Source organism: Bufo bufo, chromosome 1 (genome assembly GCF_905171765.1).
Source record: "Bufo bufo chromosome 1, aBufBuf1.1, whole genome shotgun sequence".
NCBI classification, from domain to species: Eukaryota; Metazoa; Chordata; class Amphibia; order Anura; family Bufonidae; genus Bufo; species Bufo bufo.
Window position 1 is genome coordinate 108,036,740 of NC_053389.1, and position 144,179 is coordinate 108,180,918.

The following is a 144,179-nucleotide window of genomic DNA, read 5'->3' on the forward strand; positions in this document are numbered from 1 at the left end:
CTGCTGACTGGATATGCAGGAGAGTACCTGCGAGACTCATCTCGCTGAAGCGCAAGTCCTATCCTTCAGTCAGCAATGAGTGGCACCAGCAAATGGATGAGGTGAGGTCTTTTTTTTGCAGAAGAAGAGAAGGGGGCACTAATGGGGGCATTACTCTTACTGGGGGCACTAATGGGGGAATTATTCTTACTGGGGGCAATAATGTGGACATTATTGTTACTGGGGGTACTAATGGGGGCATTATTCTTACTGGGGGACACTAATGGGGGCATTATTCTTACTGGGGGCACTAATGGGGGCATTATTCTTACTGGGGCACTAATGGGGGCATAACTCTTACTGTGGGGCGCTAAGTGGGACATTATTCTTACTGGGGTGAACTAATGGTGGCATTATTCTTACTGGGGGCACTAATGAGGGCATTACTCTTACTGGGGGGCACTAATGGGGGCATTAATTATGGGACATACTAATGGGGGCATTACTATTACTACTGAGCACTAATGGGGGCATTAATATTACTGGGGGGCACTAATGGGGAAGTATTAATTCTGGTGGCGCTAATGGGGGTATTATTAATGCTGGGTGGCACTAATGGGGGCATTAATATTACTGGGGAGCATAAATAGAGGCTTTAATATTATTGGGAGCCACAGTATGACAGCGACTTAACATCCTGTGTTAAGCCATGCCCCCACAACCACACCCCCTTTGGGGTGTGGCTTAACTTAGCCGGTAATTTTGTTGGGAAAGATGGCAACCCTATGCACTGGTCACATGGTCATGACATCATCAAAGGTCCTTCTCCACATCCCATCTTCTCCTCTGCAATTATAGCTATACAAGTGTATTTAGGGGACGGGTCTTTCATCCAGTGCTGGGCACCCTTCCCCGATGAGCCTTATAACAGCTGCGTGGTCTGCATCCATTGAAGGTACACCACTGACATCTTCTTTCGTGCGAATAATAAGTTAGTATCATAAGTCCTTCACACAGTATCAGCCTAAAGAGTAAGAATTAAGGTAGTAGAGCACCTCGCCATTTAACCATCCATGTCCAGCAAACTTTCTGGTTTATACTACCCTAAACCAAGGGCAAATATCTTCAGACTGCCTAAAGTACCCTGTAAGTCTTCCCTTAGGTTAATACATATGGTTGCATTATTGAGTAAAGCTTCTCTTTTGAAAAATAGTGAGTCAAGAAGGAGCACAATTAGCAGCCAATAGCAGGCGGTAATGGGAATGAGCCTCCCTAGCGTAACCCTTGTTTGTGGTGGAAGGGGTGCATGGGAATACAGTCTATTAACTACATTAAAAACAACACATGTAAAGTGCCTTTATGTTCATCAGCATTCCTCTGGGGGAGTCGAGAAGTCATGGTCAATCCAGGCCTTGTTCATTTTTATATGAGTCAATTTATAAGCATTTTCAGTTGACAGGCGGATACGCTTATCTGTTATAATGCCACCAGCAGCACTGAATACACGCTCAGACAAAACGCTGGCGGCAGGGCAGGCCAGCACCTCCAAAGCGTAGAGCGCCAGTTTGTGCCACATGTCCAGCTTGGACACCCAGTAGTTGTAAGGCACTGAGGGATCATTGAGGACGCTGACACGGTCTGCTATGTACTCCTTCACCATCTTCAAAAATTTCTCTCTCCTTGTGGCAGTAGACTGCACATCAGGGTGAGGGTGCTGGCGGGGTGTCATGAAACTGTCCCAGGCTTTGGAGAGTGTTGCCCTGCCTCTTTTGGAACTGCTGTGTGTTCCTCTTGTCTTCCCTCCTCGGTTTGCCAAGGAAGTACGGACTCTGCCACCAGTGTTGTCAGATGGAAAATTCTGGAGCAATTTTCCAACAAGGATCTTTTGGTATTGCACCATTTTGCTCGTCCTCTCCAGCAGAGGAATGAGAGATGAGAAGTTCTCTTTGTAGCGCGGGTCAAGAAGGGTGAACAACCAGTAATCCGTGTTGCTTAAAATGCATATAATGCACGGGGCGCGGGAAAGGCAGCCTAACATGAAGTCAGCCATGTGTGCCAGAGTACCAACAGGCGAGACTTTGGTGTCTTCATCAGGAGGATCACTCCCAATCTCCTCATCCTCTTCCTCCTCTTCTGCCCACCCACACAGAACAGATGGAATTAAACTTCCATGGGTACTACCCTCTGTAGCTGAGGCAACCGTCTCCTGCTGCTCCTCCTCCTCTTCAGCCTCCAATTCGCAGTGAGAAGACGAACTAAGGGTGGTCTGGCTATCATCAACCTGTAATGTCTTCCCCCATTTCCACCTCTTCCACATGCACAGCGTCGTCCTTAATTGTGAGCAGCGAGCGTTTGAGAAGACACAGAAGTGGGATGGTGATGCTAATAATAGTGTTATCGCCGCTCACCATCTGTGTTGATTCCTCAAAGTTGAGCAAAACCTCACAGAGATTAGACATCCATGCCCACGCCTTACTTGTGAATAGCGGAAGCTGACTGGAAAGGCGACGACCATGTTGCAGCTGGTATTCCACAACTGCCCTCTGCTGCTCACAAAGCCTGGCCAACATGTGGAACGTGGAGTTCCAGCGCATGCTCACGTCGCACAACAGCCGCTGAGCTGGCAATTTCAAGTGCTGCTGCAGCGTTGACAGACCGGCTGAAGCTGTCAGTTACTTGCGGAAATGTGCACACACGCGGCACACCTTCATCAGTAGCTCAGGCAAATTGGGGTATGTTTTTAGAAACCGCTGAACCACAAGGTTGAATAAGTGGGCAAGGCATGGGATGTGTCTAAGGTTTCCCAGCTCCAAAGCCACCACCAAGTTACGGCCATTGTCAGACACAACCATGCCTCGTTCTAGGTTGAATGGCGAGAGCCACAGCTCAGTTTAGTCTCTTATCCCCTGCCGCAGCTCTGCGGCAGTGTGCTTTTTGTCACCTAGGCAGATCAGCTTCAGTATGGCCTGTTGCCGCGTCCCCACTGCAGTGCTACACTGCTTCCAGCTACCGACTGATGACTGACTGGTGCTGCACGCAGATACTTCGGAGGTGGAAGTGGAGGAGGAGGCGGAGAAGTGGGATTTGGAGCCACTAACGTAGGTGGTAGCGGAAACCCTGATGGAATTGGGGCCCGCAATCCTTGGCATCGGTAGCACCTGTGCCTTCCCAGGGTACGAGTCGCTCCCGGCCTCCACAACATTCACCCAGTGTGCCGTCAGGGAAATATAGCGTCCCTGGCCGAAATCACTTGTCCATGTGTCCGTGGTTAAGTGGACCTTCCCAGTAACTGCATTGGTCAGGGCACGTGTGATGTTAAGGGACACTGTCACCGCCAGTTCTGTGAGAAGATCTGGCAGACGTCCTTCTCTACCTCTTGCATGATGTTCTTTGTTTTGGTTTCACTTTGTCATCTCCTTTCCTTCTCCCAGGTGTCACCTATTTAGTCTAATCGTCTCCCTATATATTCCCTCCCATTCTGCCTCACTTTGCGGTTTATACTATTTCCTGGATGAAGTGTTCAGTGCTGGAGGCTGCTGCTGGTTACTCAGATAAGTCTTTTCATATATTGTGTTTCCTTGCTGGCTTGATTCTAGGTGACCCTGACTCCGTCCGTATTAAGTGCAGGGAGCCAGTGGTCGTGTCAAGGTCCCTCATTCACGGCCATCGGGTTCTCTCCTCCCGTTACCCATTCCTTCCCGTCCTTGGACGCATCTGTCCATGGACTTAATTACGGACCTGCCTCGTTCCTCGGGGAAGACTGTGATTCTGGTGGTAGTGGACCGTTTTAGCAAAATGGCGCATTTCATTGCCTTTCCTGAGTTACCCAATGCTAAGACGTTTGCGCAAGCGTTTGTTGATCACATTGTGAAATTGCATGGCATTCCTTCAGACATCGTTTCTGATAGGGGCACGCAATTTGTTTCCAGATTCTGGAAGGCCTTCTGTTCTCGCTTGGGGATTCGGTTGTCGTTCTCTTCTGCTTTTTACCCGCAGTCGAATGGTCAGACCGAACGCGTCAATCAGAATCTGGAGACATATCTTCGCTGTTTTGCGGCGGAGAATCAGGAGGATTGGTATTCTTTTTTGTCCCTTGCTGAGTTTGCTTTAAATAACTGTCGCCAGGAGTCCTCTGATAAGTCACCATTTTTTGGTGCATATGGGTTTCATCCGCAGTTTGGGACATTCTCTGGAGAGGGGTCTTCTGGTTTACCTGATGAGGAGAGATTTTCCTCGTCTTTGTCATTTATTTGGCAAAAGATTCAGGGTAATCTGAAGAGGATGAGTGAGAGATATAAGCGTGTGGCGGATAAGAGATGTGTGCCTGGTCCGGACCTGAATGTGGGTGATCTGGTGTGGTTGTCTACAAAGAATATCAAACTGAAGGTTCCCTCCTGGAAGTTGGGTCCTAAGTTTATTGGGCCTTACAAGATCTTGTCCGTCATCAATCCTGTAGCCTTCGGTCTAGATCTTCCTCAGACTTGGAAGATCCATAATGTTTTTCACAGGTCCCTATTAAAATCTTATGTCCAACCCACTGTACCCTCCTCTTTGCCTCCTCCTCCTCCGATTGCTGTTGATGGTAATCTTGAATTTCAGGTCTCTAGGATTGTTGATTCTCGCATTATCCGCGGTTCTCTCCAGTACCTCGTTCATTGGGAGGGTTATAGTCCTGAGGAGAGGATGTGGGTCCCAGTGGCGGACATTAAGGCCACTCGTCTCATCAGGGCTTTCCATAGGTCTCATCCTGAGAAGGTGGGCTCTGAGTGTCCGGAGTCCACCCGTAGAGCACCCGTGGAGGGAGGGGTACTGTCACCGCCAGTTCTGTGAGAAGGTCTGGCAGACATCCTTCTCTACCTCTTGCATGATGTTCTTTGTTTTGGTTTCACTTTGTCATCTCCTTTCCTTCTCCCAGGTGTCACCTATTTAGACTAATTGTCTCCCTTTATATTCCCTCTCATACTGCCTCACTTTGCGGTTTATACTACTTCCTGGATGAAGTGTTCAGTGCTGGAGGCTGCTGCTGCTGTTTACTCAGATAAGTCTTTTCATGTATTGTGTTTCCTTTCTGGCTTGATTCTAGGTGACCCTGACTCCGTCCGTATCAAGTGCAGGGAGCCGGTGGTCGTGTCCCCTCACTATTATAGGGTTTTCAGGTGTCACACAGTCTTAGGTACGTTGGGCATGCAATCGTCTACCATTGAGACCCTTGCATGGGCATAGCAGTCAGGGAGAGCTCTTAGGGTTTTATAGGGCTCACCTATATGCTCCTTAGTTTTGGATCAAGCCAGTCGGACGTTTATTCATAAGTTCCAGCTATCTGCAACATCATCCGTGACAGACACATGTTGGTGTAAGGCTGGCACGGCATACCTTGAAAAATAGTGGCGGCTGGGGACTGCGTAACGAAGGACGGCCACTGACATCAGGCTGCGGAAGACCTCAGTGTCCACAAACCTAAATGGCAACATTTCCAGGGCCAGTAATTTGGAAAGCTGTGCATTTAGTGCTATGGCCTGTGGGTGGGTGGCTGGGTATTTGCGCTTGCGTTCAAATGCCTAGGGTAATGACATTTAGACACTGCGCTGGGACAGGGACGTGGATGTGGTTGCTGATGGTGCTTGCAAAGGTCCAGGTGCAGGGCGGGAGGCATCCGGGCCTGCGTCTTGGACAGGGGATTGGCCAGCACGTAACACAGAGGAAGAGGAGGCAGTGGTGTGACCCGCAGACACAGATTGTGGACCCAGGCGTTCGGCCCACCTATTAGGGTGCTTTGATGACATGTGGCGGATCATGCTGGTGGTGGTGGTGAGGTTGCTAGTGTTCATGCCCCGGCTCATTTTGGTGTGGCACAGGTTGCAAACTACTATTCTTTTGTCGTCCGCGCTTTCCTCAAAAAAGCACCATACTGCCGAACACCTACCCCTTGGCAAGGGAGATTTACGCAAGGGGGTGCTCCGTGGAACAGTTGCGGGCCTGTTCGGTGGTGCCCGCCTTCTACCTTTTGCCACCCCACTACCTCATCCAGCCTGTTGCAGTGCTGCAGATATCTCCCCCTCTGTAATGTGCTCCTCGCTCGGCTTGTTGCCACCTTCCAAGGTTGGGTCACCTTCCTCACCCTGATCATCCTCCTGATTTGTTGACCTAACCACAACCTCAGTGATTGACTACTGTGTGTCATCCTCTTCGTCAACCTCTTGCGGTTGAGTCATTGGCAACTGTGTCTCATCATCATCCACCTCATTAAACACTAATTGCCGTTCCCCAGCGTCATGTTCTTGTGACTCTGGATGCTCAAGAGGTTGGGAATCGGGGCACAAGATCTCAGGTCCCTCTTCAAGCGTGCTTGGCGAGAGGGCCAAATCAATTAATGGCGATGCAAAGAGGTCCTTGGAATATCCGAGTGTGGGATCACTTGTTTGGCCAGACTGTAAATGGTGGGAGGAAGGAGAATCAGGGTGAGGATTGTGTGAACCAGACTCCTGGCTACTGAGACTGGACTTGGTGAAAGACAGGGTGGTGCTTAACCGACTGGAAGCACTATCTTCTGCAATCCAACCGACCACCTGCTCGCACTGGGGTGACTTCAAGAGTGGTGTCCTGCGCCGCCCTGCAAACTGGGACATGAAGCTAGGTATCTTGGATGATTGTTTTTCTTGTGCTCTTTCAGCAGACACAGTTTGACCGCGCCCAGGGCCACGGCCTCTGTGTGCACCATCAGCATGACGGCCACTTCCCCGTCCCTTAATGCTCGCCTTCTTCATATTAAATGTTATATGTTATAAGGGACCATTTATAGGCAAAGTGTGGATAAATTATGGAAAAAAATATAATTGTTTTCGCTAATATTTTTCCCAATATCTGGCCCTGACACACGCTATTGCAGCGCAGATGTGACAATTCACTGCAGACACCCTTTATAGGCAAAGTGTGGACAAATTATGGAAAAAATATATTTGTTGTCAGTAATATTTTTCCCAATATCTGGCCCTGACACACGGTATTGCAGCGCAGATGTGACAATTCACTGCAGACACCGTTTATAGGAAAAGTGTGGATAAATTATGGAAAAAATATAATTGTTTTTGCTAATATGTTTCTCTATATCTGGCCCTGACACACCCTATTTGTAACGGTCACGTCCACACACACACAGGGGGAAGGGTAGTGACCACTGCGCTTCACCCTCACCCCTGGCCCTGCCTACTTGCCTCACGAGTCCTGATGACAGGGGACAACTGGACGGCAGTCCCTAACTTAGGATATGTGCAGGGAAGACAGACAAGACAAAATACGGAACATGAACGGACCGGGTCAGAACCAAGAGAGCTACGCAGTACAACGGATTAAGCAAAGAATGGTCAGGAGAAGCCGGGGTCAAATACCAGGAGAGTAGCGAAGTACAAGAGGAGTCCTAAGAGAGTAGTCAGGTGGGAGCCGAGGTCACAAAACCAGGAAGTATGCGCAGTACAGGAGGAGCAGGCAGAGGATCGTCAGGGAACAGGATCAGGTAAATATTCAGTAGTCCAACAAATAGCCAGGAACCTAGAAATTAACAGTAATTGCCTGTATTTATAGTGTAGCCAGCAGGTTGCCTGTATTTATAGTGGGGAGTGAGGGTCATGTGACGTGACCAGCGTCACATGACCGACAGACCAACCAGTCGAGCACCGAGTGATCAGCTCGGCGCTCAAGGCAGACTAGGAGCAGGGAGCCACCCAGCTAGTAAAGCCGCCCTGGGAATGAGGTCAAACACAGAACCTCATTCCAAAAGCTAAGCAACAGTTCTGCGGGCAATGGGGGACAGAGTGCACCTTCGGAACCCCGTGACACTATTGCAGCACAGATGTGACAATTCACTGCAGGGACCATTTATAGGAAAAATGTGGATACATTATGGAAAAAATATAATTGTTTTCAACAATATTCTTCCTATCTCTGCCCCTGACACACAGAAGGTATTGCTGAACAGATGTCACAAGTCACTGCAGACACCCTCTATAGAAAAATCGCAAAGTATGGAAAAAAAACTCGGACTACTTTGCAAGATTAAATTGCTGCCACCACACACAATAGTCCTTAAAAGGACTTTTGGGTCTTTGAAACGTTTTAAAATTAAATAAATTGAATAAATTGCGATCACAAACTCCCTACACTATCTGTCCCTTCCTAACCGCTGCTCTCCCTGACTCACAATGAGCCGAACCCGCGTCCACCCGATGATGTGTTCCGGCCAGCCAATCACTGTAATGCCAGTAGCCAACATGGCTACTGGCATTACAGTGATGGCAGTACTTTCCCGCACATTTATTGGCTGCTTAGCAGCCGCGAAACGTGCGGGGAGGAGACTCGAGCATGGCACTCAAGCACATGCAGTACTCGGCCGAGTACCGCCATGTGCCGAGCATAGTGATGCTCGAGCCGAACAGGTATTTGGCCGAGCATGCTCGCTCAACACTAATGTCCACCTCTAGGATCAATTCCCTTTGACATTTTTCCTTTAATCCTCTCTTTTATATAAAGCATTTGCTTTATATCCCTGACACAGTGTACTTGCTCTATGCGCATGATTAGTAAATATATAATTGTTTCACTATCCCCACAATAAGGACACAAAATTTGTGACTGGATATTAGATTAGAAGGAAATCTCCATAATATATCAGATCCCCTCCTCCTGTACATTTCGGGAAGAGACAGGAGTACAGGTGAATGGTCAGATATCACCATATTTCCAGTATCTGTGGAGATTACCCTTGGAAGTAAGGTATTATGTATGAGTATATAATGAGTCCAAGACCAGGATTGATGTGTACAAGAGAAGTGGATATAGTGTTATTCAACTGGCTTATGGTATCTTCACGTATCCCTCAGACCTGTAGTGTCCATCAGTGCAGTCAGCACCCTGTATTGTGTATGGTGAACAACATCATTCCCACGTCTATCCTCTCTATTGTCCAGCACAAAGGTAAAATCCCAGCCTACTACTTTGGAGGGAAGGGAATCGGTAAGGAGCATAGTTTTGTAAGGTAGTGGAAAAATTGACATTATTGATGATTGGACCATAGACATTATACAACCTTATCATTCTATAAGGAGTACTAAGAGTTAAGTGGAGCAATTGTCGCTTGTGGTCAGCCTAAGAAGTAAGGACCTCATGTGCCAGTGTCTTAATTAATATCAACATCTAGCTGTTTTTCACACAGATGGGGAACCATAAACCTCTCCCATACACATTTTGCACATTGGATTGAACTCTGACCTTTCCAGGTTAGTCCCCTGTCGTAATACAACATTGGCCCGCAATCTCTTTAAAGGGGTTCTCCAGGAATTAAGAAAATAAAAATACTTAAATATTACTTTATTATAAATATATTCCCAAATACCATTCATTATTTATAATGACTCATTTTGTCTAGGGAGCAATCATCAGGAGAAATAAAATGTCCGCCGTCCTATTAGTACACACAAAACGTGTCCCAATCATACAGGACAGGTTACTTCACAACACTGAGCTAAAGAGCTGCCTCATCCTCCTCTCTGCTCTGCTTGTCAGGGATTATGATCCTGAATATAGATAAGATCTCCAGCTGAATCTCTGTGGGAATGGAGTTCCTGAGGAGACATGAAGTACAGAGAGGAGGTGAAGATAATGAGCAGCAGCACTGGTATGCAGTCTCCATTACCACAGTCTGTCCTGTCCGTCCTCTCTTTACTTAAGCTGTATCCTCATGGACTCCATTACTACAGAGATTCAGCTGAAGATCATATTAAACTGTATTCAGGATCATAATCCCCTACAAGCAGAGCCAGAGAGGAGGATGAAGCAGCTCTTTATCTCAGTGTTGTGAAGTAACTTGTCCTATTATGTGATTAGGACAGGTTTTGTGTGTACTAATAGGATGGCGGCCATTTTATTTATCCTGATGCTGGCTGCCTAGACAAAATGAGCCATTATAACTAATTAATTACTATTTTGGAATATATTTTTAATAAAGTAATATTTAACCCCTTAGTGACCACCTATACGCCTTTTTATGACTGTCACTAAGGGGCCTTTAGCGGGGGCCCGGCTCTCACATGAGACCCGCGGCCCTGCTCTAACAGCCCGGACCGGCAGGAGTGCCGATCCGGGCTGTTTAACACTTTACATGCCGTGGGCAATGGCGCCCGCTGCATGTAAAGTGCTGACAGAAGGAGCCGACTCCCTCTGTCTCACAAGTATGTGAAGGCTGGCTGGGGTCTCGTGTAAGCCCCAGGCCAGCCTGGGTAATTTCCAGCAGATCAGAATAGCACTGACATTAAAATGCAATGCACTATAGGGATAATTTATTGCATTTTAAAATCAATCAAAAAGCTGTCTGTTATAGTCCCCTTGTGGGACTATTAAGTGGTAAAAAAAAGTTTAAAAATCCCATTAAAAAAATATGCTTTTTTTCCATTGAAAATACGCTTTTCAATGAAAAAAATTGCAAAAAAAAACGACCTGGACTACATAAATATCACATAAATTTTCCCCTACGGTGAAGGCCGTAAAAAAAAAGACAGAATTGCTAATTTATTCTTAGTTGCCACCGAAAAAAAATAACAAGCAATCAAAAAGTGCCATTTACACCAAAATGATACCAATGAAAAATACAAGTCATCTTGCAAAAATCAAGCCCTCACACAACTCCATAGAAAGAAAAAGAAAAAAAAGTTATGGGTCTTGGGAAGCGGCAATGAAAAAAAATTTCTTTCTTTAAAAAATGGGTTTTATTGCAAAAAAGTAGTAAAACTTAAAAAAAAACTATATGTATTTGGTATCACTGTAATCGTACTGACCCAGAAAATAAAGATATTATGTTAATTATACCGAAAAATGAACGCCGTAAAATTTGTAATGCAAAATGGCAATATTGCTGTTTTTCCCATCTCCCTCACAGAAAGAGTTAATTAAGGTTAATCAGAAAGGTATGCGTACCCCAAAATGGCGCCATTAAAAACTACAACTTGTCCTGGAAAAAACAAGCCCTTATAAAGCTATATAGACGGAAAAATATTATAGTTATAGCTCTTGGAACGCGACGTTAAAAAAAGGAAGAAAAACGCTTGGTCATAGAGGCCCAAAACAGGCTGGTCACTAATTTTCTTAATTCCCGGAGAACCCCTTTAAATGACATAGTACCATAATCTGCTTATTGGGAAAGCGGAGCTCCTTAACATTCCATAACACTATATGCACATTGGTACTGAACGTAAGAGATAAGTAGGTGGCAATAATGGCCAAATATGAGTACTGAGGAGAAGACTGCTTCACTCCTGGCACAGCGGGTTACATAAAACAATGTAGAAACAACATCAACGTGAAGGAATAAACTAATAATACACTCTAAAATACTGGGTGATGGCTTCATCTCACTCTCTTTCACCCTTTGCATTAGGTTACTTTCACACTGGCGTTTTGACTTTCTGTTTGTGAGTTCAGGGCTCTCACAAGCGGTCCAAAACGGATCAGTTTTGTCCTAATGCATTCTTAATGGAAAAGGATCCGCTCAGAATGCATCAGTTTGCCTGCGATCAGTCTCCATTCCGCTCTGGAGGCCGACACCAAAATGCTGCTTGCAGCTTTTTGCTGTCCGCCTGACGAAGTGGAGCCAAACGAATCCGTCCTGGCACACAATGTAAGTCAATGGGGACGGATCCGTTTTCTCTGACACAATCTGGCACAATAGAAAACGGATCCGTCCCCCATTGACTTTCAATGGTGTTCAAGACGGATCCGTCATGGCTATAGAAGACGTAATACAACCGGTTCCGTTCATGACGGATGCATGCAGCTGTATTATTGTAACGGAAGCGTTTTTGCAGATCCATGACGGATCCGCAAAAAACGCTAGTGTGAAAGTAGCCTTACTGAACGTCTCTTTTTTTTCTGGAGATAAGCTACCCGCATAGTGATACAGTTAAATACTGCAACTAGAAGGCGGTATTTTGTGCTGCTCTGTGGTATTTGGTCCTGCTGGGGTGATATTTTGTGCTGCACTATTGTATTTCTAGCCCCTACTTCTTCTTTTGTCCCTGTCTACTCATGTTGTCCAGCCTTCTGTCAATTTAGATCTGTCAACAACATGGAGCCACTTTAAACTTAAAGGGGTTGTCTCACTTCAGCAAGTGGCATTTATTATGTAGAGGAAGTTAATACAAACCACTTACTAATGTACTGTGATTGTCCATATTGCTTCCTTTACTGGCTGGATTCATTTTTCCATCACATTATACACTGCTCGTTTCCATGGTTATGACCACCCTGTAATCCAGCAGCAGTGACCGTGCTTGTACAGTATAGGAAAAAGCACCAGCCTACGTGATCTCCCGCGGGCTCTGCCACCGGGGAGGCCGGAACTTTTTCCTATAGTGTGCAAGCACGACCACTGCTGCTGGATTGCAGGGTGGTCATAACCATGGAAACGAGCAGTGTTTACTGTGATGGAAAAATGAATCCTGCCAGCAAAGGAAGCAATATGGACAATCACAATACATTAGTAAGTTGTTTTTATTAACTTCCTCTACATAATAAATGCCACTTGCTGAAGTGAGACAACACTTTTAAGTTCCCAGTATGCCCCTGAATGTATCTGAAAGGAAGCAGCCATGTTTTTCTAATCTTGGACAACCACTTTAAGGAGAAACCAGTATCCTGACACCGGCTCCTGAGATCCTCGGCAAACAGCTTATTTTATCCGGGGAGTCTGTAACGAGTCAGACATCATTCCTGTAGTGGCACGTGGCAGCTTCAGATAATTACAGTATATGGATGGCCCGTGCTGTCAGTGGCTCATCACTATGGCTTATAAAGGTGGGTCTTGAGCTGGGGAGTCCGCTCTACGATGTCCACATTCCCTAATGGGGCATATAGATGGTATAAATAAAGAACGATAGCCTGCAATGAGTCACCAGACAAGTTTCATTTTGCCTCCATGACAAATTACTTATGATCTTCACCTATGTCTTGTTAGACCTGTCGTTTGTGTTCCAAAGAAATCATGTCTCATATGGGATCATGATGTTTGTAGAACATGTCTATTAGGGTTGTGCAAGAGGGAATGGAAGAGCATTGAGAATCTGAGACTGTTTTCCAGTGAACACATGGTTCTACGTATACCGGCAGGTAATACTTGCTCATAGTCCAACGATCATGCCTACCTCATCACATTCACTCTTGAGATCACTGAGGTTGAGTCGTAGGGATGGTACAAGTCCGCACTTCTCTTTCCTTTGAGTCCCAGCAGCAGGACACTTTGTGATCTGCTTATTTTTAAAAGACCCTCCTGACAAGTAGGGACCCCTATAACAAAGTGAAGGACAATTTTAATTTCATTCTGCTTCTCCTCATCTCTTTCTAAAGGTCTTTTCTGCAAACACCATCAAATGCTACTCCCTCCATTGCCCAATTATTCTACGTGCTGTCATTCATTATTTTCTTTTCTTCTTGCCCCTCCCCATCATCCAGTAGGAGAATAGCACATTTAAAATAGTCTAAGCAACATAAAAGTAATCAGAGAATACTCTCTACCTCCCACTAGTGGAGAAAATGCTGAAGTTCACCAAGAAGTGAAATTTCTCTTTTGTGTTTAGACAAATCTAGTTTGAATCACGGTGAGAAATAATCTAATAAAACATTAATAATACGTACAAATGTTTGCCAGCAGTCCCATACAGTACTGGACATATAAATTGGACATTGTTTGTTTAGCATTGCATTAAAATAAATTAATTTAGCTTTGTGCACTGAAAACATCTGATAGATTAAGAATAAAATCCCTGGAAAGCATCAAAATTTTCCTTTCAATTCTGCCTCACCCCTGTTCTACTTCATAAAAAAATAAAATAAATTTTTAACAACCATAAGCATACACCCCATCACTTTTGCAGTCTGGCTCACAAGACAGTCACATGAAAATTGGGACTTTGGCACCTAAGCTTAAACTTAGGGAAATTCTAAAGTCAGTTTTAGGCCTCATGCACACGACCGTTGTGTGCACCCGTGGCCGTTGTGCCGTTTTCCGTTTTTTTTCGCGGACCCATTGACTTTCAATGGGTCCGTGGAAAAATCGGAAAATGCACCGTTTTGCAGCCGCATCCGTGATCCGTGTTTCCTGGCCGTGAAAAAAATATGACCTGTCCTATTTTTTTCACGGCCAACGGTTCACGGACCCATTCAAGTCAATGGGTCCGTGAAAGAACACGGATGCACACAAGATTGGCATCCGTGTCCGTGATCCGTGGCCGTAGGTTAGTTTTTATACAGACGGATCCGAAGATCCTTCTGCATAAAAGCTTTTTCAAAGCTGAGTTTTCACTTCGTGAAAACTCAGAACCGACAGTATATTCTAACACAGAAGCGTTCCCATGGTGATGGGGACGCTTCAGGTTAGAATATACTAAAAGAACTGTGTACATGACTGCCCCCTGCTGCCTGGCAGCACCCGATCTCTTACAGGGGGCCGTGATCAGCACAATTAACCCCTTCAGGGGCGGCACCTGAAGGGGTTAATTGTGCTGATCACGGCCCCCTGTAAGAGATCAGGGCTGCCAGGCAGCAGGGGGCAGACCCTCCCCCCCCTCCCCAGTTTGAATATCATTGGTGGCCAGTGCGGCCCCCCCCTCTATTGTAATAATAGGTTGGTGGCCAGTGCGGCCCCCCCCCCCCTCCCTCTATTGTAATAATTCGTTGGTGGCACAGTGTGCGCCCCCCCCCCTCCCTCCCTCTATTGTAATAATTCGTTGGTGGCACAGTGTGCGCCCCCCATCGGCCCCCCTCCCTCTATAGCATTAACAACATTGGTGGCCAGTGTGCGGCCTCCCATCTCCCCCCCCATCATTGGTGGCAGCGGAGTTCCGATCGGAGTCCCAGTTTAATCGCTGGGGCTCCGATCGGTAACCATGGCAACCAGGACGCTACTACAGTCCTGGTTGCCATGGTTACTTAGCAATAGTACAATAGTAGAAGATTCATACTTACCTGCTGCTGCGATGTTCGTGTCCGGCCGGGAGCTCCACCTACTGGTAAGTGACAGGTCTGTGCGGCGCATTGCTAAATGAACCGTCACTTACTAGTAGGAGGAGCTCCCGGCCGGACACGAACATCGCAGCTCCCAGGTAAGTATGAATCTTTTACTATTGTACTATTGCTAGTAACCCGCTGCCACCAATGATCGGGGGGGGGGGGGGGGAGATGGGAGGCCGCACACTGGCCACCAATGTTGTTAATGCTATAGAGGGAGGGGGGGCCAATGGGGGGCGCACACTGTGCCACCAACGAATTATTACAATAGAGGGAGGAAGGGGGGGGGGGGGGGGGGGGGGGGTCGCACACTGTGCCACCAACGAATTATTACAATAGAGGGAGGAAGGGAGGGTGGGGGGGGCACACTGTGCCACCAACGAATTATTACAATGGAAGGGGGGGGGGGGCACACTGGCCACCAATGATATTCAAACTGGGGAGGGGGGGGGGGGGTCTGCCCCCTGCTGCCTGGCAGCCCTGATCTCTTACAGAGGGATATGATAGTACAATTAACCCCTTCAGGTGCGGCACCTGAGGGGTTAATTGTGCTGATCACGGCCCCCTGTAAGAGATCGGATGCTGCTAGGCAGCAGGGGGCAGTCATGTACACAGTTTGTAGTATATTCTAACTAGAAGCGTCCCCATCACCATGGGAACGCCTCTGTGTTAGAATATACTGTCGGAAATGAGGTTTCACGATCTAACTCATATCCGACAGTATATTCTAACATAGAGGCGTTCCCATGGTGATGGGGACGCTTCAAGTTAAAATATACCATCGGATTGGAGAAAACTCCGATCCGATGGTATAAAAGGGACTCCAGACTTTACATTGAAAGTCAATGGGGACGGATCCGTTTGAAATGGCACCATATTGTGTCAACGTCAAACGGATCCGTCCCCATTGACTTGCATTGTAATTCAGGACGGATCCGTTTGGCTCCGCACGGCCAGGCGGACACCAAAACGACTTTTTTTTTCATGTCCGTGGATCCTCCAAAAATCAAGGAAGACCCACGGACGAAAAAACGGTCACGGATCACGGGAAAACGGAACCCCGTTTTGCGGACCGCAAAAAAATACGGTCGTGTGCATGAGGCCTTATCAGTTTGCACCAAATTTATCAAATCTCGCATGTTGTTGCTGTTAAATAGTTATAATACGCTTTTTTTTTTTACTTTTAGTCACAGCATATATTTACTTAGGCCTCCTGCACACGGCCGTTTTTTTTCCCCGTTTACTGGCCGTTTTTTGCGTTCCGTATACGGTCCGTATACAGAACCATTCATTTCAATGGTTCCGCAAAAAAAACGGAATGTACTCCGTATGCATTCCGTTTCCGTATTTCCATTTTTCCGTTCTGTTTTAACATAGAACATGTCCTATTATTGCCCGCAAATCACGTTCCGTGGCTCCATTCAAGTCAATGGGTCCGCAAAAAAAAGGAACACATACGGAAATGCATCCGTATGTCTTCCGTTTCCGTTCCGTTTTTTGCTGAACCATCTATTGAAAATGTTATGCCCAGCCCAATTTTATCTATGTAATTACTGTATATGCCATACGGAAAAACGGAACGGAAAAACGGAACAGAAACGGAAACACAAAACGGAAACAAAAAACGGAACAACGGATCCGTGAAAAACGGACCACAAAACACTGAAAAAGCCATACGGTCATGTGCAATAGGCCTTACATTTATGCTAGTTTTAGGTTTTAGGTGTGAAAATAGCTGAAAAACTACTCCACTGGAGTGGTTCTCCATGGCGGGCACACACAGCAGGAGGATGTGCTTCATTAAAAATAATGAAAGTTCTACACCAGTTTTCTTTCTTTTCTTTCTCCAAATTCCAAATTTTTCTTGCTGGCATAGATTTCATTTTCAGGTACATGGATCTCCGGAAGAGCCACGAAATATATTCAGAGGCTCGCACCTCCGAATAATTTAGGTATATTATAAGCCAGCGTATTTTTAAGACTGATGTAACCAGTTCCACTCTTAATATATTCCCCCCCTCCCCATGGAACGCTGCATAGAGAGCATAGAAATTGAGTATTTATTTGGCAGTGCAGTGTGCTGTCCTCATGTCTCTAATCAATATGCAAACTAGCACTGCAACTCAGATATCTTCACTTACACAGATAAGGTGCATAATAATATCAACATGCACGTATTCAAATGTATCTGGCACTTCCTCAATGAAGAGAACACCCTCCAGTCTTTATAAAGCTGATCACAGCAGCCCTGTGTGGCAGTCTCCTTGCATAGCAGCTCTGCAGGTGCAAAGACCTAGGTAAGAGAGAATAACAAAACATTTTTAATAATGTTCTATGGCATAATTAATTCCCTTAAATAAAAAATTTTAGCAGTTGAATTTTGTCATTGTAAAATTTAATATTCCTGAAATTTGTGTAAAATGTACTGCATTTGCTTGAAAACATAATATATTAACCGTAGATTTTTTATTAATAATGAATATGTATACAATAGATGTCTCTGGCCGTTATTTTACAATATTGTAATATTCATCACTTGCCTATGAGCATGTTGTGGAGTAGTATGACTTGTGCCCTTACGTTGTCTCTTCTGGGTCAAGGCCTCTGCAATATGGAGTCTACGGTGGCAGAAAAAAATGAAGAAAAAAATGAAGAAGTCTGGTTTGAATTTTATGAATCCTTCACGGACTTGTTTGAATTCTTTTGTGATAACACCACTATCCATGGTACAGTCAGACTGAACTGCTCCAGGAGGAACAAAATGAAGACTGGCTTTTGGGTAGTCCTTTTCCTTTGTGCCTTTGGAATGATGTATTGGCAGTTTGGAAACACATTTAATCAATACTGGTCCTATCCAACCAAGATAGCCATTTTACTGCAATCAAAGGAAATTAACTTTCCTGCCATCACGGTCTGCAATCTCAACCCCTACAGGTATTTTATTTGCAGTTAGTACAAGCTAATTGGATGACAAGGTAGGAACATTCTGTGGATTAGTAATAGTACAAACTGTGTACCCTTAAACCACACCTTATGGTTTCATGTAGCCCTGTCCCACCAGGCTGGCACCGGTCTATATTTTTGGTTAATACACAGAGAAGAGAATGCCACTGTAAGCTATTTGAGTTTAACAAATATATGTTAGAAACTAGTAATATAATAACTACATTATGCAACACTGCAAAGTAATATCACACATGGTCTATTTTAGTTCTGCAAATGTGAAAAGAATTGCCATTGTCATGACTATAACTTAGGGTGGATTAGAGGGGGTTTCCAGGCTCCTAATGTTTATGACCTATCCTCAGGGTAGGTCATCAATATCTGTTCGGTGGGGATCCCCACATACTCCTGTGCAAGTATGAATGGAGCAAGAAGCATAGCTCAATTCTAAGCGTAGTGACCATGCCGGGTTACTGCAGCCAAGCTCCGACTAATTCAGTTGAATGCTGCAGTGAACTTGCATTGCCACTACACTTTGAATGGAGCATTGCTTCTGGCTCAGTTCAAATTGCTAATTCCATCCCTGGAGGCTGCAGGAAACAGTTGATCATTTGTTGGTATGGGGTAGTGATGACCAATCCTTCGATATCAGAAGCCTGGAAAATCGCTTTAAGTACAGTATGACTTCTGTACACCTCTTTACATCCAAATCACAGGTGGGCTGTGGTTAACCCAGGCCTTTAGGTCAAATCCAAACACTGTATTGTTACTTTAAAGTAAAACATAATTGGATAGTGGCAGCAGGGTTATTGAAGGTTTTAGGCTTTCTTGAAGAGGTGTTTTTTTTTTTAAGTATGGATGGTATAAAAAAGTCTTGTGTGCTGGGGTAGCTGGTTCTATAATATGGCAGATGCATGTGAGGAATCTTGGAGATGATTTTGTGCAGAGCAAGAGGAGAGCATAGAAGGTGATATTGAGAGGAGATTACATGGTGGTGATGTAGCAAAACATTAGGTCAGAGATGTATGGGGAGGACATGTTGTGAACAGCCTTGTATGCTGTTAGTATTTTGAGCTAAATTTTTCATAGGGGGTAGACAGAGGAGAAACAAATTAAGAAGTGGATTAACCGGGCAGCAGAGCTGAGAATTGGTTGGGTGGGCATAGGACTATTACATGGAAGGCCACATGAAAGGATGTTGCAGTAGTCTAACTAGGAGATGATGAGGCCATGCACTAACATTTTTGTTGACTGAGTGTCTATGAAAGAGTCGATATCAGAAGTGTTTTCAGTTGAAGGTGGTAAGGTCTTGGATGTATGGTTCTAAGGACAGGGCAAAATCAAATGTTATCCCAAAGCGGACTTGTGAGATTAAGGAAAGTGTGGAGCTATTAACTGTGATTGATAGATCAAGCCAGCAAAGGAGGCAATATGGACAATCACAATACATTAAGTGCCTTGTATTAACTTTATCTACATGATAAATGCATTTGCTGAAGTGAGACAACCCCTTTAACCAGACCCGTGCTTTAAATCTGTTACTTTCACCTGACCACCCTGCTGAATGCGAATGTTTGTTAGTTAACCGCTTCAGGTATTTCTCAGTAACGTATTCAATATCTTCTGCTTTAGCATTAGTGGCTAACAGTTACATGTCCCTGAGATCTTTCATAAAAAACGAGTCACTGAACAGATATGTGTTGTCTTCATCTAGGTTTGACCAGGTCAATGAGTACCTTAACCAGTTGGATCATCTGGCAGAGGAAACGTTGAGCACGTTGTATGGTTACAATGCTTCCATACATTTACACAATGGTACAGAGATTCTTGACCTTAACGACATCATGAATAATATCACTATTAAAGATGATGGGATTTTTCTTTTAGACAAAACAATAACTTTGATAAAAATCAACACAGAAGATGTAATCAAAAACGTTACTGGGAAAAGTGAAAAAGTGGGATTTAAGCTGGTAAGAGACTGCTCATAAGATTTTACTGTTTATGACCTCCACCCGTGCCTGATGGAGGCAATTGGGGTGTCTGTAATATAGTGGCAATAGTACACATGGGAGTAAAAATAACAGTGATACAGTGTTGAGTCAAGTTGAATGTTGCATTCCACACATGAACTTCCTGAAATCCATTTCAATTCGATCAATTCGACCGTCAGATTCGATTCGGGCCGAATAAATTTGACCCGAATTAATAGTGCCTTAGTTGCCCTGAAAAGCCATGTATGAAACTCTGGGGACTGTATCCTAACCCATTTAACCCTAATTACTCATTAGTAGCTGGTGGTAACAAATAGCCTGTTTAATAACACACTGCACTGTCGAATTTTTATTTTTAAAAATGTCTAAAAGTTATCCCTTTTTGGGGGCAGATGTCTGCCAGTGTTTATACGCACACGGTGGTATAGGAAAATGGAATAGCTTGAATTGAACTTTCAATATTTTTTTAGAAAACAAAAACATGTCAGGCTGCAGGCACACTCTCAGTTGAGATGCTTAATTTTTTTTTATTAACATTTTTGAAAAATATATTTAAAAAATAATAAATTGGACAGAAGCCACTGTAATTGCAGTACATATAACTATGACGCAGCACCAAGTAAAAATGACTGCCAGGCTCCCTGAGGCAGTATGCCTGTGATTGTGAATTATGTAATGAAGATTGGGGTGTTGAGGTAAAGACTATCTGTCTGTGAAATAATGATAAATCTAACTAGCTATTGTCTTCTCTTCACTGTGAAATAACCTCTTTGACCCTTAGCTAAATATATGCTGTGTTTTAAGATCCCTTTCCTCCTTTTCCATCTAACAGACGTGCTATCCCTCCAATGCTATCCCAGACATGGCAGATCCTGCTTGGAATCTAATTGTAGGGCCTATGACATATTTATCGACATCTATAGTCCTTCATGATTGGCTGAGGCTAACTGAAAGGCATTATGACAAACTCGCCAGGATATGGTCATGTGATCCTCCTTCTTCATCTTCTCAGCTTCCCTGTATTCTTATATGGCAGACAAATTCCCCAAACTTTGAATTCATTGGAAACCAAAGTTTTGGGGAAATTCATAATGAATTTGATTCGTTTAGAATTTTCCCCGTTGCCTATCTTTTCAAATACATGGCTTTACTGGTTTTTATTTTTACTACTTGTGCTCTACTGCACCTGAACAATCGGGCAGTGATCGGGAATGAACAGTTCATTCCATTGGCGTTCTATGGGCCCCAGGACAAACTTTGGATTGCCCCCGCCTACGCCGTGCCTGGTCGCACTCTCTGTGACCGCTATAGTTACACCCCTGTTCTGGTAATAATAATACCCCCCCCCCCACACTAATGTACCTATAGCGCCCACAGTAATATCCCTATAGTGCCCTACCACTGCCCCCAATAATGTCCCTCCCTGCACCTAGTAATGTTCTTCTCTTGCCCCCAGTAATGTCTCCCACTGCCCCCTGTAATGTCTCTCAATGCCCCCAGTATTGTTCCCCACTGTCCCCAGTAATGTCCCCCACAGCCCCCGGTAATGTTCCCCACTGCCCCTAGTAATGTCACCCACTGACCCAGCATGTAGTGCCCCCCCCCCCCCACTGCCACTAGTAATGTCCCCTACTGCCCCCAGTAGTGTCCCCCACTACCATCAGGGGTGTCTCCCAATGCCCCCAGTAGTGTCTCCCACTGCCCCCAGTAGTGTCTCCCACTGCCCCCAGTAGTGTCTCCGAAATGCCCCTAGTAATGTCCCCCACTGCCCCCAGTCTTCACACACATGTAATGGGGTCTGGCACTGGCACTGTACTTCATGCTGGGCCCCGTCAGAGCGCTCAACTCACCTGCATCATATGCACTCCAGCATCAGGCCCCAGCGCTGCCCTTAATAGAATTAGTCACAAATTAAGTGGGTGGACGGAGCCTAACCAATGTTAGTCAGGCTCCACTCACCCATTTAATTTGTGATTACCGTAATTCTAGTAGGGCAGTGCCGGGGCCTGATGCTGGTGCGCATATGATGCAGGTAAGTTAAGCGCTCTGACAGGGACCGGCATGAAGCACAGTGACAGTGCCGGGCCCCGTTACATGTGAGGACAGCAGGAACCACCCCACCTCCCGCCAGGCCCTGCTTTGTTACGCCCCTGGTTCATTCCCAATCATTGCCCTATGCATTGGCCTATGGAAAAGAGCCCTTAGTTACCTTATCTTGCCTATTCACCCAAAGGAAGGATAATGAAAACAACTTTTTGAAGGGCTTGTATAAGATTAAAAACATGGCTGTTTTCTCTGAGAAACAGCTCCACTCTTGACCATGGGCAGTGTGTTGTATGGACTTGGGTTCCTGTACAAAATATGGAAATGATATGCACTGTAGTCTACTGAAGGTTGAAGGTATAAAAATTCATACTTCTCATCTGTACTACTCTGCTTTGAGGTTTTTTGGGATATAATCTTCAAACCTAAACGGGTTGTCCATAATTAAAGAAAAAGTTTTCTTATTTACCTCAGAAACAACCCTGCTCTTGTCCAGGAGATGAATGCAGCTAAGTCATATTTAGCTGCAATACCACACACAACCAATGGATAAGGGTGGTGCTGTTTCTAGAAGAAAGCAGCCATGTTTCTATAATCTCATGCTTAGCAGATTGGACACCTTTCTGTTGTGTAGTAATGTACAAATTAACAGAACTTTGAATTCATAACGTAAACCAGTCAATGTCACTGAATACCATATATCCTGTCTGCTATCCTTTAACAGTGCGATTCATCCGGTATCGATTGCTACTACCGCTCCTTCTGGTCAGCAATGGATGCATTTCACGAGTGGTACAAGTTCCATTTTATGAACATTATGTCTGAAATCCCCTTGGTGCTGCAGATACCAGATGCGTTGGTGCGGAAGTTTGTTTTGACTTGTGAATTCAATGGAGCCAAGTGTGGCAGGTACATATATATACTTTGGGTTGTTCTTATAAGAAATATTGTCCTTGACATGTTCTCAACCAATCAAGACAAGGCTTTCATACATGTACAAAGGTATATTTCGGACTTTTGGAAATACCTAACCAGACAATTGAAAAATTTGCAACTGAATTATAATAAAATTACCCATTTCTAAGGGAGGGGGGTAGCACATCCAAAAACTGATCATGAAGCATCAAGCTTATTGCCAGGAGGCACTACAGATGGCTAAGGACTTTATACCCTCCAAACCGAATTAATGGTATTCAAAATCCTATTTTATTTTATTTTTGAAGGGGGGGGGGGGGGCATAGATTCAATCAATCATGTTTCTGAATAGTGATAGTTTGCATGAGGAGCACTCTCTCAATGTAATTGACTGCCAAGGAGATCTGAGAGAGGGATGCTGAGGACTCTGGATGACCAGGAGAGCTAGTATGAATGACTATGTCAGACCTCTACCTTGGTAGGACAGCATGTCTGCAGTTATTAAAGAAAGACTAATTACTCTTAAAGGGTTATTTCCATCTGGGCATTTATAGCATATCCAAAGGTTATGCCATAAACATCTGCTAGGTGTGGGTCAGGGTCCCACTTCTGGGACCTGCACTTATCCCAGTAACGGTGGCCCATCACATACCGCTGTGAATGGAGAGGTGGCCACTCATGTATGGCTCTCTCCATTCATAACTATGGGAGTTCCAAAAAAAAGCTGAGTAAGCATGGTCGGCCATTTTTAGAACTCCCATATATATATATAAATGGAGAGAGCTGTGTCTCCATTCACTGCAGTGCAGGTTCCTGGAGGTGGGACCCACACCTATCGGATGTAGATATTCCTTAAATGATTGCATTTTACTCATTTTGGGCTAAAAATCTTTTTTTCAATTAAAAATGTTCAGCCATACAAGCGTTAAAAATCAGTCTGTTTGTAAGCTGTTACAGTCTGTTTTCTTTAAATCCCATCAGCCGATGGCTCATGTGTAGCTCTTATCTCTGACATCCTGATCTCATAAACACTCATTATAGCTCAATTATTATCAAGCTGATAAGAATATGACTTAAATAAGTGTTTATGATACCCTTGTATCTCAGAAATGGCTGAACATTTTTATTAAAGACCAATTGAAAAAATGATTTTAAGCCCTAAATGGGTAAAATGCAATAATAAAGAAAATATATTCCCGAAGGTGTATATAGCCTTTAAATTTAAATGCCCAAATGCGACTACGCCTTTAAGGATTTATTACATATTTTCTTGGAAGCTTAACAGTGTGCTTCTAAAGTACATGTATGACAGCAGCAAAACACATAAGATCAGTCTTAACTATCTTCATGATCTACATTCATTCCCACATGGAGAATATCTGCCAATCTTCCAAGGGTTTATGAGGCATGAGAGCTTGTCTGTACTAGAACATGAGCTATGCCTGTCCCACGAGATAAGTTACAAGGACACTTTATTATTTAGTCTATGAAAAGTAATGTGTTAACTGAAAATGTAATATATATGGCAGGAAAGATCCCCTTTGTGCTATTTATGGGTTAGGTAGCTCAGACTATTCTTTCAAGATTTCAAATGTACAGCTTTTATGTTATAAGATATTGGAGAACGTCTATTTTTGTGCATTTCATTCCTTTATTCTGTATGGCTATTGATTCCCAAGATCAGTTTCGATTCAAGTTACAGGAATATACTAGAAGGGCACAAGTCCCCATTAGTGACCTAGCTTTTCACTAATAGGCTATTAAAATGATGTTTTTTTATCGTTTAAAATCAATGTCAATGGGTCTGCCTATAGTGAATTAACACCATGAACGTGCCACCTATAACTTTATACTGAAGGGGTTTTTCAGGAGTAAAATGTTGATGACTTATCGCCAGGATCGGTCATCGATATCTGATCGGTGGGAGTCTGGCTTCCGGTGCCCTGGTGAGTGCTGCGGCCTCTCCGTAGGCCAGTGATATCACATTATTCAGCCACATGGCCTATGTGCATCTCAGCCACATTCAAGTGACTGAGCTGCAATACTAAGCATAGCCTCTATACAGTGTATGGCGCTGTACTTGGTGCTCTAGTGAGCCCCGTGGCCTCCCCAAGACAGCTGATCTGTGGTGCTGCTGTTGGACCCCCAGTTCTGCATCCATTAGTCAAACAGCACATGGAGGCACATTTCACCCTTCTACAAAATCTTACACTTATAGTAGAATAAATAAAGACACCACAACCTGAATTGGATGAAAATGGGCACAATGCTTTATTATGGGCTACCTTAACCTCCTCAGGACCGCCGTACGCAGGATTGCGTCTTTGCGGCGGCCCTGCTCTTCTGGGTGGACGCGCCGGTGCGTCCTCTCGCGAGACGCGAGATTTCCTGTGAACGCGCGCACACAGGCGCGCGCGTTCACAGGATCGGAAGGTAAGTGAGTGGATCTCCAGCCTGCCAGCGGCGATCGTTCGCTGGCAGGCTGGAGATGTGATTTTTTTAACCCCTAACAGGTATATTAGACGCTGTTTTGATAACAGCGTCTAATATACCTGCTACCTGGTCCTCTGGTGGTCCCCTTTGTTTGGATCGACCACCAGAGGACACAGGTAGCTCAGTAATATGTTGCACCAAGCACCACTACACTACACCCCCCCCCCCTGTCACTTATTAACCCCTTATTCACACTTGATCACCCTTGATCACCCCTGATCACCCCATATAGACTCCCTGATCACCCCCCTGTCATTGATTACCCCCCTGTCATTGATCACCCCCCTGTAAAGCTCCATTCAGATGTCCGCATGATTTTTACGGATCCACTGATAGATGGATCGGATCCGCAAAACGCATACGGACGTCTGAATGGAGCCTTACAGGGGCGTGATCAATGACTGTGGTGATCACCCCATATAGACTCCCTGATCACCCCCCTGTCATTGATCACCCCCCTGTAAAGCTCCATTCAGATGTCCGCATGATTTTTACGGATCCACTGATAGATGGATCGGATCCGCAAAACGCATACGGACGTCTGAATGGAGCCTTACAGGGGCGTGATCAATGACTGTGGTGATCACCCCATATAGACTCCCTGATCACCCCCCTGTCATTGATCACCCCCCTGTAAAGCTCCATTCAGACGTCCGCATGATTTTTACGGATCCACTGATAGAAGGATCGGATCCGCAAAACACATACGGACGTCTGAATGGAGCCTTACAGGGACGTGATCAATGACTGTGGTGATCACCCCATATAGACTCCCTCATCACCCCCCTGTCATTGATTACCCCCCTGTCATTGATCCCCCCCCTGTAAAGCTCCATTCAGATGTCCGCATGATTTTTACGGATCCACTGATAGATGGATCGGATCCGCAAAACGCATACGGACGTCTGAATGGAGCCTTACAGGGGCGTGATCAATGACTGTGGTGATCACCCCATATAGACTCCCTGATCACCCCCCTGTCATTGATTAACCCCCTGTCATTGATCACCCCCCTGTAAAGCTCCATTCAGATGTCCGCATGATTTTTACGGATCCACTGATAGATGGATCGGATCCGCAAAACGCATACGGATGTCTGAATGGAGCCTTACAGGGGCGTGATCAATGACTGTGGTGATCACCCCATATAGACTCCCTGATCACCCCCCTGTCATTGATTACCCCCCTGTCATTGATCACCCCCCTGTAAAGCTCCATTCAGACGTCCGCATGATTTTTACGGATCCACTGATAGATGGATCGGATCCGCAAAACACATACGGACGTCTGAATGGAGCCTTACAGGGGCGTGATCAATGACTGTGGTGATCACCCCATATAGACTCCCTCATCACCCCCCTGTCATTGATTACCCCCCTGTAAAGCTCCATTCAGATGTCCGCATGATTTTTACGGATCCACTGATAGATGGATCGGATCCGCAAAACGCATACGGACGTCTGAATGGAGCCTTACAGGGGCGTGATCAATGACTGTGGTGATCACCCCATATAGACTCCCTGATCACCCCCCTGTCATTGATTACCCCCCTGTCATTGATCACCCCCCTGTAAAGCTCCATTTAGATGTCCGCATGATTTTTACGGATCCACTGATAGATGGATCGGATCCGCAAAACGCATAAGGACGTCTGAATGGAGCCTTACATGGGCGTGATCAATGACTGTGGTGATCACCCCATATAGACTCCCTGATCACCCCCCTGTCATTGATTACCCCCCTGTCATTGATCACCCCCCTGTAAAGCTCCATTCAGATGTCCGCAGGATTTTTACGGATCCACTGATAGATGGATCGGATCCGCAAAACACATACGGACGTCTGAATGGAGCCTTACAGGGGCGTGATCAATGACTGTGGTGATCACCCCATATAGACTCCCTGATCACCCCCCTGTCATTGATTACCCCCCCCTGTCATTGATCACCCCCCTGTCAGGCTGCATTCAGATGTCCGTATGATTTTTACGGATCCACGGATACATGGATCGGATCCGCAAAACACATACGGACATCTGAATGGAGCCTTACAGGGGGGTGATCAATGACAGGGGGGTGATCACCCCATATAGACTCTCTGATCACCCCCCTGTCATTGATCACCCCCCTGTCATTGATCACCCCCCTGTAAGGCTCCATTCAGACATTTTTTTGGCCCAAGTTAGCGGAAATTATATATTTTTTTCTTACAAAGTCTCATATTCCACTAACTTGTGTCAAAAAATAAAATCTCACATGAACTCACCATACCCCTCACGGAATCCAAATGCGTAAAAATTTTTAGACATTTATATTCCAGACTTCTTCTCACGCTTTAGGGCCCCTAGAATGCCAGGGCAGTGTGAATACCCCACATGTGACCCCATTTCGGAAAGAAGACACCCCAAGGTATTCCGTGAGGGGCATATTGAGTCCATGAAAAATTGAAATTTTTGTCCCAAGTTAGCGGAAAGGGAGACTTTGTGAGAAAAAAAATAAAATCAATTTCTGCTAACTTGTGCCAAAAAAAATAAATTTCTATGAACTCGCCATGCCCCTCATTGAATACCTTGGGGTGTCTTCTTTCCAAAATGGGGTCACATGTGGGGTATGTATACTGCCCTGGCATTCTAGGGGTCCTAAAGCGTGAGAAGAAGTCTGGGATCCAAATATCTAAAAATGCCCTTATAAAATGAATGTGGGCCCCTTTGCGCATCTAGGCTGCAAAAAAGTGTCACACATGTGGTATCGCCGTACTCAGGAGAAGTTGGGCAATGTGTTTTGGGGTGTCATTTTACATATACCCATGCTGGGTGAGATAAATATCTTGGTCAAATGCCAACTTTGTATAAAAAAATGGGAAAAGTTGTCTTTTGCCGAGATATTTCTCTCACCCAGCATGAGTATATGTAAAAAGACACCCCAAAACACATTGCCCAACTTCTCCTGAATACGGCGATACCACATGTGTGACACTTTTTTGCAGCCTAGGTGGGCAAAGGGGCCCACATTCCAAAGAGCACCTTTAGGATTTCACAGGTCATTTACCTACTTACCACACATTAGGGCCCCTGGAAAATGCCAGGGCAGTATAACTACCCCACAAGTGACCCCATTTTGGAAAGAAGACACCCCAAGGTATTCCGTGAGGGGCATGGCGAGTTCCTAGAATTTTACATTTTTTGTCACAAGTTAGCGGAAAATGATGATTTTTTTATTTTTATTTTTTTCCCTTACAAAGTCTCATATTCCACTAACTTGTGACAAAAAATAAAAACTTCCATGAACTCACTATGCCCATCAGCGAATACCTTGGGGTGTCTTCTTTCCAAAATGGGGTCACTTGTGGGTTAGTTATACTGCCCTGGCATTCTAGGGGCCCAAATGTGTGGTAAGGAGTTTGAAATCAAATTCTGTAAAAAATGACCAGTGAAATCCGAAAGGTGCTCTTTGGAATGTGGGCCCCTTTGCCCACCTAGGCTGCAAAAAAGTGTCACACATGTGGTATCTCCGTATTCAGGAGAAGTTGGGGAATGTGTTTTGGGGTGTCATTTTACATATACCCATGCTGGGTGAGAGAAATATCTTGGCAAAAGACAACTTTTCCAATTTTTTTATACAAAGTTGGCATTTGACCAAGATATTTATCTCACCCAGCATGGGTATATGTAAAATGACACCCCAAAACACATTCCCTAACTTCTCCTGAATACGGAGATACCACATGTGTGACACTTTTTTGCAGCCTAGGTGGGCAAAGGGGCCCACATTCCAAAGAGCACCTTTCGGATTTCACCGGCCATTTTTTACAGAATTTGATTTCAAACTCCTTACCACACATTTGGGCCCCTAGAATGCCAGGGCAGTATAACTACCCCACAAGTGACCCCATTTTGGAAAGAAGACACCCCAAGGTATTCCGTGAGGGGCATGGCGAGTTCCTAGAATTTTTTATTTTTTGTCACAAGTTAGTGGAAAATTATGATTTTTATTATTTTTTTTCCTTACAAAGTCTCATATTCCACTAACTTGTGACAAAAAATAAAAACTTCCATGAACTCACTATGCCCATCAACGAATACCTTGGGGTTTCTTCTTTCCAAAATGGGGTCACTTGTGGGGTAGTTATACTGTCCTGGCATTCTAGGGGCCCAAATGTGTGGTAAGGAGTTTGAAATCAAATTCTGTAAAAAATGACCAGTGAAATCCGAAAGGTGCTCTTTGGAATATGGGCCCCTTTGCCCACCTAGACTGCAAAAAAGTGTCACACATGTGGTATCTTCGTATTCAGGAGAAGTTGGGGGATGTGTTTTGGGGTGTTATTTTACATATACCCATGCTGGGTGAGAGAAATATCTTGGCAAAAGACAACTTTTCCCATTTTTTTATACAAAGTTGTCATTTGACCAAGATATTTATCTCACCCAGCATGGGTATATGTAAAATGACACCCCAAAACACATTCCACAACTTCTCCTGAATACGGAGATACCACATGTGTGACACTTTTTTGCAGCCTAGGTGGGCAAAGGGGCCCAAATTCCAAAGAGCACCTTTCGGATTTCACCGGCCATTTATTACAGAATTTGATTTCAAACTCCTTACCACACATTTGGGCCCCTAGAATGCCAGGGCAGTATAACTACCCCACAAGTGACCCCATTTCTGAAAGAAGACACCCCAAGGTATTCGCTGATGGGCATAGTGAGTTCATGGAAGTTTTTATTTTTTGTCACAAGTTAGTGAAATATGAGACTTTGTAAGAAAAAAAAAAAAAATTATCATTTTCCGCTAACTTGTGACAAAAAATAAAAAGTTCTATGAACTCACTATGCCCATCAGCGAATACCTTAGGGTGTCTACTTTCCGAAATGGGGTCATTTGTGGGGTGTTTGTACTGTCTGGCCATTGTAGAACCTCAGGAAACATGACAGGTGCTCAGAAAGTCAGAGCTGCTTCAAAAAGCGGAAATTCACAGTTTTGTACCATAGTTTGTAAACGCTATAACTTTTACCCAAACCATTTTTTTTTACCCAAACATTTTTTTTTTATCAAAGACATGTAGAACAATAAATTTAGAGCAAAATTTATATATGGATCTCGTTTTTTTTGCAAAATTTTACAACTGAAAGTGAAAAATGTAATTTTTTTGCAAATTAATAACAAAAAAAGTAAAAATGTCAGCAGCAATGAAATACCACCAAATGAAAGCTCTATTAGTGAGAAGAAAAGGAGGTAAAATTCATTTGGGTGTTAAGTTGCATGACCGAGCAATAAACGGTGAAAGTAGTGTAGGTCAGAAGTGTAAAAAGTGGCCTGGTCTTTCAGGGTGTTTAAGCACTGGGGGCTGAGGTGGTTAAATAAATTAAACACCACAATAAATTTTCATAAATAATTACAGTAAATAAAGATAATTAATTCCACACAATAAATAAATAAACCCATAACCATATTTAATTAATGAGAACTAAATCCACCCCACAAGCCACGCCTTAATGGGAAGAAAAGGAGGGAAGAAAGGCAACTACCTAATATATATGAGGTACTTGTGCCCCCATGTGTCCCCCAATCTAGACGCTCTCTGGGGGGGTCTATCCATTCTGTATAAAACCAGCGGCGTAGCTATAGGGGTCACAGGGGTCACAGTTACAACCGCCCCCTAAACCAGGGGACACACAGGGGCCCTCTTGCCAGTGGTGCTGTATTTTTTACTTTATAAGATGCAGTGCATCTTATGAAGCGAATTCTAGTGAGCGTTTCCGTTATGGAAGCGCTCACTAATATGCAGGAGGCAGAGGAAGTGAAGTGCTGTCGGCACTCACCTCTCCCTGCTTGTTCTTCTCTAGGTGCCACGCTACACTGTCCTGACAGAAGGCCGGGAGCTGAGAATTCAGGGGAGACCACTGGACCCAGAGAGATGTGGTGGAGCAGGAGGGGTAAGTTAATTTATTTATTTTAAGGTCTGATCTGAGGTCTGATACTTGGGAGTTTGGCATGGAGGTCTAATGGGGGTCTGATATGAGGGGGGATCTGACATGGAGTCCTGATCTGAGGTCTGATGCGGGGGTCTGACATGGAGGTCTAAAGGGGGTCTGATCTGAGGTCTGATATGGGGTCTCACATGGAGGTCTTAAGGGGGTCTGACATGAGGGTTTCACATGGAGCTCCAAAGGGGCTTTGATCTGAAGTCTTGTATTTGGGGGGGGGGGGGCTGACATAGAGAGAGGTCTAAGATGAGTTTGATCTGAGGTCTGAAACTGGAGTCTGATCTGAGTTATGATTTGGGGGTCTGACATGTAGGTCTTAAGGAGGTTTAATATGGGGTTCTGATTTGAGGATCTGATCTGAGGTGTGATATGGGGGTCTGATCTGAAAGGTAAGGAAGTATTTTTTGTACTGGCACACAATATAAGGGGGTACTTTTTGTACAGGTGCACACTTTAAGGGGGTATTTTCACACCAAGTACTGGTGGGCTATGGGGTACATGATTACTAGTAGGGGCAATAGGGGCATTATTACTATTGGGGGCACTGTTAACACTATGCACTCTGGGACATCATTATTTATATTAGTGGGACTTTGGGGAGCACTATTACTGTGGGGGGGGGGCACCCTGTCACAGTTTAGCACAATTATTTGGGGGGGACATTATGTTTACACTATTAGTGTCTGGGACACTATTTGCTGGGTGCAGTTATTTTTTTAGGGCACTGTGTGCCAATAATTATTGAGGGGGCACAATCTGTGTGGTACTAGTATTTTCAGGGGGACTGTTTCTACAATATACTATTGGGGAGCACAGTGGGCACAGTATTGGGGATGGCAGGATGGGATGTTGGAAAGATGTGAGGATGATGGAAGAGTAGGAAACTAAGAAGTCTGCATGTCAAACTCTACAGAGACAGGAGATGGCTGAAAGAAATTATCATGGCAGTCTGCTCTGAATGGAGAAGATGAGGAAAGAGAATATCTACATAGGAGACACTGGATGTAAGAGGTATGGGGCGCTGTATTACCCTGTATGTTTTGTGGAGCTATATGTAATGTTTTCCAAGTATGTCTTTAATAGTATGGCTGGAGGGAAGGGGTTAGGTTGAGAATTTGGCATGGGGGTTGGCCTTTTACATTTTTTGGCAGCAGAAAGGCTAGGTGCACCCCTGACGCTTGCCACAAAGCACTGAGGAGAGAAGGATGGGGGCGGGGGGGGGGGGGGGGGGGTCCAAGCTGAACTCTTGTACCAGGGCCCATGACCTTTTAGCTATGCCCCTGTTTAAAACCATGCAGTGCTCAATGTGCCCACTAAATCAGAGGCAGAACTATAACACATAGGGCCTCATAGCAAAATAAAATGGGGTTCCCTATACCTAGTGTAAGAAAATTAAAGCAGTATAAGTAGCAATAATTAAAGGTATGTATAATAGCACCGTATATAAAAAATAACAAAACATTATAGCAAAAAGCCACCATTATGTATGTCCTAAAGGGACCTGAATTCCTGATCATAATAGTCTATTGAAAGGGAACGGATCTAAGTTATATTGGTAAAGGCAGCCATTAGTGGTACTAGTGGTGAGTACTAAAAACTGGCATCAGGACTAGGTCAGCCTAGTTCCCACTTCAGTGATCTGGTCAGTGATTTCCATTAGTGATTGTAAGCCAAAACTAGATGCAGGTCTAATAACACAAAACAGGATCAAATCTTTCCTTTAGGGTCCATTCACACGTCCGCAATTTCGTTCCGCATTTTGCAGAACGAAATTGCGGACCCATTCATTTCTATGGGGCAGCACGATGTGCTGCCCGGATCCGGAATTGCGGACCCACACTTCCGGGTCCACAATTCCGTTCCCGAAAAAAATAGAACAGATTAGGCATTTTCTATTAAGTGTCAGCGATGTGCGGTCCGCAAAATGCGGAACGCACATCGCCGATGTCCGTGTTTTGCGGATCCGTGGATCCGCAAAACACACACGGACGTGTGAATGGATCCTTATACCGTATATCTGTGTAGCCTCCATTCCTGGTTTTGCCCCACAATCACTGATGGAAATCAGTGATCAAATCACCAAAGTATGAATTAGACCTTAAACTTACGTTCTGATTTATTAAAAATGGTGTAAAGGAAAACTGGCATAATTGTCCATAGCAACCAATCACATTTCACCATTCATTTTCCAAAGGAGCTCTGAGAAATGAAAGGTGGTATCTGATTATTTGCTGTGGGCAACTGAGCCAGTTTTGCTTTTTACCAGTTTTGATAAATCTCCCCCTTCGTTCTTATACTTTTTGTCAATAATTTGTTCTTTTTTCATCATTCTGTGATATCTTTTTCTATTCCCCACTAGTAATTACTCACATTTTCACCACCCAACCTACGGTTTGTGCATCACTATAAACGGAAACAGGAATGTTAGCAAAGGTTGGACTTCAATTAAGGCTGGGAAGATGTACGGTAGGTGATACTAGAAGTATCCATTCTACTTTTACAAAAGTGGCCCACCAGAGTATCCTTTGTTTGGCATAGAATCTGACCAGAAGGCAAACCTATTTGGAACCAGGGATGATAGGATCATTCACAAATGACCTCCTAGATCTTACACAGAGTATGTCCTGTGTGTACAATGATGCTTGTGTTCTATATAGTAGATATAGAATAAGCCCACAGGAGTCAAATACAGATAGTTTATAACCTGGACACAGAATCCATATCCAAATACCTACACACCATATACACTCATTGACAAAAAAATAAATAACATACCCAGATAGAAATGTTGGATTGCTGCAAAACTCAGCATGAAGATATGTCTCAGGCAGATATGTAAATGATTAACCTATACGAAAAACTCTAATTAGGTGTACAAAATACTGACGAAACGCGCGTCGAGGTGCAGCTCTGGTCATACACCCTGTGTTCCCGCATAGCATGGGTAATTTATGTCTTGCTTTATACATGGCTAGTATGTTATTGTAGTGTCATTGCTTACACATACCACTCTTGTCTCACCCGTATTTAGTGATGGGATTTGGCTGTCTGTATTTACGTGATGGCCACTAATGTTACCAGTGATGGGCAAGTCTGTTATGTGTGACCTTATTGATCCTCTACATGTGTGCAATACATATGCTTATATGTCACTCTGGGCGAATCTACAGTTCTCCCATTTAGGCCTCCTGCACACGACCGTTTTTTTTTAAGGTCCGCAAAAACGGGATCTGTAGGTCCGTGATCCGTGACCGTTTTTTCGTCCGTGGGTCTTCCTTGATTTTTGAAGGATCCACGGACATGAAAAAAAAGTCGTTTTGGTGTCCGCCTGGCCGTGCGGAGCCAAACGGATCCATCCTGAATTACAATGCAAGTCAATGGGGACGGATCCGTTTGACGTTGACACAATATGGTGCAATTTCAAACGGATCCGTCCCCCATTGACTTTCAATGTAAAGTCAGGAGTTAATATACCATAGGATCGGAGTTTTCTCCAATCCGATGGTATATTTTAACTTGAAGCGTCCCCGTCACCATGGGAACGCCTCTATGTTAGAATATACCATCGGATTTGAGTTACATCGTGAAGCTCAGATCCGACAGTATATTCTAACACAGAGGCGTTCCCATAGTGATGGGGACACTTCTAGTTAGAATATACACGAACTGTGTACATGACTGCCCCCTGCTGCCTGGCAGCACCCGATCTTTTACAGGGGGCTGTGATCAGCACAATTAACCCCTCAGGTGCTGCACCTGAAGGGGTTAATTGTGCGTATCATAGCCCCCTGTAAGAGATCAGGGGCTGCCAGGCAGCAGGGGGCAGACCCCCCTCCCTCCCCAGTTTGAATATCATTGGTGGCCAGTGTGCGGCCCCCCCCGGCCCCCCCTCTATTGTAATATCATTGGTGGCCAGTTTGCGGCCTCCGTCGGCCCCCCTCCCCCCCTCTATTGTAATTTCATTGGTGGCCAGTGTGCGGCCTCCCCTCCCCCCCCCCCCTGCCCGATCATTGGTGGCAGCGTAGATTCCGATCGGAGTCCCAGTTTAATCGCTCTGGGGCTCCGATCGGTAACCATGGCAACCAGGACGCTACTGCATGCCTGGTTGCCATGGTTACTTAGCAATATTACAATATTAGAAGCATCATACTTACCTGCTGGCTGCTGCGATGTCTGTGTCCGGCCGGGAGCTCCTCCTACTGGTAAGTGACAGATCATTAAGCAATGCGCCGCACAGACCTGTCACTTACCAGTAGGAGGAGCTCCCGGCCGGACACAGACATCGCAGCAGCCAGCAGGTAAGTATGATGCTTCTAATATTGTAATATTGCTAAGTAACCATGGCAACCAGGCCTGCAGTAGCGTCCTGGTTGCCATGCTTACCGATCGGAGCCCCAGAGCGATTAAACTGGGACTCCGATCGGAATCTCCGCTGCCACCAATGATCGGGGGGGGAGTGGAGGCCGCACACTGGCCACCAATGAAATTACAATAGAGGGGGGCCGACGGAGGCCGCACACTGGCCACCAATGAAATTACAATAGAGGAGGGGAGGGGGGCCGACGGAGGCCGCACACTGGCCACCAATGATATTACAATAGAGGGGGGGGGGCGCACACTGGCCACCAATGATATTCAAACTGGGGAGGGAGGAGGGTCTGCCCCCTGCTGCCTGGCATCCCCTGATCTCTTATAGGGGGCTATGATATGCACAATTAACCCCTTAGGTGCAGCCCCCTGTAAGAGATCGGGTGCTGCCAGGCAGCAGGGGGCAGTCATGTACACAGTTCGTAGTATATTCTAACTAGAAGCGTCCCCATCACTATGGGAACGCCTCTGTGTTAGAATATACTGTCGGATTTGAGTTTTCACGAAGTGAAAACTCATCTCTGAAAAAGCTTTTATGCAGACAGATCTTCGAATCCGTCTGTATGAAAGTAACCTACGGCCACGGATCACGGACGCGGATGCCAATCTTGTGTGCATCCGTGTTCTTTCACGGACCCATTGACTTGAATGGGTCCGTGAACCGTTGTCCGTCAAAAAAATAGGACAGGTCATATTTTTTTGACGGACAGGAAACACGGATCACGGATGCGGCTGCAAAACGGTGCATTTTCCGATTTTTCCACGGACCCATTGAAAGTCAAGGGGTCCGTGAAAAAAAACGGAAAACGGCACAACGGCCACGGGTGCACACAACGGTCGTGTGCAGGAGGCCTTATATGCGGTTCCACATTTAGTGATTTATGACACTTCTTCCTTGTTAGTCGGGTATATGTGAGGGTGGGGGTTCACGGTCCCATTACACGGGGCGTCCCATCCCCTTTTACCTTGTGCCTTCGTGTTATTCTATATTTATTATTTTTTGTCTTAATAAACTACATATATTTTATATGAGCGTTCTCTCATTTTTCAATGGGGTTATTGGTTTGTCTTCTTTGGTTGGTTCCAGATATGTAAATGATTACCGATGTGGTCTGATTAGACACTGGGTCTTACCACAAGAGGGTGTAAAAATGCTTCCCCCACTGACATATATAAAGGCTCTCAGAGGCTACTTTTGGGTAGTGTACCTCTTGGTGAGAGATCTTTAACTGTCACTACAACTTACTCAGACATTTTGCCCAGTTGACAGACTTTGATATGGGGCGCATCAATGGATGCAGGATGGTCGTTTCAATGAATTGCCCGCTATCTATGCCGTTCTGACCTAGCTGTTAGGAGGTGTTGGGAGCAGTGGCTATGTGAGGGGATGCACACGGTAAACAGGCTTCATATGGCCCAGATAGACCAGCAGTATAGAGGATCATTTGATCTGCCATAAAGCACAAGCAGCTGTCCACCATCCAGACACAGGTGATACCTTCATTACACACCCCTGTCTCTGCCGGATTTCCAGGCGCTTAATAGAAGGAAATTTTGTGTGTCCTAGTGCCCATTATGTGCCATTAACAGACAGCCACCACCGCCTTCATTTGCAATGGAGTCATGAACAAGCACCCTAAACCTCTGTGGACTGGAACTGTATCATCTTTAGAGATGAATCCAGGTTCTGCTTGGGATAGAAATGAGTAGACCTTTTAAAGATTCAGTTCATTTAAGGTTTGCCGACTTAAAAAAAAAAACTGGTCCAGACATGAATTGATTTTACAAAACAGAAGCTAGTAAGCTACCCTGGGGTTTCTCAGCAATATATATGCATTGTCTGGGTAGGGGATACTCTTTCTCATTATGGAAAGCACCTAGTATGCGTAGTATGTGTGCAGAGTATTGTAGGCCAGACAGTGCCCCTCTGGGTTTCTGACAAAGATATTCAAATGTAAGATGTGCTAACTTTCATATATTTTTCCCACACACCCAGAGAAAAGTTGACTGGGTTACAATACTCCTCATGCATACTCTGCACCCTCCATAAGAAGAAATAGTATCCCAACCAAGGCCCCTCAGGCAGTCAAGCAACATTTTTTCACTCAGCTCTATAAGGCTACTTTCACACTAGCGTTTTTACTGGATCCGGCTGGGTTCAGCAAAAACGCTTCTGTTACTGATAATGCAACCACCTGCATCCGTTATGAACGGATCCGGTTGTATTTTTTTTACATTGCCAAGACGGATCCGTCATGAACACCATTGAAAGTCAAAGGAGGAAAGATCAGTTTTCTATTGTGGCAGATTGTGTCAGAGAGAACGGATCTGTCCCCATTGACTTGTATTGGAGGTAATGCCGGATCCATCTTGCTCCGCATCCCAAGACGGAAAGCAAACTATAACATGTTGCGGTTTGCTTTCCGGTATGGTAACGCAACTAAACGGAACGGAATGCATTTTGGAGCATTGCGTTCTGTCTCAGTTTAGTTTTGTCCCCATTGACAATGAATAGGGACAAAACGGAAGCGTATTTTTCCGGTATTGAGACCCTATGACGGATCTCAATACCGAAAAACGAATGTGAAAGTAGCCTTAAAGGGTAGTTATCGAGAAAGAGCTGAGTTCCTGGTATGAGACACTTTGTTTTCCTTTTCTTTTGGAAAAGAGAGTAGCTTGTATGTCTCTTTTACAGAGAAGCATACAAACACAGAAACAGATTTTAAAAAATCTTATAATAAAAAAGCAATGATTGAACAGTGTGAGGCTACCACCCAAGACTTACTGGAAACAAGGGGGACAATTAATCTTAATACCACAAAAAGGTATGTATAGATACAAAAAATAAACACATTAATAATATCAATTTGGAATTCATTCTGAATTTTCCCCAAAAATGTGGATTCTAACAAACTGAAATATTTAGCAATTCATTTCAGGGAAATCAAGAGAGATACACATGTGAAAAACATGTGCAATGCAGCTTTCTTTCCAAAAGAATTTAAAAAGTTCAGTGTTTCACAACTACAATATAACCATCCAATCAATGCTCAGCTAGTTATCCCATGATTAATGTAAAAAATGAAAATCAGACATCAGATTGGACATGACACCCTCTTTCTAACATGGCTGCAACCAGCCCTGCACCTCACATAGATCCACATATCTCTCCATTAATTGTTCTGCTAGATTTATATCAAGCTGACAGCTCAAGGGGCGAGTCTATGCTGCGGCAGCTCTCTCACTATCACAGCTCAGGAGGCAACTGAAGGATGAAACTGAGCACGTGCTGCCTTCAGTAGTCATTATGTATATTAATTGGTCTCCATAGTAGAAATAGTACCCACCCAGAGATCCCCCAAGGCCTCTCAATGAGAAAAGCTGATTCTTTGAGCCTTGCGATGATAAAGGGCTTTTGTCCTGAAAGAGCTAGTTGCAAATGGGAGTCTGGTTTAGCTGTTTAGTTCATATGTATGTTTAAAAGGTTGAGTAATGAATGGAAGAATATGCTATAACTGTGAAACACTCAGCTGACTTTTTTCACACATGGGTGTCCCTTTATTTGTCTGAAATGTATTGCAAAATATTTGGGCTTGCTTAAGAAAATCTATTTTTACTTTTTGGGGCTAATTTCATAGACAGAATATCTAAGTTTAGACGTGCTCAGTTAAAAATACCTTTAACTTCATAGATGGGTGATAGGCCGAAACAGCCCTAGTGTGAATCACTTACACAGACTAATACCGTGTCAGATACTTCCACAGAAAAACAAAAAATAATAATGTTTTTTCCATCAAGGGCCAAAATGCAAGGGGAGGTATATAAGCAATGCTGGTGGGGGTATATGGGTCGTTGAGGTTAACAGGGGTCAAGGATTTGTCCCTAGTTATGACCCCATGGCTTGCTCAGCCTAGGGACACCTCCTGATGGTGGGGTGCCCTGTCCCCGTACCTAAACCTATTGCACCTCTAAATTGCCCTATATCCAATATCATAAGCTAGACTAATGAGATAGTCTCTGAGGATGCTTATGGACGGACACTTAGAAATATAATGATGTATAGAAACACATAAACCCCGACGCGTTTCTACCGCAACTGCGGCTCATCAGGGGGTAATAATAAAGTTGTGCAACAAAGATGGTAGTCACGAAAGAAAAAAAGATACTTAGCTCCCATATATGATTAGTTCCAGATAGTAGTTTCCGCATCAGAGTGAGATATACCTGAAGGTCACAATGTAAAATAATCATTACCCACAGTATACTCCTCATAGTTATATACACCTATATTAAAGATATTTACTTACTGATGGGAACTTGGACAGAGCGTACGCCGACTGATGAGGGAGCTAACATGGTTAGTGTTTGTCTTATTGCGCTTCTTATTTAAAGACTGGCGCTTTAGACAAATACCCGGCGTCATTTCCGGTAAAGGTGAATCATGTGACAATCAAAGAGACGTCACATCCGGGATTTGGAACGCAGATGTCGCTATGTTGATATGGTCAAAGGTAAATACATGCCATCAGAGATTCAAAGCGCATGTATTACACATATATATGTAAGACGATTCCTACATATAGACATAGAAAGATAGAGATTATTACTGGAGCGCACCTAAAGTTAAACTGTAACGGGTAATAGCCAAATATTTTTTGTATTTTTGTAAAAATAAATATACAAGGAAGTAATAAATATTATATATATAAACATTAGTGGTGGGAGAAGAGCAGGCCCTCCACATTATGGTGGACGACCAGGTCCTATCCCAAGGAGATACATGATGACTGATATACGTCATCAGAAAAAATAAGGCGCTTCACGTGCCATAAGGTACAGCTTTGAACTCTACTAAAAGGGTAGAGGCAGGATTATACAGTAGATAGGGAGAGAAAGCAGGTCATAAAAAGAAGGTATAGGTTAGTCTCTCATTGAGACCACTCGGCGACTGGGATCGAAAAACGGTATATCCATTCTGTTTCATTTTGCAAGATTTTCCGGTCCCAGTTGCCTCTCCTCAAAGGTAGAGGAACGGTCTCAAGTGCAGAGAAAACAATGGATTTCAAATCACTATTATGATGTTCATTCATATGATTGGCGATAGGTGTATCCTTGTGCTTAACTCGATCGTTTATGTATTCGCACACGCGCCGTCTCATTTCTCTGAAAGTCTTACCAATATAATCTTTAGGACAAGTACATTGTCCTATATAGATCACTCCCTTGGTTTTACAATTGATAAAGTCTTTCACTGTATGAGTATGGTTCGTGGCCGAGCAAGTCACTGTCTTGGTGGTACGGATATAGTTGCATGCCTTACAGGTGCCGCATTTAAAGACCCCCATCGGTTTTCTATCCAGCCAAGTGCCTTCTTTTGAAAGGCCAGTATAGTGGCTATTTATTAATCTGTCCTTAAGGTTTCTCCCTCTGCGATATGTGATAAGGGGATAGGGAGATATAGCCTTAGATAGATCCGTATCCATCGTAAGGATGGGCCAGGAGGTCTTAAGTATCACTCTTATGTCTTTATTTGCGGCATCGTAAGTCGAGATGATCCGGGTGAAATTGTCATTTTTGTCTGGATACCAGTAGATCATTTCTATTTCTTTGTGCAGCTGCTTGAAAGGCGTCTCTCAGAATGGGTTGGGGATATCCTCTTTGTAGGAGCCTATTCTGGAGCTTTTTGGATTCATCTTGGAATGACTCATTGTTAGAGCAGTTCCTGCACATGCGCAAGGTACTGACCCTTTGGGATCCCTCTTTTGACGGCAGGAGGGTGATGGCTGGTCCAGTGGAGGATGTTGTTTGTGGCTGTGGGTTTTCTAAATATGGTGGTGGTGAGATTCCCACTTTGTTTTTTAACTTCCACATCTAAAAATGTGATGGACACTGGCTGTAAGTCATAAGTAAACCCAAGCCCCACATCATTATGGTTAAGGATGTTTATAAACTTGCCAAAATCATCTCTGCTACCATTCCATATCAAGAATATATCGTTGATATATCTGGTCCAAAATACGATATTGTTGTTCCACCATACTTCATGGCCCGGAAAGACAAATTTATCTTCCCACCAGCCCAGGAGGAGATTAGAGACCGAATGACAACAATGAGGTAAGTGGGGATGAATTTTCTCGTAAACGGTGGGAATGGGTTAATCAAATATATTTACAAAAATGATTACTGTCAAATCATTAACAGATTTAACAGTGATCATTATGATGGGATAACCCCTTTAATTCAATATCTGTCAATATACGAGTAGACAGATTGATCATTTGAAGGCTATCACTTACTGATGGTTGTCGCCACTCTTTGTTCGATCTCTCAAGTGGTACGGACTGGGGTTTTCAGATAAAAAAGGTTGATATGGTGATGGGGCATAGGAGGAAGAGGAGGAGTAGGGAGGGGGGAAAGGAAGAGGGCCCCCCCCTGCTCGACCTACACCTCCCCGTTGTCTCCCCCATCTCTGCCATCTACGTCCCGTCCTGCGCGCCGAAGGATAGTCTAAGAAGCAAAGTCTAAGAAGAAAGCTGGAAGACCGACACCACACAGTGTTATCTCAGATGCTACCTGAACTGGTAAAAAGAGACTCTTCTCCTTTATGGTACCCTAACATTGCGGTACTAACATTATCACAGATTTGCTGACTACAACTGTCTTCTTCTCCTTCTCTACTCTATCTGTGTTCTATTCTGCTCTCTTGCACACTAACTCTCTTTCCCTGACAGGTTGTTTGTTAACCAGACTACAGGTAGAGGTCAAGGCTTAATATACCTAGACAGTCTTTCATTTTCCCACTTTTTCTTTTAAGCATTTCTTTCTAATTGGGCACATGCCTCTTTCGGTCATTAAGGATCAGTTTATCAGCTCTCCCTCTATTTCTGAATTTCCGCTACTCCCTGTAGCTCCTTATATACCTATATACTTATTCCAACTAGGATAAGCTACGGACATGCGCCATTTTTAGAAGAAACCAGGCAGTATACACCCAGCTGCACATAAAATTAGGGTGACACAGACTTGATAAAGGGGCCGTCGAGACTCCGAAACGCGTTGTCTCATAATAAATTTTGATGTATCCTGTACCGGGTTGTGGTAATTGCGACTTATGAACGTCTACCAGCTGGATCACTCCTTAGTGAGAAGCTGAGATATGTTTTCCTATATATACCAGAGTGGCGACCTGGCCTTTGCCCCAAGGGGTCTCCTGACGCATCTGGCAGCACCGACCTGCGACTTTTTTTTACCTCACACCCCACTTGCAATACGGTTGCACTTAATTCCGGTGCAACCAAAACAGGTGAGTCTATTGTATCCACTAGCTCTTTGAAGGAAGCTGTTGTACCTCGATTTACTTACCCTATGAGCGCCTCTCTCACCCTTTGGCCGTTACCTCAAGCGTCAGTATTTGGCAGAGGAGCGTGGCGAGACTAGCTTGATTACAGGCTGAGAAGCACAATAATCTCGCAAGGCAGGAAGTGCAAGGCTGGATTTAAATAGGAAGTCCAATCAAGGAACAGGGTGGAGCAAACAGGGAGGTGGGAAACTGAAATTAGAGGCACAGGAAACTGTAGGCTTAGGTTCAGCACAGGAGCTGTCCAGAAGGCTGAATAGCTCAGTTGGAAGAGCTGGAGCCTGGGACACAGGAGTCCCTGGGTTCAAGTCCTGATAGTAGTCCCCTCCTTTCAAGATGGCCTCAGGACATCTTAGGAGCTGATTTCCCTTGATGTCTGTGGTGAAACGCCCCTGTAAGCCTAGGGGTGTGAACATTGTTTTCTGGTTCCCATGAATTTTCTTCAGGTCCATAACCCTTCCATTGCACCAGATATTGCAGTTGACCTCTGAAGAGTCCAAAATTTTCTCAACAATGTATTCTTCTTCCCCTTGGACTTTTACTGGTGCGGGAGGAGGCTAATTTCTTCCTGGAAAGGGGTTTTCATTGAATGGCTTGAGCAATGATACATGGAACACAGGGTGTATTTTCAATCTGTTAGGAAGTTTGAGACGGAAGGCAACTTGGTAAACTTGTGCAGAAATCTGGAAAGGTCCTATGAATTTTTGACCCAATTTTGGAGATGGAACATGTGTCTTCAGATTTCTAGTAGATAGCCAAACCTTTTCACCAACTTTAAAGATAGGAGGAACTTTGCGATGTTTATCAGCTGCCTTCTTATAGTCTTCTTGGGCTTCTTGTAGCATCTCTATTAGTTTCCTCTGGGTTTCTTGCAATTTCGTTTTTGAGTAACAGCAGGAATAAGTGTACTAAGAGGGAGGTTAGGAATAAATACTGTATGTAAGCCAAAATTAGCAGAAAATGGACTTTGAGATGTAGCACTATGTTTAGAGTTGTAGGCAAATTCTGCTGTTGGTAAATAATCCACCTAATCATCTTGAAGGTAAGAAATAAAACAGCGGGTTTGGTTTGTCCTTTCTGTCTGGCTATTGGACTGAGGATGAAAAGCAGAAGACAAATTAACTGTAACTCCTAAAGCTGTACAGAAGTTCTTCCAAAATCTTGATGTGAATTGAACACCTCTATCTGAAATTACATTGTCAGGAATTCCATGCAACCTAAATATCTCCTTAACCATTAATTCTGCAGTTTTTTCTGCAGTAGGGATTCCTCTTTTTGGAATGAAATGGGCCATCTTAGTAAGTTGGTCCACAATAACAAGGATGGTAGTCATTTCTTTAGAAGGGGGAAGGTCCACAATAAAATCCATGGATATTGACCCCCAAGGCCTAGATGGAACTGGATGTGGTTGAAGAAGACCTAGAGGAGGAGATCGCAGTGTCTTGCTTTGCGCACATGTTAAACAGGAGAGAACATATTTTTTAACATCGTTCTTACAATTAGGCCACCAAAATGAAGGAATCAGTAGGTCATAAGTTTTCATGACTCCAAGATACCCTGCAAGTTTAGAATCGTGGACTAGTTTGAGGACTTCAATTCGGGCAGATTCAGGGACATATATCCTGTGTTCCTGCTTCCAAAGCCCCTCTTTAAAAGAAAGGTCCACATCTTTAGAAGGATGGTTGAGAAAAGAGTCATTCTGGTATCGCTCTTTGAGCATGGTTAAAAGTTCTTTGGAGTCCAGTATTCCTCCAAAATTTTGGATGATAAAATAGTAAACTCCGTTTTAGGCCCCTCCTGTGGTTAAGCTAGATTTCTAGACAAAGCATCAGCCTTGCCACTTCTTAAACCTGGCCGATAAGAAATTATGATATTAAATCTAGAGAAAAACAATGCCCATCTTGCTTGTCTTGCAGACAGTCTCTTGGCTGTACGAATGAACTCTAAGTTTTTGTGGTCAGTAAGGAAAGTCACTAGATGATTAGCTCCTTCTAAAGAATGTCTCCATTCAGAGAAAGCAACTTTAATGGCCAACAGTTCCGTGTTTCCTATATCGTAATTTCTTTCTGCTGATGACATGGTATGAGAAAAAAGCACATGGATGCAGTTGCATCTTGTCTTCAACTTGTTGAGACAAGACATCTCCCACAGCAGAGTCTGAGGCGTCTACTTCAACAACAAAAGGTAATTCAGGATTTGGATGGACCAGTATGGGCGCAGAAGTAGAGTCTTTAGTTGGTCAAAAGCAACTTGTGCCTCTGGGGACCATGAAAATACTTGATTTTTATTTGTGAGTAAAAGTCTTTTATGAATCTCCTGTAGAAATTTCTTGGAGTGAGCCAATCCATTACAGCTTCTTTTTTTTTTTACTAGAATCCATACTCAGACCTTCTGGGGAGATAATATAGCCAAGAAATTGGATTTTTGTTTGTTCAAATTCACATTTTTCCAGTTTGATATAAAGATTATTCTCCTAGAGACGTTCCAAGACTAACTAAACATGTCTGCGATGTTCCTCCAAGGTGTCTGAAAATATAAGGATGTCATCAAGGTACACCACAACAAATTGGTCTAAGCAGTCTCGAAACACATCATTAACAAAATGTTGAAAGGTTGCAGGGGCGTTACAGAGCCCAAACGGCATAACCAGATATTCAATGTCCGTATCTAGTTCTAAAGTCTTCCACTCATCCCCTGGATGAAGGCGAATGAGATTATAGGCCCCTCTTAAATCTAGTTTGGTAAAATTATTAGCAGAGTAGAGTTTTTCCAGTAACTCAGGAATTAGAGGAAGAGGGTAACTATTTTTAATAGTAATCTTATTTAGTTCTCTGTAGTCAATACATGGTCTCAAGGTTGAGTCTTTCTTTTCTACAAAGAACAAAGGTGCACCAGCTGGCGATGAGGAGGGTCAAATGAAAATAAACTTTTATCTGAGTATTCTCTGAGCACTTTTAATTCTGGTTCAGAGAGATTATAAATTCTGCCAAAAGGAATGGTAGCTCCAGGAAGCAACTCGATGGGACAATTATAAGGGCAATGAGGAGGTAGTTGATCAGCTTTTTTCTTGCTGCGGACATCACTGAACTGTTGATACTGAAGTGGTAATTTATCATAACTCTGATGAGGACTTTTGGAAACTTTTATTTGTTTTTGAATAGATAAACTTATATTACAATTATCCTTGCAGTATTCAGAAGGAAATCTAACAGCCTTTGATTCCCAGTTGATAGAAGGATTATGGATAGCAAACCACGGAATTCCTAAAATAACCAGAAACTTGGGAGAAGAAATCAGATGAAAACTAATAGTTTCATGATGATCAGGTTCAATACAGAGTCCAAGTTCTATTGTCTCGTGAGTTACAGGTCCAGATGATAAAGGTGATCCATCAACAGTTTCCATATCAATTGGCATGGATTTTGTTTTACGCGCAATGTTATTACTAAGCGCAAATTGTAAGTCCATGAAATTTCCCCCCGCCCCAGAATCCAACATGGTAGAGCATAGCAGTTTATGGCTCCCAACTATGACATGTATCGGAATGGCAAAATGAGAAGATGAGGAACACATTTTGTTTTTGTTTTGGGTTACAGATGAGATGGTCTGCATAACTGAATCCGGCAGTTCAGAAAATTCAAGATTACTATCTGCCTTAGCACTCGTGCAGGCTATAGACCTTTGAAACTTGTTGGGACAGTTAATGGCATAATGTCCTGAGCCCCCACAATAGAGACACAGATTTTCTGTACGGTGCCTCTCTTTCTCCACCGCACTAAGAGGTTTTTGGATGACATCAATCTGCACAGGTTCTGGTAAGGATTCAGTCTTTTGCTATGAATTCAATGCTGAGTGACTAAAGGAGTAGGTAGGTTTGCTTCCGAATATCCGTAGTCTCTCTTTTCTACGTTCAGTAATTTTTCTTGGTAACTTGAACCAAATTCTTGAAGCTAAGCAAATTGTTGCCTCAAGGTGGTCACAACAGACTCCATTTTTGGGCGAGATTATTCTGTAACGGTCCGGGTCTGGTTTGGAGTCTTTTATTGCAACTACTTGCAAGGCTGATATCGTAGTCAGGAGAAAGTCAGTGGTCGATGCACAGATAAGCGTCAGTATTTGAGGAGTAGCAAGTACCATTGTCAGGAGGAAGCCACTGGTCGATGCACAGATAAGCATTGGTATTTGAGGGGTAGCAAGTACCGTAGTCAGGAGGAAGCTTGTGGTCGATGCACAGATGAGCATCAGTATTTGGCAGAGGAGCGTGGAGAGACTAGCTTGATTACAGGCTGAGGAGCACAATAATCTCGCAAGGCAGGAAGTGCAAGGCTGGATTTAAATAGGAAGTCCAATCAAGGAACAGGGTGGAGCAAACAGGGAGGCAGGAAACTGAAACTAGAGGCACAGGCAACTGTAGGCTTCGGTTCAGCACAGGAGCTGTCCAGAAAGCTGAATAGCTCAGTTGGAAGAACTGCAGCCTGGGATACAGGAGTCCCTGGGTTTGAGTCCTGACACTGACATAGCTAAAAATGCTGAAGAGGGTTGCATCAACTCTTAGTAAACTCTTGCTCTCCCCACCCGCTAATTTGAAACTCCCCTTTGTAGCAGCATGGGAAAAGGACCTGAACAAAGAATTCTCAGAAGTGGACTTGCGAAAACTCTTCTTAGCTCCCAAGCAATCTTCTAAATGCATAAGAATGCAAGAGTCCGGATATAAAATCCTAACTAGATGGCATTTAACCCCAGCAAGACTAAACAAATACAACTCTAATTATAACCCTAATTGCTGAAGATGTGGACAATAGACAGGCACATATTTTCATTTATGGTTGACATGCCCACTCATTACCACATATTGGTCATCAGTTCTACCCCAGATTAATCTGGTTGCAGGTACGAATCTTTCATTACTTCCAGAGATTTGCTTGTTACATTTATTTCCAGAGATACTCCCTAAACATACACTGAAACTAATAAAACACCTCCTTGCAGCTGGCAGAATTCTAGTCCCCACTTATTGGAAGGCAGACTCTCCCCCAACGCTCAGCTAGTGGGTGGAAAAGGTTGATTCTCTGTTCCGTCTGGAGGAGCTGGCAAGTTGGGAGACTAAGACCCACATCTTCTTCAAGAAGATTTGGTTCCCTTGGGCTAAATTTAGATGCTTCCCTATATGAGGGTGGATATGTTGTCCAATAGTGAGAGAGTTACTTATGGTTATTTGTCCTCCATTTAATATTAGTCTACAGCTAATCTTCTCACATTCTCCTCTATCGACTATTTAGAAAGGAGTCTTATGGTTAAGAGATACATCTTTGTAGCCTTTACTTCCCATCTCCCTCTTTCCTCACCTGCCCCCCCCCTTTTTTTACCCCTGATGTTAACCAATCACTTTTCAGTATTAATAACTTCTGATCACTGAATTATCCGTATATGTTGCTTTTCCATCACGATTCTTTACAGAGGTCATTATTACTGTTCCAATGTGAATATAGTATTGTAGTGATATATGTGTTTCTTCAATAAGCACCAGACAAGACTGTAACCCTCTGTTGCTAGATGATTTAAGCTGTACATTGTGTAAGAAATACTGTACTGCCCTATTGTTACTCATGTTCTTATAATTTATATATCAATAAAAAGAACTTTAAAAAAAAAAAAAAAGAATCTGAATATCTTTCTAGAAACCCAGAGGAGCATTGCCTGGCATACAATACTCTACACACATACACATATTAGGTATTCTCCATAATGAGAACGATTACCCCCCCCCCCCCCCAACCCCAGACAATGCATATAATGCTGAGAAATCCAGTATAACATACTAGTTTCTCTTGCTTTTTCTCACAACTATTTGGGACTGCCCCGACTGCTGCTGTGGTGATCTGGGGAGTCATTGCATACGACAGTTGGTCACCCCTAGTAGTGATATGTGCAGGACATCCTGCAGTCATATATGTGGTCTCTCATGTCAGGGCTTCCAACTGGCATTTTTCAGGATAATGCACACCCACAGTAAAGGTTTTTCCAGGAATGTCTGCGCCAGATTACAACACTTACCAGTCTTGCCTAGTTGTCAAATTTATTGCCAATTGAGTATTTAGGGCATATCTGGGATGCTAGCTTCAGCAACCTTAGCCTTGTGTCCAGGCTAGAGGTGACCCAACAGGATATTAGAGCCTCCTTTCAATTGTACAGTTTCCCCAATAAACTTATCGTTTCTCTCTAATACTGTAATCACTTACATATATCGTCATTACATTCACACATAGAAAGTTTCATTCAATTCCAACAACTTCTTGGTGCATTCATTTTTTGTCATTGACTGTATATACAGCATGTCTGGTTATATAATTACACCTATTATATTTGCAGGAATGTCTTATATTTTGTGATGATTTTTGACAGTGACAACTATATACAATGAAAGCTGAGGACAGTCATAGATGGGCACATCATTAATATTGATAGTAGTAGATACAGTATCTAGTATCTCTATCAGTCCTTTCCTATATATAGACTTATGATACTTCCTTTTCCATTCAGAAGTACAGGATAAGGAATGGCTCATTGCACAGAGATTTGCAAATATAGAAGTTTAAGAACATTTACTGTTAGCTCTATCACACAATTTCAGATGTGAAACTAATTTAACTTGATCGCTTTCTTTTTAAGGATTGTCCTTGACGCTGAAGACAGACCAGAACGATAATATGCCCATTTTGTCAAGTGCAGCAGGTGCTAAGGTCATGATTCACAACCCTAACCAGTTTCCACTGGCAGAGCATGAAGGATTTGATATATGGCCAGGGACCGAGACTTCAATCAGTATTAGACAGGTTAGTGATTGAGCTGGATTTTTCTCAAAAATCGGTTTACTTTTGTAAAATGCATGTGACCTTTTTAATATATTCAGAATTGTAGTCTTAAAGGGGTTAAATAAGCACTCCCAGAAAAAAATCCCTTCTGCATTTTTTCCCCACTTCCAGCCCAGACAAAAGATACTGTAGGGTTTGGATAATCAGAGTCATGAGGTATAACGGAAGGATCAAACAGGGCTGAATATTTGTGAATAAGACCATAAAAACAGAGAAAAAAGAGGAAGTTATTCAAATCCTAGGGGATTGTGAAATCCCAAAGGGGATGAAAGGTAGTGGGTGCCGACAGCAGTGGGATAGTAAAGAGAAAAATCAGTGTAATAAGGTCAGTGTAGACTCACATTTATAAAAAAAAAAGAGATTGATCAGAAGCCTCCAGAAGTGTGCTGCCATCAGTCTTCAACATCTCTACATGCGATCCTGGCCAGGGGGGTTAAAAGTCAGAGGTGTCTTGAGCTTATCCTGCTGACTACCCTCCAGTGAAGTGAGTGCATACAGATTTTAATTTGGTTTTATCTTTTTAATAATTTAATGCTGTTATCTTATTATTTATTGATCCGTATGTTTCCTATATATTTTATTCGTCGTCTATGAAAACCTCCTAGATTGCCTAACTGGGACCTAGGAACCCCCACAAAATTTTTCATTCGCCTATGTCTGAAAATATCAAACTACTTGAAATATATTTTCAATCTACAGGGTGGGCCATTTATATGGATACACCTTAATAAAATAGGAATGGTTGGTGATATTAACTTCCTGTTTGTGGCACATTAGTATATGTGAGGGGGGGAAACTTTTCAAGATGGGTGGTGACCATGGCGGCCATTTTGAAGTCGGCCATTTTGAATCCAACTTTTGTTTTTTCAATAGGAAGAGGGTCATTTGACACATCAAACTTATTGGGAATTTCACAAGAAAAACAATGGTGTGCTTGGTTTTAACGTAACTTTATTCTTTCATGAGTTATTTACAAGTTTCTGACCACTTACAAAATGTGTTCAATGTGCTGCCCATTGTTTTGGATTGTCAATGCAACCCTCTTCTCCCACTCTTCACACACTGATAGCAACACCGCAGGAGAAATGCTAGCACAGGCTTCCAGTATCCGTAGTTTCAGGTGCTGCACATCTCGTATCATCTGAAGGCAATCGTCTATGCTGTGAAGATACGAGATGTGCAGCACCTGAAACTACGGATACTGGAAGCCTGTGCTAGCAGTTCTCCTGCGGTGTTGCTATCAGTGTGTGAAGAGTGGGAGAAGAGGGTTGCATTGACAATCCAACACAATGGGCAGCACATTGAACACATTTTATAAGTGGTCAGAAACTTGTAAATAACTCATGAAAGAATAAAGTTACGTTCAAACCAAGCACACCATTGTTTTTCTTGTGAAATTCTCAATAAGTTTGATGTGTCACATGACCCTCTTCCTATTGAAAAAACAAAAGTTGGATTCAAAATGGCCGACTTCAAAATGGCCGCCATGGTCACCACCCATCTTGAAAAGTTTCCCCCCTCACATATACTAATGTGCCACAAACAGGAAGTTAATATCACCAACCATTCCCATTTTATTAAGGTGTATCCATATAAATGGCCCACCCTGTATATAGTGAATACACTATACCACACTAAGACTAAGGGAGTGGCGCTTACCAACTCACACTTTGAGGACATTTACCTGGTGAGACTGTCTCGCTATATGGGGATCATTGTCACATCTTCTAACCACCTATTTGTGAATAAAGCATTCAGTAAGTTTTCTTTATGGTGCTACTATTAACCTGATCAAGTGGTGCTATTAGAGTAGGAGTCTGACCCCAGGACTCCTTCCATTCAGTAGACTGAAGAGGCAACAACTGCGACTTCCTTAACCCCCATGGTCATAGGTGTGCTCTCTGGCAGGCTGTTCTGGCAGAGAACAGCCGTTCTCCTGCTCCGGCATTGCCAGATGTTACCAGAATGCCCGTCGACCCCATTGTCTATATTGTGGCTGAGATCCGGCCACAATCCGGTAAATATACTGGAATTCTCCATGACAAAAAACGCAGCACGCAACGGCTATGTACCTTTGCAAATGCTATGTACTTGTGGGTAATTGTTTTTTATTATTGTATTGTACTCATTTTGAGCTAAAAATCATTTTTTCATTTGGTCTTTATAAATAATGTTGTGTCCCTTTCCCTGTACCGCCTTGAGATTCTCTAGTAGCAGGTTCTGTATTTTTACTTCTTATCTCTGATCGCTGACCTTATAAACACTCATTATAGCTCAATTCTATTCTTACTGATAAGAATGTGACTTAAATAAGTTTTTTTTGACCTTTCAGTAGTTTAGAGATGTTTTATTAGATGACCAGCACAAAGTCATAGTGAAAGTACTTTTTGCACAGCTAGACAATTAATCTTTTTTGACAGAATGGCTGAATATTTTTTTAATAAAGACCAATTAAAAAAATTATTTTTAGCCCAAAATAAGTAAAATGCAATCAGAAATAAAAAATTGCCCCGAAGTTGTATATAGCCTTTAATATTATTTATATAGCATCAACATCTTCAGTAGTACTGTACATTGTAGTATATTGTCTGCCTATTTAGCTTCTATATAAAAGTTAGTTAATAGCACTATTAAAGTAATTGTCCAGTCATGAGCTCAGAAATTACTGGTCACTATCTATAGGGGGTGCTTAGCTGCTATTCATTTTCCTCCAGGCTTGCTGTTTGGCTGCTTTTTAACTTGATCTGTCACAGCAGAAGTGTGATCTGTGACTGTAACTTGAATACAGGGCCCACCGGGAGTATGAAGTAGTCTGAGACACACCTACCTCAGGATTTGAGTTTGCTCCTCCCTGTTGCTCTGCTTCTTTAAATTGGCTGCTGTGTATAATCCCGTCTGTCACAGGTTAACGGGAAGTCAGTGCCTGGAGAGCTGATTTTCATTACAGCAGGGGCCAAATGATCGCAAGGTATAAACTACTAATCCGCCAGTGATATAAACATGATTATAAGGTAAAGGTAATTACCACACTTTTTCCAAGTTCAGCTTTTTGTGGTAAATTGCAGGGGGGGCTACTAAAATAATTTTAAAAACTCACCCGCCCAAGCTGTCTCTGATCCAGCATTGCTCCTTCCTCTACAGCAAGACTTCAGTGCCAGGAGTGAATATGTTTTCAGTGCCTGGCCTGTCAGTCTTAGCACTGGGGGCTCACCATAGGAGACAGAGGGCGGAGCCTATGGGTGCAACAAGATGCAATGGCACCACCCTCATTGCACCAAGGGGATCAATTACATATGATAACACAGCGATTTTCTACAGTTTGCGGCCACCTAAGGCCTCTTGCACACAAACAAAGTGGATTAGGTTCGGATGCGTTCAGGGTGCATTCAGAAAAACTCGCACTATTTTGAAAGCAAGTTCAGTCAGTTTTGTCTGTGATTGCGTTCAGTGGTTCAGTTTTTTCTCGCGCGGGTAAAATGCGCATTGATGCGTTTTTCACGCACATGATAAAAAACTGAAGATTTACAAACAACATCTCTTAGCAACCATCAGTGAAAAACGCATTGCATCCACACTTGCTTGCGGATGCGATGCGTTTTTCGCGCAGTCCCATTCACGTCTATGGAGCCAGGGCTGGGCGGGTGGGCACAGGCAGCGTAACTTCCTACGTCACGTGCCCGCCCAGCCTCCTGCCTGCTATGCTCGTAAGTACAGACTGCTGGATAGAACATATTCTATAGTTAAACATTGCCTGCAGTTACCGTAGATACGATTAGTACAATGAGCGGGGCCCGGTGCAATAGAATATAATTACTGCACTGGGCCCCCGCTGCCATTAAAAAACTAGTGTAGATGCCAGCCCCCTGTATTGAGGGGTCATTCACAGTGGCTGACACTGTTATGGGGGGGATCTGTGGATGTCAAATAGCATAAGATGCTATTTATCTGTTATCCACAGATCCCCCCCATAGCAGTGTCATGCCATCCACAGATGCCCCCATAACAGTGCCATCCACAGACGCCCCCATAACAGTGTCAGACACAGACCCCCATAACAGTGCCATCCAGAGACCCCCATAACAGTGCCATCCACAGATCCCCCATAGCAGTGCGTCATCCACAGATCCCCCATAATAGTGTCATTCACAAGCTACCATTAGTTCAAAGTCCACCAAAAGCACACCTTTTGGTTCAAAAATTTTTTTTTCTTATTTTCCGCCTCAAAAACCTAGTGCGTCTTATGGGCCGGTGCGTCTTATAGGGCGAAAAATACTGTAGAACATACTGCAATTTTTACACAACGCACCAGTGAAAAACAACGCTCATGTACACAGACCGATTGAAATGAATGTGTCCGGATTCAGTGCATTGCGCCCGCACGGAAAACTCGCTCGTGTGAAAGGCTACTTTCACACTAGCATTTCAGTTTTCCGTTTGTGAGATCCGTCATGGGCTCTCACAAGCGGTCTAAAACGCATCCGTTTTTCCCTAATACATTCTGAATGGAGAAGGATCCGCTCAGAATGCATCAGTTTGCCTCCGTTCCGTCTCCATTCCGCTCCGGAGGCAGGCAACAAAACGCTGCCTGCACCGTTTTTCTGTCCGCCATGTGGTGCGGATCCGTCCTGACACACAATGTAAGTCAATGGGGACGGATCCGTTTTCTCTGACACAATAGAAAACGGATCCGCCCCCGTTGACTTTCAATGGTGTTCATGACTGATCCGTCATTGCTATAGAAGACATAATACAACTGGATCCGTTCATGACGGATGCATGCGGTTGTATTATTGTAACGGAAGCGTTTTTGCAGATCCATGACGGATCCGCAAAAAACGCTAATGTGAAAGTAGCCTTAGGAGATGGGACCTACAGCATTACATTCAGCTGACAAGTGCAGATCTCGCATATCTGCTGAATTAATGCTGGTAAATATGGTATTTTTTACACTATATTTTGTACAGTAAATACGGTATATCAGTAATTATAATCAACTTTTATATTTTGTCGCAGGATCAGATGAACCGTTTGGGTGCACCATACAGTGACTGTATCTTAGATGGGAGCAACTTAGACTTCCAGCTGATGTACAATTCATCCTACACCCAACAGGTAAACCAGATTGTTTGTAGGTCAAAGCTTATCCCGATACTTAGATCAATATTGCCTTTAAACCACTGTAAGGGATTTTTTATTTTTATTTATTAAACATGCTTAACTCTTGGGTAAAAAAAAAAAAAAAAAAAAAAATCTACCCCTTACTACTGCAGCCAGTTTTGACCTTCACGACAGAATTTTTTTCTTTTTTCATCCCTGCCATCCGAGAGCCATATTATTTTGCTGCATGAGGACTGTTTTTTTGTGGTAAACTTGTATTTTTAATGACACCATTTTGTGGCACAAGTATTTTATTGAATTTAGCTGTTTATGGATTTGTTGTTTGAGTTTAGTTTTTATTTAACATGTGTGAAAAAATTATTATAACTTTATTCTGTGTCAGTATGTTTATGGTGATATCAAATTTATATAGCATTATTTTGCCTTTTAAAATAAATTATTTGTTCTTGTGTCGCCATATTCTGAGAGCCATAACTTTTTATATTTTCTGTCGATGAAGCTGAGTTTCTTGTGAGATGCCTAATTAGCCCCCATTATACCTCTTATTAGCGCCCATATGCCTCTTAATAGCGCCCATATGCCTCATTAGCCCCCATATGCCTCATTAGCCCCCATATGCCTCTAATAGTCTAATTAGCCCCATTGTGTCTCTAATTAGCCCCATGATGCCTCTCATTAGCCCCCATCATGCATCATTAGCCCCCATATGCCTCATTAGCCCCCATATGCCTCATTGGCCCCCATATGCCTCATTAGCCCTCATATGCCTCTAATTTGCCCCCATATGCCTCTAATTAGCCCCCATATGCCTCCAATTAGCCCCCATTATGCCTCTCATGATTAGCCCCTATTATGCCCCCAGCAGCCACATTTTTTATAAAATAAAAAACCACTTACCTCTCCTGCTCCTGGACCCCGCCTGCAATTTTCTCTCTCCTCAGTCGACTGTGCTCTGAAATGGCACGCACAGCGTGAGGTCACAGAGCGCCCTCACGCTGTGCGCAGCCCTGCACAGCCGACAGCCGAGGACCAGGAAGTGGTAAGTACAGAGCGTTCACCACTTCCTGGTCCTTCGGTACTAATGAACGCTTCCATAATGGAAGCGCTCATTAGTATTCACCGGCCTGCTTTGGGGGGAATCAGCGGGGGGGCACCTGGGGGGGCAAAGAATAACATAGGGGGGGCAATTGCCCCCCCTCGCTCCCCTGTAGCGACGCCACTAGTCTCGTCTTTCTTCCAAGCTATACATGTTAAGGTCCTTTAATCTTTCCTGGTAAGTTTTATTCTGCAATCTATGTACCAGTTTAGTAGCTCTTCTCTGAACTCTCTCCCAAGTATCAATATCCTTCTGGAGATATGGTCTCCAGTACTGAGCACAATACTCCAAATGAGGTCTCTGTAGAGCGGCATGAGCACCTCCCTCTTTCTACTGGTAATTCCTCTCCCTATACACCCAAGCATTCTGCTAGCATTTCCTGCTGCTCTATGACATTGTCTGCCTAACTTTAAGGCTGGGTTCATACGGGCATCACGTTTTGGCTCAGGATGCTTCCCGGGTGCATTGCAGCAAACCCGTGCAATGCGTTTTGCACTCGCGTGATAAAAAACTGAATGTGGCACCCAGACCTGAACTTCTTCACTGAAGTTCAGGTTTGGGTTCAAGGTTGTGTAGATGTAATTATTTTCCCTTATAACATGGTTATAAGGGAAAATAATAGCCTTCTTAATACAGAATGCTTAGTAAAATAGGGCTGGAGGGGTTAAAAAAAATAATAATAATTTAACTCACCTTAATACACTTGTTCGTGCAGCCCGGCTTCTCTTCTTTCTTCAGGACCTGGGTAAAGGACCTTTGATGACATCACTGCGCTCATCACATGGTCCATCACATGATCCATCACCATGGTGATGGATCATGTGACGGACCATCTGATGTGCGCAGTGACGTCACCACAGATCCTTTTCCTCCTGCACAGCAAAGAAGAAGAAAGAAGAGAAGCCGGGCTGCGCGAACAAGTGGATGAGGGGAGTTAAAAATTTTTTTTATTTTTTTTTAACCCCTCCAGCCCTATTTTACTAAGCATTCTGTATTAAGAATGCTATTATTTTCCCTTATAACCATGTTATAAGGGAAAATAATAATGATCGGGTCCCCATCCCGATCGTCTTCTAGCAACCGTGCGTGAAAATCGCACCGCATCCGCACTTGCTTGAGGATGCTTGCGATTTTCACGCAGCCCCATTCACTTCTATGGGGCCTGCGCTGCGTAAATAACGCACAAAATAGAGCATGCTGCAATTTTCACGCAACGCACAAGTGATGTGCACAGACCCATAGAAATGAATGGGTCCGGATTCAGTGCGGGTGCAATGCGTTCACCTCACGCATCGCATCCGCACGGAAATCTCACCCGCGTGAAAGAGGCTTAAGTCTTCTGAAATAATGACCCCTAAATCCCTTTCCTCAGATACTGAGGTTAGGACTGTATCACTGATTTTATATTCTGCTCTTGGGTTTTTACGCCCCAGGTACATTATCTTGTACTTATCAACATAAAATTTTAGTTGCCAGATTTTTGACCATGTCTTTTGCCACAGTATTTACACTGGACTGAGCCCGCCCTTTCACAGATATTGTACTAAGGCATCACTGGTGCCCTCCATCATCTTCAGGCTGTCTTTAGTCAGCTCAGAAGCCCTGCAGATTTGTAGACATTTCTCTAAAGCCAGCTCTTCGTCCCTCAGTAATCTTTCTCTGAGGTGAGAGTCTCTGATGCCACACACTATTCTGTCTCTGATGAGGGAGTCCCTAATGTCCCTAAATCCACAGGTTGCAGCCAGTCTCCTCAGCTCTGTCACATATCTGTCCACACTTTCCCCAGCCTCCTGATTCCTTGAACTTGTATCTCTCCACTGTCTCATTCTTTTTGGGGCCACAGTGCTGCTTCCTGAACTACAACCAACGAGTTGCAATAACACAGTTGCAGACATCCCAACCTGCAAAAACTCATTTCAGGGAGGTTTTCATTTTTTTTTCTTTCACAAACTTTTTATTACATTTTCCAAACATGTGCAGTATCTGCACACTTTGCTCTATGGTGTGGAGGACTGGGCTCATTACCCTGCCCCAAATTATCATATTTATGTATATGATTAAAGGGATTCTGTCACCACCTATAAGCCCTGTGAGCTAAACATATGCTCATGTCCAGGGTAGCATTCTGATTTCTAAGGTGGCCTTATAAAAGCTATTTGTGGCTTTATTCTGCGGAAAAACAGGTTTTACTAACCTGTCAATCATTGAATTAAGGTGCACAAGCAGGGGAGGTCTGTGGATGCATGGTGCCCGGCCGCACGCATCGCCGTTCGTGCCCAGCGCCGCCTTCTACTCCTCAGTGCCGCCTCTCCCTCCCCCTCCTCCCGCTTTGAGATCCCGCTCGTGCGCACAGGCCCAGCCTGATGCGCCGTTGCGGACTGCTGGCATTGGCTTCTTCTTGCACTGTGCGCACGCGCCGAGAAGGAGACACTGCTACAGGTTGCCGGAAAGGTTTACTGCGAGTAAACTAGAGATGGGAAGTTCGGGTCTTTCACATGAATCGGTTCATTTGAATCAGTTCATTCAAATGAACCGATTCATGAATCGAATCTTCGGTTCAGTCGCTGAGCTGACAAGAAGCAAGTGAACCGAAGCTTAGGTTGCGCAATGCGCATGCGCGGATGCTTCGATTCACTTGCTGACTCACTGAGTCGGCTCTTGGTCTGAGTCAGGAAGTTTATTCTTTAAAACCCTGTGTGTAATTATCTACCCCACTGTAGGAAAAAACAAGCATCCAGGGGTGTGAATTTAACACTGGGGTAAATAATATAATTAAAATGGAGGGTTAAATGTGTAAATGTTTTTAAAAAAAATACCTCTCTCTCAATAGTTCTATAGCTACTGAATGAGACAGAAGAAGGGATGCCTTTAACATATATATATCTCCTTGAGAAGCCAATTTGACCCTAAAGGGTTAATTCAACCTGTAATCTAAACTCTGTGTCCTGTCACTTCTCTTATCTCTGTGCTCTGCTATCAGTAAACCTTTCCGGGATATATTGTCTCACATGCGGGTGTCAGGGAGCCGCTATCTAATAGCGGGAGACTCCCTGAACCTCCGGGAGACTTGAGATCTCTGCAGTTGTACGAATATCTAAGTACTAAGACCCCTAGAGGCCATACACAGCATATAACATATTGCTACACCCAGTGACTGCAATGGGGTTCGGCAATTTCTAGCAAAAATGCTGTGTTTCGGCTGGACATGAACTGCTGCATACAACAGTTTTCTTCTAGTCGAAACCCGGCATTTTTGACGGAAATCATCCTGTTCACTGCCAGACCCCATTGCAGTCAATGGAAATTCGTTGATGAAGTAGAGGATCCAGAAATGCTGCATCCGTGATATCCGCAGGGCCATCTTTACCAAGGGGCAAAAGGGGCAGCTGCCCCGGGCCCAGTTGCTCCTGGGGGGCCCAAGGCAGCTGCCTCTTGAGCCCTACTAGCCACTGCCCCGGGTGTCAAGCTGTCAGCTACACAGGGGGTGCTGCCATGCCTGCCTGCACTGTCCAGGCATCATGATCGTACTGTGTTAAAGTTTTGATCAGGACCTTAATGACATCATCACCATGTCACCAGTAACCTAGCAATTATTGGTCACATGGCTATGAGGTCATCACAGGTCCTAGCAGGAGTGTTGCTGCAGGAGAAGTTTACCTTATCTGTGGAGCTTTTTTGTGTGAACATTACATCAGAAAAAGGTGACAGGGGCTGTTATGTTAATATACTGTAAACTACTGTATAGTGGGGGCCTGTATACTGTGGGGGGCCTGTATATTGTGTGGGGGCCTGTATACTGTGGGGGGCCTGTATACTGTGTGGGGGCTGTATACTGTGTGGTGGGCTGTATACTGTGTGGGGGCCTGTATACTGTGGGGGGCCTGTATATTGTGTGGGGGCCTGTATACTGTGTGGGGGCTGTATACTGTGTGGTGGGCTGTATACTGTGTGGTGGGCTGTATACTGTGTGGGGGCCTGTATACTGTGGGGGGGGGGCTGTATACTGTGGGGGCTCTGTATACTGTGTGTGACTGTATACTGTGTGGGGGCCTGTATACTGTGTGGTGGGCTGTATACTGTGTGGTGGGCTGTATACTGTGTGGGGGCCTGTATACTGTGGGGGCCTGTATACTGTGGGGGGGGGCTGTATACTGTGGGGGCTCTGTATACTGTGTGGGGGCCTGTATACTGTGTGGGGGCCTGTATACTGTGGGGGGGGGGGCTGTATACTGTGTGGTGGGCTGTATACTGTGTGGGGGCTGTATACTGTGGGGCTGTATACTGTGTGGTGGGCTGTATACTGTGGGGGCTGTATACTGTGTGGTGGGCTGTATACTGTGTGGTGGGCTGTATACTGTGTGGGGGCCTGTATGCTGTGGGGACCTGTATACTGTGGGGGGGCTGTATACTGTGTGGTGGGCTGTATACTGTGTGGTGGGCTGTATACTGTGGGGGCCTGTATACTGTGTGGTGGGCTGTATACTGTGTGGTGGGCTGTATACTGTGTGGTGGGCTGTATACTGTGTGTGGGCCTGTATACTGTGGGGGGGGGCTGTATACTGTGTGGTGGGCTGTATACTGTGTGGGACTGTATACTGTGGCGGCCTGTATACTGTGGGGGGGGCTGTATACTGTGTGGGGGTTGTATACTGTGTGGGGGATGTATACTGTGTGGGGGGCTGTATACTGTGGGGGGGCCTGTATAGTGTGGGGGGCTGTATACTGTGGGGGCTGTATACTGTGTGGGGGCTGTATACTGTGTGGGGGCCTGTATACTGTGTGGGGGCCTGTATAGTGTGGGGGGGGCCTGTATAGTGTGGGGGGCCTGTATAGTGGGGGGGCCTGTATAGTGTGGGGGGCTATACTGCTGTACTGTATACTGTGGGGGTCTGTATGCTGTGGGTGCGGTATAGTGTGGAGTGCTATACTGCTGTACTGTATAGTGTGGGGTGCTGTATCGTGTATAGTTTGGGGTGCTGTATACAGTGAGGTGTTGTATACTGTGAGGTGCTGTATACTGTGGGCTGCTATACTGCTCTACTATATACTGTGGGGTACTGTATAGTGTGGGGTGCTATACTGCTCTACTATATACTGTGGGGTACTGTATAGTGTGGGGTGCTAAACTGCATACTGTGTGGTGCTGTATACTATAGAGTGCTATACTGCATACTGTGGGGTGCTGGGGTGCACTGTAACTCTAGGGTGAGCCGAGCCCTGGTCTCCTTCCTGCAGAGCGGTGCCCACTTCCAGCCCGAGCCCAGCTGCCCAGAGCACTGATCCTGAGCCGCTGGAGTCTTCAGAACTGGAAGTATTTACTGGAAGTCATTCACTGTACTCTACCAGATGTGTGGATTTTTTTTGTGTGTGTTGTGGTGGAGGGCGTGATTGCCTAAGGTGTGGGAAGGCGGGATCCAGGGGGCCCAAGTAAATTTTTGCCCAGGGTCCAATCAATATTAAAGACGGCCCTGGATATCCGGCAGGCTGCTTTGTGCCTGAACAGCCAGCTGGATCTACAGACGGAGATGTGAATGAGGCCTTATAGTATGGTAATGAAATCAGCTAATAATAAATGCCATCACGGTAAAGCTGCCAGAAATAATGTCACTGCCTTGTAGATGTATGAAAATGACAACTATGCATGGATATGTAGTCGAAGCAAGGAATAAATAATAATGACTGTGGGTGCATGGTTTTGCTATGGTTAATTTTAGGTATATGAAGTGTACTTTTTCAATAAAGATTATGGGGGAGATTTAACAAACTAGTGTAAAGTGGAACTGGCTTAGTTGCCCATAGCAACCAATCAGATTCTACCTTTCATTTTCCAAAGAAGCTGTGAAAAATGAAAGGTGGAATCTGATTGGTTGCTATGGGGAACTAAGCCAGTTCCACTTTACACCAGTTTGATAAATGACCCCATATATTTTTTGTGTCTATAGCATAGGGCACATTTCTGTAAGGTTTATGTTATGTATCGGCGTTGGATTTATTAACCCCTTAACCAGCTCCCGACCGCCTAACGCAGGGATGCGTCCTGCGGGCGGCCGGGTTATTCCTCCTTGACGCATCGGCGCGTCATCTCGCGAGACGCGAGATTTCCTGTGAACGCGCGCACACAGGAGCGCGTGTTCACAGGATCGCAAGGTAAACAAGTTATTATACCTGCTACCTGGTCCTCTGGTTGTCCCTTTTGCTTGGATCGACCACCAGAGGACACAGGCAGCTCTGTAAGTAGCACCAAGCACCACACTACACTACACCCCCCCTGTCACTTATTAACCCCTTATTAACCCCTGATCACCCCATATAGACTCCCTGATCACCCCCCTGTCATTGATCACACCCCTGTAAGGCTCCATTCAGACGTCCGTATGTGTTTTGCGGATCCACAAAACACGGACACCGGCAATGTGCTTTCCGCATTTTGCGGATCGGCACATTGCCAGAACTATATATAAAATGCCTTTTCTTGTCCGCAATTGCATGTTTTATATTTTTGCGGAACGGAAGTGCGGACCCGGAAGTGCAGATCCACAATTCCGGATCCGAGCGGGACAAAGTCTGTCCTCATAGAAATGAATGGATCCGCAATTCCGTTCCGCAAAATGCGGAACAGAATTGCGGACGTGTGAATGGGGCCTAAGGGTCCCTTATCACCGCCAGTTAGTTAGCCACTTGTTAGGGAGTTAGCGCCCACCGCATCTCAGTCACTGATTAGTCGCTGATTAGCGTCATCGCTGTCACTAATCAGCACTAGTACTATATAGTATCTATAAGTGATCAAGACTCGCGGAATACCTTGGGGTGTCTTCTTTCCAAAATGGGGTCACTTGTGGTGTATTTATCCTGCCCTGGCATTTTAGGGGCCCTAAAGCGTGAGAAGTAGTTTGGAATCCAAATGCGTAAAAAATGCCCTGTGAAATCCTAAAGATACTCATTGGAATTTGGGCCTCTTTGTGCACCTAGGCTGCAAAAAAGTGTCACACATGTGGTATCGCCGTACTCAGGAGAAGTAGGGCAATGTATTTTGGGGTGTATTTTTACATATACCCATGCTGGGTGAGCGAAATATCTCTGTAAAATGACAACTTTGTATAAAAAAAATGGGAAAAGTTGTCTTTTACAGAGATATTTATCTCACCCAGCATGGGTATATGTAAAAATACACCCCAAAACACATTGCCCTACTTCTCCTGAGTACGGCGATACCACATGTGTGACACTTTTTTGCAGCCTAGGTGCCCAAAGGGGCCCAAATTCCAATGAGTACCTTTACGATTTCACAGGGCATTTTTTTACGCATTTGGATTCCAAACTACTTCTCACGCTTTAGGTCCCCTAAAATGCCAGGGCAATATAAATACCCCACAAGTGACCCCATTTTGGAAAGAAGACACCTTAAGGTATTTCGTGAGGGGCATGGCGAGTTCATGTAAAATTTTATTTTTTGTCACAAGTTAGTGGAATATGAGACTTTGTAAGGAAATAAATAAATAAATAAATAAAATCATTTTCCGCTAACTTGTGACAAAAAATAAAAACTTCCATGAACTCACTATGCCCATCAGCGAATACCTTAGGGTGTCTACTTTCCGAAATGGGGTCATTTGTGGGGTGTTTCTACTGTCTGGGCATTGTAGAACCTCAGGAAACATGACAGGTGCTCAGAAAGTCAAAGTGCGTAAATTTATTTTTTTGCACCATAGTTTGTAAACGCTATAACTTTTACCCAAACCAATAAATATACACTTATTGCATTTTTTTTTATCAAAGACATGTAGAACAATAAATTTTGAGAAAAATTTATATAGAAATGTAGTTTTATTTGATAAATTTTACAACAGAAAGTGAAAAATGTCATTTTTTTGCACAAATTTCGGTCAATTTTGATTAATATCAAAAAAAGTTAAAATGTCAGCAGCAATGAAATACCACCAAATGAAAGCTCCATTAGTGAGAAGAAAAGGAGGTAAAATTCATTTGGGTGGTAAGTTGTATGACTGAGCAATAAACCGTGAAAGTAGTGTAGTGCAGAATTGTAAAAAGTGGTCTGGTTATTAAGAGGGTTTAAGCTAGGGGAGCTGAGATGGTTAAAGACCGGGCTTATTTTTACCTTAAAGGGTTTCTACCACCAGAAATACTGTTATGTAGCTGACTGACATTAGCGTTGCGCTAATGTCAGCACTACATAACAGTATGTTTCTAACATTAGTCCCTGCAGCCGTTTTTGTAAAAAAAGCACTTTTATATATGCTAATGAGCCTCTAGGTGCTATGTGGGCGTAAAATCAGCACCTAGAGGCCCTGTCCACTGACGCTTTATCCCACCCAGGTCCAGTGTTCTGCCCGCCCAGCTCCTCTTGATTGATGCCACTGTTCCCTGCATCGTTGGCGAAATCCTGCGCCTGCGCCGTTCACTTCTGTCTTCAGCGCAGGCGCAGTGAGTGAAGGCCGCTCTCCTGATGCCGGCTTCCTTACTGTGACGTAGTTGGCGCAGGCGCAGTGAAGAATCCGGCACCAGTATCGAATCATTCACTCACTGCGCCTGCACCGAAGACAGAAGTGAATGGCGCAGGCGCGGGATTTCGCCAACGATGCAGGGAACAGTGGCATCAATCAAGAGGAGCTGGGCGGGCAGAACACTGGACCTGGGTGGGATAAAGCGTGAGTGGACAGAGCCTCTAGGTGCTGATTTTACGCCCACATAGCACCTAGAGGCTCATTAGCATATAATAAAAGTGCTTTTTTTTTGCAAAAACGGCTGCAGGGACTAATGTTAGAAACATACTGTTATGTAGTGCTGACATTAGCGCATCGCTAATGTCAGTCAGCTACATAACAGTATTTCTGGTGGTAGAAACCCTTTAAGGACCAGGCCATTTTTTGCAAATCTGACCAATGTCACTTTATGTGGTGAAAACTTTAAAATGCTTTTACTTATCCAAGCCATTCTAAGATTGTTTTTTCATCTTATTGTACTTCATGACACTGGTAAAATGGAGTAAAAAAAAAATCATTTTTATTGATAAAAAAATACCAAATTTTACAAAAAAAATTGAAAAATTTGCAAATTTCCAAGTTTCAATTTCTCTACTTCTATAATACATATAATTTTGGGAATTGCATTTTATTTTTTGGGGACGTTACAAGGCTTAGAAGTTTAGAAGCAAATCTTGAAATTTTTCAGAAATTTTCAAAACCCCATTTTGTAAGGACCAGTTCAGGTATAAAGTCACTTTGTGAGGCTTACATAATAGAAACCACCCAAAATGACCCCATTCTAGAAACTAAACCCCTCAAGGTATTCAAAACAGATTTTACAAACTTTGTTAACCCTTTAGATGTTCCACAAGAGTTATTGGCAAATGGAGATGAAATTTCAGAATTTCAATTTTTTGGCAAATTTTCCAGTTTAATCATTTTTTCCCCGTAACAAAGCAAGGGTTAACAGCCAAACAAAACTCAATATTTATTGCCCTAATTCGGTAGTTTATAGAAACACCCCATATGTGGTCGTAAACTACTATACTGGCGCACGGCAGGGCGCAGAAGGAAAGGAACACCATATGGTTTCTGGAAGGCAGATTTTGCTGGACTGGTTTTTAGACACCATGTCCCATTTGAAGCCCCCAGATGCACCCCTAGAGTAGAAACTCCAAAAAAGTGACCCCATTTTGAAAACTACGGGATAAGGTGGCAGGTTTGTTGGTACTATTTTAGGGTACATATGATTTTTGGTTGCTCTATATTACACTTTTTGTGAGGCAAAGTAACAAAAAATAGAAATTCTGAAATTTCATCTACATTTGCCATTAACTCTTGTGGAACACTTAAAGGGTTAACAAAGTTTGTAAAATCAGTTTTGAATACCTTGAGGGGTGTAGTTTCTTAAATGGGGTCACTTTTTGGAGTTTCTACTCTATGGGTGCATCAGGGGGGCTCCAAATGGGACATGGTGTCAAAAACCATATGGCGTTCCTTTCCTTCTGCGCCCTGCCGTGTGGCCATACAGCAGTTTACGAACACATATGGGGCATTTCTGTAAACTACAGAATCAGGGCAATAAATATTGAGTTTTGTTTGTCTGTTAATCCTTGCTTTGTTACGGGAAAAAAATTTATGGAAATTTCACCGTTTTTATTTTTTAGTATTTACAACGTTCATCTGACAGGTGATATCATGTGCTATTTTTATAGAGCAGGTTCTTATGGACGCGGAAATACCTAATATGTATACATTTTTATATTTTTTATTTAGGTTTTACACAATAATATCATTTTTTAAACAAAAAAAATCATGTTTTAGTGTCTCCATAGTATGAGAGACATAGTTTCTTCAGTTTTTAGGCGATTGTCTCAGGTAGGGTATCATTTTTGCGGGATGAGATGACGGTTAGATTGGCACTATTTTGGGGTGCATATGACTTTTTGATGTAAGGTAACAAAAAAATAGCTTTTTAGACACCATTTTTTTTTTTTTACAGTGTTCACCTGAGGAGTAGGTCATGTGGTATTTTTATAGAGCAGGTTCTTACGGACGTGGCAATACCTAATATGTATACCTTTTTATTTATTTAGGTTTTACACAATAATATCATTTTTGAAATAAAAAAAAAACGTTTTAGTGTCTCCATAGTCTGAGAGCCATAGTTTTTTTTATTTTTTGGGCGATTGTCTTATGTAGGGTATCATTTTTTGCAGGATGAGGTGACGGTTAGATTGGAACCGTGGTGGGGGGCATACGCCCTTTTGATCGCTTGGTGTTGCACTTTTAGTGACGTAAGGTGACAAAACAAATGTTTTTTTTTACACCGTTTTTAAAAAATTACGGTGTTCACCTCAGGGTTTAGGTCATGTGGTATTTTTATAGAGCAGTTTCTTACGGACGCGTCAATATCTAATGTGTCTACTTTTTCTTTTACATTTAACATAAAAAAGCATTTTTGAAACCAAAAAATCATGTTTTAATCTGAGAGCCATAGTTTTTTTATTTTTTGGGACATTGTCTCATGTAGGGGCTAATTTTTTGTGGGATGAGGTGATGGTTTGATTGGTACTATTTTGGCGTACATATGACTTTTTTGATCACTTTTATTACCTTTTTTGGGAAGTAAGGTGGTCAAAATTTTAATTTCATCATAGTTTTTTATGGCGTTCACCGTGCAGGGAAAGTAACATGACCAGGATCAGGTGGTTACGGACACGGTGATATCAAACATGTGTAGGAAATTTTATTTTATTTTATTATTTTTTTACTTTTTTTGACCCAGACCCACTTGGTTGTTGAAGATCCAATGGGTCTGATGTCTGTATAATACAATACAGTACACTTTACTTTAGCAGAAGTCTGATCAGCACCATGGACAGCCGGAAGCCTGTGAAGGCGTCCGGTTGCCATGGTAACTCATCACTAGCTGCCACAACAGAGCAGCGGGTGATGGGGAGGGAGGGGGGCCCCCTCCCTCTCTGATCCCGTCAAGAATCAGGGGCTGAAAAGGCACAGCAGCCCCCGATGGGACAGGGAGGGAGCTCCCTCCCTGTTAACTCCTTCCATACAGCGGACCGCGGTATGGAAGGAGTTAAACGGCTGTGTAATTGCAGTACGCCAGACCTGCAGGGTATTGCGATTGTGAGGTCACGGTGAACAGCAAGCGAGGGTTACTCACAGTTCTGGAGGGAAACCCTGGGCAGGCGTACAGCAGTGAAGGAGAGGCTGGCACAGGAGTCCTCTGGGGCACGCTCTGTATTTAGGGACCAGGCCTGGTGGTGGATGAGGTGCCCTGGATGTTGCAGGTGTTTTATGTGCCTGGGGCAAGGTCCCTTTAAGGTTCGTGACGCCAGTGCCTGTAACGGTGGCACACCGATTGATAGCATTAATAAGTGAGGTACACAGATGGTATGGTGAACCAAACTTTGCTTTACTGTGGTCAGTTCAACTTTATACAGTTGGATGTCAACTCAGTTCCACATATCAAGTACACTTCGCAAGCAGGCTTTCACAATTATGGCAGGTATACTGTTTCCTTGCAAGATACTCAGAGGGTAAACAACAACACACTCAGAATCAGGCTGTACCGTCTCCTCGGAGATAGTGTACACTGTTCCTTAGAACTCCTGTCTGGTTTCAATCCCAAGGCCCGGATGCCTCAATGCTGGCTTTTATCCTTGGTAACAATCTTCCTCAGGTACTCATTCTTGCTTTACATTACTACCCTTTCTGCCCTTCAGCTTACTTGTACTAGCTGGACATGCTGACTCTGCTTGACTTGGTGGGATCTGCAGGTTTTCTCCCAGGAGGCAAACTCTTCCCCTGGGGTGAATCTTCTGAGCTAACCATGGCTCTCTTGATCAGCAGGTAGGCTAGGATCCCTCTACTAGCCTCCTGATAACAACTAGAAGCCTGGGCTGTCTAGTTGCATGTCAGGAGAAGGCTCTGGCTTGTGCCTTCCAACTTGCCTCTGCAGACTCCTGACCTTGAACTAACACTCCCTGTCTGGGCCTGGACCTTTATACTAGGGGTTCTCTAACTCCCTCTAACGTCTGGGATGACTAACTGCATCCAACTAGGCCTGCTATTGCATATTACAGGGGAACATTGCATACAACAATTACATTAGAAAATACAAAAGATGCACAATTAAATATGACATTTCTGTCCCTAGTGAGGATGAGTAACGTACACACCAATTGACCCTTGTGTAGTGCCCACGCCTATCTAGTGGGACACTACATAATGATGTCAGCCGTTTCAAGCAAAGTGTCAGCAATGTGCTGACACTGCTTTACAAGCTCGGCCATCCTGAGAGAGGGACACCGCACCCCCCCCCCCCCCCCCCGCACAGCCCGCCGGCACATCACAAAGAGGGCTGCAGGAGGGGGGGGGTTAAACATAAAAATAAAGCATTTTGACATTTCTGATCCACGCTGTCACGGACCGTGGGGATCAGAAACTTCCGAAAGCGCTGCAAACCGCAGGTCTGAATTGACCTGCAGTTTGCTGCGATTGCCGATACGGGGGGTCACAGGACACCCCTCGGCATTGACCCAGGGTGCCTACTGATTGATTTCAGCAGGCACCCAGTTCCAATCACCACACGCCGCACGGTGATTGGAACTACACAGGTCGTACAGGTACGCCCTGTGTCCCTAAGTACCAGGACATCAGGGCGTACCTGTAACAGGTTAACATGCTATCCCAATTCATGTGGTGACTGGTATTTGGGGCATATTTGTTTGTTGGTACATAATACACATAAATGAGCCTTAGCTACTGCCATTTATTGGATTAGTGTATAATCTCTGTTGAGCCTTTATATAAAAGTAAATTATAATGTGTCTTAATTATTCCAATACATAACTACATACACAGGGTGAGGCAAAAGTCTGGACGCACCCTATTGACTGGTGTAATACGTATAAGACTGAATTCCAATGTGTGAAAGTACTAATTGGGAGGGAGGCTGCATTACTTGGTGGTGGAAACATTTTGGGCTGCCATTTTAGAATCTGCCATCAGGGTTGCACCTAGCCTTTCTGCTGCCTGAGGTGAAAATTGAAAAAGCACCTTCCCCCCATACCAAATTCTCAATCTAACCCCTTCCCTCACTACAGAACATACAGGCTAAGGCCTCATGCACACGGCCATGCCATTTTTTTGCTGTCTGCAAAAAACGGAAGCCGTCCGTGTTGCCTTCCGCAATTTGCGGAACGGAACGGGCGCCGGCAATGTAAATGCCTATTCTTGTCCGCAAAGCACGGACAAGAATAGGACACATTATTTTTTTTTACTGGGCCGCGGAACGGAGCCACGGATGCGGACAGCACACGGAGTGCTATCCGCATCTTTTGCGGCCCCATTGAAGTGAATGGGTCCGCATCCAAGCCGCCAAAACGGCGGCTCGGATGCGGACCCAAACCACGGCCGTGTGCATGAGGCCTAATACAGCACCCCATACCGCTTACATCCAGTGATGTCTCCTTTGATGTAGATGTTCTCTTTCCCTATCTTCTCCTTTCAGACCTTCAGACCAGACACCATTTTTCAGCCATTTCTCATCTCTGCAGTTTGACAAAAAAAAATCTTAGTTTACTACATTTCCATCATCCTCCCATCTTCTGGACAAATCATCCTACCACCCCCAATACTGTGTCGCTGTTCTCCCCAATACTATACTACAGAAACAGATAAACCCCCTGATAATAGTAGTGCCATGCAGATAGTGGCCTTCAATAATTATTGGCGCACAGTGTCCTAAAATCACTGCGCCCAGCAAATAGTGCCCCTGACACTAATAGTGTCAAAATAATGTCCCCCAAAAATAACTGTGGTAAGCTGATACTGTGCCAAGGTGCCCCCGCAGTAATAGTGCTCCCAAAAGTCCCACCAATAGTAATAATTCTCTGCTAGAGCACACATGGTAGTAATAGTGCTCCTACAGTACCCCCAACATGTCTCCACTGTGCCCCAAAAGTAATAATGCTCCCATAGTGCCCATACTAGTAATCATGTTCCCCATAGACCCCCAGTAGTAATAAAGCCCACCATAATGCCCCCCCAGTAGTAATAATTCTCCTTATAATGTGACAGTACAAAAAAATGCCCGCTTATAATGTGTGCCAGTGCAAAAAATAGCTCCTTTTAATGCCCCAGTTCAGCTAATGTCCCCATAGTGCTCCCATAACGTGGCATTATAAAATACCCCTATATAGTGCCCCCAGTAGATGCCCTCAGTGTCCCCATAATTTGCAAGTATTATATACCCCTTCTTAGTGCCCCCCGTAGGTGACCTCATAGTGCTCCTCTCCCCCCTTCCCCATAGTACACACCATAATGTGTCCCAGTATAAAATGCCCCTATACAGAGCCCTCCATATAAAATACCCCTTCTTTGTGGTCTCAGTAGATGCCCCCCAATAATGTGCCAGTAAGAAATGCCCCATAGATGCCCCCATAGTGCCACCCAACAATGTGCCAGTAAAAAGTTCCCCCATAGATGCCCCCAATAATGTGCCAATATAAAGTTTCCCCATAGATTCCCCCCAATAATGTGCCAGTAAGAAGGGCCCCCCATAGATGCCCCCCAATCTTGTGCCAGTAAGAAGGCTCCCCCATCGATGCCCTTCAATCTTGTACCAGTAAGAAGTGCCCCCCATAGATGCCCCCCAATCATGTGCCAGCAAGAAGTGCCCCCATAGTGCTCCTCTCCTGTATTGTACCATGTAAAAAAATAAACACATATACTTACCTCCATCAGGCTGGCAGCGATGCGATACAGGCCTCTTCCGGCCTGTGTCCCGCGCTGATGTCATCGAGCCGCCTGCACCGGCCTCTGACAGGCTGCAGGCCTAGTGCCTGTAGCCTATCAGAGGAACGGGGAAGGGAGACGCCTCTCCCTCCCCTGCCCCGCCGAAGCACATTCATCTGTATTTCTGTCCTGAGGATGGCGATACAGATGACAATGGAGATGAGCGCTTCCACAATGGAAGCGCTCATCTCCCTGTGCCCTGCCGCTGCTGCCCCCCACTTGTCACCAGGGCTGCGCCGCCTGAGGCGATCACCTTGCCTAATTGGTGGTGCGGCCCTGTCTGCCATATTGAATTCAGCTCACGGTTTTTCAATGTCCTATACCAGTCTTGGCTACAATATACTCAGAAAATCACTGGAAGTGTCAGTTTTGACCTACCTTTACCTATTTAGGAGTTAAACAAGGTCAGATTTTACTGAAGTGCTTTACATGACGTGTTCTTTGTGTCCACCATTCTGCAGGATGCACGTGGTTAGGCTAAATTCACACTTGCGGCAGCAGGGTCCGTCAGGTTGTTCCGGCTGGGTAACAGCCTGCCGGATCCGTGCTAACGCTAGCCCACTGTGCCGCCGGAAGTCCACTCCGGCCCCATTTACTATAAATGGGGCCGGAAGGTACTTCCAGGGGCACGGTAGGCTAGCGTTAGCACGGATCCGGCAGGCTGTTCCCCGCCAGAACAGCCTATCGGACCCTGCTGCCGCCAGTGTGAAAGTAGCCTTAAACATTTAATCCAGTCTTGGTGAACATGCTGAAGAACAATGGGTGATACTTCTTCACAGCGCTGAGGGATACGCCATTTTAGGTGAGCCAGATTGCACAATGTGTCCAGACTTTTGCCTCACCCTGTACTATAATTTCATTATTACCAGATAATGTTATCAGGTTACCAGGAAAAATACTTCCTTGATACCACACATTTTTAAAAGCAAACTTTTCACCATGAAAACGAAGTGAAAAAATATAAACCTCTTGAGCTGAGAAAATTGTACAATTTATGCAAAAAGATTCAGTATTAGTATTACTCTCTGTACTTTCTATTCCTAATGCCAGGGGCATTGCTAGGGTCTCAAGATCGACCAAAAATCGACCAACCGTCCCCTAAGCCCGCTATAGCTATACAGCTATACAGCAGCACGTACCTCTCACATCCAGTTCCTCCCAGGTAACGTCTCCTATGATGTAGATCTTCTCTGTCATCATCTTCAAAATTTTGTCCGGACAACTTCTCTCAGCCGCGCCTCGTCTCTACAGAGTGTGGCACACGGACATCTTAGCTTTCTCATTTTTCTGTACCCCCAAATACTTTTCTGTACCCCCAAATACTATCCTGAAGAAATAATAGTGCCATAGAGATAGTGCCCCCATAGTAATAGTGTTATTAGTAGTAATAAGACCCCCACAGTGCTCTTAGTAGAAATAATGCTGATCTATAAGTCCCTCCTATAGAGCCCCCAGTAGTAATAAGAATGCCTAATGTCTCCTGGATTTAAAAGGCCCCCACAGTATTTATAATGCCCCCTACTGTTATAATGCTCACCCTGAAGTGCCCCAGTATTTATAATGCCCCCTGCAGTGCCCCCTGTAGTTATATTCCTCTGTTTACTGTCCTCAAAAATTTTAATTCCTCAGCCCCTCCACCATACAGTCCCATGTAAATAACATTATTTCCCTTCTCCGCCATAGAGTGCCATGTAAATACCATCACACTATCTCTCCAGCCCCCTCCAATATACAGTCCCATGTACATAACATCCCTTTCTATCTACGGCCCCCTCTAAAATACAGTTCCATGTAAATAACATCCCACCATCTCTCCTGCCCCCCTCAATATACAGTCCCACGTAAATAACATTACCCCCTCTCCAGCCGCCTTTAACATACAGTCTCATGTAAAGAACATAACCCCCTCCCCAGCCGCCTTCAACATACAGTCCCATGTAAATAACATCACCCCCTCAATATTCAGTCCCATGTAAATAAAATCACCCCCTCCCCAGCCACCTCCAACATGCAGTCCCATGTAAATCGCATTACCCCTCAACATTCAGTCCCATGTAAATAATATCACTCCCTCCTACAGCCACCTTCAACATACACTCACCTAAAGAATTATTAGGAACACCTGTTCTATTTCTCATTAATGCAATTATCTAGTCAACCAATCACATGGCAGTTGCTTCAATGCATTTTGGGGTGTGGTCCTGGTCAAGACAATCTCCTGAACTCCAAACTGAATGTTAGAATGGGAAAGAAAGGTGATTTAAGCAATTTTGAGCGTGGTATGGTTGTTGGTGCCAGACGGGCCGGTCTGAGTATTTCACAATCTGCTCAGTTACTGGGATTTTCACGCACAACCATTTCTAGGGTTTACAAAGAATGGTGTGAAAAGGGAAAAACATCCAGTATGCGGCAGTCCTGTGGGCGAAAATGCCTTGTGGATGCTAGAGGTCAGAGGAGAATGGGTCGACTGATTCAAGCTGATAGAAGAGCAACGTTGACTGAAATAACCACTCGTTACAACCGAGGTATGCAGCAAAGCATTTGTGAAGCCACAACACGCACAACCTTGAGGCGGATGGGCTACAACAGCAGAAGACCCTACCGGGTACCACTCATCTCCACTACAAATAGGAAAAAGAGGCTTCAATTTGCACGAACTCACCAAAATTGGACTGTTGAAGACTGGAAAAATGTTGCCTGGTCTGATGAGTCTCGATTTCTGTTGAGACATTCAAATGGTAGAGTCCGAATTTGGCGTAAACAGAATGAGAACATGTATCCATCATGCCTTGCTACCACTGTGCAGGCTGGTGGTGGTGGTGGTGTAATGGTGTGGGGGATGTTTTCTGGGCACACTTTAGGCCCCTTAGTGACAATTGGGCATCGTTTAAATGCCACGGGCTACCTGAGCATTGTTTCTGACCATGTCCATCCCTTCATGACCACCATGTACCCATCCTCTGATGGCTACTTCCAGCAGGATAATGCACCATGTCACAAAGCTCGAATCATTTCAAATTGGTTTCTTGACCATGACAATGAGTTCACTGTACTAAAATGGCCCCCACAGTCACCAGATCTCAACCCAATAGAGCATCTTTGGGATGTGGTGGAACGGGAGCTTCATGCCCTGGATGTGCATCCCTCAAATCTCCATCAACTGCAAGATGCTATCCTATCAATATGGGCCAACATTTCTTAAGAATGCTATCAGCACCTTGTTGAATCAATGCCACGTGGAATTAAGGCAGTTCTGAAGGCAAAAGGGGGTCCAACACCGTATTAGTATGGTGTTCCTAATAATTCTTTAGGCGAGTGTATAGTCCCATGTAAATAACATCACCCTGCCCCAGCCACCTCCATCATGCATTCCCATGTAAATAACATCACTCCCTCAACTTTCAGTCCCATATAAATAACATCACTCCACCCCACTGTCCCATGTAAATAACTTCCCTCCCTTCAGCCCTAACATACAGTCCCAGTTAAAAAAAAATACAACTCCCAACATTGCTCTACCTCTCCTTTCACTTACCTCTCTTCATGTAGCAGACCTCACCACAGCTTCTTCCCAGGACTTCTCTTCACTGCTGAGCCGTCCTCTCCTGCACTGGTCACATGATGGTGACATAATCGCAGGTCCTTTTCAGCTACTGCATTTAGCACTGATCACATGACCTGTGAGGTCATCACAGGTCCTTCAGCATTTGCAGGGCATTAGATTCAATTGTATTGCCGTCCTGAAGATGGAAATACAGTTGTATGTAGCAAGCAGGCAGTACATTCGGGGCCTGGGACAAAACATCAGGGGCCCAGGCCTCGAATGTTTTAACCTAGCAACGCCCCTGCCTAATGCCTTAGGGCTCATTCACATGACCATATAGTCCCGTGCCTGTGTTGCGGACCGCAAACCCATTGACTTGAAAGGGTCCGCAACCCGCAAGATACGTCAAAAGAGAGGATACGTTTTATCTTTTGCAGTGCGGAAGAACGGACTCGAAAGACCACGGAATCGCGTCTGAGTGTTTCCATGGGCTTCCGAATCGTGCCAGCGCCCCGCAAAAAGTGATTTTCAAGGAATTCAAGAATCAAGAATAGGCTCAATTGGATGGATGGATGGATGTGTTTCAGCCTTATAAAGTATGAGAGAGATTTATCAAACTGGTGTAAAGTAGAACTGACTTAGTTGCCCATATAAATTAAACATATTGATCCTTTCAATTTCCAAAGGAGCTGTGAAAAATGGTGGAATCTGATTGGTTGCTATGGGCAACTAAGTCAGTTCTACTTTACACCAGTTTGATAAATCTCCCCCTATGTTACCATGTATGACCTATCCTTGGGATAGTTTATCAATATTGGATCGGTGGGGGATCAGACTCAGCATCCCTGTTGATCAGCCGTTGAGGCCACAGTGCTTACAGTCCTCTTTACAGTCACTTTGTATAGCGGCTGTGCTTGGTACTGCAACTCAGTCCCATTAACCCATTAATGGCACTGGGCTGCCAAAGACTATGTGACTGATAGACATTATGTCACAGGCCAAGGAAAAAGCTGATCAGTAGGGGTTCTGTGTGCCAGGCTCTGACAAATCAGATATCGATGACCTATCCTGAGGATTTATTTAATTATGTTCAAGAAACCCCACCAACACTAATCAGCTGTTTGAAGGGTTGTCGAAGGCTGCAGGATATTCATAACGTGATGTCACAGGTGGATAAAGAGGCCCTCAATACTTTTGAGACTGCAAGTGTTACCACTTTACCCCACTGTGCCCCAATCTGTGTCAACTCAAGTCCACAGATCTGGTTTTGGTCCACATCCGAGCCGCCGTTTTGGCGGCTTGGATGTGGACCCATTCACTTCAATGGGGCTGCAAAAGATGCGGACAGCACTCCGTGTGCTGTCCGCATCCGTTGCTCCGTTCCGTGGCCCCGCTAAAAAAATATAACATGTCCTATTCTTGTCCGCGCTTTGCGGACAAGAATAGGCATTTATATTGAAGGTTGTCCGTGCCATTCTGCAAATTGCGGAACGCACACGGATGCCATCTGTGTTTTGCGGATCCGCGATTTGCGGACCGCAAAACACACCACGGTCGTGTGCTTGAGGCCTAACTGTGTGACTGATACTTTCACTTTGTGTCGATCATCTAATAAACCTTATCTCTAAACTACTAAGAGGTCATAAACGCTTATTTAAGCCTCATTCTTATCAGTAAGATAAGGATTGAGCTTTCATAAGTGTTTATAATGTCAGAGATAAGGACCCTGTCAGCCCCGAAATGACGGAAAAGACAGAAAATCCACAGGCTGCTGCTACAGCCTCTCAGCTATGTACACAAATAAAGATTCAATATTTTTAATGAAGACCAATTGAATAAATGATTTTTAGCTCAAAATAAGTACAATGCAATAATTAAAAAATTGCCCCCAAAGGTGTACATAGCCTTTTACTTGGTGCATAAAAATGCTAAAAATTCAGCTTGATAAGAATTCAGCTTAAATGAATATTTTTCAACTGTTGGGAGTGCAGGGATAAGGGTTACAGACAATTCTCTCACCATTTTCCAGCACTCCCAATAACTGCAGCTATGACATTGTCTTATTGGCTGCAGCCATAATGTGCCATATACTCCGGACAATGCTTTACCCAATCACTGGCCTCAGTGGTATATGGCATATGGCTGCTGAGGCCATTCATTGGCTGAAGGGGTCACCTGGAGTATATGAGCATTTCATTGCTGCAGCCAAACAATGGTCAGCAGTGGAGGATCAGAGTGATGGCACTGCACAATGAACGGAGCTGTGTATTTCCTACATGACTTCTGCCGCTGAAGCTATTGCAGAACAACGGATCAGCCTGGGTGTGAGGTGTTGGACTCCCACCAATCAGATGAGAATAGGCTATCAATAGTAAAAATTGGAAACACCTTTAAGCTGCTAAAAACACTTCCATCCCAACCCCAAAGTGATAAATCCACAAAAACTACATATAGTAGGTCCACCAATGCCTTATAAGATAAGATGAATAAGAGGGCACGGAGTAGTGTAGAAGAGAAATTAGTCCTGCGCTTGACTTTGCAATTCTGTCCTATTCAAGTAAATGGGGCCGAGCTGCAATACCAGACATAACCCATGGGCAATAAAGGGGTTATTTCTGGAAAAAGAATGTGAGCTAGCAAAACCTTTTTTTTTCTATTCCCATACAATGCTGTTAATAAGGAAGGAATGGGGCCCTGGGTTTGAATCATACCAGGAAAACATCCCCAAGTTGTTCCATTTATTTTTTTGCAGATACTATAATAATAATAATCTTTATTTATATAACATATTCCGCAGCGCTTACTATAGTTTTCCCCACACATTAAACATGTACCGATTTTTATTATTTTTTGGCTTCATATGAAATTGACCCTAGATTGTGGCCTCACTGGGGATTGGGACTGATGTAAGTGATTGCAATTTCTATTAAGAATCTTTAGTAGTGTCATTTTTGTCTTATCTTTTAGACTTGTCTACAGTCTTGTTTCCAGTATAAGATGATAGAGACCTGTGGATGTGGATATTATTTTTATCCATTGCTTCCTGGGATGGAGTACTGTAACTACAACAAGCATCCTGGATGGGGTAAGGAACAACATGCACAAAGGGCTCTATGCTCTGTATGTGGGGGGTAATTAGTTTATAATCTTGTTGTGATAAAAGTCGGCAATCAATGCATATGGTGGGCCTGTGCTTAAAGTGTATGTCATTTTAGGTAATTTTTCAGAATAAGCTGCCATGTGGGTGTAATTACATTTGTAATTCAATTTTTTCTGATTTGTTGGGTGGAGACTAGCTAGGATCACATCTGCCCATACACACAACATGGAGAAGCAGGGGCCCCTGCTCCCTAACACTCTGCAGCACACACCATAATCAGCAGCAGTCATGGAAGCTATTACACACAGAACCGAGTAGTTTACATGTGAATCCAACCATGACGTTAGGCAGTAAATCACTTACAAACCCGCAGCAGTCTCTCTATCTGTCTCTCTGCCTACCTATAGCAGTCCCTCCCCTTTCCTCCTCTCTTCCCTCCCCTTTCCTCCTCTCTGTAATCTGATCCTTCAGTGATCAGGCAGCCTATAGAGTGAGCTGAGAGTTAGTGAAGAGGAGAGTAGTCTGTTAAGAGGAGAAGCAAGCATCTTTCTCTGATAAGATATATGACGCTTAAACTGCTGTGACAGCTGGTGACTTTGATTAAGCAGGAAGGGGATTTCAGACTATCTAAGGGCCCTTTTACATGGACAACAAGTCAATTGGCGCTTGTTTATAAGGCCATTTACATAGACTGATGGAAAGTGTGGTTGCTGACCGTACATTTACCGTAATGGAGCAGGGCTGAAAAGCAGCCAAACAACTGAATCAAATATTAGAAAAACTAGAAAAGCCCCATGCTCCTTTGGCTGTTTACCGCCACAGAATTTTTTTTCTGAGATTATATAGTCAACCAGCCAGTTATAATGAGCTGATCATGTAGCTTCTAAAATAAAGAGAGCATAGCCAATAAAAACGGCTGCCCCTTCATTCTAGTCTTTGACGGGGGTCACAGTGGTTGGATCCCCACTTACTGAATACTGGAGGCATAACTCAGAGGTGTAGCTAGGCTTTCCAGCACCAGGATTCACCATGGTGCCCTTACCCCTGCACATGCCACCAAATGTTATTACATCAGAAAGAGGGACAACATAAGCAGAACGCTTGTTGCATCGCAGCTAATTTTTTTAATGCTAAGCCATGCTTCTAAGGCTCCATTCACACGTCCGCAATGTGTTTTGCGGATCCACGGAGCCGCAAAACACGGAAAGCGGCAATGTGCGTTCCGTATTTTGCGGACCGCACATTGCCGGTACTAATAGAATATGCCTGTTCTTGTCCGCAATTGCGGACAAGAATAGGACATGTTCTATTTTTTGGCGGAACGGAAGTGCGGACCCGGACTTGAATGGGTCCGCGATTCCGTTCCGCAAAATGCGGAACGAAATTGCGGACGTGTGAATGGAGCCTAACCCTGCCCAATGCATAACTGTACGCAACCAATCCCACACAGTCCTCCTAGGGTTATGAGTAAATAGCTTAAAAAGTAACTTTGAATAATATCCTTATGCATATTTGTATGCCTGTTTTAGGAGTAAAAATATTCGCGAGACCCTTTTTTGCTAATATTTAGAAATGACAAGGGTGTGACAGGGACCTGAGCTCCAGCCCGACACTTTTACTATCTTTTACACCGTAAAACAGGCATAAAAGAGGAGTAAAACCCATTCCAGGGGCCCAAGTAGTTTTCATTACAGGAGCACAGACTGCCGGAGGTGCATCTAATTAATAAATTAGGCTAATCCTCCCCCAGTGCAGAGGGGGAAACAAAGATCAATGCAAAAACCTGATCTTTGTAAATTACCTCCAATATGTTACCTGGTAAAACAGGGTACATGGTGGTACCAAAACACCTTGCGATAAATGAAAGAACCAACTGGTCCTACCGCATCCAGAGTTTCGCTGTCGTGTTGGCGTGATGTCCGCTAGAACCGGAACAAAGTTGCAGTAGCGATAGAGAAAAAAGACTAATCACATAAGGAAGGGATGGTAACTGCCCATGTTAAATCCCTAGAAGGGGGCGCTATGTTGGCCCTGTAAGACCGAGCAATCCCAATGTATAACAGGGTGATCTAGGGCATATCCTCTTAGTGCTACCACACAGTAGTAAGGCCCATATTGTGCCCCCTCACAGTATTGATGTCCACATTGTGCCCCCTCACAGTATTGATGTCCACATTGTGCCCCCTCACAGTATTGATGTCCACATTGTGCCCCCTCACAGTAGTAATGCCCACATTGTGCCCCATTACAGTAATAGCCACATTGTGCCCCCTTACAGTACTAATGTCCTCACAGTAGTGATGTCCACATTGTATCCTCTCACAGTAGTTATGCCCACATTGTGCCCCCTAACAATAGTAATGCCCACATTGTGCCCCATCATCGTAGTAATGCCCACATTGTGCCCCATCACAGTAGTAATGCCCACATTGTGCCCCATCACAATACTAATGTCCACATTGTGTCCCCTCACAATAGTAATGCCCACATTGTACCCCATCACAGTAGTAATAGCCACATTATGCCCCTTCACAGTACTAATGTCCACATTGTGCCCCTCACAGTACTAATGTCTACATTGTGCCCCCTCACAGTAGTTATGCCCACATTGTGTCCCTTCAAAGTACAAACCGGATTCCAAAAAAGTTGGGACACTAAACAAATTGTGAATAAAAACTGAATGCAATGATGTAGAGATGGCAAATGTCAATATTTTATTTGTAATAGAACGTAGATGACAGATCAAACGTTTAATCCGAGTAAATGTATCATTTTAAAGGAAAAATACGTTGATTCCAATTTTCACACAGTGTCAACAAATCCCCAAAAAGTTGGGACAAGTAGCAATAAGAGGCTGGAAAAAGTAAATTTGCGCATAACGAAGAGCTGGAAGACCAATTAACACTAATTAGGTCAATTGGCAACATGATTGGGTATAAAAAGAGCTTCTCAGAGTGGCAGTGTCTCTCAGAAGCCAAGATGGGTAGAGGATCACCAATTCCCACAATGTTGCGCATAAAGATAGTGGAGCAATATCAGAAAGGTGTTACCCAGCGAAAAATTGCAAAGACTTTGCATCTATCATCATCAACTGTGCATAACATCATCCGAAGATTCAGAGAATCTGGAACAATCTCTGTGCGTAAGGGTCAAGGCCGTAAAACCATACTGGATGCCCGTGATCTCCCGGCCCTTAAACGACACTGCACCACAAACAGGAATGCTACTGTAAAGGAAATCACAGAATGGGCTCAGGAATACTTCCAGAAACCATTGTCAGTGAACACAATCCACCGTGCCATCCGCCGTTGCCAGCTGAAACTCTACAGTGCAAAGAAGAAGCCATTTCTAAGCAAGATCCACAAGCTCAGGCGTTTTCACTGGGCCAGGGATCATTTAAAATGGAGTGTGGCAAAATGGAAGACTGTTCTGTGGTCAGACGAGTCACGATTCAAAGTTCTTTTTGGAAATCTGGGACGCCATGTCATCCGGACCAAAGAGGACAAGGACAACCCAAGTTGTTATCAACGCTCAGTTCAGAAGCCTGCATCTCTGATGGTATGGGGTTGCATGAGTGCGTGTGGCATGGGCAGCTTGCATGTCTGGAAAGGCACCATCAATGCAGAAAAATATATTCAGGTTCTAGAACAACATATGCTCCCATCCAGATGTCATCTCTTTTAGGGACCCTGCATTTTTCAACAAGATAATGCCAGACCACATTCTGCATCAATCACAACATCATGGCTGCGTAGGAGAAGGATCCGGGTACTGAAATGGCCAGTCTGCAGTCCAGATCTTTCACCTATAGAGAACATTTGGCGCATCATAAAGAGGAAGGTGCAACAAAGAAGGCCCAAGACGATTGAACAGTTAGAGGCCTGTATTAGACAAGAATGGAGAGCATTCGTATTTCTAAACTTGAGAAACTGGTCTCCTCGGTCCCCAGACGCCTGTTGAGTGTTGTAAGAAGAAGGGGAGATGCTACACAGTGGTGAAAATGGCCTTGTCCCAACTTTTTTGGGATTTGTTGACACCATGAAATTCTGATTCAACATATTTTTCCCTTAAAATGGTACATTTTCTCAGTTTAAACTTTTGTTCCGTGATTTATGTTCTATTCTGAATAAAATATTAGAAGTTGGCACCTCCACATCATTGCATTCCGTTTTTATTCACGATTTGTATAGTGTCCCAACTTTTTTGGAATCCTGTTTGTAGTTATGCCCACATTGTACCTCACAGTAGTTATGCCCACATTGTGACCCCTCACAGTAGTAATATCCACACTGTGCCCCCTCACAATATTTATACCCACATTGTGCCCCTTACAGTAGTTATGTCCACATTGTAACCCCTCACTGTAGTTAGGCCCACATTGTGCCCCCTCAATGTACTAATGCCCACCTTCAGCTTAATTAATAAAGCTAAAAAAAAACAACAACACTGAATACTCACCTGTTTCCGTGATGATTGGCACATCCCGTGTTCTCCAGCAGCAGCAGCAGACCCGGTCACACACATATTGTGCTGCTGGCTGTGCAGGAGGCTGATTCTTGGGCTTTCACTGCTTCTCCCACACAGCCAGCAGTGCAATGTGTGGCTGGCTGGGGAGCTCAGGAGCTCAGTGAAATGGTGAAGCAGGGAGCAGACGCCTCTGTGCCTGGGGCACGTGCCCCGCTTGACCACGCCCCTGGCATAACCTTTAACTCATCAATGTAGCTTGGCTCCATAAAATAATGCTGGCAGGATTGAACACCAGACCTGGACAGATCTTATTCACTAGTTATTCTGTTCCCTTCTCATTAAAGGGGTTGTGCCAACATTAAATGTTATTTTAATATAATTCGGATTTGAAAACTAGTTACTTTTCGAAATTTACTTTTAGTTAGGACTCGTGCACCTTACTGTATGTATTTTGCGATCCGCCAAAAATACAGATGACGTTCGTGTGCATTCTGTATTTTGCGGAACGGAACAGCTGGCCCCTAATTGAACAGTACTATCCTTGTCCGTAATGCGGACAATAATAGGACATGTTCTATTTCTTTGCGGAACGGACATATGGAAACGGAATGCACATGGAGTAACATCCGATTTCTTTTGCTGACCCATTGAAATGAATGGTCCCGCATACGGTTCACAAAATAATGGAACCGACACAGAAAGAAAATACGTTTGTGTGCATGAGGCCATACAAAAATGCTATAGTTGTGAGTTATTAATTTCATTATAATGATGCTCCCCTGGTGTTTAATCTGTATAGTAATTCACACAACCACCTACTGAGCTGAGTATGGTCATTAGCATACCTACCATAGAGGATTTATATATGGATTATACATTTTACTGGTATTATATATACCACCATATAAATCGATATAAAGTAATTAGCAAATATATTTTGATCAAAATCATTTGTGCCCATCTACTACTACAAGGTGACCTCTTTTAGCTGGGACCCTGCTCTATAATGACTAATTTGCATGTGACAACTGGCCTCAAATGAATTCAGCTATATACTAGGCTGTGGTTAAAAACAATCTTGGGAAAGATGGGTGGCCAGGGTGTATGATGGAGGCACCCACAGCTGGAAATGCATACTGCGAAGACAAAACACAAAGTCAGTCAGCACATCCTAAAAAATGAAATGTGCGGGTCACCATAGCTGAAAATACAAAACAAAACACAAGCTCTCTGCAAACATTGACTATGTGGATTGTAAATGTTACTAATTTGACATATTATGGCATAATCCATTTAATATCTTCATTTAAGGACATTGTTTCTATCGGCTGTATCAGAAGATGTTAAATCACAGGCTCGTCTGTTTTAAGAAGTGCCCAAAGCAGTGCAGGTAATAAGATGACTGGATTGCACTGTGACTTATAAATGAGAATAATATATACCATGGTCATCATATATGTAAATAAACACAAGTCTATTGGGGTGGGGGGGTGTTATAAAAAAAAAACTATGTTGCCTAAAGCAACTGATTACATCAAAGCTTTCATTTTTGGGATCTGGTCTGGAGCTATATTTATTTAGGGGGTCTGATCTGAGACTATATTTATTTAGGGGCTGTATTTATTTAGTAGGGTCCGGTCTATGGTCTGTATTAATTTAGAGTTCTGTATTTATTTAGGGGGGGGGGGAGGTCTGGCATTTGTATTTGTTTAGAGCAGGGGTACTCAACTGGCGGACCGCGGTCCAAATACGGACCGCTGCCGCCAGTTGTCCGGATCCCGGCCATCGTTCAGAGCGCTCCTCCTCGCCTGCACACTGTACCATGCAGGAGGAGGAGCTTACCGGCACACTTCCACCTGTCCCACAGCGCAGTGAGACAGGGCTTCCTCCACATGTAGCGCTCCTCCTCCTGCACACTCTGGCAGCTCTGCTCAATACAGCGGCGGGGCACAGGAGCTGATAGTTCTCAGCAGCGCAGGAGGAGTCTCTCCCTCCCCCCTGTGCTGCTGCTGTCCCCGCCGCTGCCAATAAGAAGAGGCAGGAGGAGGAGGGGAGGGGCTGTGGCCACTGCGCCACCAATGATGAAAACCGACCTGTAATACAAATACAGGAGGCGGGTGCCGGAATCAAATAGTCGGCACCCGACCTCTGTGACAGGGAGCTGCGATCAGCTGCAGTTGAGTTAACCCTTCAGGTGCGGTACCTGAGGGGTTAATTGTAGCTGATCGCAGCCCCCTGTCACAAAGGTCGGGTGCCGGCTATTTGATTCCGGCACCCGCCTCCTGTATTTGTATAAGAAACGTTGGTGGCGCAGTGCGCCCCCCCCCCAACACCCCAGTATAAGAAACATTGGTGGCGCAGTGCGCCCCCCCCCCTAGTATAAGAAACATTGGTGCGCAGTGCGCCCCCCCCTAGTATAAGAAACATTGGTGCGCAGTGCGCCCCCCCCCCCTCCCTTCCCCATTATAAGAAACATTGGTGGCTCAGTGGGAAGTGCCAATGAGGGTTAAAAATAATAAAAGAAAATTAACTCACCTCCTCCAGTTGATCGCTTAACTGCCGGTCTCCTGTTCTTACTTCTTTCTTCAGGACCTGTGGTGACGTCACTGAGCTCATCACATGGCCCATTACCATGGTAATGGGCCATGTGATGAGCTCAGTGATGTCACCACAGGTCCTGAAGAAAGAAGTAAGAACTGGAGACCGGCAGCTAATCGATCAACTGGAGAAGGTGAGTAAATTATTTTTTAACCCTCATTGGCACTGCCCACTGCGCCACCAATGTTTATTATATTGGGGGGGCACACTGCGCCACCAATGTTTATTATATTGGGGGGGCGCACTGCGCCACCAATGTTTATTATATTGGGGGGCACACTGCGCCACCAATGTTTATTATATTGAGGGGGGGCGCACTGCGCCACCAATGTTTATTATACTGGGGTGATGGGGGGGCGCACTGCGCCACTAATGTTTATTATTTTGAGGGGGGGCGCACTGCGCCACCAATGTTTATTATTTTGAGGGGGGGCGCACTGCGCCACCAATGTTTATTATTTTGAGGGGGGCGCACTGCGCCACCAATGTTTATTATTTTGAGGGGGGGCGCACTGCGCCACCAATGTTTATTATATTGAGGGGGCCGCCAGACGAAAAAGTCGGACATGTAGTACTTTTAGTCTGGCGGCCTCTCACCATGCTGCGCCGTAACTCTGCCCCCATCCCCATTATAGTCGATGGGCACAGAGCAGCGGCACGGCGAAGTAGTGGCAAGATGGATCTGACAGGGTGAGCAGCCTGTCGGATCCGTCCTGCTGCAAGTGTGAAAGTACCCTTACTAATGAGCGCTTCCATCATGGAACGCCCATTAGTACAGCCTTTACCTCCACCGCTACTTGTGCTAGTAAAAAAAAATATATATTACGCAATTACGGTACCTCCACCTCCATTTGCTCACGCTGTGGAGAACACTCCCTGCTGACTAGAAGCTCAGGATAGGACCTACAAGACGCCATCACGTTGGAGCACCACTCCTGAGATTGCAGTCAGCAGCGAATGTTCACCGCAGCCAGGTGAATGCTAATATTTTTTTTTTTTTTTGCAAAAGCAGAGAAGGGGGGCACTAATGGGGGCAATACTCTTACTGGGGGCACTAATGGGGACATTATTCTTACTGGGGCACTAATGTGGCCATTACTAATTCTGGGACTTACCCGGGGCGCTCCACTATAACGTCAGAGCGCCCCACGTGCATGGATCACATGATCGCATGGCATCTTTACTGCTGGCGTTCAGCTCGGACCTTCACCTGACTGCAGACCCTGGTATGTGGACCTTTAATAAAACTAGTTGAGTACCCCTGGTTTAGAGGATCTGGAATTTGGCTGTATTATTTTGGCATCTGGTCTATGGTCTGTATTAATTTAGGATTGTCTGATTTGGCATTTAGATTTTTTTGGGGGGGTCTGGTCTGGGGCAATATTTAGGGGTCTGGTTTGAGGTCTGTATTTATTTAGGTGTAGTTGGGTATTCATTTATGTGGTCTGGTTTGGGGCTATATTTATATAGGAGTCTAGTCTGGGGACTGTTATAGTTTAGGCAGTCCTGTTTGTGTCTAATTATCCAATTGCTGTGCTTGCAGCCATATTAGTATAAGTTACATAACTGTTTCATGAATAATTATGACTTTTTTCTTCTTCTTCAAGTGAAACAATGTATCAGCTATCAGCAGGCTTTGCTAAGTGGCCCACATCTGTGTCTAAGGTAAGTGCTATTCTTTAAAGGGATTCTGTCACCAGGTTTGACCCCTGTCAGCTAAACATATGCTGATGTTCAGGGCGTCTTCACGATTCCTAATGTGGGCTTATAAATGTAATCTGTGGGCTTATTTAGCTAAAAAACAGCTTTTACTAACCTGTCAGTCAAACAAATGGGTGCCCAAGGGGATGTTAATGGGTGCAAGGTGCCCGCCGCACCCACCGCCGTTCGTGCCCAGCGCTGCCTTTCCAGACTTCTGCACCGCCTCCTAATCCTCTGTGCCGCCTCTCGCTCTCCCTCCCCCTCCTTCTGCTGTAAGATCTCGTGTTTGCACACAGGGCTCTGCCTGATGCGCCCGTGCGGACTTCTCCATTTGGCTTCTTACAGCGAAGTGCGCATGCGCCGGCACTTTGCTCAACCCCTGTATGCGCGAGATCTTACAGCAGGAGGAGGGGGGAGGGAGGGAGAGCGAGAGGCGGCACAGAGGATTAAGAGGCGGCGCAGAAGTCTGGAAAGGCGGCGCTGGGCACGAACGGCGGTGGGTGCGGCGGGCATCTTGCACCCATTAACATCCCCTTGGGCACCTTATTTGTTTGACTGACAGGTTAGTAATAGCTGTTTTTTAGCTAAATAAGCCCACAGATGACATTTATAAGCCCACATTAGGAATCGTGAAGACGCCCTGAACATCAGCATATTTTTAGCTGACAGGAGTGAAACCTGGTGACAGAATCCCTTTAACATAGTTCCTTGTTGATCTCAGCACTGAAAGGAGTTGACTCATCAAGACAAACCTTTTAGGGAATAAAAATGTCCTCGAATGGGGGTCCTCTGCTCAGACTCCCAGAACTGTGCACTGCATGGTCATACATTCACTTAGTGCCTCCTGCAGTTGAGATTTATGGCCAGACAAAACCTTTCTTGGTAACATTAGCAGATTGCTAGGGGATCCAGGAGCTGGACCTGCAGTGATCGGCTGACCGTCAGTGACAAGCTTCCATGACATCTCATACATCTGTATCTCTTGTTGCAGGGCTGGGTCACAGGCGTATTATCCAATAGCACTGGCTACAAGAGAACTAGTAGAAGGTAAAGTGTAATAACTAGTTTCCTATTTCATAGTGACCGTTACACTCCTGTAAATATTATCAGTCCAGATAATTAGAAATATATATGATACACGTGGAAATGAATCCTCTTTGCTAAAGTTGTTAAAAATTAAAAAAAAAAAAACTACAAAAAAATTGCAGCAAAAACAGTAAGTACACAGGTCCACTCTGTAGCATTAAACAGTATATAAACCAGTCCTTTTTCTAGCAGTATACTGATAGTATGATATATATACTGTATACTGCTGGAGAATGGACTGGTGTATATATTGTATACTGATAGAGAATGGACTGGTGTAGATACTGTACTGTATACTGTTAAAGAAAGATCTAGTATATATATATACAGTATGCAGCAAACTGTACTGAGAGAGTTAGATACACATTTCAGCAGACAGTATTACGCATGAGAGCCTCAAATACACAGCACAACAAACAGTATCATGCAAGAGAGATTTAGATACACCGCTCAGCGTACAGTATCACACATGAGAGGCTTAGATACACAGCCCAGTGGCCAATATCATGCATAAGAGGTTTAGATGCATAGCCCAGTGAACAGTATCACATGTGGGAAGCTTAGATACAGAGGTGAGCAGACATTTTTATGTGTGAGGGTCTTAAATACATGGTCCAACAGACAGTATCCCACATAACTGGATTAGATACGTGTGTTGGATGAGCAGACAGTATAACATCACAGGCTTAGATACAGCAGAAAATGTACACCATTCTATATACTGTACACTTGTAAGTAGTGTTGGGCGCGAATATTCGAATCGCGAATTTTAATCGCGAATATCGCCACTTCGAGAATTTGCAAAGATTTAGAATATAGTGATATATATTCGTATTCGCGAATATTCTAGATTTTTTTTCATCTGAACCTACCGTCAGGTCCATAAATATTGGGACATCAACACAATTGTAACATTTTTGACTCTTTACACCACCACAATGGATTTGAAATGAAACAAACAAGATGTGCTTTAACTGCAGACTGTCAGCTTTAATTTGAGGGTATTTACAACCAAATCAGGTGAACGGTGTAGGAATTACAACAGTTTGCATATGTGCCTCCCACTTGTTAAGGGACCAGAAGTAATGGGACAATTGGCTTCTCAGCTGTTCCATGGCCAGGTGTGTGTTATTCCCTCATTATCCCAAATACAATGAGCAGATAAAAAGTCCAGAGTTCATTTCAAGTGTGCTATTTGCATTTGGAATCTGTTGCTGTCAACTCTCAAGATGAGATCCAAAGAGCTGTCACTATCAGTGAAGCAAGCCATCATTAGGCTGAAAAAAACAAAACAAACCCATCAGAGAGATAGCAAAAACATTAGGCATGGCCAAAACAACTGTTTGGAACATTCTTAAAAAGAAGGAACACACCGGTGAGCTCAGCAACACCAAAAGACCTGGAAGACCACGGAAAACAACTGTGGTGGATGACCAAAGAATTATCTCCCTGGTGAAGAAAACACCCTTCACAACAATTGGCCAGATCAAGAACACTCTCCAGGACGTAGGTGTATGTGTGTCAAAGTTAATAATCAAGAGAAGACTTCACCACAAGATGTAAACCATTGGTAACCCTTAAAAACAGGAAGGCCAGATTAGAGTTTGCCAAACGACATCTAAAAAAGCCTTCACAGTTCTAGAACTACATCCTATGGACAGATAAGACCAAGATCAACTTGTACTAGAGTGATGGGGAGAGAAGAGTATGGAGAAGGAAAGGAACTGCTCATGATCCTAAGCATGCCACCTCATCAGTAAAGCATGGTGGTGGTAGTGTCATGGCGTGGGCATGTATGGCTGCCAATGGAACTGGTTCTCTTGTATTTTTTGATGATGTGACTGCTTACAAAAGCAGCAGGATGAATTCTGAAGTGTTTCAGGCAATATTATCTGCTCATATTCAGCCAAATGCTTCAGAACTCATTGGACGGCGCTTCACAGTGCAGATGGACAATGACCCAAAGTATACTGCAAAAGCAACCAAAGAGTTTTTTAAAGGAAAGAAGTGGAATGTTATGCAATGACCAAGTCAATCACCTGACCTGAATCCGATTGAGCATGCATTTCCCTTGCTGAAGACAAAAATGAAGGGAAAATGCCCCAAGAACAAGCAGGAACTGAAGACAGTTGCAGTAGAGGCCTGGCAGAGCATCACCAGGGATGAAACCCAGCATCTGGTGATGTCTATGCGTTCCAGACTTCAGGCTGTAATTGACTGCAAAGGATTTGCAACCAAGTATTAAAAAGTGAAAGTTTGATTTATAATTATTATTCTGTGCATTTACTTCTGGTCCCTTAATAAGTGGGAGGCACATATGCAAACTGTTGTAATTCCTGCACCGTTCACCTGATTTGGATGTAAATATCCTCAAATTAAAGCTGACAGTCTGCAGTTAAAGCACATCTTGTTCGTTTCATTTCAAATCCATTGTGGTGGTGTATGGAGCCAAAAATGTTACAATTGTGTCAATGTCCCAATATTTATGGACTTGACTGTATGATCCCTCCCTGTCTCTTGCTTGTGGGCCAATAAGAAGGCTGCAACGTCTTTGTCTGAGCTTAGCAACATCCCTAGCAACCAATAGGAAAGCTGCCTACCCCTTACTATTTAAGAACCTCCCCAGCAGCCATTTTCTGCAGTTTTTTGCAGTTCTGAGAGACAGTAGTGTTATTGCTGTGCTCTGTGCTTTGCTGTGTCATTACAATAGATAGTTTATATATATAGTACAGATAGTTAGTGGGAGATAGTCAGTGTAGATAGTGATATAGTGTAGCTGATAGGTTCTGCTGTCCATACATACAGACATAGTGCTGTGATGTCACAAGTTGACAACAATACTTAGTGCACCAATCACTAATATGTAGTCAGACCTGCTAAAATGTGAAGTTGCACGTATTGCACCAAAATATGCGCATCATTAACTGCCGATATGCGCAATCGCGAATATATTGAAGCACTCTATCTGCATATACAGCTATTGTAATGTTCTGTCATGTCAACCATTTTCTCCAGTCTCAGAAAACTTCTAGCAGCTTGAAAAATGTAGCAAAAGTGACCCGAGCCTGTATTGTGCGCGCAATACGCACATATTAAATTGCCGATTTTAGCAATCAAGAAAATAATGGTGAATTCTCGAATTTGCAAATTTATGATTCGTATTCGCCCAAATATTTGCGAAATATCGCAAATTTGAATATTGCCCCTGCCACTCATCACTACAGTCACAGGAGCATGAGGTCTTTGGCACTCTCAGGCAGATGGCAGCAGCGGTAAGAGTCAGGCTAATCTAAACACATTGCTACTCCAGTGCGCACCTGCTTCCTTCTTGTAGGGCCATGACGGCGGGCAGTCAGAGCGAGGGAGGGCCGGCGGCCAGTTAGAGTCACATGTTCAGAGCCCAGGGTGCAGAGGAGTAGGAGGAGAATTGCTCTCCTCTCTTCACTTCCTCTGCCTTACATGCAGGCCACAGACTGCCTTTGAGCTTCACAGCGGAGCTCACAATGTCTCTGCATCCTTGCACACAAAACCCCTTCGCACCACCACACTGCGACCTGGTTAACTGGAGGGAGGAAGAACAGTTTAATTTTTGGGTGGCGCCCTAGGCACATGCCCACAAGTGCCTAGTTAGAAACACGGCTCTGGTACTCATTCAAACTTTGAAGGACCGGGATTTATGCTGCAGTTTAGTGGTCAGGTGATCAACATAAAACCATCATATTACTACATCAATAATTATTAATCGATATTAATTACATTTTCACTTTGATCTATTCTAGAAATGATATTGCCAAACTTAATGTATATTTCCAAGAACTGAGTCTGCGCTCATTTGTTGAAACACCTGCAATAGAAGTAAGTGATTCACATAATACTAGGTATTAAAGGGGTTATCCCATGATTAATGTAAAAAAATGAAAATCAGACATCATATAGTAGATAACAATGTCTTTGTACCAGAACCAGCTAGAACCAGCCCTGTACCTCAAATAGATCCAGCGAGCTCCCCATACATTTCTCCAAATGCTCTGCTGGATTTATTTCAAGTTGTCAGCTCAATGGGGTGTTCTTTCACAGGGGTATGTCCATTCTAAAGGGGGTGTTCTTTCTGCTGCAGCTCTCTCTTCAGCTTCTAACAGATTTGTCTGGTGGCAGTTGAAGGATGGAACTGTTCATTAACGTCCACCTCAGAGATCTTACTGGGGTGGACAGAAAAATAAGTAAAAGAAGAAAGAGCAGGTGGCACTATACAGTCGTGGCCAATAGTTTTGAGACTGACACAAATTTTGGTTTTCACAACGTCTGCTGCTTCAGTTTTTTATGGTGGCAATTTGTATTAACTCTAGATTGTTATGAAGAATGATCAGAAGAATTGCAATTAATTTCAAAGTCATTGTTTGCCATGAAAATTAACTTAAACATAAAAACCCCATTCCCACTGCATTTCAGCCCTGCCACGGAATGACCTCATTTCAGTGATCTCATTAGCTCAGGAGAAAATGTTAACGAGGACAAGGCAGCTGATGCCACTCTGTTGTGCTGATTGAATTAGAAAAACAGACTGGTTGCTGTAAAGGTGGGAAGGTGGGGGGGGGGGCTTTAAATCATTGTCTCCTTCCGTTAACCATGGTTACCTCCAAGGAAAGACGTGACATCATCAATGCCATCATCTTTGCTTTGCATCAAAGGGCAGGACATTGCTGCTTGTAAGATTGTACCTCAATCAACCATTTACAGGATCATTAGAAAAAAACTTCAAGGTGAGAGGTTCAGTTGCTGTGAAGAAGGCTTCAGGGCACCTAAGAAAGTCAAGCAAGTGACAAGAGGATTCAGCTATGGGATTGAGTTACTTCCAATGCCTAGTTTTCTCAGGAATGGCAGCAGGCGGGTGTGAGTGTATCTGCATGCCCAGTGAGGCAAAGGATTTTGGAGGATGTCCTGGTGACAAGTATGAACCTAAACCATGAGCATATACCAAAGACATATGTGCAACCGCATAATACACAGCTCCTATAGATAAAGGCACTCCACGGCAATTAGATACAAATCAGTGACAACTTTATTAAATTACACAATTGATATAATTACAAGGGGGCGACATATCAATAGGATCAAAACAAAGTGCATATGCTAATACAGTACATAAATAATGAATCCATAGTGGAGCAAAAAGTAACAATAAACTGGTTTAATGGTTCAATACATAGTGTGAAAAGTATGCAGACTATAGTCACACGGTCTGGCACCAAGGCAGAAGTTATAACTAAGTGGCTCATTGAGCAAAACATTGAAGCTCCCCAGATCTCAATCCCACTGAGAACCTAAGGTGCCCTTTACATGGGTTGAAAATTGAACAGATCATTGCTGATGAGCGTTCAAAGTAATGTTCATTAGCATTCATCGTGTAATTGGATCAATTGTGCAGGACAAAAAATCCTTGTTTCCCGGTGGTACACAATGCTGTGTAAACACGACCTTCTGCTGGGAAATAACCAGTCCTTATGAAATACTTATAATTTTGCTTCAGTATACCATGGAAACATCTGACAAAAAGTTGTGAAAAACTTTTGGCCACAACTGTACTGATACGTATTAGTGAATAACTCACTGGCTGTACAAAATGTTTTATTACATACAGTTAAAACTATTCGGATCCAGGTGCTGGTTTGGAAAATGTTGAATAATTTCTGGGACCACTACTTTAACAAGGGCCTGTCAACAATATACCTTAGTTGACAGGTTGAGTATATTGTTCTCTCCTGGACAGAGAAAACAATGAAGTGGTTGCCCTGGAGTCCGTAGGCCTGGAAAAATTTCTGGTACTGGAAATCTGTTACATTCAAATAATGGGGCTGTTTCTGCAGCAGGTACATAAACGTCTGAAAACCCTATTCAGATGTTTGTAACGGTCATCAAACTTTTTGTTGAATTTTCTGTAAAAAATCTTTCACAGTTCACCATGAGTGGCATATAAAATACATGTACTGCCTGTTCTTGGAAGATTGGCCCAGATTTATTAATCCTATAAATTGCATAAATTTAGACCCGATGTCTAGACCTGCACCAGATTTATCACAATGGCTCAGGCTAGAGGGTAAACGTGCAGCAGGGATAGATACTGCAATTTTGGTGCAAAATTATACATATTGGGGGAGATTTATCAAAAGTGGTGTAAAGTAAAACTGGCTTAGTTGCCCATAGCAACCAATCAGATTCCACCTTTCATTTTCCAGAGCTCCTTTGGAAAATGAAAGGTGGGATGTGATTGGTTGCTATGGGCAACTAAGCCAGTTTTCCTTCAAACCAGTTTTGATAAATCTCACCCATTAGGTTCCCCCATTTTCACACAAAGCCCCACCCTTTCTGATAAGCTCCATCCCTTTTGAGCAAGCTTGACACATTAGTAAATCTGGGCAATTGTTTTTCCTGTCTCTAATAAATAAAGCATAGTTCTCGGTATAGGAAGTTTAATAGAATGTGGAAAGAGATGAGCTGACTTAATGCCCCGTCATTACTTAAAGGGAACCTGTCATGTGGATATTTGATTATAATCTAACTAATTATATACAATCATTAACTACTAAAAAGTGCCTTAGATGTATTCACTTACTGGTGTGACAGATGTTTACCTCATAATATACACACAAAGATGCCGCATGCTAATGAGCTGATTGGAGTCCGGCGTGATGTCAGTGAGTCCAGCGTATATTTAATTCAGAGCTATAGCCACTCCCCTGCCCACCTGCTGCTGGTTCATATGGAAAATAACTGTCAATCAGCAGCAGGTAGGCGGGGAGAGTCAGGAGCTCATGAATATTCAGGACTCATCATTATCAGCTGGAGCTTTTCAATACAAGATGTTGGCAGATTGACTGGGTCAATTAAATAAAGTGACCCAGCATTTTGCTAAGAGAATCAGTCACTTATTTATGTTGCCCTTAGTTAGGACACCATAAAACTGGTGACAGGTTCCCTTTAAAAAATATGTCCACCTTTGCAATGCAACTAAAACAAAAAGTGCAGCATCTGTGCAAATACTGTTGATTGAAAATATCATGCAGTTTTTAAAGATCTGTGAAGATCTACTACGGTAACAGACTACAAACAAACCCTGGGTAGTCTGGTCTTCCAGTCATACTTACTTCTGTCTGTCTCCTACTTCTTGTTAATCTACATTTGGTAGGTAACCAAGAAGTAAGGGTCAGATAAACATGGATGTCACTGTAGCCTATAGAGAATTTGTTTGTAGACTATAAGGTTCCGTTCACATCTGTGTTATTTCGTTTTTTTTTTTATAGCTAAACAGTGTTAGTGTTGGATCCGCTGCATGACAGACACCAACAGTGTCCAGCAGCCCTAATATTTATATATTTCACTTACTTATATAGCACTGACATATTCCACATCGCTTTACAGAGGTTGTCGTCACTTACTGTACCCAATGGGGCTCACAATCTAACGTCCCTATCAGTATATCTTTGGAGCATGAGAGGAAACTGGAGAACCCGGAGGAAAACTCTACAAACATGGAAAGAACATACACACTCCATGCAGATGTTGTCCTTGTCAGATATGAACCTAGGCCCCCAGTGCTGCAAGGCACCAGTGCTAACCACTGAGCCACCATGCTGCCCCATTGACGATAATGGGGACTGGCTGGTTTCTATCATGGTTTCCATCATTTTATCAGTTTTGACAGAATCTGCAGTGGAAGCTCCTATCTGAGCCTCAAACGCAGACATAAATATAACTCTGAAACACTTAGGTTTACATTGGAGCTTTAGGTAGGATATTTTAACAAGACTATTGGTAGAGTTTGCTTTATTACTTATTTTTGATGAATTAAAACAAAAAATGGCTGTAAAAGTGAAAATAAACTTTAAGTAAAAATCCATAAACAACCAAGAACTAACCACTGCTGTTTCTACTTTCATAGATTCCGAATCTACTTTCTACTATGGGAAACCTGTGGAGCCTTTGGTTTGGATCTTCAGTGCTGTCAGTGGTAGAAATGGCAGAGTTGGTGTTTGATGTTGCAGCCATGTTGATCATAGTTGGCTACATAAAGTTTGGAAAGAAAAGGGAAGAAAATCATAATGTGAATCTGTATATCATCCAACCAGATGGTATGTCTGACCATGATGGAGGAACTTTAACCACCTCACAAGTCCATGAGACATCTGACCATTTGGATGGCAAAATAGATTCTAAACCTGCTTAGATGTGATCACTAGTGATGAGCGAGCATTGCTATGCTCGGCAGATCCGAGTGCTCGGCCGAATACTGCGGGTGCTTGAGTACAATTTAATACAATGAAATTCAATGGGAGACCCAAGCATCAAACCAGCACCCCCTGCTCTGAAAAAGAGAAGGTGTCTGGTTCACAAACAAAGTTAGAAATTGATAGAAACCCAATCAAAATGGTTTGGAAACACCTATTATCTACAACATAAAATAGACAACCACACAAAGGCTATATGCCAAAAGCCAGGTATATGCAAGCCATCAATCTATCCATGAGACAGGTAACAGTCAGCATACCTTACAATGGCAGCCTTGTGCACTACGAGACATTCCAAACCAGCTCTCATCTGACTGAGAGCCAGTAAGCCTCAAAGTTACTTCAGATCTGTTGGATGGCTTGGGTGGACCTGCACACCTAGATCAATATCATTAGGGAGACAAAAAGTTTTCTAATTGTCCAAACATAATATTCAATAACCTTTCTATACAGTTTTCTCATGTAAAAACTAATTTGCATAAACATGGGCTTATGGGAAAGACAAGAATATTAGACTATGAGTCTTATGACAAGCTTATTAGTGTAGCCTTTTGCATGGAAAATTCGCAATAAAAATTTGTGATTTGAATATTCATGATCTACACTAGGATGATATCTGACACTGGGAAAGCTGGGTAATAACTTAGTGATAAAATCTGACACTGGGAAAGCTGGGTAATAACTCAGTAATAAAATCTGACACTGGGAAAGTTGGGTAATAACTCAGTGAATATATCCGACACTGGGAAAGCTGGGTAATAACTCAGTGATACAATCTGACACTGGGGAAGTTTGGTAATAACTCAGTGAATATATCAGACACTGGGAAAGCTGGGCAATAACTCAGTGAAGATATCTGACACTGGGAAAGGTGGGTAATAACTCAATGAAAATATCTGACACTGGGAAAGCTGGGTAATAACTCAGTGATACAATCTGACACTGGGAAAGCTGGATAATAACTCAGTGATAAAATCATACACTGGGAAAGTTGGTAATAACTCAGTGATGATATCTGACACTGGGAAAGCTGCGTAATAACTCAGTGTAGATCGCGAATATTCAAATTGCTAATTTTTATTGTGAATTTTCCATACAAAAGGCTACACTGATAAGCTTGTCATAAGACTCATAGTCTAATATTCTTGTCAGAAGACTATGAAACCAATAGATGGCGCCATTGACTTATGAACAGCGCCATCTATTGGTTTCATAGTCTTCTGACAAAACTATTAGTCTACTCTTGTCATAAGACTGTGAAACCAATAGATGGCGCTGTTCATAACTCAATAGCGCCATCAATTGGTTTTCATAGTCTTATGACAGCTGAAAAACAAGGCAGATTCTGCTCATTTGCATGTCTTTCCCATAAGCCCATGTTTATGCAAATTCGTTTTTACATGACAAAACTGTATAGAAAGGTTATTGAATATTATGTTAGGACAATCAGAAAACTTTTTGTCGCCCTAATGATATTGATCTAGGTGTGCAGGTCCACCCAAGCCATCCAACAGATGCAAAATAACTTAGAGGTTTACTGGTTCTCAGTCAGATGAGAGCTGGGTTGAAATGTCTTGTAGTGCACAAGGCTGCCATTGTAAGGTATGCTGACTGTTACCTGTCTCATGGATAGATTGATGGGTTGCACATACCTGGCTTTTGGCATATAGCCTTTGTGTGGTTGTCTATTGTATGTTGTACATAATAGGAGTCTAAGATGCATTCAGCTATCCTCTGTTTCCAAACCATTTTGATCGGGTTTCCATCAATTTCTAACCTTTTTTTATGAACCAGACACCCTCTTCTCTTCCGAGCAGGGGGTGCCTGGGGTTCTCCCATTGACTTCCATTGTGCTCGGTAGAACACACGAGCATACCGATGTGTTTGGCCAGAGCACACGAGCACTTTGGTGCTCGCTCAACACTAATGATCGCTGAAGGACTGTAAGGGTGTGACCACACGGCCAGGTTTCTGCATGCAAGTCATATCTATCCTGTATACTTTCCCCTCCTTTTATGATCCACTCCTGATTTTGGCTTCCAGAACTGCATGGAGAAATTTGAATGTGTGGATGTACTCTTAGGGGGTGAAAGGGGATTGCTGTCTGATATACATTTGTATGTACAGAAGATAATATACTTTCTCCGGTTCTTTAAAGTCAACTCAGCAATACCTCGTGGACTGGATTCCAAATTATGATAAAGTTTAGAGACCAAGTTAGTAAAGAAGGCAAAGAGGTTGATGTTATGTATGTGGGGTTTCCATTAAACAGTAGCTTGGTTTGAGGAGGTTCTTGCTGATGTAGGAGAATCATAATAAATTTTGGTTATTTAGTATGGTCCGAACATTCAAACCTTACCCAGACTGCTACTAAACTCAACATGAAGAGGCATTGGAATTCTGTAGGAGGTTGCTAACAGCTGCTAAATCCAAAAGTGAGGAATCCATGCAGGTTATGAAAGGGTAAAACAGGAGCAAATAAGAATCAATTGTCATAATAACTTCATTTTCACATTTCAGCTCATTGTCTATCTTGCCAGATCTCATGTATCATAGGGGATCTCCAACACTCCAATATAACCATCATTTTTGGTGGTGTTGTTTAGAGGATAAGTCCACTTCTATTGAAAAAAATAAAGCAAACAGCTACTGGGGAGCAATTGTCAGATTTCTGAAGGTCAAGTAACAAAGAACTTATAACAATAGCAGTGCAACCACTATTTGTTTTCTGCATAGATGTTGGAAGAACTGGTATCAATTTATTATATAGGGTATACAACCCCAATTCCCAAAAAGTTGGGAAGCAGTGTATAATGTAAATCAGCGGTGCACAACCTGCGGCCCTTGATACCATTCTGTGCGGCCCCCAAACATCTGGTGACAGATTATGTCTATGTCTTGTGGCTGCTCGTGCATTTTTCATGTATTCTCCCATTAGATGGGAGTCCTGGAGGTGTAACCAGACATTAATGGTATATTCAATATGCCATAAATACAGTATTTCAGTTGGTAATACCCCTTTAACTTTTATTTTTGGCCCTTGGGGTTCCTTCAGTCTGAAATTGTGGCCCCCAACCAGAAAAGGTTGTGCACCCCTGATGTAAATAAAACTGAATGCAATGATTTACAAATCTCATAGACCCATGTTTCCTCCACAACAGATCATAGAACACATATCAGGTAGAGAAAGTGAGACATTTTAATAGTCATGCAAAAACAATTAAATAATTCAAAATTGATGGCAGCAACGCACCTGAAAAACGTTGGGACAGGGCCATGTCCACCATTGTGTTGAATTCCCTCTACTTTGAGCAACAGTCTGTAAACATCTGGGAGAAAGTGCGGAGAAAGAGTTTTGGCAGAGAAATGTTGTCCCAATTTTGCCTAATGTATGATTGTATCTGCTCAACAATCCTGGGTCTTTTTTGCCAGATTTTTCATTTCATGATGTGCCAAATGTCTCTATGGGTGAAATGTCTGGACTGTAGGCAGACCAGTTCAGCACCTGGACTTTTCTTTTGCTAAACCATGCTGTTGTGATGGATGCAATATGTGGTTTAGCATTATCTTGCAGAAATATAGAAGGCCTTCCCTGAAAGAGACATTGTCTGGGTGGGAGCATATGTTGTTTTATATACTGCTCAGCATTGATAGTGCCTTTGCAGATGTGTAAGCTACCCATATCATAGGCTCTAATACAACCCTATACCATCGAAGATGCAGGCATGCAGGCTTTTGAACTGTGCGCTGAGAACAAGCTGGATAGTCCCTCTCCTCTTGAGTCTGCAGAATACGGCATCTCATGGTTTCCAAAAAGATTTTCAAATTTTTAATCTGACCAGAGAAAAGTTTGGTATTTTGCCTCAATACATTTTATTTGAGCCTTGATCCAGAAAAGATGGTGAGGTTCCTGGATTATGTTGACATATGGCTTTTCTTTGCATGATACAGCTTTAACTTCTATTTCTGGATTGCACAGCAAACTGTGTTCACAGACGATGATTTCTGGAAGTGTTCCTGACTGAGCACATGAAGTGATTTCCAGTATAGAATCATGTCCTCGCACACATAGATTTCTCCAGAGTCTCTGAATCTTTTGATGATATTATGTACTATAGATGGTAGAATATTAAGTCTTCCCAGTTTTACATTGAAGAATATTTTTCTGAAATTGCAAAAAAAAGAAAAAAACTGGATCGCACATCCACATGCTATGCTTTGATCTCATAACTGCTACTTAGGGTGCATTCACACGACCGTATTTTTGGCTCCGCATCCATTCCGCATTCATTTTAATGAGGCCGCAAAAGATGCGGACAGCACACAATGTGCTGTCCGCATCCGTAGATCCATTCTGCCGCCCTGCAAAAAAGATAGAGCATGTCCTATCCTTGTCCGCAATCGTGGACAAGAATAGGCATTTCTATCATAGGCCGGCTACATTCACACGGACGGTATCAGTGTTTTGTTGATCCGCAATTTGTGGACTGCAAAACAAATGGTCGTGTGAATGTAGCCTTAGCAGAAAACGGCGCTACTTGGCGCATGTGTACCGCCTCCTATGCTATATGCTGTCTGAGGCATTAGTGTACATTTTGATCGAAAGGCATAAGCCCACTCACCACGCCAAGGTTGCCTCTATGAGTGGGACCTACTCTAAATTTGGCGCAGCACTGCGTGGCGACCACCGACACCGCGGCACCGACCCGGCAGGCAGCATAGGAGGCGGTACATATGCTTTAAGTAGCGCTGTTTTCTGCTAAGTAGCAGTTATGAGATCAAAACATTGCATGTGGATGTGCGATCCAGGTCTTTTTCCTTTTTTTGCATATTTTTCTGAAATTGTTCCACAATTTTCAGATGCATTTTTTTGCAGATTGGTGAACCTCTGCCTATATTTGCTTCTGTGAAACTCTGCCTCTCTAACATGCTCTTTTTATACCCAGTCATGTGACTTAAGCTTATATTAGATGCGCAGATAATTGTGCAGATCATCGCTAACAAGCACTCGTTAGTGATGATCTGTTAGCGATGATCTGCCAATTACCCAACGTTCATCGGGCAATTGGAATATTTCCGCAGGTTTAAAAATCATCGTTTGCTACTAAAAATCAATGTGCTCTATTGGTGGCAGGTGACTTTAATGCGGTACCAGACCCGGAGCTGGACCGGTTCTCTTCACTCTCTGGGCGCGCTCGCAGCGGGTCCCCTTTGACTGCGGTGTGCCAGGAGCTGGCGCTGGTTGATATCTGGCGCCACCTCTATGGCAACAAAAAATTTTCTCATGCTTTAGCCAGTCACACGGGTCTATGTCCCGTATTGATCTGGTATTTGCTAGTCGGGATTTGTGCGGACGTGTGCGGAGAATGAGGTACGAGCCTCATGGAATCTCGGATCACTCCCCCATGTTGATTATGTTTGTGGAGGCTCCAACTTTAAGTAGAGCCTTTAAATTGAACTCACACTGGTTTGAGGTGATAGGGGAACAGGCCGGGGTAGATCATGATATTCAGGAATTCTGGGGTTTCAACGTAGGATCAACACACATCCATTTTGTGTGGGACGCGCTGAAGGCACATATTAGGGGTCTGTACTTTAACAAAATTCACAGATTTAGAACTGAAATACGTCGTAGTGAAAAACAGTTGACAGACTCAATAGGGAGTTTGCGTGACGCATTGATTAACTGTCATGAGGAGCAACTCGTTGCTCAATTAAAGGAGGCCAACACTCAGCTTAAGACAATGTTATATAAAAAAGCACAACATAAGCTCTTCTTTCAGGGTCAGAACCAATTTTGTGAGTCTGGTAAAACAGGTAGATTTCTGGCCCGTTTGGTGGCCAATCAGAGAGATGTCACCACTATAAAAGAAATCAGGAACTCCCAAGGAATTGGGGTGAGATCCGTAAAGGAGATAAGAGAGGAATTCGTGAAATATTACTCTACCCTCTATAAATCTGACTCTATGTTTGGACGTACGGATATGGATCAATATCTCCAACAATTGGCGCTCCCCCAGTTATCTACCCAGGAGAGAGCGATGTTGGACTCCCCTATTCTTTTGGAGGAACTCCAAGCGACTCTTCCGGTATTAAAATATAGTTCTTTTTCCCGGACCCAGATGGGCTACCTTTTGAAACTTATAGATTCCATGCCAAATCTCTCTTGCCAATTTTATTGCAGGTCTTTAATGAATCCTGCATAACTGGCTCGTTACCACCATCATTCAAAGAGGCAGTAATTATCTTGGTCCTGAAAAAGGACAAGGACCCTTGCGATGTGGGGTCATATAGACCCATATCGCTCTTAAATACGGACTATAAGATCTTTTCAAAAATCTTGGCTAATCGCTTGAAGAGGGTTATAGCCGGTCTGGTCCACCCTGACCAGACGGGCTTTATCCCTAGTCGCCAAATTCAGACGAGCATATATAGGGTCTATCTGAACTTGTCTGTTGGGGGTGGTGTGGACCACTCCATCCTGTCATTAGACGCCGCAAAGGCGTTTGACAGGATGGAGTGGTCTTTTCTCTGGGCTACGATGTCCCACTTCGGTTTTGGAACTCCATTTTTGGAAATGACTCAGATGTTATATGCACAGCCAGTTGCACGTATTAGCATCAATGGTATGAGCTCCTCTTCTGTGTCGATGTTCAGAGGGATGAGACAGGGGTGTCCCCTGTCTCCCCTTCTCTTCGCGCTCTTTATCGAGCCATTGGCTTGTTGGATTCGTTTGGAGAATCGTATAGAAGGCTTCGGAGTGGCGGGAGTGAGCGATAAAATAAGCCTATATGCAGACGATGTGATTCTGTTCCTGGATCAGGGATGGAGAATCCTCCCGTATGTCATAGAGGTAATAGAATCCTTTGGTAAATTATCAGGATATATGATCAACTGGACAAAGTCATCGCTCCTCCCTCTGAACCGGAAAGCTGTAGATGTGGGGAGCCGAGTCTGCATTTTGGCCCCTAACGATTCTTTGAACTATTTGGGGGTTAAGATCGGGGTTCCAATAAGTAGATTTTACGATCTGAATCTTGCCCCAGTTTTGAATAAAGTAAGAACTAAAGTTGGCGTTTGGCGGAAGCTAAGATTGGCACAGACAGACCGAATTGCATTGATCAGGATGATTATTCTACCTATAGTCTTGTTCCCGATGTGTGCTTCCCCTATTTGGATTGATGATCTTTTTTCATAGATTGGAGACTCTGATTAATGACTTAATCTGGGGTAGGAAGAGAGTTCGTATAAAGCAGAGATATCTATGGTTGTCGGAGGCAGATGGTGGGCTGGCACTACCCTTCTTTCAAGGTTACTATTTTTGCGCACAGATTCAGCGGTGCTGTCATTGGAAAGAGAGTTTATTATCACGATATTTGAATAAAGTGATTGACACACCAATAGATAATATTTTTGTATGTTTGGAAACTGGTACTATGGGAATGAGGAGGTCCTTGCTGGTCCCTTACTCACTGCAGAGGGTGTGGAACAGGCTGAAGAAGATTTTTAAAGTCTCCGGTCCGTTTGGTTTCACTCCTCTGTGGGGGAATGGGGCGCTGGAGGAGTTCTTCAAAATTACAGATTTTGGTTACTGGACACGTAAAGGCATCTATATGGTGTCTCACCTTTTTTACTTAGGTCGGTTTAAAACACTTTCAGAATTTGGATTTCATTATTGTTCACCATTGGATGTATTTATGTATACACGTTTGAAACACTTATTTGAAGCCTCCAGGAATAGGGGGTGTATTTTCCCACGAGAGAATATATTCCTTGATTACTGTTACGCCCAGAAGGATGAGAAGATGAAAATATCTAGATTATACTCTAAACTCCGTATAGCATTGGTGGCTGTAACGCCTTTCAAAAGCCCAAGCAAATGGGAGCAAGAGCTGAATTGCCCCCCTTTGCATTGGTCTACTATCTATAGGAACGTGAGAAGGGCGACAGTCTCCAGTGCACATAGACTAATACAATTCAAGATCCTCCATAGACTCTATTATACGCCCCAAATTCAAGGAAAATTTTCCCGAAATAGGGGTCGGGACTGCTGCTGTCCTAAATGTGGTCATATTAATGCGAACTATGTCCATTTGCTCTGGAGTTGCAATAAAATAAGTAAATATTGGGGCGAGGTATTCTCTGCTCTACAAAAAGAATCCTCAATGAAATATAACCCGGGGATATTGACAGTGATCTTAGGAGATTATGGTTCAGAAACAGAAGTCCCCCCCCCAGGTTAGACGGATTTGGATGAGGGGTTTGATGGCGGCGAAAGCTATATTGGTGAAGCACTGGGGCTCAGCCTCCCAGCCCTCTTCAAGGGAGTGGGATCTATACCTTCAACAAATAAAAATTTATGAGGATATGGAAAGGCAGCGGAGAGCAGCACGCAGAGCCACGTAGGTAGATATTTCTGAACGTATTTACTGCTATGTCGTATCTGAGGAATTAAGGAGAACGACAGCCAATGGGGGGGGGAGGGATATAAGGATATGTATGTCTGTTTTATTATATATACTGACTTACTTTAAATTGGTTTATGTATTAACTTTGTATACTTTCAAAATAAAAATGTAAAGAATTTTAAAAAAAAAATCATCGTTTGCCGGCGGCAGATCGTGCTGTGTAATACAATCTGCTGCCGGCAAATAATGATTCTGTATGGGGATGAGTGATGGCATTACATAGAAACATAGAAACATAGAATGTGTCGGCAGATAAGAACCATTTGGCCCATCTAGTCTGCCCAATATACTGAATACTATGAATAGCCCCCGGCCCTATCTTATATGAAGGATGGCCTTATGCCTATCCCATGCATGCTTAAACTCCTTCACTGTATTTGCAGCTACCACTTCTGCAGGAAGGCTATTCCATGCATCCACTACTCTCTCAGTAAAGTAATACTTCCTGATATTACTTTTAAACCTTTGCCCCTCTAATTTAAAACTGTGTCCTCTTGTAGCAGTTTTTCTTCTTTTAAATATTCTCTCCTCTTTTACCTTGTTGATTCCCTTTATGTATTTAAAAGTTTCTATCATATCCCCTCTGTCTCGTCTTTCTTCCAAGCTATACATGTTAAGGTCCTTTAACCTTTCCTGGTAAGTTTTATCCTGCAATCCATGTACTAGTTTAGTAGCTCTTCTCTGAACTCTCTCCAAAGTATCAATATCCTTCTGGAGATATGGTCTCCAGTACTGAGCACAATACTCCAAATGAGGTCTCACTAGTGCTCTGTAGAGCATCATGAGCTATACACCCTAGCATTCTGCTAGCATTTCCTGCTGCTCTATGACATTGTCTGCCCACATTTAAGTCTTCTGAAATAATGACCCCTAAATCCCTTTCCTCAGATACTGAGGTTAGGACTGTATCACTGATTTTATATTCTGCTTTTGGGTTTTTACGCCCCAGGTGCATTATCTTGCACTTATCGACATTAAATTTTAGTTGCCATATTTTTGACCATTCCTCTAGTTTTCCTAAGTCCTTTTCCATTTGGTGTATCCCTCCAGGAACATCAACCCTGTTACAAATCTTTGTGTCATCAGCAAAAAGACACACCTTACCATCGAGGCCTTCTGCAATTTCGCTGATAAAGATAATAAACAATATGGGTCCCAGAACAGATCCCTGAGGTACCCCACTGGTAACAAGACCTTGGTCTGAATATACTCCATTGACTACAACCCTCTGTTGCCTGTCCCTCAGCCACTGCCTAATCCATTCAACAATATGGGAGTCCAAGCCCAAAGACTGCACTTGATTGATAAGCCTTCTATGTGGGACAGTATCAAAAGCCTTACTAAAGTCTAGATAAGCGATGTCTACTGCACCTCCTCCATCTATTATTTTAGTCACCCAATCAAAAAAATCAATAAGATTAGTTTGACATGATCTCCCTGAAGTAAACCCATGTTGTTTTTCATCTTTCAATCCATGGGATTTTAGATGTTCCACAATCCTCTCCTTAAGTATGGTTTCCATTAATTTCCCCACTATTGATGTCAGGCTTACTGGCCTATAGTTGCCCGATTCCTCCCTACTACCTTTCTTGTGAATGGGAACAACATTTGCTCATTTCCAATCTTCTGGGACGACTCCTGTTGCCAGTGATTGGTAAATAAATCTGTTAATGGTTTTGCTAGTTCACCGCTGAGCTCTTTTAATAGCTTTGGGTGTATCCCATCAGGCCCCTGTGACTTAGGAACGCTTCCTCCCTGACAATCGCCTGGATGATCTGTGCATCTAATATAAGTTTTAGTTGCTCCTCCAGGTTTTTTATTAGTAGCACTTACTTTTACTTTTTTAGCCCCTGTCCCAACTTTTGGAGATGCATTGCTTCCATCAATTTCTGTATTACGGTAATTCTTTTTTTTCATGAAATGGTAAAATGTCTCACTTACAACATCTGATATGTGTTCTATGATCTTTTGTGAATAAAATATGGATCTATGAGATTTGCAAATAATTGCATTTTTTTTATTTATTTACATTCATTTCATTTTACACAGGGTCCCAACTTTATTGGGATTTGGGGTTGTAGATCTGGGCAGCTAATGGCAGAGTAACCTTAGTTTGCATGTGCCTGATGTGTCACTATGTAAGCACATTAGCTGTACAAATGGCCAGTACATTTGACCTTCTCCACATCTTTTCCAGAAGGTACTCTTTGTCTTTTTGTCCTTGGCGTGGTTCCTCTAGTATAAAATTATCATAACTATTACCACGCCTTAGCAATCTCCTTTCAACTAGGAACCAGAACTGACTGGTCATCAGAAATCTCAAGTCCAACGACATTTTTGGATGTATTTTTACTGTGTTAAACGTTAACCAGCTCTTTAGATCTTATTTTTTTCTTCCATGACATTAATGATGTTTCTAAACATACACTGCTGAGAAACCATTTAATGCACTTTAATAGTATTCAGTTGATTTTATCTCCTTGAATGATGCTATAAAATATTATTTATGTTATTTTTGGTTGAATTTTAATAAGGCGCCTGTGCATGTCCAGGAAGAAAAGTGTGCACATCTCTGTATAAACATTTAATCATATCTATCTACAGTGACTACTATCACAATTTCATTCATCCAATAAGCCGTTCTACAGAGGACAGCTAGGCTCTGTTGGTTGCCAAAGAATAAAATCAATAAAATTCCTTTATTCTGGCATTTAGAAACTTTTATAGATGCTGAGTTGTCCAATATTCTTGGTCATTGGGCAGGCACAGAAACATATTGGAAAATGGTCTATTAAAGTCTATCTCTAGTGATCCACTAATAAAAAACCTTTAGTATATGTACCTTAGTATAAAACTTAAATTGCAGTCAGAAGTCCGTATTTTTTTTTTTTGCGGACCGTATGCGGAACCATTCATTTTAAGGGGTCCGCAAAATAAACGAAAGTTACTCCGTGTGCATTCCATTTCCATATGTCAGTTTCGCAAATAAATATAACATGTCCTATTATTGTCTGCATTACGGACAAGGAAAGGACTGTACTATTAGCAGCCGGCTGTTCCGTTCCGCAAAATATGGAATGCACACCGACGTCATCCGTATTTTTTGAGGATCCGTGTTTTGCCGACCACAAAATACATACGGTCGTGTGTATGAGCCCTAACACTATAGAACAGCCCTGTCCAAAAAACAGGATTAAATGTACTCAGTAGAAGTACTATATAATATTAATTGCACCATTTTTTATTTCTGCTGTTTACCGATCACCATAAATAATGTGTTTGCTACATTCTACAGGTTATTATGATTACAGGGATACCAAATTATGTTTTGTGATATTTAGTAGTAATTATGTTACAAACATGCATTTATTATAATGGTTTTGGTTCCAGTATTTTGTTTTGTGACAATAAGGCCTCATTAACACGACCATATTTTGCATTTTTTGCGGATTGCACATGGACCTATTCATTTCTATGTGTCTGCAAAAGAAACAGACAATACGCTTATGTCATCCACATCTGCATGATCGTTCCACAAATGATAGAACATGTCCTATTCTGGCGGACAAGAATAGCAGTTTCTAGTGATGAGGGTGAGAAAAATGCAGAATGCGCGTGGAAGGTGTCTGTATTTTGCAGATCTATGGTTTGCGTATTAAAATCCGGATACAGTCATGTGCATGAGGCCTAACTTTTGCAGAAAGTTTAAGTTTTTGCATAAACGAAAAATTACTGCCGTAACATTTATTAAAAGCCAATTTCACAGGTGTTTGCTGGGAACTGAACCCCAGACTTGTTGTACGACAGCCAGCCAGCTTAAAAATCCTAAAAAAAGCCCCGCCATATGCCGGGCCCCCGACGCTCAATATACTTACCCGGCTCCCCGCGGCGCTCCTGGTCCCCGCACCTCCTCTGCTGTTTCTCCCCGTGCCCAGATGAAAACATCCTGTGTCGGGTGGGAGCAGCCAATGGCAGGTGGGGATGGGGGGGAACCTCCCTAATGTCACCCGCAATGCTAGGGAGGCTCGTCCCTGTCCCAGCCTGCAATTGGCTGCCCCCCCCCCCCCCCCCGACACCAGATGTTTTCATCCGGGCACTGGGAGAAGCAGCAGTGGCCGTGCGGGGACCAGGAGCGGCGCAGAGAGCAAGGAGCCGGGTAAGTATATTCAGTGTGGGGTGCCAAGCGTATGGGGGGGCTTTTTTAGGATTGGATAACCTCTTTAATCACTACACTGTATAATCATACTGGTAGCTTTTTAAGCACAGAAAATTATGTCTTTGTAAATTGCAGGGGCTGTAGTCTACTGTGAAAAGATACTACCTACCATACAAAAGGCCTGAGGTTCAGTTCCCAGCAGAGACCTGTTGAATTTTTTTTTTATAGAAATTTTGGCATAAAAAATTTACTTTTCCAGCATTTTATATTTATGGTAAAACATTTTTCTGCAGAGTTTATGTTACAAAAAAAAATAAAAATGGAGCATATGAGCAATACATGTGTTTTAGTTACATACTTACTATTTTGTATCCCTGTAATCTTAACAACCAGTGCAACATAGTGAACACATTAGTTATGGTGATCAGTAAACAGTGGAAATAAAATGGTGCATTTTATCCTTCATGTAACCCATAATACAAGTTGATAGAAATTAAAATCTTACTGATGTTTATGGCAAAGTTGCTTGACACACCAAAAATGTTAAGACTGTTATGGTTATGAATATGATAAGGGCCTGCAGATGGATATAGATATGGATTGCCTTTATGGGGCCCTGAATTTCCTGATAGCAGTCCTGACTGAGATATAGATAGATGGATGGATGGATGGATGGATGGATGGATGGATGGTCACAGCATTGGATCTAGCAGAATTTATAACAATGGAGTGGGAGAAGTGGCTAATGTGATGTCCGCTAGTAGGCTTCTAGACACAGTGTCCATGACTGTCTGTAACATGGAAGATGATGCTAAGAATTTTCTGTAAGTAAATTAGAGGAGAGTTCTGCAACATAACCCACTGAGGTAAGGGATGGTTTCAGAAAGGTAAAGGTACAGCCCTAAATGGTTACCAATACTAATGCTACGATCAAATTGATTTTTAAAAAGAAGAGTCATATAAATGGTAATCTCTGATCATTGCTTTTTTTCTGGATTTGTAACATTCTGACATATCTTGTAAGATGCCAGGCTGATTTTCTGGATTATCAAATGCCTGGTTAAAAATTTCTTATTACTATTGAAATGTTGTCACAATATATAACATGATCTACCTCATAAATTTTCTTTGACACAGATGAAATGTGTGTAACCTATCAGTATGTGAATTGTCCGAACTGTCATTTCACATAGGAAATCATACAGATTTTTTTTTAAATAAATAATATTGATTGTATTGTAATATTTTCTCCCTTCCTTTCTTCATATTCTGTATTGTATGTAACATCTACAGACGTCTTGATACTATTTATACTTATGGTGTATTAAAGAGGTTGTCCACCTTTTATTGAGTATTGGCTTAGTAGACTTTGTCTACATGATAAATGCCATTTGCTGAAGTGAGACAACCCCTTTAATAAAAGGTGGACAACCCCTTTAATAAACTGATTTATATGTAAATATTGGTCTGGCAAAAAAACAACCCTTTTGCATAGTTTCATGTGTACGTCATGGGTCATCTACTTGTTGTCACCTTCTGCTGCTCAACATAATTTAGTTGGAAAGCACCAAAGACTGAGGTTCCACCTTAGGGAGACCCAGGAGAGCTAGAAAAGTAATTATGGGATGGTGGGAGAGTGGATTTAGTACAGATGGAAAAACTGATTTGGGAAACATGGATATAGGCTGAGGCATAACTGGAAGCTGCTGTGCCATAATGCAACAACGCCGACAAGGCCGCCACCTACCATGTGTGATTTATAATACTGTATGTTCCTTATTTATCCAAGGAATATAATTTTTTTTAGTATGGATATTTTTTATTGTATTGCAGTCTAAATGATGGATGATGAAGTTGGTGCATCTTCAGACTGTCTACAGTAGTTAAAGTTTATAGCACCTATTATATAGCTTACAAGGCACCAGAATAATGTGCTAAAATGTTGCGGCTCATAGCGCATCTTAATTCTTGCCCCTTTTCATCAAATTACACCCCTTTTCCAGCTACGCCCTTTGACTAGTTATCCAAATAAAGTGTTCCCTCTGGCTGCACATGCTGTCAAAAATCAGAACTTATACTCACCTTGCCAATCCCCCACCACTACTATTCTAATAATGCAGGTCTCCGCTTACTGCTCCTGTCTTGTCACAGCAGGAAATATCTGGGATTTCCACTCAGCCAATCACTGGGTGAGGTAGGTCATTGCTGCAGCCAATGATTGGCTGATTAGCATTCACGGCGATTTCCTGCCGTGTCAAGACAGGAGCTGTAAGAGAAGAGTAGCAAGGACTCCGGCGCCGTCAGGAGGCACTGGTGGGGGTTCAGTGAGGTGAGTATAAGTTCTGTTATAATTTTACAGCATGTGCAGCCTCTGGGAACATTTCTTTTTTGCACTGGAATACCTCTTTAATAGATGTGGTGCAAGGCATGTATGCCAGATTATTGGTGCATATTTCAGCAGAATTCTGGCATATTCAGGCCGTCTTTAATATTGATTGGACCCTGGGCAAGAATTTACTTGGGCCCCCTGGATCCCGCCTTCACACACCCTAGCATGCATTCACGCCTTCCACCACAACACACACAAAAAAAAGTTGAACCACTGTGTGCAGTGAGCGTATACTTTAGGTGGCTGCTTCATGAGGGATTATCGCAGGGAAGGCAGGGTAGTAAGTGTACCCGAGCATTAGATTTTATAGAAAGGGTGAATAGACATATTATTTTAACTCCTAAGACGCCTGTGGCCTCCACGGGGGCACAGGAGGCAGAAGCACAGCTCCCGCACAGCCCGTCTCCCCTTTTCAAATAGAAGACGGATGTCCCTTAGCAATGCTCATTTCAGAGAGCGCTGCTAAGGGCCGTTTCAGCCACAGTTTTCTACTAAAATTAAACGTTTTGGCTAAATAAACTATATTCTAAAAATATTATAACAATAGTAAAGATGGGCACTCTAATATCCAGAACCACCGAGTAGTTTGTTCATAATATTTAATCAGAATAAAACAGATAATAACAATATCATAAAATACAATCAATAAATCCAGTATCTAAAATAGGCCTACAAACAAAATATGAACAATCTTATAATTAATTCTAATAGCCGCTATAGATGGGGTAGATAAAACTGGTGATAAGCTGCCACCAGAACAATCTCCGGTTACAATGGTTGAATAAGTCGGGCGGGTATTCAATAGGCACCTGCAAATAATCCCCAAGTGATGTGTTACACAAAGAAGTATATAAACGTGAAGTGCAATATAATGCAATAATCCAAGTGCAATATAATACAAATAAAACCAAGAAAAAGGGGTAAAATAGAATTAAATAGATTATAGGATGCTGGTGATCACTATTTTCGTGAAAAAAGAGACAAAAAAGTCAATTTGAATTGTGCAATGTTGCTGTATATGAATAGGTGATAGTCAATCACTATTTAAATTGCATATGCTGCCCGTGTTCAACAAGATTTTGTAGTGCCAATTCCACAACTGTAGCTAATACCTCCGGGTATAGCTATTTTGTTCCAATGGTCTGGTCAGTGTTAAGTGCTCTCCATGATCAACCAGAGAAAATGCAGAGAAAGTTCAATGTCAATTATTTAACAATCGCTGTACCTTGTAGTAGTACTCACGCTTGATGATATAGTCCGATCTGTAGCGTGGCTGTAAGAAGGCTTACCTCACATATGATATAAGGAGGTACCTTGCTGGTATGTCTTGACTCTATGGTCCGCTTTCGCTGCTAACCGCAGTTGTCCAGAGCCGACCGTGGTTCCCAGGTTTCACTCTGGTTGAATCAAGGGCAGAATCTGGATGCGTCTGCACTGGGCGTTTCTCACTGCTCCATGTGGTTGGTTTAATTATTCCAGCTGATTTCTGCTATCCGTGTGTTACCAGACTATGGCCAGTAGATCTGGTATTGATTTGGTGGAAGCGCTTTTTCTAGATATCAATTATCATATTGAAAATCTAGTTCTGCCGGTTTTCTGCCAGGATTAGTTTCTTATCTGTCCACGCCAGACGCGTTTCGAAGGTTGGACTACCTTCTTCCTCAGTGGCTTTGGTAAGAACTGCCTGGCTGTCCGGCTTTTATTCCTCTAGCTATCAAAGAGGGTTGTTTATTAACCCTGGAGTGGATCTTGTGGATCTGGTAGTCATTTAGACATATAATTTTTTCAATATGGTTCCTATGCGGTTTTTTATGCGGTTTTTTATTATTTATTTCTCTGGCTATCAAGAGAGTTCTTTATTAATCCTGAACAGGATCTTGTGGATCCAATAGTCTTTTGGTCAAGCAGCTTTTTCACCTTAATTCCTATGTGGTTTTCTGGTGCGGTTTTTTAGTGCGTTTTTTTCTGCGTTTTTTTTCTGCGGTTTTTTTCTGCGGTTTTTTTCATGCGGTTTCTTACAAAAATCTCATAAATTCTTTTATAACCACACATAACTCTATTTGCAATGAATCACTTTTGTGGGAACTGGTTATATTCTCGCATTAACTCGCTTTTCCTTTCACAGTAGGAAATCAAACATCTCAGCGGCATCTAAATAATTTATATAAAATTATACATGTCAATGGTAATGCATAAGATGGACCCATGCCCTAGACTATATAGGAACACCTATAGATTTGGTGTATCTGGTATGGTGGGTTAATCACAGTATGCATTATCTGATATCTATCATAGAAATATAAAATAAACATGTATATAATTTAATAAAAGGTTTTTTAGCAAAAAAAATTTTTACATTTATTTATTATTATTAAAAACATTTCTAAATTTTATTTCAAGAGAGAAACGTGAAAGTGAGTAAAGCAGGGGGGTCTGTGGGAGAAATTTTACAGAGGGTTCCCACTTATCTTGATTATATTCTAAAAATGTTGCCTATCACTTGCCCTACACTTTAGCAAAAAAAAAATTAAATGGCAGTTACACTTTAAGCTCTTCCAAGCCACGGTCGTCCTGAGGATCGGTGATAAACGCCTGTAGCTGGGAAATATCATAAACCTACCCATTCCCTAGTCTAGATCAATAGGCATGATGGTGGCAGTATATAGCATGTGAACACAGTATGGAGACAGTAATATGTGGGTATTAAATAGCGTGTACCTACTATGTGGCAGTATTATGTAATGTTGGTGTTATATTATTATTAGGTGAACACTGTATGGGGTTATTGGTTATATGTGCACATTGAGCAGCAGTAGTGTATGGTTGCTAATCACTGCAGTATTATTTATTTAGGGACTGTAAGGCCTCATGCACACGACTGTGCCGTTTTTTGCGGTCCACAAACTGCGGATCCGCAAAAAACGGAAGCCGCCCGTGTGCCTTCCGCAATTTGCGGAATGGAACGGGCGGCCCATTGTAGACATGCCTATTCTTGTCCGCAAAACGGATAAGAATAGGACATGTTCTATTTTTTTTGCGGGGCCACGGAACAGAGCAACAGATGCAGACAGCACACGGAGTCCTGTCCGCATCTTTTGCAGCCCCATTGAAGTGAATGGGTCCGCATCCGAGCCCCCCAAAACGGCGGCTCGGATGCAGACCCAAACAACGGCCGTGTGCATGAGGCCTCAGCACATGCAGTCTCAGGAGTGGTCCACACCACACCCCTGCCTTGCATCCTCACAGGAGTACAGGACCAGTATCTGCACACGTATGTATGGCATAATTGGGATGCACATCACACATGACATGACACAGGTCTTTACCAGGCTGCAGGCCAGCAGACACATTATTATTGCCACATGTGTCACATGCCACTACTGACTGTACAGCCGTTCAGAGTTCAGATAGTTCACAGTTCCACTTCCTTCAGAAAAGCGAGCCTGCCGTGCACTCCAGCGACTTACAGATAGAGGGGACTGTCTGGTGATGGACTGGGTCAGTGACCGTGCCTCTGTGACGCCTTTGCAAGTTGAGGAACTTAATGCAGGCGGCAGCGGGAGAATGTGGCGCAGTGGCAGGCAGCGTACGTACCGTAGGGACGCAAGGGCAGGGGTCGGAGGTCGGGAGGAGGAGGAGCATTGCACTGGCACTGGCCGGCAGTAATTGTTAGACAGACAAGTCCTTCACTAATGAGCGAGCCACACGCCGCTCGCTCGCATAGCATAGATTAGTGAATGGGAGTCGGGAAACGGAGCTGCCTTGGGCCCCCAGGAGCAATTGGGCCCATATTGTGTGCATCTGATTTTAGTGGGCTTCTGCAATAAATTTGTCTTATTCTAAAAGGTTTGATCCAGGGAGTTATTTGGATTGCCTGATTGGAGTCGGGAAGGAATGTTTTCCCCTAAGGTGAGGAAATTTAGCTTCTACCTCACAGTTTTTTTTTTGCCCTCCTCTGGATCACCTTGCATGATAACAGGCCGAGATAGATGGACAGATGTCTTTTTTTCAGCCTTATAAACTATGTTACTATGTTTCTTTGGAAGTCAGTGCTGAGTAACATTTACTTTATTAGGAGGGAACTATAAATGACTGCCAAACAACTCCCAGGTACAACAAATATGGGACAGAAGATCAACTGGGAAAAAAAGCAAATACTCATATCTTATCAGCCCTGAGTGAAAGTAATGGGTCATTTTTAATAACAAAAAAATTGAGATCAACTTTATGCAAAAGTTCTTGAACTTTCAAATATACATCGAGCCAGATTCCTCTTCACTTTCAAGAACTATGCTTGCTGTCAGTAAATTCAAGTTGATCTTTCTGTTCAGCAACTCTGTGTCACTGGTTACCTGCTTCTTTTAGAATTACAAAAGTCTCCTACTGGTCTACAAAGCTCTTCACTGTGCTGCTCAGTCATACATCTGCTCTCTCACCTCTGTCCATCCAAACCTCTGACCTACAATTCTTACCCTCCCTTATTATATCCTCTAACTTCCCTGCGCAGGACTTCTCCCATGCAGCACCCATTCTGTGGAATTCACTGTTCACACCAGTAGACCTGTTTCTATCATTAATATGTTTACATGTATGTTGAAAACTCAAAAAGGCGTATGTCACATAACCATAGTCAATGGACCATACACAACCTCACCTGGTCACAAATATCTCCTTTCCACTCTGTCCTCAACTAGATATGCTTGCTGCATCAAGGCGTCTCTATAACTCTGTTGGGTCACCTCTAGCCTGGATACAAGATGAGATATGGTTGGGCATGGAGGCACACAGGGTCTGTATGGTATCCTGCTGCAGATTTATCCACAGATGTTGCAGCCGGGCCTGTAGATCCTGCACACTCGTATGATGCTGAAGCTGGTGTCCCAGCTGGTCCCATAAATGCTTGATTAGCAATAAATCTACAGACTGAGCAGCCAGGAAAGTGTAAACTGGTAGAGACAATCCTGGGAAACCGTTGCTGTGTGAACGAGCATTATCCTGCTGAAAAATACCAGTTGGAAGCTGTTAGTGTCCCTCGTATCTCTACTAGGGGTGATCACCTGTCATATGCAATGGCTCCTAGATCCTCACACCAGCAGTTGGGGCAGTGTGTTGCTCCGCAGCAAGGACAGGATTGAAGCGCTCACCATGAAGCATCCATACTCATACCTGACCACTGCTGGATACTAAACAGGACCTGGATTCATCATTAAAGATAATACGGTTCCAGTACGTAGCAGTCCAGGGTTCTCGTTAACAACACCATTGCAAATTACAGTGATATCACAAGTTATATGTATTATATGGAGATGAGATACTAATACAGGGATTTATATTGATTGCAGTAATTTTTTATATAATATGAGGCAATTGGATTCCACCTCATAATAGTTTTTGTCTTTCTTTAGATCAACTCTTGTAGGTTGGACTGTGGAGTCGGTAAACCAAAATTCAGACTCCGACTTTAGTAATAAATTTTATGTTGTAAAATGGTAACATTTGGCTTTTTCTTACTATCATGTAAGTAAATTCATTGGAATATTATTGGAATATTGGAATACAATTTCTGAGATTCTGATCACCTGCTCTGCTGCAGCCAATGACTGGCTTCGGCGGTTACATGTCCACAAGAGACACATTACGACTGAAGCCAGTTCTTGGCTGCAGCAGAGCAGGTGTCTATGCCGTGGAGGAAGTAAGCAAGCCGCGGACAGGATAATGGACACACTGGAGCCAGAGTGGCCGGGAGTAGATAAGTATGATTCTTTCCATAGCGTAGGTAAAGCAGGTGATTATTTATCTCCTCAACACTGCCCCCCCTTTCCTTCCCTTCCCTCCTATCATATGTGTAAACTGAAGTGTTGTCATGCTGAGTTAGCGCTGATGAGCCTGGGCGAGAGTAGATTACACAGCCGGTCAGCTGCTAAAGTACATCAAGCAGCAAACTTCTCGCTGGCTTTCACCCTGCCGACTCCAACTGGGCAAGGTGGTCCGCAACAATGAACATTTTGGCTGCACTGCATTTGGGGAAATAACTCCGCGCACGTGATAAATTTAGTGGTTTACTGCTTTTTAAAACAGTACCATGACTTGAAGAGGGTACTGGCCACATCCTGGAGACTGTCCTTGCATTTCAGTCATTCTTATGTGGCAAGAAACTTCCTCCCCTACCATCTCCGCTACCACAGCCCAACTCTCACCGTCTCCACGACCACAAACAGCAGACACCATAGCAGCAGCCAGAGTCTCATGAAAATGATAAAGCAATTTTTTCATTTGCTGTGTCAGGCTGACGCAAATCAGCAAGCATAGGAGTACTGCTTGGACAACCAGGTTCAGTCCTAAAAGGACTGTGGCCTTTCTCTGGGAAATACTGTGTTACCTAACCCCATGGACTTCTGGGCAGGCAGATTGGAACTGTCACCTGAACTGGCCCAGTATGCTCTCTCTGCACTGTCTTGTCCAACCTCCAGTGTCATCTCAGAGAGGATTTTCAGTGTAGCACGTGGCATTGTTACACCCAAAGGACAAAGTTGCTCTAAGCTAGTGTAAAAAACATCACTTTTATCAAAATGAACGAGGCATGGATCCATGAGGATTTTCAGACACCTCTGGCTGAGGCTGATGAATAGATCTGCAATTGCTGACTGTAGCTGTTTATTGCTGGCACCATCATGCTACTGCGACTGTATGCCTGCTTACCATCATGTTCCATACTATATGGGTACTGCTGCAGCCACCAGCTCAGCTGCTACGCCCCGCTGCCACTTCCATTACCCCTTCACAGCCATCAGTACTACTATTATAACACCAATATAGCCGCACGCACATGTACTGCCTTGTCTGTTCCATACTGTGCTGCTACTGCTGGCACTACTATTGCTGCCAGTTATTACTTCTACACACCTCACCCTTTCCACATCCAGACTGTACTGCTGCCGCTCCCAAATAAAACAGAATTTTTCAGGCTTGTTCATCTTCAGAACAAGCCATTGTTTCTTCTGAACATTAACACTTGTGTTTATAAATATAAGCAGGCATTCTGCCCCAGTTAAGGCATCATTTTTAGATGCTTGTTCCCAACAAGTCACAGTTTTTTTCCCATAACACTGCATACCTCTAAACACCATCTGACAATTTTTGGAAGGTTTCTAATATGAAAAAGCATAACACAAGCAACAACGCAGTGTGTTTTTAAACAGTCGGTTTGTTAATACCATCATCCATGAGTTTACCCATAGCCATATATGTCAGTGTCAAAAATGTGTTAAAAAAAGAGAGAACAACAAGGTATAGGAGACCTAGGAGAACTCAGAGTGTCATGTACCAATTTTAAGGCCAATTGGAGCACTCAATTCAAAGAGAATCAATTCGACCACAAATTGAATTTGATGAATCAGACATGAAACGAATTTCAAGAAGTTTGCTCAACTGTAGACCAAAGGTTTAAGCATCACACTGCGACTGCTCCTTATCTTTATCCCATACTTGGTGCTATATCTTCCCCAGGTAAACACAACTGGCTGTCAACGTGATGTAAAAGAAAATCGATTTCATCAGACGATGCTACCTTCTTCTATTGCTCCATGGCCCAGTTCTGATGCTTACATGCCCATTATAGCTGCTTTTGGAGATAGACAGGGGTTAGCATGGTCCCTTCCTATCCTAGTGGGCATGTTTCAGTGAGGCAAGAGTGTGGGGGAATAAGTCAACAGCCATGGATTTGTGCCAGTGGCCTATCCTCATGCGATATCAATGAATCCAACATGCTTCAGCCTTCTTTCACCAAACATCTTCATTTGTTGTATTAGTCTGTGTAATCACACAGGGTACATCTGCCTTCCCCCTGACACCGGCCAGCACTAAGGAACCCGCTGATCCCTCTGAAATATATCTGTATAGCCAGCTTTGCAGAAGGGTAGTGTTAAAAATATATATAGAGTTAAAAAGGACCCGTTTAACTCTCCTGACATGTCTGTTTGTTTGTTTTTTTAAATATAATCTTTATTAAAATTAAAATTTTCTCAGTGCAGGTGTCCACTGTTTCACAAGTAAACTGTGCATGGTACAAATGTTACAAATGGTGAATGATACATATGATAAATGCATCGTCAGTTCATGCCCGCACATTTGTGTTATGCATTACGGTGGTAACATTATCTCCTTTTTACTTTATTAATCAACCATAAACAATACAAAACGTCCCCCAATTCCCCCCCCCCCCCTCTCACTTCGTGGTCATCGACACAATCAATCATAACCCCTAATATCCAGGAATTGACCCTTTTCTACTAGTCAGTCTATCTGTAGCTTTCCTATTTAGTATTTTCCTTTTCAGATACCACTCCGAGTGGATAAAGGGTTTCATTGTTTCTATTAATTCTTCTTTATTTAGAGCTATTTTTATGAATATTTCCCATCGTTTGAAGAAAGTTTCAAAAAATTTTCCTTTTATATTGTTCTGCTTCTGACTTCTCATTCAGGAAACATGTCTTTGTGTGTATGAAAACATCATTCATTGAAGGTACTGTGGGTCTGAGCCATTCTCTAAAGAGACACCTCTTAGCCGCTAGTAACAAAAGATGTATAAGCGGGGTTAGTTTTAGCCTCTCGGGAGCCACCTGAAACAGTAAAAGCTCAGGGGTGCATGGGATTCCCACTTTTAGGTGATGTTTAATTTGAAATTTGACCAGTGCCCAGAATTTTTTTGTCTCCGGGCAAGACCATATGCCATGGTAGAGATCTGTACCACCTTCGTGGCATTTGGGACACTCCGTGAGCCTGTCTGGGTGAGGTGTCCGAGAGGCAAAACGGAAGCCATATATTCCCATCCCTCATTTGGTGTCATTTTTCAAATTGTATCCCACCCTTTCAATATGGTCTGTCTTATATCTACTGATGGAAATTCTTTCCCCCATTGTGAAAAAAGGCTTTCTGCTACTTGTCTCTGCTTCATATCTCTCATTCCCCAGTATAACTCTGACAACGATTTTTTTCTAAGTCCTTGGCCCATTAGTTGATCAAAGTCATTCATTCCCATTTCCCTTGCTAGGTTTAATACCCGTTTAGTTAGGAATTCTTTGGCCTGTAGGTATGCCAGTAGATGTTGGTTTGGTAGTATTGGAAACCTGTCCTTAAATTCCATGTAAGATAGATATCCTCCCTTTTGTGTGTCCCATAGATCTCTCACGTTGCTAATCCCCAGCTCTCTCCATTTTTTGAAGTGTTTAGCCTCTACTCCAGCCGGGAATTCTGGGTGAACCCATAGAGTCATATATTTAGACAGAGTGAAAGGTAGTGAAGATTTTCACTTTCCAGCTCGCTATAGTATCTTTTATGAAGAGGCTCGTTTTAACCTCCGGGGGAATGGCACAGTATTTGGTGTGTAACAGTGCTGACAAAGACCAGGGGGCAACTAGTTGTTCTTCTATGGCTGTGTTAGTGTAATAGTACCCAATCTATACTGTGTCTTAGAAGACTGGCTAAGTTATAGGCTCTTATGTCTGGGAAGTTCAGTCCTCCTAAGTTTTTTGGTAATTGGAGTTTTGCTAGGGAAATTCTGGATTTTTTTCCCACCCATAGAAATGATCTGAACGCCTTTTCCAATGATCCAATATCAGTATGTTTAAGTAGGACAGGGATCGTTTGCATGGGATAGAGGAGTTTAGCCACGCACATCATTTTCAGAAGCTGACTTCTCCCTCCCAGGGTTAGTGGAAGATTCATCCATCTTTTAACATCTGCAAGGATTTTTTTAATTAGTGGTGGGTAATTTAGTGTGTACAAGGAGTCAGAGGTTTTGCCGATATTAATTCCTAAATACTTTATCGATCGGGAAGCAATTTGTATGGGTATTCCTAAAGGCCGTGTGTGATGTTCCGGTGACTGGGAACCGATAAACAATAGCTCGAATTTATCTGTGTTTACTTTAAACCCTGATATGGAACCAAATTCTTCCAGCAATCCAAACAAATGGTGGATGTCCCTGTGTGGGTTTTCCAAAAACACCAGGAGGTCATCTGCAAAAGGTGCATGCTAAATTACCTTTCTACCTAATGTACCAATTTTAATTCCCTCCAGGCCTTCGTCTCTCTCAAGCCGTCTGGACAATGGCTCCAACGCCAGGTTAAAAAGGAGCGGCATCCCTGCCTCGTCCCTTTTCCCAGAAGTATGGGATTAGATATATATCCTGGCGTAGAGACTCTGGCTTGCGGGCCCGAGTAGATTCCATTAAGGAATCGTCGAAATGGGCCTGAGAAGCCCATTTTATCCAGCACTTCTCCCATCCATCCCCAGTCCACGTTATCAAATGCTTTTTCTGCATCGATGGTAATTATGGCCGGGGACGGGTGGGAGGCAGGCCGGAGCTTGACTTCGTCCAATGCTGTCAGTACCTTTCGTATATTCATCACTGCCGCTCTACCCTGAATAAAGCCTACTTGAGCTGGCGATATTAGTTTCGGTAGTAGATTTGATAATCTATCTGCCAGGATTTTAGATATGATTTTAAGATCGACATTGATGAGAGAGATTGGACGGTATGAAGCTGGATTAGTGGGATCTCTTCCAGGTTTTGGGAGGACTTTAATGTAGGCTGTGTTGGTTTGTGATGGAATCGGCTCCCCTCTCATGTGGCCTGTATAGATCTGTGAGAGTGTCGGGGCAATATCCTGGTCGAGGATTCTGAAGAATTCCCCACTAAACCCGTTGGGTCCTGGAGCCTTCCCCAGAGGTAAGTTTTTAATATATGCTGTGACTATCTCCATGGAGATCGGGCATTTAGCATCTCTCTGTCTTCATCAGACAGTTTTGCCAGTGGGAGTCTATTTAGCCAGTCTCCTCCATCCCCCCTCTGAGAGGAATGAGCTGCGTATAAGTCCGCATAGAATTCCCTCAATTATTTGTTTATCTCCTCCGGGTGTGATGTCATTTTCCCATTTTTTCCATTAAGGGATTGAATAGTAGAAGTCGATCTCTGCCCTTTTGCTAGCCTAGCTAGTAATCTGCCTGCTTTGTTGCCATAGCGGTACAAATGCGCTTCCCATCTCGTCATTGCAAGGTTATCTCATTTTTGGAGCCAAGACTCATAATCCGCTTTGGCATTTTGCCATTTAATACGAGAATCATGATTAGGAGTGGATTGAAAGGAAGTATAGGCCCGTTTTAGATCACTACTTAGCTGATTTATCTTTTCCCTGATCTTTTTATGTTTACTGAACATGTATGCCATAATCCGTCCCCTTATAACCGACTTTCCCGCATCCCATAGCAACTGGTGGTTATTTATGTCTTTGTTGTCTTGTTCATATTCTAGCCACCAGCCCCTTAGGAGATTTTTGAATTCCTCATCTTTAAGCAGTGCGTTTGGGAACCGCCAAAGGAAGTCAGTTCCTCGGGGGGCATCTCTTTTTAAAGTAATTGTCACCGGGGAGTGATCTGAAATGATCATATCCTCTATGTGTGGGTCCGAAAAGTGTACTGACCCTGACTTGTCGCATAGTATATACTCCAGCGGTGACCACGATTGGTGGGCATGTAAGTAGTGTGTATATTCCCTCCCTTCTGGGTTTCGGATCCTCCACAAGTCTATCAGGTCTGCATCAGTCATGTGTTAATCTGCTATCTATGTTTCCTTTTTTCCCTTCCCTCCCGGGGCCCCTCTTCCTATCTTCCTCCCCGTCCACTACGGTGTTCATGTCACCCGCAAGCAGTGCTTGAAGTGGGCCGGAACGCGGCGGTACTCAGTACCGCCACTTCCAAAAATTGCCCTGGAGAGTACCAGCACCTCTCCGTGCGCCCAGTACGTGGGTTTCCGGTACCGGAGCGCAGCGGAGAGCTGGCAGTATCTCCTCCCTAATGTCGTTGGCTGGGCAGCTAGTGGAGGGGGGCGGGTCGTTGCAGAGTACGGCTCAGGCTGGCGCAGGCAGGGAGTTGACCTCACGTTAGGTGACGTCAACTCCTTCCCGCGCGCCTGTGACTGAGGAGCGATCAGTGCGGCGACCAGTGACTGGTCCTCCTTGGAGTCAGGAGTCGGACGGTGCAGCAAAGAACATCGACTTTGCTTTGGAATCCAACTTCTGAAGAGTACTGGTGAGTGACAGGCACCCCCCCTCCCCCCACACACATTAGTTCCTCTCTGTACCAGTACCCCCCCCCCCCCTGGCAGGGGGGTACTGGTACAGAGAGGAATTAATGTGTGTGATGAGGGGGGGGGGGTCTGATGTGCAGGGGGGTACTGGTACAGAGAGGAACGAATGTGCGGTGGTGGGGGGGGGGTACTGGTACATAGAGGAACTAATATATATGTGTCTGATGGGTGGGTCTGATGTGTAGGGGGCCCCTGCACATCAGACCCCCCCATCACACACATATATATTAGTTCCTCTATGTACCAGGACCCCCCCCCCACCACCGCACATTCGTTCCTCTCTGTACCAGTACCCCCCTACACATCAGACCCCCCCCCCCCTCATCACACACATTAGTTCCTCTCTTTACCAGTACCCCCCCCCCCACCACCACCACACATTAGTGCCTCTCTGTACCAGTACCCCTCTGCACATCAGACCCCCCATCACACACATATATATTAGTTCCTCTATGTACCAGTACCCCCCCCCCCACCACCGCACATTCGTTCCTCTCTGAACCAGTACCCCCCTGCACATCAGCCCCCCCCCTCATCACACACACACACACATTAATTCCTCTCTGTACCAGTACCCCCCTGGCAGGGGGGTACTGGTACAGAGAGGAATTAATGTGTGTGTGTGTGATGAGTGGGGGGGGGGTCTGATGTGCAGGGGGGTACTGGTACAGAGAGGAACGAATGTGCGGTGGTGGGGGGGGTACTGTACTGGTACATAGAGGAACTAATATATATGTGTGTGATGGGGGGGTCTGATGTGCAGGGGGGGGGAGCACCGGCGCCTAATAGAGTACCGGCACCTCTTTTGGCCCACTTAAAGCACTGCCCGCAAGTATCCTCAGTTTCATCGGATCTTTGGAAATATCACTAGCTAATGTACTAAAGAAAGGTCCGTCATACTCATTTGGGCCATAGACATTGTAAATACTGATATCTCTTCCCACGTCCGTCAGTTGTAGTTTGGAAACCCTTCCTTGACTATCATGGATGTGACCAGGGCTGTGGAGTCGGAGTCGGAGTCGAGGAGTCGGAGGCAATTTTGGGTACCTGGAGTCGGAGTCGGCAAAAAATGAACCGACTCCGACTCCTACTAAATTTAAATTGTAATAAAAATAAAAAAGTTTTAAATGTCCCAATTCACAAAAAGGTATAATTAATTACAGTATTTTTCGCCCCATGAGACGCACCTAGGTTTTTGAGGAGGAAAATAAGAAAAAAAATATTTTGAACCAAAAGGTGTGCTTTTGGTGGGGTTTGAACTAATGGTGGTCTGTGGATGACACTATTATGGGGGCATCTGTGGATGGCACTGTTATGGGAGCATCTGTGGATGGCACTGTTATGGGGGCACCTGTGGATGGCACTGTTATGGGGGCATCTGTGGATGGCACTGTTATGGGGGCATCTGTGGATGGCACTGTTATGGGGGCATCTGTGGATGGCACTATTATGGGGGCATCTGTGGATTGCACTGTTATGTGGGCATCTGTGGATGGCACTTTTATGGGCGCATATGTGGATGGCACTGTTATGGGGGATCCTTGTGGGGGTATCTGTGGATTGCACTGTTATGGGGGCATCTGTGGATGATACATATATAGCATCTTATCTTATGTGTCATCCACAGATCCCCCATAAGTGTCCCTGTGTACTGAATGGGGCTTGCATCAGTTTCTGTAATGGCAGCGGGGCCCGGTGCAGTCACTGTATTCTACTACACCGGGCCCCGCTCACTGTAGTATACGGTAATCATATCTAACTTCTGGGTATTGTTAAAGTATTCCAATCATCTTAAATCTAGCGCTGTACTACTTACTACTAACTTTTGGCAGTGGGCGGAGCAGGCGGGGGACGTAGCGAGCTACGCTACGAGCGCCCGCCCGCCCAGCCTCCTGACTGCCAAGAAGTTTGTAGTAAGTAGTACAGCGCTAGATTTAAGATGATTGGAATACTTTAAAGGGTTTCTACCACCTCCTTTTGACCTAATTAGCTCTCAGACACTAGCAATCTGCTAGTGTCTGATCTAACTAACCATGCTATTCTCAGACCTGTGTGTGGATCCGTTTCACTAAAAAACTAACTTTTATTAATATGCTAATGAGCCTCTAGGTGCTATGGGGGCGTCTTTTCATCACCTAGAGGCTCGGTCTACTGTATGCCGCCCCGCTCGTCCGTTAAGCCCGCCCATCTCCTCTTGAATGCCATCCTCCATCTGAGCCAGTGGACGAATTCTCGCGTCTGCGCCGTGCGCGTCTGTATTCGGCGCAGGCGCAGTGAATGTCTGACCGCTCCCTGCACAGACATCTCCACTGCGCCTGCGCCGATGACCGAGATGTCTGTGCAGGCAGCGGTCAGATATTCACTGCACCTGCGCCGAATACAGACGCGCACGGCGCAGACGAGAGAATTCGTCCACTGGCTCAGATGGAGGATGGCATTCAAGAGGAGATGGGCGGGCTGGATGGACGAGCGGGGCAGCATACAATGTGAGTAGACCGAGCCTCTAGGTGCTGAAAAGACGCCCCCATAGCACCTAGAGGCTCATTAGCATATTAATAAAAGTAAGTTTTTTTGTGAAACGGATCCACACACAGGTCTGAGAATAGCATTGTTAGGTAGATCAGACACTAGCAGATCGCTAGTGTCTGAGAGCTAATTAGGTCAAAAGGAGGTGGTAGAAACCCTTTAACAATACCCACAAGTTAGATATGATTACCGTATACTACAGTGAGCGGGGCCCGGTGTAGTAGAATACAGTGACTGCACCGGGCCCCGCTGCCATTACAGAAACAGATGCCGGCCCCCAGCCCCTCCTCCCTCTCAGCCTATTCACCGGACGGTCGCAGCATTCGCCCCATAAGACGCACTGCTATTTTTCCCCCACTTTTGGGGGGGGGGGGGGAAGTGCGTCTTATAGGGCGAAAAATACGGTACTTCTCTACTGTAAGAATAAAGCCCAATGCATGCAGTGCGTCACGTTACCGCAAAACAAACACGTTAAGTGACCGTGAAGAAGCATGCTTTTCATATGCTTCACTATATGGCACGCAACGCACAGTTAAGGAGCGGCAATACTTATACTTTCCATTGTGTTGTGTTCCGCTGTTAACTGATTAAGTAAATATGTTTTTTCCAGGACTAGAGACACTTGTATAAGTGAAGGGAATGGATAGTCAATAGTTCAAGATTGAAGCTGTAAACCATTTGAAAAACGGCTGTCATTCAGCTAAGGCTATAAAAACTTGTAAACTCAGATTGTTAGCTTAAACTTTAAACATGATTATGGGATTCTACTAGGGAAATCATGTTTTAAAATAAATGCCTCTTCCCCTGCCCCTTCCTGGATCCTCCCACTGCCCTATCTTCAGCACACAAAGGAGAAGGCAGCGGCTTCCTAGCCAGTAGTTCTGTGGTAATGACATATATGTTGCCTTTCTTTCCTTCAAGGAATGTATAAAATACATTTGCATATTAAATACAGGGGAGTCGGAGTCGGAAGTACCAAAAACTGAGGAGTCGTAGTCGGAGCATTTATCTACCGACTCCACAGCCCTGGGTGTGACCTATTACTTTGTAGGGTAGTCCCTTTTTTAGAGGCGTCAGCACGCCTGCCTTCCTCCGCACTGCCCCCGATCCGTACACTTCCCCTATCCAATACCTTTTCATCCTCACAAAATCTTAGCTGAGAGGTGGGTCTCCTGCAAAAGAGCAATATCTGCTCCCAGTTGTTTGAGGTGTTTCAGAATCAGCTGGTGTTTATTGGGGGCCCTAAGTCCCTTGACGTTCCAAGAGACGATTTTGACACAGCTATCCATTGGGATAAGTAATAGCTTTTAGATAGACCTTGTGACCACTAGTGAGAAATTGGTGTCCCCTCCCCTTCCCTTCCCCAACTTTAAACAAAACTATAACCTGGAATTTCTCTGGCAAAGCTACAACCCAGGGTGAACTGCACCCTATAACTAACCATTGGCTAACCTGGCTTCACTTTTTTCCAACATTAGAAAAACCATCATGTGATAAAGTGCATAGATCTCTTTTCTCCTCCGTCCTAGACACCTAAATTCATTGCTCAAATGATAGTAGTCCCATTACTATTAACATGTTTCCATTTTCTGTATGCATTTAATAATTATCACAGGGGTGACACCACCTCCTCCCGAGGTTCATAAATTTGCTGTTGGCCAGTCATGTCCCCCTCCCCACAAATCCAATGGAAGTCAGGTCCCAACCAGCCAACATATAAACCCATCGTGTCAGACACGACATGGCATGACTTCCTAACCTCCAGGAGTCCTTCTTTTCATGAATATTGTCCGTGTGGCATATATAGTCCGAACAAGACAAGCATAACGTCATAATTTTTTTTAAAATTATTATATATTTTTTTTATAAGTATATAATGTCCTCTTTCAGATAATGGTATGCAATGTCTTGCTCATCTTAGCTACCCTTATCTGTGATTCACATTCTTTAGAGGTCGGGAGCGACCACAACAACAGTTCCCAGCCCCCCTGTTAAATCAGGGAGGTCAACTATAACGTCAGCCCCTCTATACTTATCAGTCCTGTATACATGCGGCGATCCTCTCTGATTCCTCGGTCCTGATGAGCTCTGACGAGGAGGAGCAGCCTCCGGGTGTTCTGATGAGGGAGCAGGTTCTCTTTCTTTGTAGGTAATGGCTGGTAGCCGTTGCATCCGTTTATGGATATCTTGAAGGGCGGCACCCGCCTCCTCAGGGTCTGTATATGACTCCGCTCTGTTGTCAGGGAAAAAGACCCGCAAGGTCACTGGATATAGTAGTGAGAATCTGACCTGACCTGAATTTCGCGGGCACATATGGTCTCCAGCTCCTTGGCCTGTATAGCTTCAGGGAGGCCCACTATACTTAGGTTGCTCCTCCGAGAGCGATTCTCTAAGTCGTCTACTTTTTCCCATAATTTGGCGTTTTCAGACAAAGCTCTCTGCAACTGTTTGCGTACCTCCTCGTAATCACTCTCCATCGCCGCCATTCTCATCTCCAGCGTTTGCAGCCACGTGTCATGCTGCGCGACTTCTGCTTTCAGCTCGTTGAACGAATGCACCACAGTGGATGACAGAGCCTCCTGTTAGTCTGGTAAGATGCGTGCTGCCACCTCCACCGCAAGGTATTTGTAGTCAATGTCCATCTTTTCCTCCTGCGGGGTTTGGGTACAGACATCTTCCTTCACCTCACTGTTTGTCAATGTTGCTGCCTCCTCATCCGGTGGCTGCGCCATATTGCTGTCTGTTGGCGCCTTCCCAAGCTTCATCGGGTTTTTCTTAGATTTGCTCCCCATCTGGACAACATAGCGGTACATAGACCGATTGTGCACCGAAGTGGCGATGTGGGTGCCCAATCTGTGGTAGTGACCAGGTCGTTTGGAGGGGATTTGCAAAGAAAGCGGTGTCTCTCAGGCCGGAGCTCTCAGTGCGTGCTTCTCCTCATGTCGGCGCCGAAACCGGAAGCCCCAACATGTCTGTTTTATTAAATACTTGCATTTCCATTGAAATAACAATTCTGGGGCATCTTTTGCTAGAAATCCCAGTTGTGCAGTTCCTCTGTTATTCCTCATAGAACTGGTAAAATTGTTACTAATTAGGGATGTGTATCTATATACTCTTAGGGTATCTACAAATATGAATTTGAACTGGCGTTGTGTTACCACAAAAAAATGCATGCAGTTTTTATTAGTTTTTTAGTGGTGAGTTTTTAGAAAAAAAAAACCATTTAAAACGTATGTGTGAACGCACCCTTAGGGTTCTGCCATGCATTCAGATTTTTAAAATGCAGTTTTTAAAGGCAAAACCATGTGTGGATCATAAAATAAAAACGTATTAGGAAAAGATACTACTTCCCTTTTTTTTAATCCATCCTGATATTGATGTAAAAAATATGCATGAAAAAACCTGAACATGTATCATAGTAACATAGTATATAAGGCCGAAAAAAGACATTTGTCCATCCAGTTCGGCCTGTTATCCTGCAAGTTGATCCAGAGGAAGGCAAAAAACCCCTGTGAGGTACAAGCCAATTTGGAAAAATTCCTTCCCGACTCCAATAAGGCAATCAGAATTACTCCCTGGATCCTCTCCTCTCTAGTAGCTATAGCCTGTAATATTATTACACTCCAGAAATACATCCAGGCCCCTCTTGAACTCTTTTATTGTACTCACCATCACCACCCTCCTCAGGCAGAGAGTTCCATAGTCTCACTGCTCTTACCGTAAAGAATCCTCTTCTATGTTTGTGTACAAACCTTCTTTCCTCCAGACGCAGAGGATGTCCCCTCGTCACAGTCACAGTCCTGGGGATAAATAGATGATGGGATAGATCTCTGTACTGACCCCTGATATACACTCACCTAAAGAATTATTAGGAACACCATACTAATACGGTGTTGGACCCCCTTTTGCCTTCAGAACTGCCTTAATTCTACGTGGCATTGATTCCACAAGGTGCTGATAGCATTCTTTAGAAATGTTGGCCCATATTGATAGGATAGCATCTTGCAGTTGATGGAGATTTGAGGGATGCACATCCAGGGCACGAAGCTCCCGTTCCACCACATCCCAAAGATGCTCTATTGGGTTGAGATCTGGTGACTGTGGGGGCCATTTTAGTACAGTGAACTGTCATGTTCAAGAAACCAATTTGAAATGATTCAAGCTTTGTGCATTATCCTGCTGGAAGTAGCCATCAGAGGATGGATACATGTTCTCATTCTGTTTACGCCAAATTCGGACTCTACCATTTGAATGTTTCAACAGAAATCGAGACTCATCAGACTAGGCAACATTTTTCCAGTCTTCAACAGTCCAATTTTGGTGAGCTCGTGCAAATTGTAGCCTCTTTTTCCTATTTGTAGTGGAGATGAGTGGTACCCGGTGGGGTCTTCTGCTGTTGTAGCCCATCCGCCTCAAGGTTGTGCGTGTTGTGGCTTCACAAATGCTTTGCTGCATACCTCGGTTGTAACGAGCGGTTATTTCAGTCAACGTTGCTCTTCTATCAGCTTGAATCAGTCGGCCCATTGTCCTCTGACCTCTAGCATCCACAAGGCATTTTTGCCCACAGGACTGCCACATACTGGATGATTTTCCCTTTTCACACCATTCTTTGTAAACCCTAGAAATGGTTGTGAAAATCCCAGTAACTGTGCAGATTGTGAAATACTCAGACCGGCCCGTCTGGCACCAACAACCATGCCACGCTCAAAATTGCTTAAATCACCTTTCTTTCCCATTCTGACATTCAGTTTGGAGTTCAGGAGATTGTCTTGACCAGGACCACACCCCTAAATGCATTGACGCAACTGCCATGTGATTGGTTGACTAGATAATTGCATTAATGAGAAATAGAACAGATGTCCCTAATAATTCTTTAGGTGAGTGTATTTATACATAGTAATTAGATCTCCCCTCAGACATCTTTTTTCTAAAGTGAATAACCCTAATGTTGATAATCTTTCGGGGTACTGTAGTTGCCCCATTCCAGTTATTACTTTAGTTGCCCTCCTCTGAACCCTCTCGAGCTCTGCTATGTCTGCCTTGTTCACAGGAGCCTAGAACTGTACACAGTACACCATGTGTTGTCTGACTAGTGATATGTAAAGTGGTAGGACTATCACGGGCATCTATGCCCCTTTTGATGCAACCCATTATCTTATTGTCCTTGCACACAGTTTTTTACAGCTTAGTTTGCTGTTCACTAAAATTCCTAGGTCATTTTCCATGTCAGTGTTACCCAGTGTTTTACCATTTAGTATGTACGGGTGACTTGCATTATTCCTTCCCATGTGCATAACCTTACATTTGTCAGTGTTAAACCTCATCTGCCACATCTCTGCCCAAGCCTCTAATCTATCCAGATCCATCTGTACCTGTATATTGTTCTCAGTGTTAATTACTTTACACAGTTTAGTGTCATCTGCAAAAATGTGGCAGCACCTTTACACTGTCCAATAAGTGCAGACAGAGACAGATTCTGTAAGGATACACCCATGTGTCTAGGGAATGGTAATGCCCAGTTGTGTAAGGGGCTTACGGTAGTACAGTGAAGAGCCCTGGGAAAGCAGGGAATGAGTGCAGTCGGTTGTGGTGTGCCGAAACCGAGGATGAGGTAGGCCTGAGAAAGAAGAGGGCCTACCCAAGGAAAAGATATGGAAGAAATGAGTTGTAAATGAGTGGAGTGGTGGGAGGGTCAAAAGCTCAGACCTCAAATGATGCAGGAGCCAGGTAAGGGAGTGCCCTAAATAGGCTGGAGGCGGACCTCAGACCCTCCCACAAATCCAGGCAAATTGCCTTAATACTTGTGTAAGGGGCTTACGGTAGTACAGTGAAGAGCCCTGGGAAAGCAGGGAATGAGTGCAGTCGGTTGTGGTGTGCCGAAACCGAGGATGAGGTAGGCCTGAGAAAGAAGAGGGCAAAAATGGAAATAAACCAGTTTATTGTAGCCAATTGATATATCAATAGCTCAACCCGACATGTGTTGGAAAGCCACTCTTAACTCTTGTGTTGGATTGGGAATGTATTGCGCGTAAGCGGATGACTTCCAGCGCCCCAATTTCCTGATGACATGAGTGAGGATGTTGGCACTGGAGGCCGTGGATGTGGCTCCAATACGAAAGGAGTGCCCTGAGTAGTTGGCTGCGTTGAGGCCTAGTTGTGTGAGGGATGACCTGACATGGGTCATGAAGGTGGTGGTGGTGAGTACCGAACCATGTAGTTGAAGTAGCGGTTGAGAGGGTAGAAACTTGTGACGCTGATAGTAAGCATCCAGAACCCTGACTGGACACCATCTGTTGTGCGTGGGGTAATATGAAATGTTGACGGGTAAGTGCTGACTATTCTTGGAGTGAGGTAAGGACAGGATGTAGTGATCCATGTGTATCGACAAGTGGGAGACAAGAAGACAAGGTGAGGTTTGGTTCGTGGAGGTTGTAGTGAATTTCCCGGGTCTCAGGAATCCATAGAAGGCAAAGTAAATTGCCGTTTTGATGATGGAGTTGGTATCAGTTTCAAGAGGCGTGGCGTCCAGCAAGTCGGATAATGCTTTGAAGATATGATTGTTTATGGGTAGCCTCTGGGCTGGACGAGCGGGTTCCGTTTTCTGAATACCTCTGAGTATGGTTTTGATCTGGTGCGAGGACATGAAGCTGATGTTATTGGGGTGTATGATTAGCATATGATGTTGAATGCCAGTGAGATATAGTTTGATGGTGTTGTATGACATTTTGAGTTTGAGGTGGCAAAAAGAAGCAAACTCCGGAAGAGACGTCATGACAAAAGGGGACGTGATGTTGTGTTCCAACAGGAACCTGTTGAATAATGTGAACGCTCTGTCGTATGTTCTATGTGTATTGTCTGACAGTGCTAAGCGGGACAAAGACTGGCTATGCCGCATGATGCCTTCTAATCCAGAATGAGCTGTTGAAATGATGGTGTGATGGAGGCCGTGGGTGACGCTGATGGGAGAGCTTGATGAAATGCCTGAATTTAGAAGCGAGACAGATTGTCAGCTGCCGTATTGCACACCCCCGGGACATGGGAACAATGTAAGAAGAAATTATTGCAAGCGGCCAACCAAGTAAGTCTCCGCAGAAACCTCACGATTGTGAGGGACTTGGAACGATCTTTGTTGATGATCTGGCAGGTCGCCTGGTTGTCTGCATAGCACCGGACCGACATGTTTGCCCATGAATGACCCCACGCCACGGCAGCCGCCACGATGGGGTAGATCTCGAAAGCGCTGAGGCAGTGGAGAATCCCCCCAACCCCGGACCGCAGGAGGCCAGCTATCCCACAGCCAATCGTTCCCAAAATGGCAGCGAAGCCTGTGGTAGATGCCGCATCTGACCAGATAGAGGGGGAAGAGTCCGACAGCTGAGGGAGAAACAAGCTCCCACCATTCCAGGTGGACAGAAATCTCCCCCACATGCCCAGATCTGGCGCAGCGTGGGCATCCAGGGACAACCTGTGCGAGTCGTGTAGGAAAAAGGGGAGAGGTGCAGGAGCCGTGATATAAATGAGCGACCCTGAGGTATGATGAGCATGGCAAAGTTCAGGGAGCCCAGCGGGGACTGCAGTTCTTTGCGGTTGCCGGTGCCGAGTTGAAGGTAGTTGTCTATGAGGGCGAGAATGTCCTGGATCTTCCCGGATGGCAAACTGGCTTGCCTTGAGGCTGAATCCAACTGGGTACCCAGGAAAGGTGATGACCGTGTCTGGCCCTTCTGTCTTCTTGGTGGCGATGGGTACCCCAGGTTCCTCCTCCGGTATTATGTGCGCCGGGCTGACTTCTTGGTCCTCCAGGCTAACGGTCGGCGAGATCACTGGCAATCCGGCCCGCGCCGGTGACGCTGCCGGTGGTGGCCCTGCCAAGGAGAGGGTCGTGGTGACCGATTCCAGCCTCTCCAACCTGGCGTTGACTTTAGACATGGATGTCATTAGAGAGGACAGCATGGCATGTATATCCCCTGTGCTGGACTGGCTAGGTCCTTCCCCTGCCTCCCTGTTATCGGTTGGTGTGCGCAGCAGCCGGAAAAGCTCTGCTTTCCCTGCCGTGGCGGGGAAGGGAACATGCCGTCGCCTTAACTCCGTCGTTATGCGCGAGATTGTCCAGGATCTGATGGATGCTGGACTGGCTAGATCGTCTCCCTGGGTAGCAGTGACGGATCTAGCAGGGGTGCCAGGTAGGGAGAAGTTCTCTATCCCTTCCAGAGACAAAGTAAAACAAAACAGTTGATTAGCTTGGGGAAACACAGGATCGTGCTGGCAAGCTAGCTAGGCCGTACGGCGAAAAAATTACACTTGCATGGTGACAGATGAGGCCCTGCTAATTTGCCAAGCGGCTTGAGAGGCTCTACCTATGATTTGGCACGAGGGGTTAATGAGGCCACTCGTGGTAGTGGCAGGAGCGTTGGCCTCTCGGTGACTGTAAGACAGGACTAGGGGAAGGGAGTGACAGGTGAGGCCCTCTCTATGCAACACGCGAGGCGGCTTACTAACGAGGTGGCGCGTTGGGCGGTTGCCTCTGTACGTTTGAGGCGGGGTGTCGGCCTCGCGGGACCACTAACTGCTGGCGAAGCCAAGAAGGGGGTAACCTAGTGGGATGATGGTGCCCCTAAAGCCAGCACGCTGACCCTAACGGGACCATCCGAAATGTAAGGAAGACTTTGTTAATCAGCAGGTGAACGTACCTGGTAGTAAGAAAAAATTCTCCGGATACACGGTAGCGCAAAATACAATATAGGTGGACCGCCTGAAAAAGGGGGAGGGTAGAGTTAAAATAGTGTGATGAAATGTGAAATGTATATGGTACGTATGCATGACCCGGAGGATCATGACGGTTGTTAATGAAATGACAGTTTGCGCCTGGTGTGAAAAGAGACCAGCGCGTGCCGCATGCCTATGCACAAGTGGGAACGTGCGGTTTGCAATCCAATGGTATGTATTGGTTTGTGTCTTTTTTTTTTTTTTTCTTTATTAGCAACCAGTTGATATCTCTTCCCGCCTTTTTTTTTTTTTTTTTCTTTATTAGCAACCAGTTGATATCTCTTCCCCCCTTTTTTTTTTTTTTTTTTCCTTTTTTTGTGTGGGGCTGCTGGGGTGATGTTTAACTGCAGGGTGCTTTAGTGGGGCGTGCTGGAAGCCCCCCTGCAGCCTGTGCAGGAGGGGCCTGCTGTGTGACCGGCGCCCCCGGAGCTCCGCCGACCAGCCGAGCCGGACCGCCCGACGGCGGCCCCCCGCATCAGATGAGGCGCGAACGGCCGCCGGGACACCGCGCATGCGCCGACGAATCGCCGCGCATGCGCAGTACCCCGGCCGCGCACACGCAGACCAGCTACCATCGGCCACGCGGCAGGAGGAGCGGCGGAACAGGCAGGAGGCGGTGGGGAGGGGATGCTTGTGGCAGCGGTATGCCCAGTGGAGGCGGACATGAATGGAGGGTGTACCGGGTGCACCGCAGCTGGCACCTGTAGCTGTGCACATGAACATGAGGAGGGGGGGGGGGCATGAATGTGGATGATGTGGGGTGATATGAACTAACCCAGAAATGGGGAATGAGCCCGGAACCACCAGGGTGCTGACCGGAGTGTTGGTACTGTGGGAAGACGCCAGAATAGACATGAGAGAAATGAGATGCCGGTGATTGATGCGAGAAAGCCGTGACATTGGTGCAGCGTATATGAGATGAACAAACAGAAATGGGGGATTAACCCAGGAACCATTGGCCGCCTGCTGCAGAGCTGTTGACCGGAATGGTGGTACGGTTGTGAACAAATTGTGCATGAACAGGCGTGACAGAAATTAATACTGGTGACTTGTATGAAAAATCCGTGACATTGGTGCGCGTTTGATGAAATGAAATGAACCGGTACAGGGGCAACCGTGAGGCCCCGGCTGTACCGTATGAATGACTCACAGTTTAACGGGCAAATGCGACCCACAGTGAACCGAGTGAAGCTGGGAAAAAGAACAGCAATGCTCCAAATCCAGAAACAGACGGCGACGAAAAGCTTTCAGAAATTCAGCGGCTCGCAGGTAATTCTCCAGAAACTCCACAAGCGACTTGCTCTCTCAAAGCTCAGACCCCAGACGGAGGTCAGAAATGCTGATCATGGAGGGAGGGTGTGCCGTGTGCACTGCTACAGAAGGTTTGTGAGCAAGTGTGTGCACTTCTGGTCACGCTGTTTGCCATGAACCAAAAAGGGGGGGGGCATGATTGTGATTTGCAGAAAACGGCCGGGCCGGAGCTCCGCCGGCCAGGCCGGAGACCAGACCACCCGACGGCGGCTCCCCGCCCCAGACGCACCGCCGGACGGCCGCCGCACCGCGCACGGCCGTGCGTGCGCAGACCAGGCGCCAAGACGCGGCTGGCCGCGCGGCAGGAGGAGCGGCGGAACAGACCGGAGGTAGTGGGGGGGGGGGGGGCCTGAACAGCGGCGTGCCCGTGACGCCGGACATGGAGGGAGGGTGTGTGCTGTGCCCGATGTGGAAGCCAATGTGAGCAAGTGTGTACTATTGGACATGTCGATTTTTTAACATGAAACAAGGGGGAGGCATGATTGTGAATGAATGTGGGGAAAAGGAAATGAGCAGAAATGGGGAATGAGCCCAGGAAACAACCTGGTGGTTGATCAGAGTAGTGGTACGGTGTGACCAATTCTTCTACATGAACAAAAGCATGACCGACATGAAATGATAGTGACTTGTGACGAGAAACCCGTGACATGAGTGCAAAGTTTGGTGAAATGAAATGAACCGGTACAGGGGGCAACCGTGAGGCCCCGGCTGTACCGTATGGATGACTCAAAAAACACTGCCTGCATGCCGCAGGGGTGTTGACCGGAGTGGTGATACGGTGCAGATAATTTATGCATGAACAAGACATGACAGAAATGAAATGCTGGTGACTTGTGCGAGAAAGCCGTGACATTAGTGCAGCGTTTGGTGAAATGAAAGGAACAGAAATGGGGGATTGCCCAGGAAAACGACTGCATGCTTGCCGCAGGGGGGCCGACCGGAATAGTGGTACGGTGTAGACAAATTGTGCATGAACAAGGCGTGACAGAAATGAAATACTGGTGACTTGTACGAGAAAACAGTGACATTGGTGCAGCGTTTGGTGAAATGAATTTGAACCGGTACAGGGGGCAACCGTGAGGCCCCGGCTGTACCGTATGGATGACTCGCAGTTTAACGGGCAAACGTGACCCACAGTGAACCGAGTGAAGCCGGAAAAATAGAACCGAAATGCTCCAAATCCAGAACGGATGGCAACGAAAAAACTCCCAGAAATCCAGCGACTCGCAGGTAACTCTCCAGGAACTCCACAAGCGACCTCCTCTCTCAAAGCTCAGACCTCAAATGATGCAGGAGCCAGGTAAGGGAGTGCCCTAAATAGGCTGGAGGCGGACCTCAGCCCCTCCCACAAATCCAGGCAAATTGCCTTAATACTTGTCAAATTATTCATAAATTTCTAGGAGGAAAAACAGGGACGGTACAATCTAGAGTTATGAGAAAAGATGCTGCAAAACTGCAATTTTGAGGGAAATTGGAAACACGTATTTACCAAAAGAGCTTCCAGGTCCTCTCAGCTCATCATACTCTCTAAACTGATGCCCTTTTACCCATAGATTAGGTTACACTTTAACCTACAATATAATGCTGTGTCTAGTTCCCCTACAGGCCATCTGTTAGCTGTGAACTTTCTGTAACTGCCTGTCCTTCACCACTTATCACTGTCTTTTATTGTAATGCCTTGGTTCCCCCTTGAGGTCTCCCACGTGCTGACATCCTCGTGATTACGCTGCCGGGAGACTTCGAAGCCCTCACATAAATGTGGTTATGTGCCATATCTTTATTGTTCTCTCTTGTAAATCTAGTCCTCAAAATGTAAGTTTTACAACTCAGAAGTAAAAGACATGTTTACGCAGCCCAGAAAGTGAAAACCTTCACAGACATAAATGTTCGGATCACAACTAGATAGATTTATGACCAGACCATTTATGAACATTATGTTGCTTAGACAACTGTAAGTGTAGTGACCCAGCGGATCTCATAGATTGTAAGCTCTTGAGAGCAGGGCCCTAAATTCTAGTGTTTCAATTTATATATTAGCCCAGGGGCGGACATACCGCATGTGCAGCGGGTTCGGTTGCACAGGGGCCCAGAGCAGGAGGGGGCCCCTTCTTAACGGCGGCAAGGGGAGATGAGCGCTTCCATTGTGGAAGCGCTCATCTCTATTCATCTGTATCGCTGTCCTTAGGATGACAATACAGATGGATGCTGCGTTCCTCCCCAGTCCTCTCATAGGTTACAGGCCTAGTGCCTAAAGCCTATCAGAGACCGGCGCAGGCGGTGCAATGGCATCATTGCGCTGTCTGAGCCGTACAGCGCGGGACACAGGCCGGAAGAGGCCTGCATCGCATCGCTGAAAGCAGCAAGGGGGTAAGTAATAAGTATATGTGTTTATTTATTTTTTTTATTTACACTTTGCTAGGGGCCCTATCTGGCACTCATGGGGGCATCTACTGGGGCCCTAACCTATGTACTGGCACACATGGGGGGCACTATGGAGGAGGAGGAGCACTATGGGGGCCCTATTTTAAATACTGACACACATGGGGGGCACCATGGAGGGGGGAGTACTATTGGGGCCCTATTTTATATACTGGCACACATGGGGGGCACTATGGAGGGGGAGGAGCACTATGGGGGCCCTATGTTATTTACTGGCGCACATGGGGGGCACTATGGAGGGGAAGGAGCACTATGGGCGCCCTATCTTAGTTACTGGCACACATGGGGGGCACTATGGAGGGGGAGGAGCACTATAGGGAGCCCTATCTTATATATTGGCACACATGGGGGGCACTATGGAGGAGGAGGAGCACTATGGGGGCCCTATCTTATATACTGGCACACATGGGGGGCACTATATAGGGGAAAGAACACTATGGGGGCCCTATCTTACATATTGGCAGACATGGGGGGCACTATGGAGGGGAGGAGCACTATGGGGACCCTATCTCATATACTGGCACACATGGGGGTCACTATGGAGAATGGGGGAAAAGGAGCACTAATGGGGTCATTATATAGGGGCATAATACTTGCACACATTATGGGGGCATTTTATACTGGCACATTCTCAGTCACCATAGGGACAAGGGGAGGTGCACGGTATAGGAGTATTTTATACTGGCTCAAATTATAGGGCACTATGGGGACTTTGGCTCAACTGGGGGCACTAAGAGAGTTTTTTGGGCACACAGTAGGGGGCATTGTCACACATTATGAGGGTACTATGGGGACATTGGCTCTACAGGGGGCACTAAGAGGAGCAACGGAACGGATGCGGAAGACATACGGAGTACATTCCGTATGTGTTTTTTTTGTGTGGACCTATTGACTTGAATGGAGCCACGGAACATGATTTGCAGGCAATAATAGGACATGTTCTATCTTTGAACGGAATGGAAAAACGGAAATACGGAAACGGAATGCATACGAAGTACATTCCGTTTTTTTTGTGGAACCATTGAAATGAATGGTTCCGTATACGGACCGTATACAGAACTAAAAAAACGGCCCATATACGGAACGCAAAAAAGTTCATGTAAACGAGCCCTTAGTGTCAGGGACACTGTTTCCTGGGAGCAATTATTTTTTAGGTGTGCCAATAATTATTAAAGGGGAACTATCTGTGTGTAACTAGTATATGGAGCACAGCAGGCACAATATTAGAGGGGTGTTGATTAGGTGGGAGGATGATGTAAAACTAGGAAACTAAGATGTCTGTCTGTCAAACCCTGCAGAGAGAAGAGATGACTGAAAAAAATCATCATGGCGGTGTGGTCTGAAAGGAGAAGATGAGGACAGAGAATATCTACATCAAAGAAGATGTCACTGGATGTAAGAGGTATGAGGGCCTGTATTAGGCTACCTTCACATCTGAGTTAGTGATTGTGGCAGGCTCTTCCAGCAGAGAACAGCCTGCCGGAATGCTCCAGCACTGCTGAATGCAGACAGAATGTCCGCCGGCCCCATTAACTATAATGGGGTCTGGCAGAGATCCGGACAAAATCTGGCAAAAATGCAGAGAATCAGTGGTACACAAACCGATGCATGCCTGAGTTTATGTCCGGCCAATTCCTTGCATTCTTTGCCGGATCAGGTGGCCGGAGTGTAGTGCTGCAGGTGTGAAAGTAGCCTTAAGGCCTCATGCACACGACAGTGTTTTTTCAGTGTCAGTGATTTGGCTTCAGTGGTCCGTGTCCGATTTTGCTTCAGTTGTGCTTCCTTGTGTCTTCTTTTTTTTTTTGTCTGACAGGGGAAAAAAAGGAAGGTTAATGAAAAGTGTAATTTTATTGCACCAAGGTCTTGTAGAAAAAAACTGACGCGGACACTGATGACATACCAGTTGTGCATCCTTTTTTTTTGACGGACCCATTGACTTGAATAGGTCCATCCTCCGTTTTCCACTGACAAGAATAGGACAGGTTATATTTTTTTGACGGACTGGAATCACGGATCACGGACGCGGAGAAAAAACAGAGGATTATCAGTTTTTTTCACAGCTCCATAGAAATGAATGGGACCTCCGCTAAACTGTGAAAAATGACGGAACGGTCGCGGATGCACACAACGGTCGTGTGCATGAGGCCTAACCTGTATGTTTTGTTTTGCTATAAGTAATGTTAGGACGGAATTGGTTATGCTGAGAAATTGGCTTGGAGGGGAGGGGGCCCAGGCACGTTCTTTGCGCAGGGGCCCTCTGCTGTCTGTGTCTGCCCCTGTATACTATTAGCCAGTTACGTTGTGATGTCTTTTGTTTTGTACATGAACCCTTTGAATTTGTAAAGAGCTGCAGAATATGGTGGCGCTATATAAATAAATATTATAACTAGAGTTGAGCGGACACCTGGATGTTCGGGTTCGGCCAAACTTCGCTAAAAAGTTAGAGTTCGGGACCCGAACTTGACCCCGAACCCCATTGAAGTCAATGGGGACCCAAACTTTGGAGCACTAAAATGGCTCTAAAAAAGTCAGGGCTAGAGGGCTGCAAAAGGTAGCAAAATGGGGTTAAGAGCATGGCTCTGCAAACAAATGTGGATAGGGAAATGACTTAAAATAACATAAAATACGTAAAAAAAAAAAAAAATTATCTTGATCTAGGAGGAGGAGGTCCATATGGAGTAGGAGGTTGAGGAGGCGGTGGATGTGGTGGTGTAGGTGGAGGAGGTAGCCAACACTGGTTTTTTGTTTTATTATTATTATTTAAAATTTTCTATTTGGGTAGACCCCAAAACATTGGGAAATATAAAAAATAAAACAAAGAGAAAGTGCGCTGTAGTATAACAATGGATGGGTGTATACATGTCTGTTCTGCACAAGGTATGGCCAAGTCCTGTGGGATCCATGCCTGGTTCATTTTAATGAACGTGAGCTTGTCCACATTGGCTGTAGACAGGCGGCTGCGCTTGTCTGTGATAACGCCCCCTGCCGTGCTAAACACAAGTTCAGATAATACTCTGGCTGCAGGGCAGGCCAGCACCTCCAAGGTGTAAAGGGCAAGCTCAGGCCATGTGCCCAATTTGGAGACCCAGAAGTTGAAGGGGAAAGACCCGTTATTCAGTACGTGGAGGCGTGTGCACACATACTGCTTCACCATGTTGGTGAAATGCTGCCTCCTGCTAAGACGTTCCATATCAGCTGGTGGTGCTGGTTGTTGTGGCGTGCTGACAAAGCTTTTCCACATTTCGGCCATGCTAGCCCTCCCTTCTGAGGTGCTGGCAGTGCCCCAGCTGCGTTGGCGAACTCTTCCTCCTCCTCAGCCTTCGCCTTGTGCTTCCACTGTGCCCCCGCTGTCAGGTGGGAATGCCATCAGCAGCGCGTCTACCAGCGTGCGCTGGTAGTTGTGCATCTTCCGATCAGTAACAGATGTTTTTACTAAATTTAGTTCCCTGTCAGCAATGTAGAGCAGGGGTTTTTCACCGGCAAAAATGGGCTAATGTCAACCATCAATGTAACGGACGAATTTTAGAAATTTAGGTCCCTGTCACCTATACAGAGCAGGGGTTTGCATACGGCAAAAATGGTAAAATGTCACCCAAGAATGTAACAGATGATTTTTTGAAATGTAGGTCCCTGTCACCTATGCAGAGCAGGGGTTTATTCACAGCAAAACTAGGTTCATGTCAACCACCAATGGAACAGACGATTTTACAAAAATTAGGTCCCTGTCACCTATACAGAGCAGGGGTTTGCATACGGCAAAAATGGTAAAATGTCACCCAAGAATGTAACAGATGCTTTTGCACCTTGCTCCCACTTTTGCTGTGCTGGTGCCTCTGTGCGACCACCGCCTCTTCCTCCAAACTGCACACGTCACTCGCATGACCTTGATTCCATGTCATCATCAGAGATGTGCTGCGGTGGTCTTCCTATGTCCTCATCCTGAAATATAAGTGGTTGGGCATCGGTGCACTCAATCTCTTCCACTTCTGGAGCAGGGCTAGGTGGATGGCCCACGGAAAACCTGCCAGCAGAGTCTTCAAAAAGCATAAGAGACTGCTGCATAACTTGGGGCTCAGACTGCTTGCCTGATTTGCAAGGGGGTGAGTTGAAAGACAGATGGCCATGGGCTGTAGGTGCCAACTCTGAGCTTTCAGCAAGGGACTGGGTGGAAGAAAATGTGAAGGAACTGGAGGCACTGTTAGCCACCCAATCTACTATCGCCTGTACTTGTTATGGCCTCACCATTCGTAGAGCCGCATTCGGGCCTACCAAATAATGCTGAAGGTTCTGTCGCCTACTCGCACCTGAGGAAGGTGTTTCACTTGGGCGTGTAGCTTGCACAGATCGACCACGTCCTCTCCCTGCAACAGGAGCTCTACTAGCAGCACCACGACCGGGGCCACATCCCTTATTTGACGCTCTCCTCATTCTTTGCGTAAACAGATGGTTTATGTCAGGCGACAATGTAACCGCCAATAGTCAACAATTAAGTTCACTGACAGTAAGGCTGTGCCGGTGTCATAAAGAGAAAAAATTTATTCAGGTCACACAACAGTGTGACAGTTGAATTTAATACAAATACTTCACTGTCAAAAAAAATTTGAATTTGTCAAACAGCAATGTAACAGCAGTATTTACTGGTTTTATTTGACTGCCAGAAATTCAGCACCGGCTGCAAATGTACTATCTAGCACAAAAAGTGTTATTTCTTCAACCATCAATGTAACATCAGTATTTAATGGTTTTATTGGACTGTCATAAATGCAGTGTAGGCCGCAAATGTGCTTTCTAGCGCAAAAGATGAGAATTTGTCACCCAACAATGTAACAGACGCATTTGTGAAATGTATTTCCCTGTCCACTATGTAGAGCAGGGGTATATCACAGCCAAAAATTGGTGAATGTCACCCAACAATGGAACAGACAAATTTTTTAAACTTATTGCCTGATGGATTTAACTGTATTTCTTTAACTACCAGATGGATTTGCTGAATTTATGTGCCTGCCTGTCACATATGCAGTGCAGTACTTTACAACAAAAAATTTAAATATGTCACCCCACAATGGAACAGATGGATTTAACTAATTATATTTCACTCTCAGAAATGCAGCACAGGGGTACTTTACAGAAAAAAAATGGGGATACGTCACCCCCTGGGTCCCTGAACTATTGTAATTTACTGTTAAAATGTTTACTGAGATGATATTTCTGCACCAGGAATATCAAAAGGAGATTAGAACTGTCAGTCTTGGTTAGGTTGCCAGGAGATGGGCTGGCCCCACCGCCAATCACTGTTTTAGTCAGCCCCATAGATAGTGGACTACTGGCTCCATTCAAACTCCTCCTCACTGCTGTTCTGGGACTCGATACTCTGTGGGACCTCAGCAATCATACACAAAAGTTTATTCATTTAAATCTCTGCTCTTTTTTGAGCTCAGTTTGTCAAGTGGGCAGTCTTATCGGTATGATTGACAGCTGTCTGTGTAGACACACTGATATAGGGGAGGCTGTCAAAACACTGATAATGTCACGATACTAGTGGAATACTGCTGGAATCCAATGGCAGGGACTAGGCCCAAACACAGGAGGCACCGGAGTCTAGAACAGGAGGTAGCAGGAATGGAGATGAAGGCAAGGATCCAGACACACCAAGGCACCATGCAGTGGAGATGGAGGCAAGGATCCAAACA

The 144,179-nt window shown here is 44.2% G+C and overlaps 1 protein-coding gene across 1 annotated transcript; it reads left to right on the plus strand.

Annotated features, from left to right (window-relative positions):
• The first annotated feature begins 17,302 nt into the window (after positions 1–17,302).
• Positions 17,303–96,231, plus strand: SCNN1D (sodium channel epithelial 1 subunit delta). The gene is made up of 13 exons (XM_040420173.1): positions 17,303–17,321; positions 17,625–17,958; positions 19,682–19,940; positions 22,729–22,913; positions 33,758–33,864; positions 49,793–49,956; positions 55,009–55,107; positions 78,026–78,143; positions 83,937–84,015; positions 86,831–86,888; positions 87,916–87,971; positions 91,790–91,865; positions 95,947–96,231. The coding sequence occupies exons 2-13, from the start codon at positions 17,636–17,638 to the stop codon at positions 96,229–96,231; spliced, it is 1,809 nt and encodes a 602-aa protein (XP_040276107.1). The 5' UTR covers positions 17,303–17,321; positions 17,625–17,635.
• The last annotated feature ends 47,948 nt before the right edge of the window (positions 96,232–144,179 follow it).

Coding starts and splice junctions, on each gene's coding strand:
- SCNN1D (XM_040420173.1), top strand. CDS start 17,636: ATGGAGTCTACGGTGGCAGAAAAAAATGAAGAAAAAAATGAAGAAGTC. Junction 22,914..33,757: donor AATGGAGCCAAGTGTGGCAG/GTACATATATAT, acceptor ATTCCCCACTAG/TAATTACTCACATTTTCACC. Junction 86,889..87,915: donor GGCCCACATCTGTGTCTAAG/GTAAGTGCTATT, acceptor CTCTTGTTGCAG/GGCTGGGTCACAGGCGTATT.